Here is a 144,179-nt window from a genome sequence, read left to right on the forward strand (position 1 = left end):
GCCTGGAAGTGAAGAATCAGGACGATTACTTTATACCTTTGGCTCTAATTTAAATTTCAGTACAGCCTACCCTTGAATGACATAGGTTTGAACTATGGCAGGTCCACTTAAGTGCAGATTATTTTTTGATACAGTGCAGTACTGTAAATGTATTTTTTCTCATGATTTTCTTAAAAATTTCTTTTCTCTGGTTTAGGTTATTGTTAGGATATAGCATATAATACATATAACATGCAAAGTATGTGTAATTGACTATGTTATTGGAAAGACTTCTGGTCAATCTTAGGCTACTGGTAGCTAAATTTTGGGGCTGTCTAAAGTTACATGTAGATTTTTTTACTGAACCCCTAACTCCCGGGTTGCTCAAGGGTCAACTGTAATTGGCAATTGCAATTTGAAGTTAGAAATTAAGGATAAGACCCCTAAAAATAAATACATTGCTCAAATGTGTCCATTTCTTTATAAGTTACTCTATCTGGCCCATAGGAAGTAATCAATACATGTTTTAATTCATTTATTTCCTTTTACTAAACATGTATTGACTGGCCATCATGAGCCAGAAAGTGAGCTTAGTGTTCAGATTTAGTAATAAGCTCTTTGTCAGCATTGGGAAAAGGTATTATTGATATTCATTTGGATAAATGTTACTGGGATAAGTTATACAAAGAGATATATGTGGTTCTATGAAAACATAAGGGGCAGGGGATTTAACCGATCATTTTTTTAAAAAAAATTTTTAACGTTTATTTATTTTTGAGACAGAGAGAGACAGAGCATGAACGGGGGAGGGTCAGAGAGAGGGAGACACAGAATCTGAAACGGGCTCCAGGCTCTGAGCTGTCAGCACAGAGCCCGACGCGGGGCTCGAACTCACAGCCGGCGAGATCATGACCTGAGCCGAAGTCGGCTGCTTAACCGACTGAGCCACCCAGGCGCCCCTAACTGATCATTTTTAAGACAGGGTTCCCTGAAACATGTAGTTATCTGATATTTGAAACAAGAGTAGGAAATCCCTAGGGGCTGGGATGTGCTATGGCAGAATATGAGGTAACAGAGGACACAGTGGAATATGCAGAAGACAGAACGTGTTATAGGGAAGGGAGCATAGAATATTTATGGAATTGAAGAAAAAGGGGGTGGGTAATAGGACCTGGAATTGGATTGGGAAGGTGGTTATAGTCCAGATGAGTCAGACATATACAGACCATCGCACATCTGAGTCTTTTATCTCAAAGGATTAGAAAGTCATGAAAGTGTTTCAATTATGTTGGTGGTGTTCCGGGGAGGATATGAGATTTAACTTTAGAAACCATCATTTGTCTACAGAGTATACAAAAGACTAGAAAGGGGTCAGAATTGATATAAGACAAGCAAGAGGAAGCAGTAGCTTTTGGGACCGTGGCTCCTCTGAAGCTAAAGGGAAAACCAGATAGGAGAGATGACTGGGAGGTAAAATTCACAGTATTTGACGTTGGTTTGGTTGTTTAAATACACAAAATATAGAAACAATATAGTGCAAAAAATTATGAATATACCAAAACTGCTACTCCTGTACTGGATCACACAAAGTAAGTCTAATATTTATACAATACTTATTAATTTAGCTACATATATTAACTCACACACTCCTCATAAAAATGCTAAGAGAAAAACCTTATTGTGCCCATTTTATAGATGATTACAAAGGCACTGAAAGGTTAAGTGAGTCATCCAATGTCTGAGAGCTAATAAAGGGTAAAAGCCTAGCTGGTAATTGACAGAGCTGATTCAAATAAGGAAGCAAGTTTCCAGGTTGAATGGTTGTGGTCTGCATTGCATTCCCTTTATAGCTGTTTCACACCTTGGCTCTGCCTGCCTGCCTTCCTGCCTTCCTGCCTTCCTGGCTTCATAAATACTGAGAATATTTTCTATGTCAAGCAATTTACTCAGTCCTCTGGCTACGAGAACTAATATGTGTCATTCAGTATTCTAGTTGTTATCTGAATGAGCCAAAGATGGCTTCTGTATATTGGCCCTATGTTTACTCTTCATAGCAGGCTGGGACCTGCTCATTCAAAAGCCTGCTGGTGCCAAACTCAAATTTTTATATATCCAATTATTTTAAAAATAGCCCAAAGAAGCGGGTTTTTAGCTTTCAGAGCCTGCCAGCTTTGCATACCCTGAGAATCCTCAGCCCACACCTGCTGGCCATTGATAAGGTAGAAACTTATAAGACACGAAGCTGCTGCTGCCGTTCAGGGTTCTCTGACCCAAAGGCTCCCTACCAAGCTACTGAGTGACATCAGCTGGACACAAAAGCCCCTTTCCAATCCTTTTCTCCCTTGCCATCCTCTCCTTCTTGGTGGTGGTCTCCAGAACTGTAGCCTCTGTGGGGTTTCACGGAGGACTCCTTCCACCCAGCCCCGAATCATGCAAACCTGTCAAAGTGTCACCCAAATCAAGTTCATTGTGTGCTGTTGTTGATGGTGGGCATATCTTTTCCCTTCAATAGCCCCCATACAATTGGCAAACAATCCTGAATGGCCTTGCATTGTTGGGGCTCAGAATTTGGAACACCCCACTGTTGCTTTGGAGTGGCATCTTGTTGCACGGCACTCCGTGCTTTTGTGATCTCCTGGTGTGCCTCATTAGCCAGGTCGAGAGAGCACGCACCAGCGTTTGAGTGAACCTATGCCATTAGAAGTTGTCTTTGGGATCAGAAGTGCCAGCTGCCCAGGGAAGGCGGTGAGCATGCATGCTTGGGTGACCGTTAGGAGATACTGGACGTTTTAAGGCTTGTGGGCCTGAAAAGAAAAGGAAGAAAAGAGCAGACCTCTATACTGAGGGTGGGCTGCCCATCCACCAGAATGGCTATAGCAGGTGAGGTTCTCTGTGGCTAGCTGATGATTTGGGATACTCTGGGCCAAGAGGACATCTTCCTCTCTGGGGACCCTTTATCAGAAAAATGAGTCGATAAGGCAGAGGTACCAGGCCAAGGCTGGTCTCCTAAGCCCAGCTTGCAGGGAGACACCTTGGTAAAGAGCTGGTTTGCCTCTGCAGCGCTCACACTGGGATTGGTTGTTGTGGATGGTGTCATTCTGTCCCATTCCTGGAGTGATATCCAGAACCCAATCCTTGGGCTGTATTGTTAAGGCATTAATTGAAGTGGCTAAAGGCAAGGAGGTTTATATTCCTGCACCTCTCAGGACTCGTAAGGTGGTGGATGTCATACTGAACAGGTGCTTCAGAGGAGCTGCACAATGGGTCCTGCTTGCAGCTGCTTCTCACCAGGTGAACCCTGGGGGAGACCCAGGTGCTTAGACTGGGAGGGATAAGGGGGGAGAGACCCTAGTGGAGGACCCTCGGGAAGAGAACTGGTGCCCTCTAGTGGGCAAGTCGCACAATACTACCATGATAGTCGTGAGGACAACTAACTCCTCTTTGCTAGTAACCACCTACAAATAAAAACAGAAAATGCAAAAGGGAAGGGTCAGAAAGAAAAGACCAATTTTCATTTGGAGCAGAAAAAGTATCCCCTCTTTCACTCTGAGGCCTAGCTTCTGTTTTAAGGACTGAACCCGAGGAGAAGCGGCAAGATGGCGGCTTAGGAGGACGCTGGGCTCACCGCGCATCCTGCTGATCACTTAGATTCCACCTACACCTGCCTAAATAACCCAGAAAACCGCCAGAGGATTAGCAGAACGGAGTCGCTGGAGCCAAACGCAGACGAGAGGCCCACGGAAGAGGGTAGGAAGGGCGGCGAGGTGGTGTGCGCTCCACGGACTGGCGGGAGGGAGCCGGGGCGGAGGGGCGGCTCGCCGGCCAAGCAGAGCCCCCGAGTCTGGCTGGCAAAAGGGGAGGGGCCTGACGGACTGTGTTCCCACAACAAGCGCGACTTAGCGTCTGGGAGGTCATAAGTTAACAGCTCTGCTCGGAAAGCGGGAAGGCTGGAGGACAAAGGGAGGGAGAGCTGCTGAGCCCCCTGACAACAGAGCTCAGTTTGGTGGGGAACAAAAGCGCTCGCCAGCGCCACCTCCCCCGCCCATCCCCCAGCCAAAATCCCAAAGAGAACCAGTTCCTGCCAGGGAACTTGCTCCCTCCCCGCAAACACCCAACTCTGTGCTTCTGTGGAGCCAAACCTCCGGCAGCGGATCTGACTCCTTCCCACTGCCACAGGGCCCCTCCTGAAGTGGATCACCTAAGGAGAAGCGATCTAAGCCTGCCCCTCCTGCCCCTGTGCACCTTGCCTACCCACCCCAGCTAATACGCCAGATCCCCAGCATCACAAGCCTGGCAGTGTGCAAGTAGCCCAGACGGGCCACACCACCCCACAGTGAATCCCACCCCTAGGAGAGGGGAAGAGAAGGCACACACCAGTCTGACTGTGGCCCCAGCAGTGGGCTGGGGGCAGACATCAGGTCTGACTGCGGCCCCGCCCACCGACTCCAGTTATACACCACAGCACAGGGGAAGTGCCCTGCAGGTCCTCACCACGCCAGGGACTATCCAAAATGACCAAGCGGAAGAATTCCCCTCAGAAGAATCTCCAGGAAATAACAACAGCTAATGAGCTGATCAAAAAGGATTTAAATAATATAACAGAAAGTGAATTTAGAATAATAGTCATAAAATTAATCGCTGGGCTTGAAAACAGTATACAGGACAGCAGAGAATCTCTTGCTACAGAGATCAAGGGACTAAGGAACAGTCACGAGGAGCTGAAAAACGCTTTAAACGAAATGCATAACAAAATGGAAACCACCACAGCTCGGCTTGAAGAGGCAGAGGAGAGAATAGGTGAACTAGAAGATAAAGTTATGGAAAAAGAGGAAGCTGAGAAAAAGAGAGATAAAAAAATCCAGGAGTATGAGGGGAAAATTAGAGAACTAAGTGATACACTAAAAAGAAATAATATACGCATAATTGGTATCCCAGAGGAGGAAGATAGAGGGAAAGGTGCTGAAGGGGTACTTGAAGAAATCATAGCTGAGAACTTCCCTGAACTGGGGAAGTAAAAAGGCATTGAAATCCAAGAGGCACAGAGAACTCCCTTCAGACGTAACTTGAATCGATCTTCTGCACGACATATCATAGTGAAACTGGCAAAATGCAAGGATAAAGAGAAAATTCTGAAAGCAGCAAGGGGTAAACGTGCCCTCACATATAAAGGGAGACCTATAAGACTCGTGACTGATCTCTCTTTTGAAACTTGGCAGGCCAGAAAGAATTGGCACGAGATTTTCAGGGTGCTAGACAGAAAAAATATGCAGCCGAGAATCCTTTATCCAGCAAGTCTGTCATTTAGAATAGAAGGAGAGATAAAGGTCTTCCCAAACAAACAAAAACTGAAGGAATTTGTCACCACTAAACCAGCCCTACAAGAGATCCTAAGGGGGACTCTGTGAGACAAAGTCCCAGAGACATCACTACAAGATAAAACATACAGACATCACAATGACTCTAAACCCGTATCTTTCTATAATAACACTGAATGTAAATGGATTAAATGCGCCAACCAAAAGACATAGGGTATCAGAATGGATAAAAAAACAAGACCCATCTATTTGCTGTCTACAAGAGACTCATTTTAGACCTGAGGACACCTTTAGATTGAGAGTGAGGGGATGGAGAACTATTTATCATGCTACTGGAAGCCAAAAGAAAGCTGGAGTAGCCATACTTATATCAGACAAACTAGATTTTAAATTAAAGGCTGTAACAAGAGATGAAGAAGGGCATTATATAATAGTTACAGGGTCTATCCATCAGGAAGAGCTAACAATTATAAATGTCTATCCGCCGAATACCGGAGCCCCCAAATATATAAAACAATTACCCATAAACATAAGCAACCTTATTGATAAGAATGTGGTAATTGCAGGGGACTTTAACACCCCACTTACAGAAATGGACAGATCATCTAGACACACAGTCAATAAAGAAACAAGGGCCCTGAATGAGACATTGGATCAGATGGACTTGACAGATATATTTAGAACTCTGCATCCCAAAGCAACAGAATATACTTTCTTCTCGAGTGCACATGGAACATTCTCCAAGATAGATCATATACTGGGTCACAAAACAGCCCTTCATAAGTTTACAAGAATTGAAATTATACCATGCATACTTTCAGACCACAATGCTATGAAGCTTGAAATCAACCACAGAAAAAAGTCTGGAAAACCTCCAAAAGCATGGAGGTTAAAGAACACCCTACTAACGAATGAGTGGGTCAACCAGGCAAGTAGAGAAGAAATTAAAAAATATATGGAAACAAACGAAAATGAAAATACAACAATCCAAACGCTTTGGGACGCAGCGAAGGCAGTCCTGAGAGGAAAATACATTGCAATCCAGGCCTATCTCAAGAAACAAGAAAAATCCCAAATACAACATCTAACAGCACACCTAAAGGAACTAGAAGCAGAACAGCAAAGGCAGCCTAAACCCAGCAGAAGAAGAGAAATAATAAAGATCAGAGCAGAAATAAACAATATAGAATCTAAAAAAACTGTAGAGCAGATCAACAAAACCAAGAGTTGGTTTTTTGAAAAAATAAACAAAATTGACAAACCTCTAGCCAGGCTTCTCAAAAAGAAAAGGGAGATGACCCAAATAGATAAAATCATGAATGAAAATGGAAGTATTACAACCAATCCCTCAGAGATACAAACAATTATCAGGGAATACTATGAAAAATTATATGCCAACAAATTGGACAACCTGGAAGAAATGGACAAATTCCTGAACACCCACACTCTTCCAAAACTCAATCAGGAGGAAATAGAAAGCTTAAACAGACCCATAACCAGCGAAGAAATGGAATTGGTTATCCAAAATCTCCCAACAAATAAGAGTCCAGGACCAGATGGCTTCCCAGGGGAGTTCTACCAGACGTTTAAAGCAGAGATAATACCTATCCTTCTCAAGCTATTCCAAGAAATAGAAAGGGAAGGAAAACTTCCAGACTCATTCCATGAAGCCAGTATTACTTTGATTCCTAAACCAGACAGAGACCCAGTAAAAAAAGAGAACTACAGGCCATTATCCCTGATGAATATGGATGCAAAAATTCTCAATAAGATACTAGCAAATCGAATTCAACGGCATATAAAAAGAATGATTCACCATGATCAAGTGGGATTCATTCCTGGGATGCAGGGCTGGTTCAACATTCACAAATCAATCAACGTGATACATCACATTAACAAAAAAAAAAGAGAAGAACCATATGATCCTGTCAATCGATGCAGAAAAGGCCTTTGACAAAATCCAGCACCCTTTCTTAATAAAAACCCTTGAGAAAGTCGGGATAGAAGGAACATACTTAAAGATCATAAAAGCCATTTATGAAAAGCCCACAGCTAACATCATCCTCAATGGGGAAAAACTGAGAGCTTTTCCCCTGAGATCAGGAACACGACAGGGATGCCCACTCTCACCGCTGCTGTTTAACATAGTGCTGGAAGTTCTAGCATCAGCAATCAGACAACAAAAGGAAATCAAAGGCATCAAAATTGGCAAAGATGAAGTCAAGCTTTCGCTTTTTGCAGATGACATGATATTATACATGGAAAATCCGATAGACTCCACCAAAAGTCTGCTAGAACTGATACAGGAATTCAGCAAAGTTGCAGGATACAAAATCAATGTACAGAAATCAGTTGCATTCTTAGACACTAACAATGAAGCAACAGAAAGACAAAGAAAGAAACTGATCCCATTGACAATTGCACCAAGAAGCATAAAATACCTAGGAATAAATCTAACCAAAGATGTAAAGGATCAGTATGCTGAAAACTATAGAAAGCTTATGAAGGAAATTGAAGAAGATTTAAAGAAATGGAAAGACATTCCCTGCTCATGGATTGGAAAAATAAATATTGTCAAAATGTCAATACTACCCAAAGCTATCTACACATTCAATGCAATCCCAATCAAAATTGCACCAGCATTCTTCTCGAAACTACAACAAGCAATCCTAAAATTCATATGGAACCACAAAAGGCCCCGAATACCCAAAGGAATTTTGAAGAAGAAGACCAAAGCAGGAGGCATCACAATCCCAGACTTTAGCCTCTACTACAAAGCTGTCATCGTCAAGACAGCATGGTATTGGCACAAAAACAGACACATAGACCAATGGAATAGAATAGAAACCCCAGAACTAGACCCACAAACGTATGGCCAACTCATCTTTGACAAAGCAGGAAAGAACATCCAATGGAAAAAAGACAGCCTCTTTAACAAATGGTGCTGGGAGAACTGGACAGCAACATGCAGAAGGTTGAAACTAGACCACTTTCTCACACCATTCACAAAAATAAACTCAAAATGGATAAAGGACCTAAATGTGAGACAGGAAACCATCAAAACCTTAGAGGAGAAAGCAGGAAAAGACCTCTCTGACCTCAGCCGTAGCAATCTCTTACTCGACGCATCCCCAAAGGCAAGGGAATTAAAAGCAAAAGTGAATTACTGGGACCTTATGAAGATAAAAAGCTTCTGCACAGCAAAGGAAACAACCAACAAAACTAAAAGGCAACCAACGGAATGGGAAAAGATATTCGCAAATGACATTTCAGACAAAGGGCTACTATCCAAAATCTATAAAGAGCTCACCAAACTCCACACCTGAAAAATAAATAACCCAGTGAAGAAATGGGCAGAAAACATGAATAGACACTTCTCTAAAGAAGACATCCGGATGGCCAACAGGCACATGAAAAGATGTTCAGCTTCGCTCCTTATCAGGGAAATACAAATCAAAACCACACTCAGGTATCATCTCACGCCAGTCAGAGTGGCCAAAATGAACAAATCAGGAGACTATAGATGCTGGAGAGGATGTGGAGAAACCGGAACCCTCTTGCACTGTTGGTGGGAATGCAAATTGGTGCAGCCGCTCTGGAAAGCAGTGTGGAGGTTCCTCCGAAAATTAAAAATAGACCTACCCTATGACCCAGCAATAGCACTGCTAGGAATTTATCCAAGGGATACAGGAGTACTGATGCATAGGGCCACTTGTACCCCAATGTTCATAGCAGCACTCTCAACAATAGCCAAATTATGGAAAGAGCCTAAATGTCCATCAACTGATGAATGGATAAAGAAATTGTGGTTTATATACACAATGGAATATTACGTGGCAATGAGAAAAAATGAAATATGGCCTTTTGTAGCAACGTGGATGGAACTGGAGAGTGTGATGCTAAGTGAAATAAGCCATACAGAGAAAGACAGATACCATATGATTTCACTCTTATGTGGATCCTGAGAAACTTAACAGGAACCCATGGGGGAGGGGAAGGAAAAAAAAAAAAAGAGGTTAGAGTGGGAGAGAGCCAAAGCATAAGAGACTGTTAAAAACTGAGAACAAACTGAGGGTTGATGGGGGGGGGGAGGGGGGAGAGGGTGGGTGATGTGTATTGAGGAGGGCACCTTTTGGGATGAGCACTGGGTGTTGTATGGAAACCAATTTGTCATTAAATTTCATATAAAAAAATAAATGTTTACTTAGATAAATATCACAAAAACAACAACAACAACAACAACAACAAAAAGACTGAACCCAGGAAACAAATATAAAAGGGTCTGCCTGCCTATGTAGAGTGTATCTGACAGGAAGCAAACTTTACACACCAGGGGCTGAAATTAAACTATTGGCTGTCTTAGTGAAGATGAAAAAAATGGTGAACCTACTGAAGGATCTCCATAATTAGTCTGAAAGATGGGAATGAACACCCAAACACCAAAGGAGGCTTTGGACCTCAGTACACATATACCTTGTGTTAATGTGGGCTTTTTATGCCTTGGAGGGCTCCCGACCCTGCATTAGGCCTCATGAAGGCCCAGGCCAACTGTCAGTGGAGAGCATTAGACAAGGCCAGAGATCCCCTCCGTCAGCTATTGGAGTTGAGCTTATCAGGCAACAGACACTGTGTTCGGCATGATGATTTACCAGTCTGGAGGAAGCTGAATTGAGTCCTGGTCCATCCAGTTGTTTCTCAGGGCAGCTCCTGACAAATGTAAGTCCTTTTTTTCCTGGCAGTTATGGCTAATGCTAAAGCCATTCAAAGGCCACAGCTGCCCTGGTTTAATGGAAACTCATGAAAGACAAACTCCAAATGAAGTGTTGCCTGTTAACGACAAACAGGACCTCATCTGGCCTAAATCAACAGGGAGAACGTGCTCCCATCACAGGCCAAACAAACCACCTCAAATCATTTATGCACGAACTCTAAAATAACAAGAGCGGTTATATTAGACCCTAAGGTCATGGGGGTCCCAAATTGAATGATCTCTGGTAAATCGGTGGAACAATTACCATTCTTAATGTGGTTGGATTATAGTCGGTGTCAGAGGTCTGCTTGGGAGGCAACCCTCCTCCCATTGTTGCCACCCTCCTTAGCCAGTGGCAGGAACCAGCCCCCAAAGAGGGATCCAGCTGGCTCTTCCTTGCAGACAATCTCTTTTTTACCGCACTAACTGTAGTTTGTACCCCCAAAATAAGTGACACTGGCTGGTTCTATTGGACACTGGTACCCAGATATTGCCAATCCCAGAAAGCCTTTATGCTTTAATGGGATCCAGCTCCTCCCTGCCCCCACCCCAGATCCAAGAGGTGCTGGCTTCTTGAGAAGACTAAAAGGATAATTACTCATTTGATTATTAAAATTGGACCAAGTTTGCTAAAAGGATGCTTCTGTCCTTGTTGTTCCCCACTGCCTCCCTCTGCCCCAGACTGTCCATTTTCTCATTATTGGAATGGACCTCCTCAGTCCTCAGGTAACTGATGAAATAAGCCTAAAGCTTTCATACTGCTGGTGAGTTCTGGTTGGTAGGAACCTGTAAGCTTTCCCTTGCTGGTGTGGGTGACAGACATGCCATGGTATCACTGAGGCAAAGCACTGAAGGCTTACGATGTCTTAGCTCAGTTATAGAAGAGGTACTGAGGGGGCGCCTGGGTGGCTCAGTCAGTTAAGCATCCGACTTCGGCTCAGGTCATGATCTCGCCATTCCCGAGTTCGAGCCTTGTGTCGGACTCTGTGCTGACAGCTCAGAACCTGGATCCTGCCTCGGATTCTATGTCTCCCTCTCTCTCTCCATCCCTCCCCCACTCATGCTCTGTCTCACTCTGTCTCAAAAATAAATAAACAGTTAAAAAATAATAAAGAGGCCTCTTCCCCCAGTCACTTGATCCTACCACCCCTCCAAAAAAAAAAGAAGGGCTACTGATTCCTACCAGACCAGTTCATCTTTCAGTTCTCTCGTCTGGCCTGTGCTTAATGCCAACTACTAATGAGTGGAGGCTAATAATAGGTCATAAGGAATTAAACAAGGCTGTTCCCTCTCCCAAGTATAGTTACTTCAATGGATGATGGATGACATTCAAAATAACATGAATAAATGGTTAGGCATTGTATACTTGGCTAATGTGTTCTGAGATTAACTTTGAGGAGCTGTGACTGTTTACTTTGGGTAGCCAGAGTAGCAATTATTGTAAAGCCTGCTGCCATTGACTGTTAGGTAACACTTGACTTTTTTTTTTTTTTTTTTTTGATATACATACTATGTTGTATACATTGCCTTCCTTGTATAGAGTAATTGGCAGCCAGGGAGGAGATACATGGTAAAGTTCCCTTGGACACTTGGCTAGTGCAATTTCTTTCCTCTTCAATAAATGGGGTTTCCACTGGAGAAGGAGAGAGATTATTACAATTAATAGAAAAAAAGGCCAATAGTTTTAAGGGTGTACATTGTTGGTAGGAGTTATATTTATCATCATCCCAGGGGTTAGTAAGAGCTATAATTTTATCTCTGTAATGCTGTAGACTCTGCTGGTATTGGTTCTGAATTATAGCATCTTTGATTTGATTACACCAATCAAGAGCATCACGCTATTAGCTGAATGCAATCTCTGAGTGTTCTCTCAATGAGACTTGATAGGTTGTAGCCCATCACTCTGTTTATTTTATGGCACCAGTTAATAACAGGGTGTTTTCTTTTGCTAATTTGAAGTTAAACTTGGCCCATAGAGGCATCTTAGAGGGCATCTCTGAGTCACAAGAGATATTTAAAGTCTGGCTTAGCTGGAATCGGTGTTGTTAGTAGAAGTAGGATAGAAGAAGGAGTCCTAACCTAGGTGTTAATGTCTGTGGTCATGTTAGTATGTTTGATTGACTTGAATCGTCAACAGCATGGTTCCCATTGTTCTCAATCAGATTCGTGTTCCCTGTGGTGTGCACGTGGCACGTTGCTTCCAGACATATCTTGTCAGCACAGAGGTAAATTGCCAAGGTTAGACAATATACCAATGGGTGTGTAGGTGACACTGGCAAAGGTAGGAACTTCTCAGGAAAGGAAGGGGCACAGCAACACTGTAGAAGTTAAAGTTGGAGGTCATCTGCAGTCAGCAGTAGGGGATATGATCTTACTTTGAGTATAGCCCAGATGGGGCTCCCCAGTCTGAGAGCGATTATTTCTACCTCTTGGTATTGGGAGCAGGTCCAAATTTGTCCCACAGTGCCTAGAGTGGAACAAAATAAGTGGGGGACAGGTGGGGAGTGTTTATTTCTTCAGATAGTGGTGGGTGGTTTACTTAGCTTATGCTGCATCATGAGAGGACACAGGTTGAAGATGGTCCCAGAGTTAGTGTCCACAGTAAGGTCCTTTGCAGGATCAAGTGTAAAGGTAGCTAGGCTCTAAATTTTCTAAGAGGGATGAGGAAAAAGTAAAAGTATGAGGTGGATCTACTTTGGTTGAAGTCAGCAATGTCAGGGCTTCTGGGAAAACTGGTTTGCATTTACCTGTGTAAACTGTTAATTGTGGTTGTGTTTGATGTGGAGATATATATATGTATATATATGTATATATATACATATATATACATATATATATATGTATATATATATATATATTCTCTAAGTTCTCTCAACAGCTTTTGTTAGAAGTCCATATGTCTTTCTATCATATCTACTGCTATAGGATGATATGATAGGTAAAAAACTCAATGTTCATTTGTAAGAAACAATGTTCAAACTACCTAGAGAACCTGAGAAGTTTATCCCACATCCATGGCCCATGGGAACACGTTGATGGCATTTATTATTCACCCAGAGACTCTGCTGTGTTGCTATGTGACAGCACTTGGACATGTATATCTCCTCTCTAGTCCCCTCCCTGGGAGTTTCCTTTCCCTCTGCCCCCTGTGTCATAGTCCCATAGTGTCAGGTAATGTGGTGTCATAGGGGTAGTGTGTTTGGTATTATTGCTAATATCATCAAATTTTGGCCTATTTAAGACACATATATCTAATGTTTCAGAGCCATTAATATTAATAAATAATAGATAAAGATACCTTCTCCTCAGGATAGTTATTTGAACATGAGCGATGGAGTCTGTAATATGGATCAGGAGCTGTCTGGCACACATTAGGTGCTCAATAAATGTTGGCGTTCTCAACTTTTTGTAAATGCTCGAAGATAGAGTCTGTGCTTGTTTCATATTTGTATCCATCATAGCTAAAATGTCATTTGGCAGTAATTCAGTAAATGTCACCTGAATTACACTTTCAATCAAAATAATCAGGATTGGGAACAGTTGCAGAAAAAAACAATCCCAAAAAGTATAGGGAAAACAATACCCAGAATAGGTAAGAGTAGCAACAAGTAATGTCAAGTGTATTTTAGAGCAAAGACCATTTACAAAAGCTACTTTTACTCTTTTAGTTTGGCTAATTAGGATACTAGAAATTAGATTTTCATTGAAATCATGCTTTTCATTATAATGTATTATTTGTTTGTTTGTTAGAAGTTTAATAAAGCTCTACTATTAAAAAGAGTATGTGAGAAAGAAAAATTGTGCTGCTAGAATTGAAAAACTGAAAGTTGATTCTTCAATTTCAAGTAATAAATTAAGAAGAGTTAAAAGGAAACAATCAGAGTAAATTCAACATTAGGGGATTATATAGTCCTACACTATTTATCTTTATTTTTTTATGTTTGTTTATTTTTAAGAGACAGAGAGAGTGTGCACAGGCAGAGGAAGGGCAGAGAGACAGGGGGAGACACAGAATCCAAAGCAAGCTCTAGGCTCTAAGCTGTCAGCACAGAGCCCGATATGGGGCTCGAACTCATGAACCATGAGATCATGACCTGAGCTGAAATCGGCGCTTAACTGACTGAGCCACCCAGGTGCCCCTACACTATTTATCTTTAAATAAATTACTTCTTAAGAAATTATCCAATGCCATCACTTTTTTTTTGAGAGAATAGAAAATATCATAGCAACAGATAATAAGATTAAAAATTTTTTTTCTTGTTTTGAGAGACAGAGAGAGAGAGAGAGAGAGCAAGGGAGGGGCAGAGAGAGAGAGAGCAAGAGAGAGAATCTCAAGAAGGCTCTCCTCTGTCACATAGAACCCAACACGGGGGTCTATCTCACAAACATGAGCTGAAATCAAGAGTCCACCGCTTAACTGAATGAGCCACTCAGGCATCCTGAGATAATAAGATTTTTAATTTCCTTATTTCTATGTGTTTCTGCTACAGATGATGAATCAATTTAACATCAGGTTTAAGACTGACTTTTGACTTTCTGTCTGCAGGACACTAGCGATTTGTTATGTGATATAAAGAAAATATACTAAAAACCATCTCTTCAGGAAAGGGATTCTAACAGAGTACCCAGAACAGAGCCTACTTCTAAATGACATTCATAATATTTTTGAAATTGAACTGTTCATTTGCAATCTTAGCTGTGCAGTTTTGATTAACGAAATAGAAAAACACTGAGAAAATTCTCAGCTAAATAAAATGTCTGAATTGAATAATTGTACTAATTGAGAGAAAAAGAAATGACCCATATTATGCTTTTGCTATAATAGCACACAAGTGCACAAAAAAGCAACTATTCAATTTGGTTAACAAAGATTTTATGTTGTTTATTTGGCTATGAATAAAGTTGAAACCTTGTATGTCATTATCTGTGCAAAAGATAATATGGAACAAACCTTAATTTTTTAAAGGAAATATAAAATTAATGATGCATTTTGACATGGGGATATGTATTATTACAGTTATCTCTATTCCCCAAATCCTGTTTACTAAAGGCCCTTTTTAAAGATACTAAAATATATACAATTACATTAATGTGAATATAATGTTTGGAACTTATGGGAAATTGATATTTGCTAGTGAGAACATCATGTTGATATAAAATCCATCAGAATATATACTAATTTCATTTCTGTTATAACTATGGTACATATTATGTACTTGAAACATCTAGGTTTGGATATGAATTTGGGTTTATATATCAATGTAGATGTAGATACAAAGACTGATTTATTTACTCACAGATTATATTGATGTTTCTGACTTTTTAACCCAACAATAAAAGTCTCACCATCAAGTTGAGATGCAGGAGTAATGGAAGGATACATTGTAATGTCAACTAAAGGATAATTATCTGTGACTATTATTTGATTAATAATAATGACATTATCTACATAATACTTTTAAAAATAATTATACTTGTAGGGGAGCAAAATTTGCTACCCCAAATTGTGTTTCTTTGTTATGTGGATTATTTTTGGCTAATTGTTTTTAAGAAACAGAAGACTCAAGACATTTTTCTTTTTTACTTCCTTATAAGTGTTCAAAAACTTTTAGATAGAGGGCCTGTTTTGGGAAGGGAGCTGTCACTCTAGATAACTGCAGTACAATATAATCCAGGTGTGGTGGACTGGAAGAAAACTAGCAAAGACTGTTGAAATTCTTCTCTGTGTCCCATTGTTTCTGTATGGCCCGGCAAACCTTTGTTTACCAAACATCTACTCTTTCCTTTCTTCCTGTGAATAGCCTTCCTTCTCTTTTAAGCTCAATACTCCTACCCACTTCTCATCCAGAATGACACATATACCTCATTTTGCCTGACTGTCTTTGGTATACTTCATGTTTATGTGGATTCCCCATACATATGTAATTATAATTTTTTAACATTTATTTTTGAGAGAGAGAGAGAGAGAGAGAGAGAGCGAGGGAAGGGCAGAGAGAGAAGGAGACAGAATCCTAAGCAGGCTCCAGGTTCCAGGTTCCAGGCTCCAGGCTCGGAGTTGTTAGCACATAACCAGACGCAGGGCTCGAACTCAGGAACTGTGAGATCATAATCTGAGCCAAAGTCGGATGCTTAACCAACTGAGCCACCCAGGCCCCCCTTCCCAACATGGTATAGTATAGTATACCATAGTTTACGTGGTAGAGAAGTTAATCCATTAACAATTTTTCTCTTCCCTGATTTTCTTCCCTCATGACTTCCTTAGGAACTGAAACCATATTTAGAGTGAAATTTGACTGGTAGCTAATACTTCTAGGTAAGGAATTTAAACAAGAAGTCATTATTGAAACTATGGTAAAGAAAAGGTGAGGGCATCAATCTAGAACTATAACTATGATTTCAGAATCCCTTTCCCTACCAAAAGGGAAAAAACAAAAAGAATTTTTCATATATATAATCATAAGAAATGTGTGATTAAAAAATAAATATCTCCTTATGATTTATATATAGTATTGTTAGAACATTACTTAGAACCTCAATCTGGGAAGCCTGGGTGGCTCAGTTGGTTAAGCATCTGACTTTGGCTCAGATCATGATCTCATGGTTTGTGAGTTCCAGCCTCGCATCGGGCTCTGTGCTGACAGCTCAGAGCCTGGAGCCTGCTTCAGATTCTGTGTCTCCCTCTCTCTCTGCCCCTTCCCTGCTCACACTCTGTCTCACTCTCTCTCATAAATAAATAAACTTTTCTTCCCTGCTCAACTCTGTCTCACTCTCTCTCATAAATAAATAAACATTAAAAAAAAAAAGAACATCAATCTGGTTATACTACAAACTGAGTAATAGTTTAGGTATAAAGTATTGAAAATAATATAGTTAAGTATGACTTCCAAAATAGTCAAAATCATAAAATTAAAAATGACTTCTAATGCTAGAATCATAAAATTATTATTGCCTTTTCTCTAAAAGAAATACAATGTATGATTTATTATGTAGAATGAGGTACAGATACAGAGAAGTTAACTATTAGTACTTCTAAAGTCGGGTATAGGCAATAAATATGTATTATACATGTATATGTATGCAAAGTGTATATAATCTTTGTGTGTATGTATACATACATGTATCAAGCACATATAAACTCATATGTATTCATGCATATGTACACGTGTGTATGTCTCTCTCTCTATCTTTACCTAAATACCTGTTATACAGAATTTGCATGTCTCCTTAATCACAATTTTTAGTGGTCATACGGATATGTTTATTAAATTTATTTAAAATTATGTTTAGAATTATTGTTATTCAATTTCTCTCTCATGTGTTTGAAATACTAGTTCCTCCAAAGTTTTTGACTAAAGGGTCTGAGGATGCAAAAGAAATGCAATGGGGCCACAACAATTGCCTCTCAGGTTTGGGAAGACATCCTTTCTAGAATGTAATGTGATGAGGATGTGATGATGTCACAATAATGGGGGATTCAATCTCTTCAGGAAAATTTGTCTTATTTGTAAAATGAGAATAATTAATAATTACTATCATTCACAAAATTTTAAAATTAATATAAAAATAAACTGACATATTTAAGCCTTAGTAAAATAAATTTTTTAAAGTTTTTTTTTTAATGTTTAGTTTTGAGAGAGAGAGAGAGAGAGAGAGAGACAGGGAGTGAGGGGTGGGGGGAAGAGAGAGATGGTGACAGATTCCGAAGTAGGCTCCAGGCTCTGAGCTGTCAGCACAAAGCCTGAGGTGGGGCTTGAACCCACAGACCATGAGATCATGACCTGAGTCAAAGTCAGATGGTTAACCGACTGAACCAACCAGGTGCACCAAAAATAAATTATTAAGAGCATATTTAACCTATATCCCCAATGGTGTTTCCCTGGTGCTTATAATTCTAATGGTAGAGATTTAGTTCCTACAGGCAAGTTAAGAAAAGGAAACAACAGTGCCGGGCATTGTATTCGTTTCTAGAGCTCTAAGAATAAAGACTTGGTTTTCTGCTCCCAATGAGCCAATATCTAATGAGGGGAGATGGACAAGTGACACAATAATAACAACAGTATGTGATACATGGTGTGATAGAATTTTGCAAATAATGTTACATTGTCACAGCTTGGGGACATTTTCTTGAGATCATGGAAAAAATACCTCTTAGCAAGGGCTACAAATCTGGAGACCCATATTATTAGCCAGGGGGAAAATAGAATATGCTTCATTTTTTAGAAAATCAATTTATTCCAAATACTTAGAACTTATCCTAAAGGTATAGATATAGTAGAAGAAGAATTTGGGGAAGTAAGTGCTGTATTTTTATCCAGAACATGAAGGATATTTTGTAATATAGAGGAATTTGAATTTTTGTTCTGAAGATCGTGGGAACTAGTAAAGGATTTTGAAGGAGAGCACTACAGATTCAGAATTGTACTTTTGAAAATTTGTGATACATTGTGAAAAATGGAGACTTCTCGATTATAAATTATTATTGTTAAATGATAAACTACTAACCCAATGCAGTAGTAGCATGGGTGGCAAGGAAAGGAAAATAAATTATATCTTGTAGATTAATTATACATAAGCAAGAAAGAAGAGCTACTTGGTATACCTCCCAGGCTTCTAGCTTAAGAAACTAAGTAATTATTGATGCTTTTTAAGGGCAGAGAACAGAGGACAAGTTTATTATGGGGAAAAGTAAGGCTATTTTTATCCATGATGCATACGGGACACTCAAGTATAAATAGAAGTTGAATATATGAGACAAATAAAAAAAATAAAGGACTGAGCAGAGGATATTGATTGATTTGAAATAAATTAGCAGATGTCTGTGTCTTGTACGTGGAATAAATTTCCCAGAGAAAGGGGTTAGAGTAAGGAAAAATGACTGAGGACAAGATTCTGGGTTTCACTTGCCTTTAAGTACCAGACAAATGAAAGAACAAAACAGTTGCCACAAAGTTTAGAAAAATCCCTGAAGAAGATGGTTTTTCTTGGCTATGAAGGAGAAACTGAGAGTTATGTATTTAACATATGTTTATTGAGTATCAAACATATGCATCAATTCCAACAGATACTCAGTTAGATACCAGAGATAACATATAGAACAAGAATGCCAGTGTCTGTCCTCAAAGATCTTAAGCCTGGGGGGAAATGAAGTTAATTGTATAAGGAATTAAAATATAAGTTATAAAATGAGAGATACACTTCTGTAGGGGGAACACTGGAGAAGGTACTAGTCTACATTTGGGGAGTCATAAAAAGCTTCCAAGAGGAAGCAGTATATAAATTGAAGTCAGGTATGAGGAATGATAGGATGCTGTGAAGAGAAAGGCAGAAGGAAAGACATCTCTGAAAGCTTGGAGGTCCAGGAGTGCACCAGATAATGAAAGCCAGCTAAAGCAATTTAAATATAAAAAGAAAACAGAGTGTGGTAGAATAGGGTCATTAGTAGAGGTAAGGAAAAAGGCTGGAAAATTAAGAAACAAAACTATTGACCACATCATTTTCTTCAAACACTCTTCTGTTCCCCCCCCCCCCCCCCCCCGTGGCTAATTGTGGTGGCAGTAACTGTGGTGGCCTTGGATTAAATTTGGTCCCAAGGAGAAGATGTATTTTCTCTCAACCTAAGTAAAAATAAGGAGGACATCTCCAACCAGGTTCTCTGCTATTTACTATCTACATAATAATGGAAATACCACCTAACTTCTTTGAACTTTATTTTCATTATAAAAAAAAATGATGGCAATTTTAGTACCGTGTATTTTAGAATAGAATTCTTATGGGAAAATATTAATTTAAAAAACTGCATATGCAAAGGTGAGATTGCTGCTAGAAATTTCTGCCAAGAGAGAGACTAATTTGTGTATTCCATATTAAGAAAATAATAATGGCTGAACTTTTCCAATAAAGAAAACATTTACTTGTATTCTCTTGTCTTATTCCCTTTACTTCTGTTCCACCAGAAAAGATGACAGTACTTTTGATTTACCACATTTTTAATTGGTCTCCTTGGTGACATGTTCCATATGTTTATTATTCATTTAGTGAAACTACTCTCTGAATTGAATACAATATTTGAATGCTAATTTTTCTACATCTTAGTCTTTAATATGAGTCTTCTTTCCAAACGCACAGCTACTATCATGAATCTCCTTTTATCATTTCAGAAACTCCTATCCGTATTTTTCATACTTGTTTGCAGAACAGTTTAGAAAGATTTCTCAAATAACAAATAAATCACACCCTTAACCTGGGAAGAAGTAAATCATTCAGTTGTTCTTACACATTTGAAACCATTGTAGGAAGGTCTAAACAAATCCCTGAATATACATTTGCTTAGTTTTGTGTCAAACTTAGTTTTGTGTCAACACTAGTACAACCTAGCATTGAATATCAATTTAACTTAGTTTTGTGGCAAGTATTAATTCACTTATTTTATTTTTATTGTATTGCAGTCTTTTTGAGTAAAATTATATAAAACATGTCCTTAGAAATATTGTACCTTTACAGTAGTGCTCATTTTTAATGTCTTCTTTTTTTAAATGTTTATTTATTTTGAGAGGGAGAGAGAGAAAGAGAGAGAGCAAGGGAGAGGCAGAGAGAGAGAGAGGGAGAGGGAGAATCCCAAGCAGACTCCATGCTGTCAGCGCAGAGCCCAAGGTGGGGCTCAGATCCACTAAGAGTAAGATCATGACCTGACCCAAAGTCACGAGTTGGACGCTCAGCTGATGGAGCCACCAGGAGCCCCTCATTTTTTACTGTCTTCTGATTTTCCGGACCTACTACGGACTACAGACAAAGCAGTAATTTGTATTATGTACAGTTAAAAATACTAAGTTATTAGACAACACAAACATAAACAAAGAACCTGTACTGATTCCAGGATGATATATTAGATAAATATCTCAGCCTCTGTCACTTAAAGGTAATTTTTTGTTTTTTGTTTTTTGGGTTTTTTTTTTTTTTCAATTTTTTATTTAAGGTTTATACACTTAGTTTAAATTCAGATACTTCAGGATGGTAGTTGATGTCTTGGTTAGAGGGTAGAGGATGGTGTATATATGAAAATGTTTCAAATTAAAACTGTGCTGGGGCTCCTGGGGGCTCAGTTGGTTAAGCATCTGACTTTTGATTTTGGCTCAGGTCATAATCTCACGGTTCATGAGTTTGAGCCTCTGTGCTGTAAGCATGGAGTCCAGTTAGGATTCTTTCTCTTTCTCTTTCCTTGATCTCTCTGCTCCCGCCTCCCTCAAGATAAATAAATAAACTTAAAAGAAAAATTGTATTTGTACCATCCCAAATATCTTCCAACCAAGACATCAAGTGCTATCCTTAACTGCTACAGACATTGTGGTGATTTTTGCAGTCCTCTGTAAAACTCAAACACAGTAATTTCCTCAGCTAATGATACTTGGGATCATTATGGTTACACAGGTATTACCCCGGTGCTGGAGATTGTTACACTTTTGATTTCAAACACTAAGCAGGATTGGATTTACCTTCCAAAAGGACTTTGATATCGATATTCCTCACACTCTAATCTCCCTTCTATCTTCACAGCATCTAAAGCTCAGGTAGATGGACAGCCCTACACGTTCACAGTCAGCATCTAGCCAGATACACTGAAAGAAAGCAACGTTATTTCTTTATTTTAATGGGGGAGAGTAAATCCCAAGCAGGCTCCATGCTCAGCGTGAGATCCTGAGCCGAAATCAAGAGTTGAACACTTAACGAACTGAGCCACCCAGGCGCCCTGCAAGGTTATTTCTTAAAGGCACAATGCTTATTGTAAAAGATTACACTTTAAACAAGGGCAAAAGCAATAGGTCAGCACACTTGGTTTAAAAAAAAGCAAATGTATTTGTAGGTCATGTTGAATAGGGCAAAACCTATAGAGGGCACATCATGCAGGATCCAGATTAGACTGGAGTTATTTCAGGCACATGGGTGAAGAGTTTCATCCTATCCTTAGTGAGGAGGAAAAAGAGATTTGTAATTCACTGTGTGTTCAGGTTCTCATTTCAGAGTATAAGTTCAGTTATTAAGAAAGTATTTTACTATCTTCGTAAAATTTTAAATAAAAGAATCTATGTAGATATTCTTACACGGCTATTTGCTGTCAAATCATCTGGAATACAAAACACGCACAGGTATGGTTACAGGGAAGATGCCCCTGTTCAGAGTGTAGATGAGGTCAGCTACCTTAGATTTGCACTTTGCTCATGCTCTATATGAAAACATGAACAAATATCAGGTGGAACTTTCAAATTTTAAAGCTGTCCATCAATAAAATGAACTCCTTAATAAAGTAGTGCATTCCCCACTGCTAGAATTGTTTAAGCAAAGACTATTAACCATGTTTCTGGGATATTACACAGGGACTTTCTGCATTAAGGCAAAAAACTTTTTTTCCATTCTAAGAATCTAGGTTTCTGTTACCTAAATTTCTTCTACATAAATTGATTGGCTTGTATGTTGTTATATTGTGGATTTTCTTTTTCTTAAAGATTTTCTTTTATTTAACATGAATATGTATAAAGTGTTTGACTAATAAAAGGGGGAAAGGAGATACAATTTGCCTCCAAGTGAAAATCCTTATCAATGAGAAAATTAACAGAGTCATTTGACTTCTGGTATAACATTGAGACTATACAGAGAACTATAGGTAGATGATCCAAGATGCTATAATAAATTTGTGAAATGGAAGATAAATTGAAAGATAAAAAGGAAGGTATGAATAGAAGAAAATTTGTCCATAACTGGACCAAGGATGTTTTTGAAGCTTATGGAAACAGATTGAGGAATTAATTGTACCTGAAATAGAGTGACAAAATGATGACTATAATTTGTGGAGGATCAGAAATATGACATAGATTATGATTCTGACAGATTAATTTTTTTAAGTTAATGTTATGTTTTAGTATTTTGTTGGGGAATTCCATGTTTTGCTATGAAAAAAAATGTGTGTGCTACATCTCTTATTAGGAATGCCCTTTCTTACTTGCTAAATTTGGAAGATGATATGAGTTGCATGAAGATTAATATTTATAATTATTAGGTTGTCACTATGTGACTTCCACTGGTCCAACGAATGATTTTAATCGCTTTATTAAGAGATAGAAAATAGCTTTCCCATGTGTTCTGAACTCCTTAGTATGCCCTACAAACTGCCTCATTTAATATGACAAGGTGTTTATTAAAAAAAAATTATGTGCCATATATACAGACATCCTTCATTCCATAGGAAAGATGACTTTCTTGATATGTACCAGGCATTGGTGACGCAAATTAAAAATGAATGATTCTCTGGATTTATGGCTAACTCTCATATTTTATGACCTTTTTAAAAACTAATTTTAGTGTAAATTATCCCAGAAATACTGCAGAGAAAATGTTTAGAAGCATAACAACTACATATAGTAAAACCCTAATAATAAATTATTAAACTATTTAAGCATTGGATGTTAACACTAGGCCCAACTCTAAAATTATGGTTCCTCAAAATTTTCTATCTTCTAAAACAAACTCCAAGATGTAATACAGTCTTCTACCTCATATCAAAAGTATATAAACATAATAAGTGATCCTGAATAATATGCATCTAACAAAAGAAATATCCATTATTGTGGATATTTATTATGTATTTATAATAATATTATATAGTATTTATTATACAGTGTTCTGATAAATTGATGTGCCACATTGTTTCAAATTCAGACAAATGTTAAAATATTATGTAGCAAGCAACAAATATGAAATACCGAATGGTCAACTGAGTGGAGGCTTTTGTTACTTTGTTCAACCACTTTCATCCACTAATAAAAATTTCAAAATTACATATCATATGCACAAATTACTCCATCTTTTAAGCTTATGATAATCTTTGGGTCCTCTCACATAAATAAACAAATACTTAAAATATGTTGATTTTTTTCCCCATATATCCCTGTACTTTGGTTTTAGTGCCCACTGAAATACAAAGTAAATTAGAATAACTTATTGATACTTGCACATAACAAAAGTACTGTGTACGTAAGAAACAATCATGCAATTATATTTTAATACTTTCCATTACTCTTATATCATATCATACAGCTAAATAAATATATTATAATATATATTTAATGTTTATAAATTATACCATATATATTTAAATATATTTACTTAAAATTTATCAGATGTTTAATATCATAGGCCAGAAAATAGACACATAGCAGTGATACAGATGGACAAGGTACCTGACCTCAGAGAACTTTAGACTCCATCAAGACCTTTGTCACCAAGTGAGCTGGGCATAAGTTCAGGTTGCATCGTCTGAATTTGAGTTAAGCTGCCCTGTATTAGTGTCAACCGCCATGCAATGTAGTTCACTGACATATGGACAGAATCCTATAACTCATAGTCCCTTCATGTATTCAAAACAGCATATTTATGTGGATTTTAAATGAATTCTCTAACGAATGAATGCAAGTAGTAAATTGAATTAAGTGAAACATGCTATTTTTCCACCCAATTATAGTTCTTAAAGATCTAAAAGAGAAACATCTGTTTGAGCCAGTTATAGAGCGGGTTGCTGACTGAGAACGGCAGGAGGGCGCGCAGTTAATCATCTGTACTCCTGCAAGGAGCCCGCTCACCAGTGTGAATTACTAAGGAGGGCTTCCTGAAGGATAAGACACTGCGCAGTCTCCGCGTAAAAAGCAGTAAAAGTCACAGCGGGGAGAAAAGGGAATTGGCACTTTAACAAAAGGAGGAGGAGTTTTTAACAGTTACATTGGTAGCTCAGAGGTTTGCATCAGCACTTCTTTCCAAAACATGGAGTAAAACCTGCTGTACAATAAGGTATTAGTCTTAAATATAGCAAATAAATTAGCAAATTTACTGTATCTTAACAAGGTGTTAACTTGAATAAACAGCATGTTGGATCAACCTTCTGTTTAATTTGTGTACATGCAGCAGAGAAGGAAGCCAAATTATCCAAGTTGGAAACAGATGTAGGCAAACAAGAAGTGGAGCAGAGCATATATATTTTATTCTCTATAGTAGAAATCATCTGCTTACTCAAAATTCAGTCTTTACCTTACTATGCAATATTAGTGATAACTGTAAACATTTATGATTTCTGCATTATACACATGAATTCTAAAAATAAAACCTCGAAACATCTTTATTGCCATTTTTGTTCTGTATGGTATACTTCCAGTGCTGAGAATCTAGACTTTTTCTTCTTCCTTTGTTCCTTTTCTTACTCATTAATTTATTTCTTCCTCCCTCCCTTCCTGCCTTCCTGCTTTCCTGACTTCTTTTTTTTTCTTTCTTTTAAATCCAGTGGAAAGGGAGTTTTTACATCCTTTTCAAAGCTTAGTCTTTTTTGTTTGTTTGTTTGTTTGTTTGTTTTCTTCCTTCTGGGCTAAATCAACATTTCTTTAGATTTTCTCCATCATCTAGATTTCCCAAACTGGTACTACATTTATGGATTTTCATTTTCAGCTTTTTGTGTTCCATCTTGATATTTCACCTCTAGAAATCACGAATTAATTTTACTGAAACTAATGAATTAGTAATATCAATATTTCCATAATTTTTAACCAAAGAAATGATCACATAAATAGAATCATAGGCATATGTTACCACATGAACCACCAATGGAAGCATTGAAACGATTCAATCTTCAAAGAGTGGCAAATAGACATTTTAAATTCCCTGAGAATGTATCTTTATAAATGTCTCCGAATCTGGTTTGAACTTCTGTTTGGTATTTAGGAATCAGAGTATACTTATACAACGGTAATTTGTCTTCAGGAAATCATTTCAACTACTCCAAAGATTGTAGGAATTAATGGAATTTGTGTGTCCCATTTATGAAGTAAACCAGTTTTGAGTCAGGCCCCAAACAAAAGAAGGCTCTGCAACAGGTCCGGTCTACTGTGTATTAATGTGCTTTGATCACAGACCATGTGGCCCAGCTCATCTAATGGTGCTTAAAGTGTTGGTGGCTGATAGTGATGCTGATAGGAGCCTTGCACAGACCCATACAGGTCAATCATTATATAGACCATTAGAATTTTGGAGTGAGCCATGTGAATAACTAGTTTTTTGAGAAGCAGCTCTTGGCCTGCTGCTGGGCTTTAGTAGAGACTGAAAAGTGGACCATAAACCACCAAATTACCATGCAATATGAACTGCCCATCATGAATTGGGTATTGTCTGACCCACCAAGCCATGAAATTGGGTACACACAGTAGCACTTCATCATCAAACGGAAGTGGTCTGTATGACATGAGGCTTAACAGGCCCTGAAGGCACAAGGAAGATGCATAAGGAAATGACCCAAGCACACATGGTTCCTCCTCCTGCTGTATTAATTTCTCTTTCTAGTGCACAGCTAGCATCTCACAGGAAGTTCCCTTCAGTCAATTGAATGAGAAAACAAAAAACTCAGGTTTGGTTAATCCATGATCCTGCATATATTTGGGGCATTTCTCAAAAGAGGACAGTGCAACACTATATCCCCACTTTGGGATAGCACTACAGGATAGAGAAGTGAAATATTCCCAGTGGCCAGAACTTGAAAAGTGTGCCTGGTATTCATTTTGCTTGGAAAGAGAAATAGCCAGAGGTACAGGTCTATATTGACATATGGGCTATGGACAGTTGTTTGGTTGGATGATCAAGGTCTTAGAGGGAATGAGACTGAAAAACTGGTGACAAGATTCATGTGGAGATACCTCTCCAAATAGACACACAGTCTGAACATTTTTGTGTCCCAGGCAAAGGCTCACCAAGGGTAACTGCAATAAAAGAGGATTTTAATACTCACCTAGATAGGATGGCATGTGCTGTGGACCAGTGAACCATTTTCCCTAGCTACCCCTGTCAGTGGAAAATTGGTCATGATGACGGAGATGTAGGTTTGCATGGGCTTAGCTGTATGAACTTCCAGTCACCAAGGCACTGCTGAGTACCCAATCTTCCCACAAGAATGCCTTCAGTGTAGTACAGATTGCCTTATCTATCATCATGCAGTTCTCCACAGCATCCTTATTAACCAAGACATTTATTTCACAGGAAATGAAAGGTGGCAGTGGGTCCAATCTTGAGGAGTTAACTGGTTTAACCATGATTTTCCTGATAGAACAGCTGATAGAATGGGGGAATGGCCTTATGAAGCCTTAGTTATGGTGCCAGCTGGATGGCAAGACCTTCCAGGGTTGCAGTAATATCTCCAGGATGCTCTATATGTTCAGCACACTACATGTGTAGCGTGATTTGTCCCACAGTCAGAGTTCATGGCCAAGGAAATCAAGGTAGGGAAATGGAGGAGGCTGCTCCATTGTTACTGCAAGTAAATCACTAACAAAATGTATGCTTCTTATCTCCCTGACCTTAAGTCTGGGGAGTCTTGAGATCTTAGTTCCAAAGAGAGTAATGCTTCTGACAAGGAACATGACAATGATAACATTGAACTGAAGTGGAGACTTTGACGAGCCTGATTAGGCTCCTGAATTAACAGAAAAAAAAAATAGGGTTTCTGTACTCGTTGGAGTGATTTTTTGATCAGGGTAACATTGGGCTGACTCAACAATGCGGATTAAGGAGGGTATGCACAGAATGCAGATCCTCCAGGGTGCCCCTTAATATTCTTAGGCCCTGTCATTCAAGCCAGTGGTGACTCTCCTAACCCAGTTCAGGCTGGACTTCTAATGGCCCAGATCCTTCAGGAATGAAGGTTTGGGTAACTTCACCAGAAGAAACAGTGACCAACACAAGTGCCTGCTTCTGGAATGTTAGTGGAAGAAGCTTGTTATACATACCAGTTATGATCATGTGACCTGTTGGAGACACATGGACTGTAACAGTTATGAGTATTTCTTCCTTATTTTGATGTGAATATGTTTTTGTGTATACATACTAACATCACACAACTTTTTGTTGTTTTTCTTTCCTTTCTCTTCCTCTAATCATATAAAATAAGATTAAGGTTAATAGTGGTTAACTTTACATCTCTGTATTTAAGCTACAGGATATCAATGAGAGAGTATGAGTCAACAGGTAGAAAAATGATATCACCCAGAGACAAAAAAGAGACTCTGTATTCTTTTTGTGGAAAGGGTTAATCGGCTTGCAGGTGTATCAGAGACAGTTGTGGCATATTGAGTGGAAGCATGATTTTGTCGGTTTCCGTATTTGGAGATTAGCATAGTTTAAGAGATATGTGTGGGTGCTGAGTTGACAAGCGGTGAACTGTGGTGGCTTTGTGATGTGTCTACGTGGCTAGGCTTAACTACATTTTCCAGAATTTCCTGTATAGTTCTGGTTAGGGTGAAGCACAACAGAATGTTTTATGGGAGATTGGAGGTAGGAAAGGAAGCAGCAGCCATTCTGCAGCTCACGCATATCGTCATTCATCTACTGGCTCCTCCCATTGGTGAGAGGCAGTGGCAAGCACTCTAATTCCTCCAGCTTCCACTGGATCTTCCTTCTGCTTCTACTCTTAGACTAATGTAGGTATGGAGTTCCATGATGAAAGGCCTTCACTTCTGCAGGACAACCACACAACTAAGGTCAGAGGCCCTAGGAATTGACATTGGTTTAGACTCTTCTTGTGGCCTCCAGCTTTTGTTTATGGCTCCTTGATTGTTGTTGCTGTATTTCATATATATCTTCTCTCTATCACTGCCTACTTTGTAACCTTCAAGCTCCAGCTTCAGACACAAATCATAGGGATTTGACTTTATGGGATTGTCTCGTTAAGACTATTGCTTTAATGTCTAATATTGGAGTTTAGAGTCCATAGGCAGGCAATCAGGGAGGGAAGGTGGTATATAATCTCTTAGGGGTTCTGCCTCTTTGGTTGAACTTACACTGAAATATTTTCTTTGTATTCTGGAAATGAATACATTCTCTCTTAGAAATATAGAAGAAACAAATATGGTGTCACTAATTTATCCTTGATTTTCCTCAAGATCCATAATTACATCATGCTTTTTTCTCTGAAAGTCAGGAGTTGCATACTATCCTAAATATTGCTTATCTTTCTCCACTAGCAATAATTAATAGGAGAAAAAAGAGAAAATTTAGGAGTCAGGAGAAAAACAGATCAGAAAATCCACAAGACAATTGTTAGCTCTTGAAAAAATCAGTTTTTCTCTTTAAAATTGTAATAATTTCCTACCACAGAGAGGTGCTCTCACACTTGGTTCTCCAATATTTGCAAACCACTATAGTTCTAAAAGGTTGTACAAAAGATTTTCAAACACAGTATTAAACATAGGGCATTTTTATTTAAACATTGTTATAATCCATGACATGAAAAAAATAATTCTGTAGTCTTTAAAAAACAAAAGTTTGCCTGTGATAAAGTCATCCTTCCCCTACCTTTGAGCCATCATGTCAAAGGAACAACAGCCTCTAATATGTTAAGTTCTTGATGTATTATGTTTTAAAATAATACTTTATGTGCTCACCATAACTGAGGTTTCGGCATTATCTTGGTATATTTTACGCGTGCAAAAACTATGTACACCTGTCTTTTTATATCTCTTCCTAAGCTACATAAAACATTGTAATTTTTACTTATTTATGTTAAATAATATCACCTTTTGAAAGCAGCTGGTGATTTTGCCTGAAAAGCTGGCTGTTGATAGAAAACATTTTTCTTCTTTTATTTGGCTGAGTGTTTTGTAACAGAGGGAATATGGCTCTGTGGTCAGGCATTGGGCTGCAGAGATAACTATGTATTTTAACATAGTTAATGCTCTGCTTCTTGCCTGTCTTGCAACCAAGCACATGCCTCAACATCTCTGTGCCTTATTTCTTCCCATTGGTAAAATCGAGGTATAACAAAATGTCTACTTCCAATATTTGTTGTGCAGCCTAAATAAGAAAATTCATGTAAAGTTCTTCAAATACTGCCTGGCATATGGTAAATGCTCATTAAATGTTACCCATTATAATATTGTCTTCTGGCCTGCTAATAAACTACAAAAAAAAAAACCCATATGGATCTAAAGCACAAGATTTATAATTAACAAAAGAAAAAAAGGAAAGATTTCAGTCAATAAAAGTAAAATAGTGTATCTTTTAAGTATAGGCCTCTCCACAGAGATATTGATAAAATAATAAAAGTCAGACCAATAGAGGCACATAACCGTTTTATATCTAGCAGTTGGGTGCTTAACTCTACAGAACTTGGAAATGAAATCGTGAAATAGGACACATTTCCCTTTGCAGTTTCTCTAGATTCCCTGTGAATTTGTACAGGGCCAGTAGATACATCCAAGCACTATTTGATAAAACACTACTTTTCAAAAAGTGGGAACAGCACATAATTACCTCTGCATGGTATTTCTTTGGTAATTGCAGATAAATTGATAAAAATATCTCTACTACTAGGCAAGCAGAGTATTGATTGCAATTTACTAGGCTATAAGAAAAAGTGATTTTTCTCTCAAGTTTTAATATAAGTACTTACTTGTTTTACTTTATGGCAAATACAAACCTCATATCAGCAGCTGAAAGTCTTCATGGAAAAATCTCGTGAATGCTAATCCTCAAGATTGACTCTATATTTTTTGCTAGTATTTACCTGCTTGTTATTTTCCTGTTGAGCAATTTCTAAAAATTACATTTCCTATAGCTGGGAGTTTTATTAGTTCATTCTATCAATATATTTCTTAAATGCAGAACCTTCAGAACATCCTAACCATAATTCTTTTAGAAAGAAAAGCAGGGAGGTCTCAGATCTTTCTTTCTGCTTCAACATATCTTAACTACTCATGCGTTCACGCACACACATTTATTTTACATCTTACAGATTCATGGAAGAGCTCATTCCATTCTGTTTTCAAGTCTTGTTTATTTTTGCTTCTGTTGACATGCAGTCTCTTTCAAGGAAACCTAACTAACCCTTTATTCTGAAGGAAAGCTATGCACTGTATAGCTTTATACAGCTTTATACACTGTATAATTTTAATTGGGGATGTAATGTTTGGCCACCATATTGACTTTTGTCTAATTATTTACATGTTTTCATTTCTTCCCTGAATTGATCTCAAAGGAAATGTGTGTGCATTTATAGTTCATTTATCACTGATAGTTATCCCAAGTATAACAACATGCAGTCCATTTAGCTCTAATTATAACTGGTTTCACCCAACCCAAAATATGCTTTTGTACTGATTGTAGAGTTTTGGATTCATCATAGATTAAGAACCCATATCTGGGGCGCCTGGGTGGCGCAGTCGGTTAAGCGTCCGACTTCAGCCAGGTCACGATCTCGCGGTCCGGGAGTTCGAGCCCCGCGTCAGGCTCTGGGCTGATGGCTCGGAGCCTGGAGCCTGTTTCCGATTCTGTGTCTCCCTCTCTCTCTCTGCTCCTCCCCTGTTCATGCTCTGTCTCTCTCTGTCCCAAAAATAAATAAACGTTGAAAAAAAAATTAAAAAAAAAAAAAAGAACCCATATCAAAGTGAGAAACTACAGTGGGACTTTGATTAATTTATCGAGAGGAGTGGGGGTCTTGTACAGAAATGATGTCAGTGATGACATTGGTTTATGACGATAAACATTGGTTTATGTCAGCTTGGCATTGGACAGCTCTGACATGTTACCTGTGATACACAATTCATCAGCTCTTGGGAAGTAGTGCGAACACCTGGTTCAGCTGGTCAGCTGTGATTCCTCACAACCACCCATTCCGCCTCTAAAACGCAGTGATGGTTCTTAGTTCCATGGCAGAATTAGGTCACCCTAGTTAGTTTTATGTATGTGAACAAAAGTATCACTGAGGACAGCAAAAACAAATTTTAATTTATCAAGGATCATTCATCTAGTACAATATTTTATAAATAACTTATTTTATAATAAAATTAGTTGACAAACATTTCTATAAATTAATTGGCACATTTGATAATTTCTTGGAGAAATATACAAGAACCTACTAATGCTAAGTAGTGAAAGTTTAGAGCTGTTGCAAGCAGAAAAGGTAATTAATAATATATATAAATAATAATAGTCAAACTTCTGCCTAATCTGCAATCCTTTCTTCAGTTACATTTTTTCTAAAATATGTTCTTTTAGGCCAAAATCACTTAAAGACTGTTACAGAAGAACTCTAACCCAGAGAAAACCTACATGTAATAGACAGCTAGTAGAAGGCATATTGACTGACATTATTTAGCCAATCAGCTGATACATCATTTAAGCTCTGAAATTCTGAACAACTGCAGGTAAAGTGTCCTGAAACATATGGAGCAGCTGGGTGTCTTCAGTTTCCCTAACTTACTTTATCTTTCTTCCTTTTTCTTGCTCTTACTGGAAAAGAACTTAACTCAGTAGTTATTCTGTGAAAGGTGAAGTACTACAGTAAATGTTTGTTTTGAAGATGCTCCATTCTGAATAATCTGAATGAAGCATTTATTCCTATGGAGGTTTTGAATGTGCTTTCTATTCTATTCTGCCCAGAATCGAGCCAGGGATTAAGTTCTCCATGGCTCTACCCTGGCAGCATACTGCTAAAACCAAGTCATGCTGTTGGCGACATGGCAGGAGGGAGTAAAGATGACTAAAGAAAAAACACGAGCCCAAGATATCCATGTGCAGCTGACTCTTTATGGACTGAAGGGCAAATCAAATATGTGACCTACATGACTAAGGTCCATAATGATGTGGGATCCTTTCAACTGAGGGAGACGCTGGGACGGCCAGTACCTTTCCTCATGAGGAACTCTACCTGGGAGGAAACTCCCTCCAAAACTTCTGGTAACAACTGGGATGTAAATACAATAACTATTTTCTAGCATGACCAATAAGACCACTCTTAGGTCTAGGCAGTGCTTTCTCATCACAGCTTGTTTCCCACCAGAGGCAGGTCGCCACTGCCACCGCCCTTTGCCCCTGGGTGCAGGGCACCAGCTCTGCTCTTGCCAGAGCTCTGTCCAGGATAACTTGTATTTAAGGCAATCCTTTCTCCTGAGCCCTTCATGTGATAGGATGGGATCACAAGGTATCTGAAACTTCTCTGTTAATTGTGGCCCATATGAATTTTTTCACGGTCCAATTAAAAGGCTCGAGGATACTGAAAGGGAAGCTACAAGGGACTTTTTATGGTAGCGTCATGTGGAGCTTGAGCATTTAACTAGGTTCCTGAGGTACTCGTGCTATTTGTCTGTGAGAAATTTGGAACAGGAATCATATTGAAAGAATGGGACTAATTGAGTACAAATATAAAGGAACCTTATTTTTATCCTCCTGTCCATCTCCAACCACCCCCACCCCTTGCCATGAGATTCATTTTGCCTTTGCTTCCCTTGGGCAAAAGTAGGGCATACCCCATGCCTGCCATGCTCACTTTTAGATAACAAAAATCCTCCAATAACTTCCAATTTCCACACACAGTCTCCATTCAGTAATTATTTTATTCAATCCAGTGTATTAATTTAAACATTAGGAACTTCATTTTAAGTTGAAATACCCCTCCCTATCAGAAGAGAAGTTTGTGATCCACTCTGGGTGTTGCAGTGTGGAATGAAAGTTGGTACTTGGTTAATAATGTTGTGTGTGCCTGGTAGATATTTAAAGCTAACACTTTCACTCATGGTGTGTGAGTTCATCAGAGCCCACAGGGACTTTCTCACCTGGAGTTCCCTTAAGGAGACCCAAGAGCAACTCTATTCTGGCTGGTTACTTTGGGCCATTGCTTACATCTTGTCTTATGCAAATAGCCTGCCCATTCTGTTGCCAGGAATACCTATAGACCTTTGGTTTATATTGTGAGTTATTTATTTAAAAATAATTCAGTATCACAGGTGTGATTTTTATGTAATTTGTATTTGTAGGTACTTGGTAAACACTTGAAATACTTTAATCTGGAATACTCTAGGGGTAGTGTGTTAGCTTTTGAAAATTAAGAGCTTTTTCTATTTCTACTGAGAGAAATAAGGAATCCATAGAATTTTAAGTCAGAGGTTGATTTCAGTTAACCGTTGAACTATCACTATCCTGGTCTGTATTAGAGGATTTGTAAGTCAGCATTAAGGTATTTATATATGTATATTTGTTGAATTGGTAGTGATTGAGATATGTTTATTTACTAGTAAACTTGTGAGCTCTAGGGAGCTCTAACTAGCTAACTAGCTAACTAACTAACTAACTAACTAACTAACCAACATCTTTGCAGTGGGAGTTTTGGTCTATGCCTGTATTCAGTCCAAGGTACTGCCATGTTATGAGGGAATCTGCTGTCTTACAAAATGATAACATACTAGATGTAGAACAGAATACTGCTACAATAATAGGTGACATGACTCTCTGGGGTCTGTTTGTAAATGACTTTTTCTATGAGTGTGGTAGAATTTGGTATAAGCCTGGCTTTCATTGCAACATATCACCTGGTTGGGAGACTTTCAGAGAGAACACTTATAGTGTTCATGTATGTCTATTTGAAGCCTCTGGTCTTACAAGTGGCAATGTGAAGAAATTAGGTATTATCAGTACTCAACAGGTGGCCAACTTCGGCTAAGACCTCTCTATCCTTGCTTTGCTCTGATAACAGTGATCCTAGCTTTTGTTCTTCAGGAGGAGATGGGTCAGAAAACAATATACTGTACTTCTCAAGCTCAAGGTGAGCCATATTAGGCTATCTGAGTGGTCTTTATAAACCCTCTATCTTTTCACATTATATGAAAAAGGAAGTACCTCCCACTTTTCCCTTTGGGATTCTGGTTGGGAATCACAGCACATAAAGAACTCTCTCTAAAAGTCTTTTTTCTAATCTCTAAATTTTGACACTTTTATTGTCTTTATGTAATCCTGTAGTCAAGAAACTTAAGATTAAACAACAACAACAACAAAAGATCTTGCTTTCTATTCCATTTAGTTAATTAATTAATTAATTAATTAAACAAACAAATAAATAAAGGGCTTAATCTTATAAATTGTCAGATCATGACCTGAGTCCGAATCAAGAACTGGACGCTTAACCCACTGAGCCACCCAGCCGCCCCTCTATTCCATTTTAGATAGCAGACTAATAACTCAATTTGGAATATGGAAACAGTTTGCATCCATTGTGTTTGAGCCTCAGCCTAAACTGGGATGGAAAGTGAGAACTGAGATAGGTCAATTTTGATACCATACTATGCATGATAAAATATGACTGCTAAAGAATAATATATTCAGGTAAGCTATTTTATATTTTATCACATAATCTGGTTGTTTTCAGGCTACCACTGGACCATTTACTACAGTAAAACAGTGATTTAATCTAGTAAACCAATTGATTATGCCAAATTATAACTGGAAAAAAAATGTGTTACTCATATAAACATAAAATGAATGTATCTAAAAAATTATTTCATTGCTGAGGGGACTAGAGAGATACTAAAACTAGTTCAAAGGAAATCTGAAGAACAGTTATAGGCATTTAAAAATAGTAAAATAAGAAATATAAAAAATACCAGGCTGTATATGACACTGGTTAATGTCCTATGGGTCAATGAAACCATGAAGTTTGAGGTTACCTTTTTTCACTGATGAGAAACCTATAAGCTAAGATGTGACATTACAGTGTCCAGGTGCTAATCAAATAGTAAAGAGCAAAGTCTAACTCAGGTATATTCTCCTTGAGAATTAAGTAGTTTATCCATGATTGTTTTAAACAATTTCCCTGCATACCACTGAAAGGACATACCACATCTTTTTTGCCTTCTCTACAAATGTTGGGAAATTTTCCCTAATAAATGGCAACATATTTTTCATTTGAGTATACAAAGCAGTTTAACTATTTTAGATAATTAAATGAGAAAATAATGATGGATACTAAGCATACCATAGTATAAAAGATACACATTTCATATCCCTCAAATTCTTTGGACCTCCATTTTACATACTAATAACAATAAATTTGGCATAGCTGCTTTCTGGGGTACTATCTGATGCCATGAACAGTTAATTTATTTTTCTAACTGCTCAAACTATTAACGACTTTCAACTCTGTGCATCTCTTTTCATTTTTTCCTTTGTTTCTCTGTCAGCTCTCTGTTCTACTTTCCATTATAAGTATCTGGTTACATTTATCTTATTACTCTTCTTTGTACTATTTATAGTCTTTTTCTCATATTTTTCTTTGTCAGGGATTTACTTCTTTGCTAAATACTTACATCTTCTCTCCAGCTGTGAAATGTCAGAGCAATTAAGACCTGGTCCTAGACCACATTTTATTCACTCTACATTCTCTCTCCTGGTGATCTGATCCATGACTATTACTTTAAATGCCATCTGTAGAAAATAGTTTCTGAATCCATAGCACTAGTGAGACTCAGACATCAATACCAATTACTTAATCAGTATCTACGTATGAATAAATGAAAATCAGCTCAAAGTCAGCCAGTCCTAAACCAAACTCATCATCTCTCTCTCATTTTTTCTCCTTCACTGTTCCCATTTTAATGAATGACCCCATGGTGGAATCTGACTGTATAAGACAGATGTCCTAAATGCTTCCGCCCTCTCCCTCCCATATACAATACATAATTGAGATTTTACAAGTTCACTTCCTAAATATCCCTCAAATTCATCAATATTTTTCTACATCAATAACACTATGACTCTAAGCTAAACAACACCATCTCTTATCTGTATGAAAAAAGATCCCTCCTACTTAGTCTCACTAATATGTACTTTCTGTTCTCCAATTTCCCACACTATAAAGAAGATAGTCATTTTAGAAATTACATCTATTCCATTTGCCCTTTAAAACCCTTCAGTGGATTCTTATTTGTCTTAGGAGAAAGAGAAAATCTGTTTGAGCATGGCTCGCATAGTTATAAACAAGAGCTGTGGAGACACACTACCTGGGTTCAAATCTAACCTCTTTCACACTTCACCTGTATGAGCTAGGAACTGAGTGCCTCAGTTCTCAGATAAGTCATTAGTAGTACCTACTTGATATAATTGTTTTAAAAATAGGGGCACCTGAGTGGCTCAGTTGGTTAAGCATCTGACTTCGGCTCAGGTCATGATCTTGTGGTTTGTGAGTTCAAGCGCCACGTCGGGCTCTGTGCTGACAGCTCAGAGCCTGGAGCCTGCTTCACGTTCTGTATCTCCCTGTCTCTTTGCCCCTCCCCCACTCGTGCTCTGTCTCTGTCTGTCTCTCAAAAATGAATAAACATTAAAAAAATTAAAAATTGAATAAGCAAATACATATAAAGTTCTTTCAGCAGTGTCTTTCATTCAGACATCAATTTACCACTGTATTAGTATTACATTTTATTATCGTTTCATGATTATCTCCCTCTCAGTATCTGTAATTTAGCCATATATTGTTTGTTTTAGTTGTTGAAAAACTCACGCTTAGCCCCACTCCTGCATTTACACATGCTACTTCCTTTACCTGGAATGGTCTCTTACTCACCTTCACTTTTGGGGGGTCTCAACATTTATTGTGATATCCCTTAACACTGGCTCCACTTCTTCAAGTTGTACCTTTATTAAATTATCTCCATTTGAACCAAGTGAGTTGAGTTCTATTTTCTGCTGGGAGCCTGACTGATACAGAAGGTCTGCCCATGGTAGACATGAGGGAGCCTAGGCTAATGGAGATTGATCTCAACACATGCTTCTGTGAGCCTCATGGAAGAAAAAGAGGGTATAGTGATTAATTCACTAGCTCTTTACAGCTCCCTCCTGGAATGGACAGATTTCTGCTCAAGTTTAACTGGACAGGATAAGTCATAAGTCCACATCTCTCTTCAAAGAAAGAAGAAAAGTATAGTTACCATTTTCTTGGAAAAGAAGGTGAAGTAGGACACTTATGACTCCATTGACCCTTATGACTACCAAACTAAACATAAGCAAAGGCATGAGAACATGAGAATGTACAGATGGTTGGAGATTAATGACTATCCAGTGTGAGGGGAGCTTCGCATGTATTCTAGGATTAGACAGAAACATCTGTGGGGTGAGGTCAGTGAGGGCTATCATGTCATGCAAAATTTGTGTAATACTTTTTTTCTTAGAATTGAAAGGAAGGCATAGAAAAAAATCTGAAAATGAGACAGGATCATGTCTATATTTTAGAATACTAAGATTCAACCATCATATCCTGAGTATAGATTATTTAATGAAGGGAGATTATAAAAAACTGTTTACATACAAACTTGGAAATATAACACACTAGGCTTATTATCTCAGCATCTGGAATGTATATTTGACTAAGATAATAAATTATATGCTTTTCTATATTGGGCAGAGGTTTCTATTACATGAATCAAGGCAATTAATTAGACCGATTAAGTCGTTAGTTTACTCAATTAGCACTGACATAATCACAGTTTCAGAGAAAAAAAAAGATTGTTTGCAGTAGAAATATTTTTTAAAATATCCTTTAATCAGAATAATTATGTGGAAATATTCTATCAGAAATATATATGTAGGTGGCTCAGTTGGTTGAGGTCCAACTTCAGCTCAGGTCATGATCTCATGGTTCGTGAGTTCCAGCCCCGAGTCAAGCTCTGTGCTGATAGCTCAGTGCCTGGAGCCTGCTTCGGATTCTGTGTCTCCCTCTCTCTCTGCCTCCCCCCCACCCCCGGTGTCCGTGCTCATGCTCTGTCTCTCTCTCTCAAAAGTAAAATAAACATCAAAAAATTAAAAAAAAAAGAAATGTATATGTAAAGCAGCATCACATATCAGGTTTGAAATTTTCCAGATAATTAATAGCTCATAAAATTTTTATGTAAATCAATGGATATAAAATTAGAGTGGCCAAACACTGAAGAATTCTGAGATAACAATAAATATATGATGCAGAAATAAAATAGCACAAAATTTCTCTATGTTTTGAATGTAATATAATTTAATTATTGACTCTCACATACATAACTAGAGTATCATCAATCACCATATATTTTTTCTAAGTCACCAAAACTAATTATAGTCAGTAATCTTTACTCACTGAGACTAATCACTATACTACATTAAAAATCAATCTATTATGTGGTGTCTTGAAGGTCTGTTGGGTGTAGTGATTTTTATGAACCTCAAAATTTTATGTTGATTTCCTGAATACTTTACACAGATGTATCGAATTGTTGTCCAGCTTCTCTCTTGTAAGCAGTAAAAACACTGGTGATTTGTATTTCATCTTTGTGCTAAGTAAACAGCTCTGTATTGAAAAAATGTTTCATGAAAATTGCCATTCAGATAATTTTTAAATTAGAATATTGAAAAAAGGGAAATAAACTGAATTACAACAGGAAAATGCTGGATGAACGCAGGAGTAGAGGGAAAGTGACTCATCTTTATTTCAAGGGCTTCTTTACCCTTCCCTAAGACGTGTTTCTATTCAAAGATACGATGCTAAACACTTTAAGTTTCCCTTAGTTGATGCTTCTCCTAGAACTTGTAGGAATCAATTAAAATCTAATATTTCATGATTTTAGAGATAAAAATACTCCGCAGATGACCTAACCCATTACCAATACAGAAGCTGAAAAGGACATTAAACAGCAAAGTTACATCATTAGTAGCAGAGTAGGATCTATGTTTCCTGTTTGACAGAAATCTTTCCACCAAATCTCAAGTAAACCGCAAATAAATATTTAATGTTTACTATTATATTTATAGTTGAAACAAATTTTATCTACCTAAAAGAGTAGCATATTTTTTAACAAATGATACCAGAACAACTGAGCATCATATGCAAAAAACGAGCAAAAGCAAACAAAAAAGAACATGCATCTGCTCACAGACCTTACAGTCTTTACAAAACTAACCCAAGGTGCTTCATAGACCTAAGTATGAAAGGTTAAACTACAAAACTTCTAGAATATAACATAGGAGAAAACCTGGATCGCCTTGGACATAGCAGTGACTTTTTAGATACAACACCAAAGGCACAATCCATGAAAAAAAAATAACTGATAAGCTGAACATCATTAAAATTAAAAATTTCTGCAAAATTGTAGTGTCTTATAAAGCTTATGAAACAAAATTTAGTGTCTTATTAAATAAACATACTCTTATGATCCAACAGTTGTGCTCTTTGGTATTTACCCAGAGTAGTTGAAGACATGTGTGCATGTAAAATCCTACACACGTTTATAGTAGCTTTATTCATAATTGCTAAAGCTTGGAGGCAACCAAGATGTCCATCACTAGGTGGATGGATACATAAACTGTGATCCATCTAGACAATGGAATATTATTCACTGCTAAAAAGAAATGAACTATAAAGCCATAAAAAGACATGAAGGAACATAAATGCATTATTATTGACTGAAAGAAGCTGATCTGAAAAGACTACGTACTATTAGAAGTCCTGCTATATGACATTCTGAAAAGGCAAATCTATGGAGATAGTAAAAAGATCAGTGGTTGCCAGAAGTTAGGGAGTGGGGAGGAATGAATAGGCAGAGCGCAAAGGATTTTTAAGGCATTGAAAATACCTATGTGATACTATAATGACGGATCCATGCCATTATACATAGAATGTGCAACACCGAGAGTGAGTGGTAATGTGTACTATGGACTTGAAATGGTGTGATGTGTCAATGTGTGGGTTCACTGATTGAAACAAATGAACCACTCTGGTGGGGGTTGATAATGGAGGAGGTTGTGCATGTGTTGGGGGAAAATCACGGGCACATGGAAAATCTCCACTCTTTCTGTTTAATTTTGCTGTGAACTTATAAGTGCTCTAAAAAAATACGGTCTTTAAAAAAAAGAATAGGTTAATAAACACCCATATATTCCTCCTTCAACTAGAATCACTAATTGTTGCCATTTGCCATATTTGCCTTTTTCTCTCTCTTTTATATTTTCTCTCTCTTACTCCCTTTCCATCTCTCCTTTTCTCTCTCTCTCTCTTTTACACACACACCCGATTCCTTTACCGAACCATTTCAACCCAGCTGTTGCATCATGCATCTCCAAAGAACAAGCGTATTCAGCTGCATGACTAGCTTACTTGTATTAGGCTCAAGAAATCTAAATTTTCTATCATAATATCATCTAACATACAGTCTATATTTCTATTTCTCCTATTGGCCCAATGATGTCTTCACTCTTTTAAATCCAGGAGCCAGTCAAAAATCACACATATGTTTATCAAGTCTCTTTAGCCTCATTGATTCACTTTATAGGTTTAAAAAAACTTTTCTTTATATTAAGAGGCCTGGATAGTTTGGTTTGTAGAATTATCTTTGTCTTAATTTGTCTGATTGTTTCCTCCTAATTAGAATAATTTTCCTCAAGAACATTGCATAGATGATATTGTGTCCTTCTTATTACAAACTCATTTTGTTTCATAATTGGTAATGCTAATACGTGATAACGTTTTTAAGGGTGGTATGCTCCAGATTTCTCCATTGTAGAGGTTCTTTTTTCTTTTTGCAATTATTAAGTAATCAGTACAGTGAGTATCTTGTTTCCTATATCTTTATATATAAACATATTAATATTATATAATATATATATAATTATATATATAATATATTAAATATATATGTGTTATATTTTGCAGTGCAATTTATCATTGACTGTATTATTTAATTTTAATAAACATCTCATAAATATTTATGTTTATATCAATCTTAGAGATTTAAAGAACATTTTGTGTAAACGCACACAGTTAATAAACAATGAGATTGATGCTAGAATTTAGCTCTAGTTTTTCTTCTATTGTTCCCTTTTTGGGATACACGGTCATGTTTGGACAGTGTCTAACAATATATAGGCCAACCAAGATGTCAGAGTTTCTTAAAAACCAACAGTGACCATCTGAAATGAAGAGATCTAAGCATCTTATTTCATTTCCTTTGGCACTGGGCCCTTGGTGCATTTTGCTTAATGTGTTCGTTCTTCATTAACTTCCTTTTTATTCAGAGCTCGTTACAGTAAAAAACTCATCATACGGCGTGGTGAGAAAGGTAGACTGGAGCTTCTTTGTGTGATATCACTGAAGAATACATTTTCCTTAAAGTGTAGAGAAAACAAAATAGCACAAATGACAATAACAAATTAGTGGTTTCTTCTTAGCGTAGAGCCAATGTAAAGTTTTCAATCTATGAGTCATTGTTTGGGTAGAATCCTTTCTAAATGAATTGCATCTAAAATCTTGATTCTTTTGTGAGAGATGGTAGAAAGAGCTTGTCAGTCACCTGAATTTCAAATTCTGGTTCTTTCCAATATTGCCCATATGAACTTGGTCAAGTTAATGTCCTATTTTGTGGCCCCCGAAGTACTTTCCAAAGCTATTGTGAGATTAAAATATTTAATAATTGTAAGGGTTTTTAAAAGGTGTCATGCACACAGTAAACATAAAAGGTGGATGAGAGACAGAATAGTGATCAAGAGTCAGGGCTCTGAAGCTAGAGAAAGTGGGATATGACTCATAGCCTCACCCTTACTACTGCAATGTAGATATTGAATTTTGAATATTAAAATACTGAGTTTTTAATGTTTATTTTTGAGAGAGAAAGAGAGACAGAGAGAGAGAGACAGATAGAGCTCGAGAAGAAGAGAGGCAGAGAGAGAGGAAGACACAGAATCTGAAGCCAGCTCCAGGCTCTGAGCTGTCAGCACAGAGCCAGTTACATGACTCAAACTCAGGAATGGTGAGATCATGACCTGAGTTGAAGTTGTACACTTAACTGACTGAGCCACCCAGGTGCCCCTAAAATACTGATGTTTAATCACACTGTTGTGTTTTTTTCAGCCTGCCTCATCAAAGTTTGAACCTGGACACTTTGTGACTCAAGGCAGTAAGAAGTCAGTTTTGGACTTTTTTGGGTAAGTAAATACACGGAAGTTGGGAATCATGAAGAGAGAGGGGCTTTCTAAATGTATTTTGCCTCTCAGGAAGCAGGCATATCCTTGGTATTCTCAGTCTACTGAAGCCTACTCTGGTGGTCTGGGTCATTCATACTCATTTCTACTGTAGGAACCCTGGGCAGAACGTGATTTGAACTGATGGGAAGTTGTATCTTTGTTTTTCACACTTATTTTTAATGTGTATATGTGTGTACAAACATACACGCACACAAGCACACAGAAATAATGTGTTTTGCTGAGAGTATTGCCTTAGATCCCATTGAAAGTATAATGAAATATATAGTATAAATACATGATTACCTTTCTAAAACCCCTGAAATCTGAATTCTGGAACACATCCGGCCCCATGCATTTTTAATGGAGGTGTGACTACAGGTGTTAAGGCTCCAGCATTTTCCATTTCCCCCTCGTGACAGCCTGGCATATGGCTTGATAAACAGGCAAATATGAAGGAGACTTAAGGCAGATGTTTCCCATTTAAACTCTTTAAAGAGAAGACCTCATGAACTGACCTGGCTCTGTGACTCTTTGACCCAACACTGGTTAGCAGACAGAGATCTAGAATTTATCTACCAAGAGAGCTTCATGCTCTGGACTACAGACAGAAATCCATGTGTTGTTTGAGGAGTGATACAGTAGTGAGCCATAGATTCTGGCTGGTAAATGTGCCTGAGTGGGTCACTACAGAAAGAGGACAGATAGACCTGTAACATTCTGAGTCAGAGCCCTAATGAGGGTTATAGCCAAACTTCAAACCACAGTGCCAGTTGAGTACTGCCAGAGCTCAAAGGGCAGATCTGTGCTCATTAATTGCAAATTCTATTATCAGATACCAGCAGAGCACTCAGGGACCAGGAGACCTAGGGACATAACCATGGAGATGGTAAAAACCAAAGGGCTCTATTTAGATATCTCAGCAACCCCTTCCTGTGACTGGGATGACTTTGAACATCAAGGGTATCTTAAACTCAGTGAACCACAGATTCTACTTTAAAGATATTTTAGCAAGATGGAATAGAAAAAAAAACAACCTTGATTTCAAACAGTCATTTCATTTTTTTTTTTTTTACTTTATATGGTTGTACTATATAATCTGATCATACATTCATCCTATTATATACATACATGTTAAAACACTTGTAAATAAGCTCCCTTCCGATTTGGTTTTATATGTAAACTATTATAAGACAATTTTTAATTATTAAATAACTTCTAGATATATGGAAACATACCTAAATAAAAATGTATTTTATTTTCATAAAATAGTAATGAATTAGAATTTTAGTTTAAGATCATTTATAGTTTCAAAAGCCTTTACATTTTTCCAAAGAATTTAATATATTCCTACTGAACATTTCATTAAAAATGCCACAGACAGAATATGAGTTTTTCTAAGTATGACTTCTATCATTTTACTAAAATCAGTAAAAATAATTTTGTGCTTGGAGGGTTACTGCATTTCATCTCCCTCTCTGTAGAAATAGAATGAGAAAAAAGCAATAATAAGAGATGATAGCTTCAAATGTTAAAAAATAAAAAGTCATTTCCAATTGCACGCCCATTATCAGCCACAGAAAATGCGGGACTGAAGTAGGAGACATGGTGCATAGCGCTCTGAAAGCACCATAATTTTAGAGATGGATCAATGAAAAAGAAAAAAAATACATCATTTGAAAATGCTGTAGTATTAAAAAGGCTTGGGGGAAAATGAGGTTGCAGTTTGAACAAAATTATACATTTACAAAAGAGGGAAGAAATTAGTTATTGTCTCAGCATCACCATAAAGAGTCCAGAAAAACTATACAAAACCCTTTTGTAACTAATAACTTGAAAATTAACGAGTCCTAGATCTTCAATTTACTTTTGATGAATAAACTTTATTTGAATTAAGAGAAGAAAGCATTTAAGTATAAGAAACAGAGAAACATTTTCAACAATTTTAGAACATATCTAGGTTACATTGTAAAGAAACAGCACCACCAACAAAATACTCCTAAAAGGATCTTTGGTAATAGTGTCTAGTTGGGAACCATTGTATCTTTACAGGAAATACCTGGGGCACTGGGTTGATTGGTGTGCCTACACACCATATTCATGTTCACTCAGCCTGTGAATGTGATCTTATATGGATATGGTTAGTTAAGTGACTATATAAGAGGAAAATTTGGACAGAAAACACAGACACAGAGGGAAATGGGCAAGGTGACAACAGAGGCAGTGGTTGAAGGGACTCAGTGAGGGGAGTCAAGAATTTCCAGCAACTTCTAGAAGCTAGGAAGAGTCATAGGACAAATTTTCCTTAGAACCTTCAGAAGGAGCATGACCCTAAGAAATTAATATATTTATCCAAAACAACAACAATTTTTTTATATAAATAATGAAATTGACACCTAACTAATGCATTTTCTATCTTGCTCCCATCACTGATCCTTTATATATTTTTTAAGCTAACAAGTATTTGTTTGTTGTTTATACCTTCAAAAAAAATTTTTGATTTTGATGGCATGTTAGGTGAAATCTTTACTCATTATTCTGGCACAGATTCATTTATTCATTACATCAAAATTCATTTACTGAGTATCTAATGTGTACTATATTCCAAATCTCACTTTTGATTTCTCTGAAAGTCTGGACCTTCTCATTTGTGATAGAGCTTCAAAAATCACCTGGCCAAATCGATAGTGTATTAACTGTTCAAAGAATTTTCTTGAGTTCATTTTTTAAAAATTCAATTACTCCATTTTAGAAGAGAATGACAAGGTTTTTCCAGGAACTTGTCATTTAATGCATAGAAAATATTCCAAATATTCTTCTGGATCACTTGCTGGCTTAGTTTCGTTGTACAGAGGTACCATATGAGCACCATCTTGGATGACTAATATTGCCATTGTAAATGTCTGCTCCTGAGGTCCTATGGACCTGTGAATATTGTTCCAACTTATGGCCTAGATATGGGTATATTTGATAAATAAACAACTGAGAACTTTTAGGAGTATCTAATGTTAGAACTGCGGTAGAAGTGCCTGTTTTGTCCTATAATAACATGTTACCCACTTTGTTCTCATATGCATTTGGACCCCTGCCTACAGCAATAATTGTGCCTGGATCCACTTATAAATGCTGAAATTAAATTGCTCTGCCACTTCCAACCATGTTTATTTGAAGCCAGTGTGACATTTGACTACAGACATTAAGAGGGAAACAAATTACGATTTATTTTTTATCCATTAAATATTAGGGCTATATAGGCCATTTTGTGTTCCTTAATTTTTTCATAGCATATGTGAATTAGGTACTATTAGCTCTATTTCACTGATGAGTTTGGGATTAAATTTGTGTTCTAACATTAAAAATTACGTAGTGTCGTAGACTCTAAGTCTAAAGTTCTCTTTTGTCTAGCAAAGAGCGGATGCAGGATTAAAAAGAGAGATGGCTAATGTCTGGGAAAAAGACAAGAGCCCCGAATAAGGGTCCTTGCTCCGTGTTTATTCAGATCAGAAGGCTTGCGAACGTGATGGGCATGTACAAAGAGACAAAGAAACTAGGAACATTAGCTTGTGGATGTGAGACCGAAAGGGGATTTTGAAGATATACAGTGTTTGGGGTTTAGGTCAATATAAAACAAATTCCAGGTGCCGGGCAGGTGGGTGGATGGCAGACAGGAGATGCCGTGCCTGTTTATCTTTGCCAGCCTAGGGGATGAGACAGACGGGGGAATAACCCTCAGGGTTAACAAGACACCTTTTCTTTTGTTAACCATCTCTGCTTTGGGCTGCTTTGCCTACAGTGCAGCGTTCCAAAGTCCAATTCACCAATTTTTACCTGCCCTGGCCCTATTTTCCTATCAAAGCAGATTTCTGCTATAGTACTAAACTTGGGGTGCTTTCACCCTGAATATCTAATCTTGTTATTCCTATGTATTGGGCACCTTTGCACAAATTCTATTTCAAGCCTTTCCCTCTCTCTCTCTCTCTCTCTCTCTCTCTCTCTATTTTTGGGGGTTCAGCACCCCCTCCTTATTTGGGGGTGCCTTTGCACCTCCCTATTCTTGGCACCTTTGTGCCTCCCAATTCTTGGAGTGCCAATCTAGTTACCCAAACTCGGGTGTGAGCATTTTATGACTTTGTGTTTCTTTGTGCCTTGTTAACCCATTGGTGTAGGCCCGGGCTTACACCTAAGCTTCCAAGATTCCCAAGCTTATCTGCCACAAGGTAGCACTTCAGATTTGTATAAAACAGAATGCCAATTTCATGAGATCCTGGTTTCTCTAAATTAGTTCCCCAACCTGGTGAGGCATTGTTGTTCCATCTTTTTCAGTTTGCCATTTACATTATTTTTAATATTATTGCTAGCATCAATATAATAGACACTTCTTGAATACCTACTAAGTGTAATTCATGGAAGAACAAGGATTCCTCACTACTGAGCCTTCATTCAAATCACAGTTTAAATGCCAAGCAACATAACAAACCAAACAATAAAGGCATATCAGTCCTGGTATTAGTTTTCTATAGCTGCTGTAATTAAACCACCACAACCTTGGTTGTTTAAAGAACACATTATTTTCTTACAGTTCTGAAGATCAGGAGTCTGAAATTAGTTTCACTGGTCCAAGGCTTAGCATCGCACTGGAGGCTCTAGGGGAGAATCCATTCCCTTGCACTTTCTAGCATCTAGAGCTGCATTTGTTGACTTGTGGGACCCTTCCTTAACTTTCAAAGCCAGACTTTTAGCATCTTAGCATCTTGCCTTAGTCTGCACACTGGATGCTTCATTTGTGCCAAGTCTCCTCCAAATTCCTTTTATAAAAACACTTGTGATTTCACTTAGGGCCCATTAAGATAATCCAGGATAATCTCTTCATCTTCAGATCTTTATTTTAATCACGATTATGAAGACTCTTTTGCCATATGAGGCAATATTCACCGTTTGGATGATTAGGATGTGGGTCTCTTCAGGGCCATTAATCAGTTTACCACAGTGCGGAAAGCCACAATCTAAATTTACCTGTTTAGTATTTTTTAGCTGTATGTGCTACTTTCCAGTACCATCTAGATGACCCAATCAGTCACTTTGAGTTCACATATTACTAAATGTACTGGTACCAAATATTAGCAAATTAATATGTCACCTTTCCCACGAAACATATCCATTTTATTAGTTGACTAGATAACTCGATTCCTTACACCACTGATACGACTCTAAAAGCAAGAATATCAGGAATCACATCCAGGTAATTGAGTCCTTGCTGTTATTTTCAAGCTGTGTTGTTCTTGGGCTATATGATTTTTTAAAAATAAACATATCTGCTTTTAGTGGAGAATGGCTAATGAAGTTATTTCCTAATATTCACTTAAATAGGCATAATCTTGAATCACTGAATGTTGCTGAGAATTCCAAGTTTGCAGTAGGGAAAATCATTGATAACTTGCTAAGATCTTTGATGACAGATAATAACAAAGTTTTAGGGTTTGCCAACCATCATACAAAGCATTATATCTGAGAAGATAAAACTATAGAACCTAAATATCCAGGAATCATGAAAATAAACAGATCATAAACAAGGAGAAAACGCCAAAAATTAAAACATAAAATATGCTTTGTATATATTTAGAAATATTAGTGACTTTAATAAGATTGCCATTGAAACAGGGTGAAATTCAAACTAAATGGCTGATATAATCTCATGTTGAAGGACTTGGAATTTTAGCTTTTCCCTTTAGTTCTGACCAGTTCTTCTGATCACGTGTAAGCAGCATGTGCCCTAGGCTACTTCTGGAATTGTTTGAACTTGACCACCATGGATGCCACAGGGGCTGATGAGGAAGGGAAGCTCTTTAAAAATTTACAAGGTGACGTGAGTTGTAGCAGCTCTTTATTTAAGATGAATGGAAATTTTTAAATTTAATTGCTTTCTCAGGAAACTAACTTTTGGGATGGCAATCGCAGCAAATCAGAGGTTGGTGTTACTGGATGCCACTTAACCAGTGAAACTTCAATGTCGGTCCCTCTTTTCACTGAAAGTTCAAAAACTGCTGGCAAATTTGTGTTTCAAGTATTTTGACAACTTTTTAAATGTTTGAAGTAACACAGGTGGCTTATGCAACAGAGGGATACCTGTGTTATTGTGGACATTCTTAATAAGCTTGAATATAACAAGTTTATATTAGGTGATAGTTTCCTAAACTATCCTACATTTGGCCTGCATTTGTAAAAGCAACATCACCCTTCTTACAACATTATCATCTGAGAAATATTTTGGCTATCACAAATACTATCCTGAAAGTAATAATTCTATAAGCACTAACTGCTATGAAAATTTAGCAAGTTATCTGGAAATTATCATCCAATCACAAACTGCCACAATAAAAATGTACTATGGGAAAAGTATAGAACAAGGTACTACAGTTATAGAACAAAGTACTACCATGGATTACCTTGTTGCAGGACACAAAGGGGTGGTATTCATATATATATGTATATATATATATACATATACATATATACATATATATGTGAGTATATATATATATATAATTTTACATATGTATATATATATACATATATATGTGAGTATATATATATATAATTTTATATATGTATATGTATATATATATTTTTAAAGAATTATTACAACTAGCATGTGGTTCTTTTGTCATTTAGAATATAGATTTAAGAAATTAGCAAAGTTCTCTTTTCAAAGAAAAGTTATTTTTTAAATCTAATTGTGAAAATTAGTAAAGGAAACCTCCTTAAAAATGGAGTTTGGAATTCAAGCCCCACGTTGGGCTCTGTGCTGACAGCTTGGAGCCTGGAGCCTGCTTCAGATTCTGTGTTTCCCTCTCTCTGCCCCTTCCCGCTCATGCTCTGTCTCTCTCTCTCTCAAAAATGAAAAAAAAATGTTAAAAAAAATTAAAAAAAAAATGGAGATTGGAAGCCCTGAAGGGGGCACTCTCATGCACATACCATTGCTTGTAACCTAAATAACCAGCAGAAAGAAGACAAGAATTGTTTTGACAAGGAAGATAATTTTTTACACTGGAATTTTATCTCCTGCTTTTAAGAAAAAGAGGGAAGATCCCTCCCTACCCCAGCAACAATGCACTAACCACTGCTTGCCGCCAGTGAGAAGCCCCCATCACTTCAATGAAGCCCCACCACCTCCCCAATTTCCTCCTGAAGCCTAACAAAAGCTGACTTTTCCTCTGTATCTTAGGGCTTGCCTGTGGTTTACCACAGTTTGCATGCCCCAAATTGTAATTCCTCTGCTATTCCAAAATAAACCCATTTTGCTGGTAAAATAACTGGCTGGTTTACTTTAAGGTCATCACTATGATTCCTTCTGCACTATCTCCTTTGATTTTTGATCCATGACAAGATTTTGAAACGTTTAAGTAGGAAGTTTAATAAACAGATTTTCAGGGGATAAACTTTCCTTATACTAACGGGGTTAAAATTCTTCAGTCACCTGGAAATGAAAGACTAATCACTTAGGACGTAGGTAAAGCTGGCTTTTCACTAATGGAGAGAGAAATAGTCTGAAATACAAAAACACCCACCATGAAGATCAAGAAATCATCTCTTAATAAAGAACTGTAAGGATAAAATAGAGTTTTTCTGAAGCAAAAACTGTTGACTTCATTATTTCTACTGCTGGTTACACAGTTTGAGAATAAAGTGTGTTCTTTTTGCCAATCAATATTAAAAAATAATAGCCTAGAAATGGTTATGCTACCAAAAGTAGAAACAGCAAGAAAAAATGTAGTGTTTTCTCTGTGTCTTGCTTAGTTTTCATATCAGATGGGTAGATACACTAAGTCAAGTGGTGTGGCCAAGACCGGCAGCCATCAAAGGGCACTGCTAAGGCTTGGAACTTAGTCCTGCCCAGTATCTTATATTGCTTTTATAATAATCAAATATTCACATTTTATTTTAGGAATCCAACTTGGCAGTATGGTATAAATGAAACAATTCAATTGGCTATTTTCTTTAATAAATAAAAAAAAGTGCCTCAGATTAATCCTCAGAGAATATGGCCAAAAAGGATTAAGGCTCCTCCCTTACTTCACGGTTATTATTGGTTGTATTTCTGTCTATGAGAGAGAGAGCTCATAATCACATCTGCTACAACCCTAAGACTGTTCATTTTAAGGAATCTACAAACAAATTACTCATATCTGTCACTTGGTAATTGGAAATGGATTCTTATAGAAGCTGATGCTTAAGTCACTGTATACAGATTATTACTGACATTAAATAGAGATTTTCATCTCCTTGTTCTCAGGGCTAAAAATGTCTAAGAAACATGTTCTTTCTATTTCTAAAGTGAAACTAGATAACCATGTAGTATAACCATTATTAAATACAAATTCCAAAATGTGTAAGAACCTTTTTTTTTTCTTTCGATATCACCTCTTCTTTTCTGGCAATTAACACCCAAATTAGACTGTTATCACATTTACCAAGTTACTGTCATGATAAAAGTTTATTTTTACCTGTTTTTATTTTTCTTTACTTTTTCTGCTTTTTTATATCTTTTATATCTATATACACATATATATCTTATGTATACATATATACATATATATATCTATATATCTTATATCTTTTATATCTATATACACATATATAGATATAGATATATATGCATATATATTTTTAAATGAATAAAATAAACAGATATAGATAGATACAGATATAGATAGATATATAGATAGATATATAAAATAAATAGATATAGATATATATGCATATATATTTTTAAATGAATAAAATAAACAGGAAAGAGAATAAGTAGCCTATCTGGTAGCCTTTGCCTGGTAGAATTGCATGATCCAATGAATTTGTTATAGATTGATTCATTTAACAATTAATGTGTGCCTAGAATAACAACAGACTAGGCAGATGCATAGACAAATATGTTGGCTTTGCCCTTTAGAAAATTTTAGTGGTGAGCTAGACATGAAGTTCATGATTTCTATGTGACAAGTGGTATTGTAATTGTATCCCAAAGATGTTCCAGGAGGAGAAACTTCCCAATCCAGTTTTGCAGGCATGGGGGATGGAAGAAGAAAAGAAGATGATGTATGGGTTGAGCTCTGAAGGACTGTAGTCAGGTATTAAATAGTTCAAAATATACCAAGACTATGTGTGCAGACCAGAAGATGAGAAAAAGATATGGCAAATTCAATATGACAGGAGTGTTGAGTGATTGGAGACAGAAGAGGCTGAGCATGTAAGGCAGCCACAGAGCACCTGGTGTTAGGCTTACACTTTATCAGAAGGTGTTGGGGAGATTGATGCATTAGTCAGGATTCTGCAGAGAAACAGAAAATATAGATATGAATACTTATATCTATGTCTCTATACCTATTATCTCTATTATCTATCTATCTATCATCTATTATCTATGTACATATGTATGTATGTATGTATGCATGCATGTATCTATCTATCCATCTATCTATCTAATCTATCAAAATAGAGATAAAGAGAAAGCTGAAAACTCATGCAGGCAAGGTCTCTATGTTTAAATCTTGAAGAGAATTCCTTTTTCTTCGCAAAATCTGTCTTTCTTTTAAGGCCTTCAACCAACTGGATGAAGCCCACACACACATTGCAGAAGGTAAAGTGCTTCACTCAAAATCTACTGATTTGAATGTTAATTACAACTTAAAAAAATGTTTTTACATCAACATCTAGAGTATTATTTTATCAAACAACTGAGCACTGTAGCCAAGCCAAGTTGACCCATAAATTAGCCATTATAGGAGACACTGAAGTTTTAATCAGGAGAGAGACAAGGTGAATTTTTTGTTCCAGAAGTTAACTTTGAGGATGAACCCAGGGAAGAAAGAGCATATATGAAGATGGGAGGTATCTCCCTAGGAAGATGATGCATGAATACAGATGAGAGATGACACTGGATTGTTCCTGTTTTGATCAAGAGGACTATCTAGGAGTTTGAAGGCTGTAAAGGAGGCAAGATTAACAAGAGTGGGTGAGGATTACATATTTGATGTAGAAGGTAACAAAAGGAAGGCATCAAGAATAACCACTATCCTTCCATAGTTAATTTGATTTTAAAATGGAAGCCTTTCTCTTCTTTCTTTGTCTTTAAAGCAAAGACAAACAAACCGCTGCTAATTTCCAATTATAATTATCCCACCCCCGAAATCTTAATCTGCAATATTCATCCTCTTCTGAATAGCGTTCTTCTGAAGTCTCTTCATTTTAATTCATTTGTTTTTCTTGGTGAATTAAAAAAAAATTTAATGTTTATTTATTTTTGAGAGAGAGAGAGAGACAGAGCATGAGCAGGGGAGGGGCAGAGAGGGGAGACACAATGTGAAGCAGGCTCTAGGCTCTGAGCTGTCAGCATAGAGCCCAACATGGGGCTCGAACTCAGGAACCGTGAGATCATGGCCTGAGCCCAAACCAGATGCTTAACTCACTGAGCCACTCAGGTGCCTCAAGGCACCTGATTCTTGATTTCAGGTCATGTCATGATCTCATGGTTCATGGTTCCGAGCCCTGTGTCAGGCTCTGTGCTCACAGTGCTGAGCACAGCTTGAGATTCTGTCTCTCTCCCTCCCTCTGTCTCCCCAGCTCATTCTCTCTCTCTCTCTCTCTCTCTCTCTCTCTCTCTCTCTCTCTCAAGATAAATAAACAAACTTAAAGAGAGAGAGAGAGAGAGAGATAATTTTATCTTCTGTCAGGCAAAATATAATTTAACACCATAATGATACAACCTCCTCAGCATCATTAGGCTACTTGATAGAGGATATGATTAATGCCTATGTAGACTCATTAATTACAGGACTCTACTCAAAACAGTAGGAACAAAATCCTGTTCACTAGTAAACAGAATTGTAGTAATGACCTATTAGTTTAAGAACAGTGAATACTTAGAAATGTGATTTCACTTGATCTAGAGTAATACGTGATAACTCACTGACAAATTCAGAATGCTATTAGGTCAGTTGATACTGTGGCTTGGAGTAGTCTCATAGGAACTATATATTTGTCAAAATATTCATTAAAATAACTATAATGAATGAAGCAAAAAACATATCTAAAGCTAACTTTTGGAATGTAACTAACTACAATAATGTTAAGCAAGTGTTTTCACAGTTTAATCATATTTGGAGACTAGAGAATTATCATTTTCATTTTAAAACTGTAATCATGCTAAAATTCGAGGAGTGTAACATTTTACATCTTTTACTGATGTTTAATACTAAACAAAGAGAGGCAAAAATATCTCTTAAAGGTTAAAAATGAAGATTTAACCTATTCATAAAGACATACATGGAGATGAATAATTCATTTCAGATAGTCTGCTCTTTTCTTTTACTAATATTTAATAATACCAAGAATTGACATAAAGTCTCTTTAAAGATCTAAATAATTGAAATAAGAATTTTTCATATTTGGGGTTCAGTATGGCCAAAAGACTGTGACTTTAAAACTCTAGGGCATATGGATCCTGTGAGTTTAATCCTGAAAAATCAGTGTGCTTCTCCAACATTCGTTTCTAAATAAGAAAGTACAACTAAAGTTATACTCTATACTCTAAATAAGAAATATAGAAATAAGAAATATACTACAAATAAAAAAGTAAACCTTAGTGATTATTTTGAAAGTTTATTTATTTTTAAGAGAGAGAATGAGCAGGGGAGCAGCAGAGAGAGGGAGAGAGAGAGAATCCCAAGCAGGCTCCAAACTGCCAATGCAGAGCCCAATGCGGGGCTTGAATTCATGAACTGTGAGATTATGACCTGAGCCGACACCACCAAGAGTAGGATGCTCAACCAACTGAGCCACCCAGGTGCCTCAGCCCTAGTGATTATTACCCAAGTGTTAAAATAAACAACTGATATCTATTTGAATAGGGGAAATCATTTAAAATCAAGTGTCACAATGGCAAATAAGAGTCTCTGGTAGACTAATGTTGATTATTGTACAAAAACATTTGACATAGATATTTAATGTTTCTCACAGTAAACTTCTGGAATGGGATTTTAATTTTCATTTTACAGTGGAATAAAGCTTGAGTGGTAAGGCATCCTAACAGTGTCCCACCACTCAGCGTGAAGACAAAGAAAACCTTAGGATATTTTCTACCAAACTGCTTTGACTTCATATTAAAGAGGAAATTTCAATAGAGTTGATTTTACACCCACAAAGAGCCAAGACATTTTTAGGCCAAATTTTAATTGTAGAAGAAGAGGTAGGGCAGAGTGAGCTGCTCTAACAGGTGAGGCAGCAAGTTCAGTGAAAAAGAAAATGTAAGCGTTGCCATTAATGGGAAAGAAAAGAAAGTTAAAAATACAAAAATTAGCTATGGAAATATTCCAATCATTTGTGCCTCTTCTTTTGAAATTAAAGACTTTAAGTCAGTAATTACAACCTCATTCAAATAATTCTAATCTTTGATGACCTACTCTTAAGTAAAATTTATGATATTAAATGAATTCTCTTCTTTAAGAAGCATCTGAAATTACAGGAACTGATCTGCTAATAATGTTAGGATGTTTTAGTATAAACAAATGTTGAGAAAAACTTGTCCTGAGACAAAAGTCTAGATTTAGAAAAAAAGATTCTTCCCCACCTATTTACAATGAGTATTTTGAAAGAAGCTCCAGGAAAGAAAGAAATCTTTTCTTTGCATACTTCTCTTTTGTATTTTGAAGTTTCCTGCATGGGAATAGCTCAATTGTCAGGAATGGCTTAGGATAACACATGACATACTGGAGATAATCAAATCACCTTGAATTTTTTTCTTTAAATGTTTTTAACATTTATTCATTTCTGAGAGACAGAGCAAGCGGGGTGGGGCAGAGAGAGAGGGAGACACAGAATCTGAAGCAGGCTCCAGGCTTTGAGCTGTCAGCACAGAGCCCGATGCAGGGCCCGAACCCATGAACCTTGAGATCATGACCTGAACCAAAATTGGACGCTTGACCGACTGAGACATCTAGGTGCCCCTTGAATTTCATATACTTTCTGTCTGTGTTCCTTGATCAAGTTATTGGTCACTCTGTACTACAGATTATTAATTTACAATATGGAGTTTGGGATACATACCCTGGCAGGTTGTACCCTGACAGGAGTACTAAAAATAGACGAAGCGTATAAAAAGTCTTGCTATGAGATCTGACTCATTCTAAGAGCTGAAAATGCAGGATGTGCTTTGGACTTGCCAAGAAAGTGGGAACATTAAAGTTGGCAGCCTGCCAGGACTGGGGGGGTCCTTTCAATTGCTGCTCTCCTTTTCAAGGACTCTTACCCATTTTCTTCTTAGCAGATTCCTTATCTAAGAACCACATGCTTCAAAATCACCTGGACTGTCTCGGCCCCACCTCACATCTAAGTAATTAGACTCTCTGGATCAAGGAGAAAGAACACAAAACGTTAAAGCTGGATATCAGATTTTGGTACTCATTTATGTCACTTTCTCAGATTTTAGGAAAGTTAATTAAATATTCAGGATCAGTCTCTCTACTCTTATATGTATTTTATCATTTCTAATGAGGGTTAACAAAGTATGTGATAGTGGTTGGTAAAGTATAAAATAATACAAAATTGAAATTCTCTTTATGGTTGAAAACTGCTATTATTGGTGTTAAACCAAAATGGAGGCTACTCTCAAGCAAACCACCTATAGTCACATAATCAAAAGTTAAACCATGCTGATTTTCCCTAAGGGCTAACTCTGAATTTAAACAAAATCTAAGCTTTTTTCATGTCGGTGTAATTTTGCAGCTTCCTCACCAATCAGCTACACATAAATAAGCTCAATCAGAGCTACTACCTTAATAGGAATGTTAAGTATTTAGTAACCAATCACAATTGAAAACAATACACTTCCTCATTTGCTCTTTATAAACTGAGCTGTAACCTGATGAGAGCCCAGCCTCTCATCACTTTCAGTTTTGAAGTCTCCCTGTTCTTAGAAAGTTTGTTTCCCGCTCAATAAAATATTCTTTTCAGGTAAATCTCTCTCAATTTTCTTTTGACATTAGGAAATCGATGTCTTCTTGAGTTTGACATATTTTAGGTTTTACCATCTTGTCCTCTCTGCTTTCCAGAGTTTAAGAAAGTGAATTTTCTATTTTGAGTTTGGCTACCCCACATGGTACAGACTGTATCTGTCTTCATCTAGAAGCAATGAAAATAGGAAAGTTACTCAGAATCATCCCCTCTTCCATGTTTTTACTCCCTTCAAGTGTCTGCCAGCTCTCCACTGCCTTCAGGCAATTTTTTGAAAAGCTCTTCAAGAGTTTTTAGTTGTTCTGTTTTGGAGACTGATATGCATGCAGTCTTAATAGTAGTGGAATGCTAGTAAAATCCTTATTCATTGAACTGGTTCCAGAGAAATTCTTTGGTACTGGTTTTCTAAAACTGCCACAATTTAGGAAGGAAACTGGGGAGTCACGGCTGCATCTGCTTATCTGGAGACTAAATGTTGCTGCTACTACTATATTTAAAGGGAAATGTCTAGTCTGTCTCTCTGCGTCATTAGTTTAAAAATTTGAGATATTTGGATAAAATATCCAGGACAGGGCATCCGGTAAACTGAGCCCAAGTTAGCGCTTACCAGGGGCTAAGAAATTAAGTATCTGGAATGTTTGTCTCTCAATAAAACTCATCTAGTGGGAAGTTTTCCTGCATCTAAACAGTAGCTTACATGCTGGGCACCCACAGGATTTCCAAATTTCTTCTACTAAACAAGAATAATATGGCTTTATTCATTTAAATGACCAATTAAAAATTATACAAGGCAAGGCCAAATTCTATTCTAAAGCAAACATTTTTTAACTGGAAGAAAAAAAATATGTTGATTATAGAAAACTTGAGAAATGCAGAAAATTATTTTAAAAGGCAGAAATATAAATTATCTGTTAATATAACCTAATCACATGCATCCTTTAAAAATAGAAAGTTTTTGGGGCATCCTGGGTGGTTCAGTTGGTTAAGCGTCTGACTTGGTTTTGGCTCAGGTCATGATCTCACAGTTTCATGAGTTCCAGCCCTGCATTGGGGTCTGCACTGGCAGCACGGAGCCTGCTTGGGATTCTCTCCCTCTCCCTCTATCTCTGCCCCTCCCTCACTGGTGCTGTCTCTGTCTCTCTCAAAATAAATAAATAAACATTAAAAAATAATAAATTTAGAGAGTTTTCTTTGTCTGGTAACAGAAGGACACATTAAAGAGATTCAAAGTGTGAGAAAGATTTGGCATGAGAGGATATATCATTGCCGGCTTTTAAGAAGGTGGGGCTGAAACAGAAGGGACCCCAGAGCTATTCCTATGAGCTGAGGGTGACCCTTGGCCAACACCCCACAAGATAATGAAGATCTCACACTATAGGAAATAAATATCAAGGAAATTGATTCTGTTAAAACCTGAATGAATTTGGATTCAAATTCTTCCCTAGATCCTCCAGAGAAAATGCCAGTGCTGTCAACACTTTGATTTTGGCCTTTGAAATCCTAAGAAGAGAACATAGTTGCATTGCCAGGTGGGCTTGAGCGGTCTGAGGCTCTGCGACTTCAACCCAGCCCACCCAAAAGATGTTGCTGACAGCTCTTGGTCTCATCAGGAGAAAGAATTCAAGAGAAACACAGCACAGTGGATGAGCAGTACAAACAGGAAAGTTTATTAAAGGGAAAATAGCTCTTGAGAAGTGAGAACAGACGAGCTCAAGGGAGGGCTGTGCACTGGGGTTGGGTCTCGATGGTTCATTGACAGTTGTTAACAAGGCAATGGGATATTCATTACCTGGAACAAACATTTCTTGAAAGCAGGTGGTCTCTTCTAGGAATGCGGGTTACCTGCCTTTCCTTCCTTTTTTGGTCAGGAACTTCCGGCCTACTTTGTCACCCATTTTGGACCTATCTGGTTTGATCAACTTTCTTGTGGTTTCCTTTTGGAATGCTGCCAGGACAGGCCTCTGACTTTCTCATGGTTGGCCATGACTTCCTCCTTGCTGGTCTCCAGGTATCCTATTGGAACCTGACTAACCATGCACTCCAACTGTTGAGCTTACTTCTGACCTACAGAACTGTGAGATAAGGAGCAGGTGTTTTAAACTGTTAAATCTGCGGTAATGTGTCACAGACAAATAGAAAACTAACACAGGAGACTTGCTTTACACAATGTTTTTCAAATTTTAACATTCATCAGAATCAACAATATCTTTATTTTATTCCAAAGCTCATATTATTTCCTCTTTGTCATTATACTGGTGAAGAATGGCATTTCAAAACAATGTAATTTATTGTGGTAGGTAGTATTTCCTAGAAATACTCCACTAAGGCCAAGCTTTTGAAAAAAGGAACAATATTACATAACATGCTAACCATATGCTTTTTGAAAAATCCTATTTCAAATGTAATTTATTTATTAATAATCTTGTATTTCTCATATCCTCCCTCGATAGATTCATAGATGAATAATTATTAAGAAAGATTTATCATCATGCATTATTTAATGTCATCTCATTCATATTATTTTATAATTCTGAAGAAATTAAAAATGTAGAACTAAAACATAATGGAAAAGATAATAGAAATCCACTATTAATATCATGTAACCAAAGGTAGTGATATTTATTGTAACCCAACACTTCCTAGCTCCAAACCTATTTCAGATGTCCTGTGTCAAGTTTGATGAATTGGGAGATTAATATAATAGGATTCATATGGTCTATATCTGATCACCTAAACACCCTGGATACATTTTCCAGCTATATAACTACAGGCAAGTAATCTGTTTTATGCTTATTTCACTCAGTATGATGTGGAAAATAACATTTGCCCACATGGAAAGTTTATTGTGAAGATCAAATTTATGATTGAATAATCTATCAACTGAATAATTAATGTAAAAATAAATTATTTGATGTCTACCACATGCTAGGTTTTGTGCTGGTCACGGGGGCTACAAAGAGAGCTATGACAACCATTCTTGAATGAGACACTGAAATGTGCACAGATATGCATATCTTATTTCAGGAGGCTCATGGTCTATTATGAGGGCACAACAAGGGTCATCTCTTCCAGCCTTGGGAGATTCAGTAAAGCTTTCTGAAGTAATTCTTGAACTAAATTTTAATTACTGAATAAAACTTAGTGAGGCAAACATCCAGTGATAAATTATAGCAAGATATTTGTGGGGAACATAAGCATTTCACTATTGCCATCCTAAAATGTGAGAAAGGAAGCAGTGTTTGGTGAGGTGCAAACAATAGGTGTAACTTTAAATTATTTTTACAATACCTTCCAAAGCTTTTAAAGTGACATACTTAACTCAATATATTTTCTTACACAAAATAAGGAAATAGAACTGTGGGAAAAGATAGGTACAAAGAATTTTAATATAACAAATACATTAAAATTTGGAAAGGTATACTTAGATATCTTAAACCATTGAGTACAGTACACTAATATGGGAATGTTGAAATGTTTTCAAAAATATTTAGCAGGACTGGAAAGTGCTCACAATTATAATGTTAATATTAAGATGTAGACAACAGGGACACCTGGGTGGCTCATTTGGTTGAGCAACCAACTCTTGATTTTGGCTCAGGTCGTGATCTCACAGTTATAAGATCCAGCCCTACATCCATGCCCATGTGTGGAGCCTGTTTGGGATTCTCTCCCTCTCTCTCTCTCTCTCTCTCTCTCTCTCTCTCTCTCTGTCTCTGTCTTTCTCGCTCTGCCCCTCCCTTGCTCGTTCAAGTGTGCATGCTTTCCTCTAAGGAGGATAGTAATTAAAAAAAAATGTTTATTTATGAATAGCAAAATTCTCATAAAGAGAAGCATCTAAATTCTCACTGTTTTGCCTGGCAGAATATTTTTTTTTTTTATGAGCAAACATAATACTAACCATGTGTTTTATATCTAGTAAATGGGATTACAGATGTCTAGATCTTCTTCTCATTTCTTGCCTTGTTAAAACATCTGTAATTGTAAGAAAATTTTAGAAAAAAAATCAAGAATAAAAATATAATCAAAGAGAAATTAGACTAATGAATATAAAGTGCATAAGACTGGTTAACATGAGCTATGAGCGCAAGGAAGAAAGAGCTAATTAGTTTTTGGTAACTTAATTCAAGTTTAATGATCTTAAAAGCTTCTAGATTATTGGATTAATATTATAGCAACATGAAAATGATGTCAACTGGGAGTGCATATCATGTACTATAATAATCCTTCAATGTAATTCTAAACATTTAAGCATTTCATGCAAAAATAGGAAATTACTATTCTAAAATTTGAACATACTAAAATATTACATTTAGGACAGGGATATAGGAGGTGAAATAAAATTCTTTTTAGTCCATTATTCAAAACACAGTGACTGGTAAAATTACTCAAGACATGTTTATTCAGTTAATTGGTGAATGAATGAATGTATGCATCATTTGGGGGACAAACAAAACAAAACAAAAACAAACAAAAATAAAAAGAAAAAAATAAAAAAAATAAAAATACTAGCTGAGATAAAAAATGCTAAATTAATGTAACATTATTTAACTGGTTGACTATATTTTGATACAGCAGGAAGAATCAATTATAAAAATCTACAAGGTAGAGAATCTAGCTAGAACTTAAAGTATAATGTTAGGCATTGGGTTTATGGATGAGTGGACTAAATAGAAAGTTATTTAGGAAGGACTAGGCTTAGGACTTCATTGAATTAGACAGATCTGGGATTTGCTACAATTTTCACACTGTATTATTCACTCCCATTACAGAAAAGCTATTTCCACATGGAAAAGAAGCAGATGCTCCAAGGGAAAAGTGATATCTACCACAGAAAATGTTTGATAAATAGTTGGCTCTTCTCACTTCTTCACTATCACCATGTCAACGAAATTTACAGTTAAAAATATAATTGCAGGCTATGGAAAGAAAACATAGGCTATAATGATCCACTAATCCTTGACACATACAACTTCCCAGGCTATCTTGAGGCTGTTTCCTCTCCAGTACCAAAAAGTCACAGTGAAAGAGTAAGACAACCATAAAGCTCATAGAAGGAAAGCCAACATGATATAAATCACTTTGGAAAACCCTAAGACCAATGATGACAGACTCTGGACAGCATTTTTTAAAAACAGAAGCTGATGATAATAAATTGGGACATGTTGCTAATGCAGTCAAGAGCAAAACAAAGAGAATAATAGAAGATTTTAAGGGTCAAAGGTTTTTTACTTCCCATTTCTAATCTAAAGTTGATAATAGTAAGTTTATTTGCAAAATGTGCAATGCCTACAAATTTAAAAAGACCTGTTTTGGCACATTTTCTATACCTAAAAAAGTGTCATTATATTTGCTTATTATTGCACTCCTAGAAAAACAGGAAGCATCAAGATTTGTTGTGTTCTGTCTTAAATTCTTAAAGTAAATCTTAAGCAGTTTTGCTATTATACAATCCTATAGTTTATTTTCTTATTTTGCTATTTTCCTTCCACTGGCTGAATTTCTATAATCTCTGGTGGTTTTTTTTTCTTCCTTTTAATAACTCAACTTGCTATCATTGATTATGTTTTCTTTCTTTCTTTAAAGCTTACAAAAATGTGTGACACCTGGAGATCTGTGTTCACAATCCATAGGTATTACTTGGTTTTTATTGTTTGGACTCTGAGGTTACTGGTCTATTTGAATGTTCACAATCTATCATAAAACTGTGGTTTCATAAAAATCTATGTAGAAACATCATGGTAGGTTTCCATAACTTACCTTAAATAAATTTTAATTTGAGGAGAATTATGATTTATTAAAGACCATATCACCAATATTGTACTAACACCTTCAGGGCTATAGAATGTTGAATCTGGGAATTGCTATGTGTATTATTACATGATTTTAGATAGAGTTCAAAGAGTTTAATGTTATTTCTCCTTTTTCAGTACTCACTTCTGAAGAGACTGTGTTGGTTTTAAAATTTAACTAGTTGCAAACATAAGATGTTTTGCAAGCTCAAAGGATGAGGTATATAATTCTGCAGATGGCTGTAAAATGTCCAACATGATTCACCAAGGAAAAATTTTGAGCTTGTCTGGAGACACATCTTGGGAATAAGGAGGAATTCTGATGGACATTTATTCTTTCTACAGATATTATTATGTACTTGACATATAGTGAGTGTAGAACCCTTAAAAAAGCAAAGAATGATTTCTGCCTGTTTGTAACTTACAGTCTATAGTAAAGAAAGGAATTCCCAGCCAAGGGAACAGCATAATTAAAGGCACAAGTTGTGAAACAAAATTATTAGGAGAAACGGAAATGATTTGTAATGGCTGGAATAGAGTATATGTGGGTGAGAGGAACAGAAGAAAAGATGAGAAACATATTCAGAACCATACAACCTGTATTGTGAAGCCCTCTTTAAAAATTCTAAATTACTGAAGAATTTGAGTATCTAAGAGTAGATATTTACTATATGAAGTTCTGCCATGTGGTATTTCTTGTACATTATCTTGCTTTAGTATTTATATTTCCTAATGGATACAAAACATTCAGAAAATATATTTTTTAAATGTTATTTATTTATTTACCAAGAGATGAACACTTAACTGAGCCATCCAGGTGCCCCCAGAAAATATTTGATAAAAGAGTAATGCTTATGACTTTCTAAATTACTTCTTATAACATTAATGAGATCAACCAATACTAAATAGGATTTTACTAAATGTAAATGATTGCATAATTCTGAGTTTTCAAGAACTGAATAAGTTTACTGGTTAGTTTTTCTAAATAACGTACTGTGTTGAAAATAATTGGTAGCATTTATTGAGTCTTTCTGTGTGTCAACATTGAGCAAAGGACTTTACATGTGTTAACATGAATACCTACAACAATGTTACAAGGTATGTACTATCAGTCCTATTTTGGAGAGAAGAAAACTGTGCTCCAAAGAAATTAGGTAACATAAATAAGTACTAGAGCTGAAAATCAAACTCTGAATCAGGCTCGAATTTACACACACACACACACACACACACACACACACACACACACAGGACCATACATGTTCTCTCTGTTTTATTCCACCATTCTGCCTTTCACTCTGATTTACAGAACTTCTATTTCTTGAAATTTAGAAGATTTAGAATACCTTATTTTTCTTGCAATTGCTTTAGCAATTATAATGGTTTAGGCTTGGGCAAACTATGAGTGAGAATATAAAGCTTTATGTCTTCATTGATGGTATATTATTTTATTTCTCTCTGAATCTTTCTAGTTCAAGCTTCTGAATATATTTGCACAGGAATTACATAACACATTCATGCAATCCCTATAGTTCCTAATTAAGTGGTTAATTCATTTGGAATGACTCAGTACTTTGAACTTTAAAAACAACAAAAAGCTTGCTTATTTTTGCAAATTCCCTATTATGCATCAAAGTTCTTCTCTAGTATAAAATAAACACTGTTGGTTTATTGGTCAAAACATTATCTCTTGACTTTTTTGGTAAAACTTTTAGATGTTGGGGATTTCAGTTTTATTCAAATTGTATACTCTAACTCTACAACCTGAAATGAAGTTATATGCCTCAAATATTAGAAAAAAATATTCTGTAACACCTTTGTTATTTTTTTTGTCTCTTATACCTTTTTCAAAACTACATCAATCACTATGTACATCAAAGGCATTCTGTACCGGGGAACTCCCAACACAATTCTAAATAATCCTTAAATTATCAGGGATAAAGGGAACTCTATCTAAATCTGAACATGGCATATATACATTTTTTTCATAGATTCAGTAGTTAGGAGTGGGTGCTATGTGTAGATTAGATTTCAATTCACTCATCATGACATATTTGATATTTTTATTCTTTTGAATCTGTTCACTATTCAGTATCAATGAATCTTACCTTTCTTTTTCATTAGAACACTTATGAATGTGAAATTATTATTTACCCTTTATCTGTGATATTTTCTTGAATAAGATTACATGAAAGCAAAGTAAATGAAATGAAAATGCACAATGAAATGAAGATCTTTAGATATTTATATTTTTGCTTCTCTTCTGAGTATGAAAGAAAAATGTGTGAAATTTGTTTTAAGATTTTTTTTTAATGTTTATTTTTAAGAGAGAGAGAGAGAGAGAGAGAGAGAGAGAGAGAGAGAGAGAGAAAGCAGCGGAGGGGCAGAGAGAGAAGGAGAAAGAGAATCCGAAGTAGGATCTGTGCTAACAGTTCAGATATGGGGCTTGAACTCATGAACCATGAGATCATGACCCGAGCTGCGATCCAGAGTTGGAGGCATAACTGACTGAGGCACTCAGGTGCCCTGTGAAAAATGTGTGAAATTAATTAAAATAATGAATATAATAATACATACTTTACAGAAATTTATATTTTGTTACACAAATCGATAGCAAGCTCTATCAATCTATCAATCTATCAATCTTTATCAGTATCAACTGTAAATTAAATAGATATATACATATATATGTGTGTATTGGGGATATATTTTTATCCATATAAGGGTTGTTTAATATATTAGCACAGTATAATATTTAGCATATTTTATTTATCTACCATATAGTATAATAGGCCACTGTTAATTTTAGTTAAACTGCCAAACACCATTCTATTTGCATTCATGTACGAAACTAATATGCTATTGGGAAATTAGTATAAGCTTATCAGGGCAATTCAACTCTGTGATTTCCTACATGTTTAATGGCAGTGAAGTGAAAAGAATGAGATGAAACATGAATAAATATACTTGTAGGTCCAATCCCATAGCTGACAGAAGCTTATTAAATCTGTATTTATTTTAAATTTCAGGAAAACATTAAAGACACTCTCTCACTCCTAGTCATCCTGAAATGCAGCAACCCTTAAAATCAAAGTTTCAAAACACACCTGCATTATAGTCAGTGGTAATCAGAGACACAAAACATGCTTGTTAGTGTTTTTGTGCTCCGTGTATAACCTTAGAGTGTAAAGAAGACAATTAGTAAGTCATTGCCATAGAGGAAAGAACACTGAATTAGAAAGATGAACATCACAATCTTCATTTCTTATAAATGTATTGATCTAAGTTTCATTGTATTTTAAATGGGATTATTAAAACATTTGCTGCTCATGTAACAAGGTACTTTTTAGGTGACTTGAGCTTCAGCCTGTGAAAGCAATTTAAAAATACGTGAAGTTGAAGCAGATTTATCCCAAGACTAAGATCAGTTATTACAGTTCTACTTAAAAATGCAGCAATCTCCATGGAGGAGTATTTCATAAACTAATCTCTAAGAGACATAGGACAAATTTTATCAAGGACAGTTATATTCTCTTAAAACTGGTAGTAGCTGACATTTAATGAACATTAATTTTCCAAGTGTTCTCTATTTCTAACTTCATGTTATATGCAATAGCTTATATATATTACATAACATATATATTCAGGAGGAAACAGTTTGACACTGACACTTGTGGGACCTGGTTCAAGAGAGCAAAACATTTGAAAAAATACATAAGTTGAAATGAAATAGTTTGTTTATGGATGTCCCATTGTCCACGTAAAAGGTGTTTATAACCTTTTATAAATTCTAAATGTCAACATAGTCATTTATAAATACATGCTTTTATAAATACCCAAATATCAAGGTTTAGAAGAAAAATCCAGATAAAAGTTGTATATATTGGATCAGAAGCTGATGGCAAAAGTCTAATGTAGATGACATTTTTATTTTGTGGCCAGCAAAGAGATACATAAAATGACTACTCTTCCCATCTCTGGAATGTACATATTGAGATAATTATTTTTTATTAACTATTAATGATTTCTATCAGTTTATCCTTGGATTTCCACAGCCTCCTATGATGACTATAAATTTATGTTCACAGATCCTATGTAACTCCACATTTATCTCAAAAGGTTAGGTAAGATTGGATATCACCACTCACATAACTACCAAAACAACAAAATCAAACTATGTCCACTTTGTGGTCTAAAGTTGTTTCTCGTTTAAATTTGCAAGGGATTGAATATTTTTAAAAAAATGTCTGTTTGTTTGTTTGTTTCTTTATAGAGTGAGTGGTGGGGGAGAGAGAGACAGAGAGAGAGAGAGAATTATCCCAAGCAGGCTCCATACTCAGTTTGGAGCCCAACATGGAGTTTGATCTCAACTATGAGATTCTGACTTGAACCAAAATGAAGAGCTGGACACTTAACCAATTGAGCCACCCAGGTACCCCAAGGGATTGAATATTTTTCTTTGCTTTTTTAAAAAAAATTTGTTTGTTTTTGTTTTTATGAATTGATTCTGCTCCTTTTTTCTTTTTGATTCTCTACTTCCTACTGATGAATACATGTGAGTTAGTAGGATGTTCTTTTTAATGTTTATTTATTTATTTTTGAGGTACAGAGAGATGGAGAGAGAGAGAGTGTGTGTGTGTCAGAGAGAGAGGAAGAGGGAGAGAAGCCCAAGCAGGGTCCCTGCCGTTAGCACAGAGCCTGGTGTGGGGCTCAGTCCCACAAACCGTGAGATCATAACCTGAGCCAAAACGAAGAGTCATACTTAACAGACTGAGCCATCCAGGCCCCCTTAGTAGGATGTTTTATTAAAGAAAAGTAATGATTTTTTGTGCAGTGTGGTAGACACTAAGACTGAACACATCATTCATTCTTTCTTCTTTTCCTAATTCAGATGCATACATACTCTCTTTTCTTCCCAGGACACAAGAATGTTGTCTTTCTAAAAGACTTAGTTTATTTACCCACCAGTTTCTTGGATCTGTAGGTTTATAATGCTCATCATTTTGATTATTTAGCCACTATTCCTTCACATCTTATTTAAATATTTTTATCCTCCCCTATTTTTTCTTGGACTCCAATACATATGTGGTAAACTGGTATTGCCCCACCAAGAATGTCTGTCCCTTTCCTTCCTTCCTTCCCAGCCTCTTTCCTGCTCCTTTCCCCCTCCCTTCCTTCCTTCTTCCTCCCTCTGTTCCTTCCTCCCTCCCTTCCTTCCTTCCTTCCTTCCTTCCTTCCTTCCTTCCTTCCTTCCTTCCTTCTTTCCTTCCTTCCTCTCTCTTTCCCTCTCTCTCTTCTTTATCATCTTTTCTTTCTTTCCATCTGTTTAATTTTTTTTCCCCTTGCTTCAACAGTCTGGAGTTAGGCATGCTATTTTTTCAAGTTTACTTAATTTTTCTTATTCATACTCTAATCTAGTATTGAGCCTGTCTGGTAAAATTTTACTTTAGATATTGAGTTTTACAGCTTTAGAAGTTATTTTTTTCTGGCTAAATTTATGTTTTCTTTAAATACTTCTATTTAAGATGTTTTAACATCTTTGTCTTCTATTTCTGTGGTCTTCTAAATGTCTTCCATTGCTTTTTAGGTCTCATTCTACTGACTCATTTTTTTCTTGCTTGTGGGTCACGCTTTTCTGTTACTTTGCATCTAGTAACTCTTGAAAGAATATTGCCTACCATGAATGTTGTATTATGGATTTCTAGATAGAATGTTGATTAAAAATAACTTTTTAATGTTTATTGATTTTGAGAGAGAGACAGAGAGACAGAGAGACATGGAGGCACAGAATCTGAAACAGGTTCCAGGCTCTGAGCTGTCAGCACAGAGCCTGATGCAGCATTAGAACTCACAAACTGTGAGGTCATGACCGGAGCTGAAGTCAGATACTTAACTGATTAACTGATTCTGAACCACCCAGGCTCACCTAGAATGTTGATTGTTTTTTCTTTTTCTTTCTTTCTTTCTTTCTTTCTTTCTTTCTTTCTTTCTTTCTTTCTTTCTTTCTTTCTTTCTTTCTTTCTTTCTTTCTTTCTTTCTTTCTTCCTTCCTTCCTTCCTTCCTTCCTTCCTTCCTTCCTTCCTTCCTTCCTTCCTCTTTCTTTCTCTTTCTTTCTTTCTTAATGGCAGGCAATTAAGTTACTTTCAGATCAGCTAGATCACTTCTAATCTGATTTTAAGTTTAAGGGCAGGTCTAGAATAGCTTTTAGTCTATGAATCTCTTAGTCCTTCTTCTCCTATTACTACTGATAGGTCCAATGCTCAATGAGACAACCCTCTGCTGTATGGTCAATACTCAGACATCTTTTAAGTTCTGAGACTGTGTGGCTGACAACTGCTCTTTCCCTGGTCTCATGGGGTTTCACCCCATGATTTATGGTTTAGTAATCAGCAAATTTCTTATGGAGTAGCCTATGCAGATTTTTAAAAATTTTCTCTGCATAACTCTGCCCTCTTTATTTATTCTGCTCTACATATTTCAGCTGCCTCAGACTCTCCCAAGACTTCCATCTCTATCTTCATAACTCAGTATGGCTGCCATCTCTGCCTGGGGTCATCCTGCTTGTGCTGCAGGATAAAAATGTCATTAGTCAGAGGTCTGGGGGAGATTATCAATCTTGCTTCATGTGTCCTTTTCCCCAGAATTCTTGGTCATGCACTGGTTTTTCTGGCCAGTGTCAGAAAAAGTTAGCTTTATATAATTTGTTCTGTTTTCCTTGTGTTTATGATGAGAATGCAAACAAGGCATATTTATTCTGCATGGTCATAAGTGGAAGTTCTCAAAAATATTTTATTTTTTTAATGTTTATTTTGAGAGAGAAGAGAGAGAGAGAGAGAGAGAGAGAGAGAGAGAGAGAGAGAGAGAGCGCGCACATGAGTGGAGGTGGGGCAGAGAGGGAGGGAGACAAAGAATCCCAAGCAGGCTCTGTGCTGTCAGTACAGAGTCTGATGCAGAGCTTGATTCCACAAACAGTGAGATCATGACCTGAACTGAAATCAAGAGTCTGATGCCTAGGGGCGCCTGGGTGGCGCAGTCGGTTAAGCGTCCGACTTCAGCCAGGTCACAATCTCGCGGTCTGTGAATTCGAGCCCCGCGTCAGGCTCTGGGCTGATGGCCTGGAGCCTGTTTCCGATTCTGTGTCTCCCTCTCTCTCTGACCCTCCCCCGTTCATGCTCTGTCTCTCTCTGTCCCAAAAATAAATAAACGTTGAAAAAAAAATTAAAAAAAAAAATAAAGAGAAATGACTGTCTTTAAAAAAAAAAAAAAAAAAAAAAAGCCTGATGCCTAATCAACTGACCCACCCAGGCGCCTCTCAAGATTATTTTAAAAAGAATTACAAATTTTGTGATTTCGTATGTTAGTATATATTTACTTAATATATATAGTAGAAAATATAGAAATTAGAAATTGCTGTCAATTCACTTCTCTAAAGAAGACATCCAGATGGCCAACAGGCACATGAAAAGATTCCCAACGTCGCTACTCATCAGGGAAATACAAATCAAAACCACAATGAGATATCACCTCACGCCAGTCAGAGTGGCTAAAATGAACAAAATAGGAGACTATAGATGCTGGAGAGGATGTGGAGAAATGGGAACCCTCTGGCATTGTTGGTGGGAATGCAAACTGGTGCAGCTGCTCTGGAAAACAGTGTGGAGGTTCCTCAAAAAATTAAAAATAGACCTACCCTATGACCCAGCAGTAGCACTGCTAGGAATTTACCCAAGGGATACAGGAGTACTGATGCATAGGGGTACTTGTACCCCAGTGTTTATAGCAGCACCCTCAACAATAGCTAAATTATGGAAAGAGCCTAACTGTCCATCAACTGATGAATGGATAAAGAAATTGTGGTTTATATACACAATGGGATACCACATGGCAATGAGAAAGAATGAAATATGGCCTTTTGTAGCAATGTGAATGGAACTGGAGAGTGTTATGCTAAGTGAAATAAGTCATACAGAGAAGGCCAGATTCCATATGTTTTCACTCCTATGTGGATCCTGAGAAACTTAACAGAAGACCATGGGGGAGGGGAAGGAAAAAAAATGGTTAGAGAGGGAGGGAGCCAAAACATAAGAGACTCTTAAAAACTGAGAACAAACTGAGGGTTTATGGGGGGTGGCAGGGAGGGGTGGATGGGTGATGGGTATTGAGGAGGTCACCTGTTGGGATGAGCATTGGGTGTTGTATGGAAACCAATTTGACAATACATTTCATATTAAAAAAATAAATTAAAAAAATTACCGTCAATTGAAACAAGCATCATTGATTTATTATAGTGTACATTGATTGCAATGGTGCATTTATGACTTCCCTAATTAACAAGATTAAAAACAACTTAAAAAACCACAAGATTCAATAATAGTTTAATTTTTTGATTTATACCCCTCATCCCACACTTTGTGCTCTTATTGCCGTATTTTACTTTTAAATATTATTATTTCATTAAACCGTTAATATTCTCTTATATTTGTTTTCATTTTAATCTTTTTCTGTGTTCTTGACTTCTAGCAATTTTGTGCTTTCATCTGATGTTACTTCTTCTCAGCCTGAAGAACTGTCTTTAATAATTTTTATAGTGCTTTTTTGTCCTCAAAATGTCATTATTTCACTTTCAGTTTTGAAGGATTTTTAAAATTGGTTATAGATTTCTAGATCAGTAGATTTTTTCTTTCACACAGAGCTTTAAAAATGTAATTACATTGTCTTTGTCTTCCATTGTGTCTGTCGAAAACTGTGCAAAAAGTTTAATTGTTTCTGTTGAAAACTGCAAAACAAAATCTAATTAGTTTTTGAAGTAACGCATGTTTATTTTTTCTGGCTGCCTTTTTTTTCTAAGTATATATTTTTTGGAGGAATAATTTTAGGTTTATAGGGAAGTAGCAAAGGTAGTATGGTGACCCTATTCACATTTTACCCAATTTCCCTGAATGCTAATTTTTCTCATAACTATGGTACATTTGTCAACACTAAAATATGGATATTGGCATATTACTATAACCCACACTCCACACTTCCTTGGAATTTCACCAGTTTATCCACTAATGCCCTTTTTCTGTTCTAGTATCAGATCTAAGAAACCACATTGCATTTAGTCATGATGTCTCCTTAGTCTCCTCAAGTCTGTGACAGTTTCTCAGTGTTTTTTTTTTTTTTTAATGACTTGATACTTTTGATTGTCTTTTGTTTTTCCATATAAACTTTAGAATCGCAATATCCACAAACTGGCTGGAATTTTGATTAAGATTTGATTAGGATTGCATTGAGTCTATAGATCAAGAGAACTGATATCTTAGCAATATTGAGTCTTTTTATACATGTATATGGAATATTTCTCTATATACTTAAATGCACTTTGATTTCTTTCATTAGAGTTCTGTAGTTTTTCTCATACAGTCTTCTGTATATCATGTTAAATGTATACTTAATCATTTTCAGAGGATGCTAATATAAATGATATTGTAATTTTTAATTTCAAATTCCAAGTATTCAATGTTGGTTTATAAGAAAGCAATTAACTTTTGTATATTAACCTTGTATCCTGGAAACTTGCTATAACAATTATTTGTTTTAGGAGGCTTTCTGTTGTTGTTATGGTGAGGGATGTTCCCCCCTAAGTTGCTGTCTTTTTTGGTGATAATGAGTAGCTCTGCTATAAGCATTCATGTAGAGAGTTTTGCATGAAATAAATTTTCGATTCACTAGGATTAAAAACTGGGAGTGAAATTTCCAGACCAAGTGATAAATGTATGTTTAGCTTTATAAGAAACTAACAAACTATCTTCCAATGTGACTGTACCATTTTTCATATCCACTAGCAATTAATGAGAGTTTCTGTTGCTCTGCATCTTTTTAACATCTTTGATATGGTCAGCAATTCTAATAAGTGTGTAGTAATATTTCATTATGATTTTAATTTCATGTTTCCTGATGAAAAATAATGTCCCAATGGAAAAAAAGATATTACTTGTCATCCATCTTTTTAGGTGAAGTGCCTGATCAATTTTGCTTATTTATTTATCTTTTAAAGAAATGGGTTGTTCGGGGTGCCTGGGTGGCTCAGTCGGTTAAGTGTCCGACTTTGGCTCAGGTTATGATCTCGCAATCCATGACTTCGAGCCCCACATCAGGCTCTGTGCTGACAGCTCAGAGCCTGGAGCCTGTTTCAGAATCTGTGTCTCCCTCTCTGCCCCTCCCCCACTCACACTCTGTCTCTGTCTCTGTCTCTCTCTCTCTCAAAAAATGAATAAAAGTTAAAAATTTTTTTTAAAAATCAGTTGTTTTCTTATAGTTGAGTTTGAAAGTTCTTACTCTATTATGGATATGTTCTTTATCAGAAATGTGATTTGCAAATATTTTTTGCTTATCTTTTTTTAACAGCGTCTTTTGTAAAGCAAAAGTTGTAAAATTTCATTGTTCCATTTATCATTAATTTCTTTCATGGATTATACTTTTCTTATTATCTAAAAGCTCATCACCAAACCCAAGGTGATACATATTTTCTCCTGCTTTCTTTCATAATCTTTATAGCTTTACATTTTACATTTAGATATCTGATCCTCTTTGAATTATTTTTGTTTGAGTTGTGCGATAGATGCTGTTTAATTTCTTTTTTTTTTTTTTTGCATATATACATCCAATAGTTCCAACACCACTTGCTGAAGTGACTTTTCACTAATTCATCTTTCCACGGATGTTGAAAATGAATTGACTATATTTTGTGTGTCTATTTCTAGGCTCTCTGTTCATTTTCTTTGATAAATGTGCCTTTTTCCAATACCACACCCTCTTGATTAATTAGTTTTATTATAAGCCTTAAGGTCATGCAATGTTAATTCTTCAAATTCATTCTTTTTATTCAGAATTTTTAGAAGGCTCATCTAGGTCCTTTGCCATTCTACATAAATTTTAAAATCAACAATTGATAGCTACAAAGATTTATGCTGCCATTTTGATAGGGGTTATCTTGAACTTAAAATTTGAAGCTGGGGGAATTATCTTCATTATAATCCTAAGTATTTTAATCTATGAGCACAATCTATCTTTCCATTTATTTAGATTTTCTGTAAACTATTTCATTAGTGTTTTTTAGTTTTCAACATCTTGATGCAGTACATATTTTTGATATAAAATAATACATTTGAATTATGTATATTTACTATGCATCTTGCTACCATTCTGAACTCACTTTTTTGTCCCATTAGAATTTTTGGAAATTTCTCATAGAAAATGATGTTCTCTGTGAATAGTTTTCATTTTTTCTTTCAAATCTGTATAGTTTTGTTTTTGCTTTATAGCACTAGCTAGAATTTCAGTACAATGTTGAGTAGCTGAGAGATCCTAGGGGAAAAATATTCAGTCTTTTATTTTAAGTATGTGACCATAGGGGTTTGAAGGCACTGTATTTGGTTAAAGGAGTCCTCTTTTATTTCTAGTTTTCAGAGAGTTTAAATCATAAATAAATGTTGAACTGTTTGAATACTTTAATACTTTTTAATTTCTATTATTATGATCTTATGATCTTTTTTTTTCTTATGTATTCAGTTAATAGGTTTAGTTAATAAGGTTGATTTTAATAATTGATTTTCAAATATTGAACCATACTTGAATACCTGGAATTAATCCTACTTAGTTCTCATGATTATCCTTTTTATGTGTTTTTGGATTTGTATGCTACTATTTTGTTAAGCATTTTTGCATCTATGTTCTTTTCTTATAGCATTTTTAACTGAATTTGTTATAAGAACAATGCTGGCCTGATAATATGGGTTGTTAAGTCATCCCTCCTCACCTATTTTCTGTATAATTGATGTTGTTCCTTAAATGTTGCAGAACATTCCTCAGTGAGTTTATCTGGGCCTGGAGTGATGAGTGTAGAGTTTCAATTTTAAGATTCATTTTGAATACGTTTTCTTGGAACTGCAAGCTTGTAATGAGATTAGAATTCCACATCTAAAAAGTAGTGTAACTGAAATTTAAATTCTATTATGTTGATGACCCAACTATATGTGCATTAAATGCTAAAAAAAAAATCTGTTTAATCATCATTATTAATTAGGTATTTACTGCTTTCTGTTTTGGCCCATTTCGTTCCTTTTTAAGCTTATTTATTTATTTTGAGAGAGAGAGAGAATACATGAATGAGCAGTGGAGGGGCAGAGAGACAGGGAGAGAGAGAGAATCCCAAGGAAGCTTTGTGCTATCAGTGCAGGGCTCAACATGGGGCTCAAACTCATCAACCATCAGATCATAACCTGAGCTGAAAATGCTTAACGGACTGAACCACCCAGGTGCCCCTGTTCTGGCCCATTTCTAAAATCATGCATCTGATTTCATTGTCATTTTCCTGTCTTGATTTAAAGTGCTTAAAACACACACACAAAATGAGAATAATACAAATTCTTAGAAAGGAATATAGGAATATCTGAATATTAGAAGTTGAATGAAAAAGTGAAGATTAGCCCAAACATCTTGCTTCATATTTCTATTAGTGAAATAATTTCATTCCTTTGTCGTCAAGCATATGAGCACGAAGTGTAACATTTTTTGCACTCAGTTTAAATCATGTTATGCTTTGTGTTGTTACTCTTGGTGGGGGCAAGTATGTTCCCTTCATTATGTGGAAATATACGTACCCACAAGGGCAGGCCAAAGATGTGTGCTTTCCTGGCAATAGTATATTGTCTGAGAATTGGATGCCTCACTAAGGCCTGTATTTTCCAGGCCTGCTTTCCATTTAGATCTGACAGTGTGGCAGATCTTACCAAGTGAATAAGAGTTGAAGTGATATATAGCATTTTAGGCCAGTATGATTAAGAAATAGATAGTTCCCCACATTTTTTTCCTCCATTTTCCCCACCTTATGCAAACTTGATGTAAATGGGGTTGGTGACTTTGACAGTTTACTGAATGTGGCAGAGATAAAAGGAAACTGGTCCCTATTTCTCTGTTTAGAGGAAACCCTACCCACTTTCAAGATAGTGATTTTAGAATCTGTTGGACAAGAAATAAGTTTCTACCTTAATGGATCTATTATGTATTTTTCAGCTTCTCTATTAAAAGATTTATTATTATTCTAATAAATACATAATAAAAAGGCATTTTGTTTTCAGTCCATTTTACTGAAATTATAAAATTGCATATGTATAATGAGCATTTATTTTAGTCCGTTTGTTGAGTGAATATCCATTCCAACTTGGAAAGTGGGATTCAACTGTTTTTGTTTGTGTTATTTTTTTGTTTTAAATATAAATAAGCAATATAGATCTCAAAGTGCTCTAGGTGAAGAAAGCATAGGATTATCCCTTTTATAATAATCATGTAACTTGGGAAACAAATTACTCTAAAACTTAGTGGTTTCAAACAACCACCTTTTACTATCTTACAGGCTTCATGGATCTGGCATCTAGGCATGGCTCACCTGGGCATCTTTGGCTCAAGGTCTCACACCATAATCACATTGCTCACCGGGACTCAAGTTATCTCAAGGCTTGCATGGGGAATTGATCTGCCTCCAAGCTCACCCAGGTGGCTGTTGGCAGGCGTCAAATACCCTCTGGCCGTTGGCTGAAAAACCCAGTTCCATATCAAGTGGGTGTTACATAATAAAAATGCCAAAAGTTGCCCTTACATATTGGCCTGATATTGTTTACTTCTTCACAGAAGGCTATGACCATTGGCTCAAAATCCATTGGCACAAAACTAAAATTCTTACACATCCAATTTCCTTAAATAGAACTCAAATCAGCCTGCTGGTTAGCAATTTAGAGACTTTCTCTTTGGCATATCTCATGAAATTGCACCCAATATCTGCTAGCCATATTTAAGACAGACCCTGTGACTGTAAAATCCCTAACCCACTGCTGGCCTTTGGAGCTTTCTGACCCAATCTCCCTACTTTGCTGCTCAGTGGCCTCACCTAGGTACCTAAGGACCCATTCTGATTTTCTAGAGTTCATCCTGAAGTTCTCTTGTCCTCCTCTCTTTCTGGGCTACGGCTCCGCTTCTGTCTCTGGAAGGTCACCTGTCCTGAGGGACATCCCCTCACCCTGCAACTCAGTCTAGGCACTGGCCCTAAAGACTCATTATGTAACACTGCCGTCTTGCGGTCCAGTTTTCTCAGCTCCATCTTGATCTGCAATTAAATCTTCTGACTCCCCACAGCAGCCCACTCCACAAGGAAACCCACAGCTTGGCAGCTGCCGTCCTTCAGAGCAAGCAAGCAAGGGCAAGAGAGAGAGCACCTAAGATAGAAGCCATAGTCTTTTTGTAGTGATCTCAGAAAAGACATCTTACTATTTCTGTTGCTATATTTTGTTCTTCAGAAACAAGTCAATATATATATCCTGTACTAAGGGGAAGGTATGACAAAAGGGCTCAAATGAATACCAGACTAGGGGGCGCCTGGGTGGCTTGCTTAGTTGGTTAAATATCTGACTTTGGCTCAGGTCATGATCTCCAAGTTTCTGGGTTCATGTCCCACGTCAGGCTCTGTGCTGACAGCTCAGATTCTGCATCTTTCTCTTACTGTTCCCCTCCCCACTTGGGCTTTGTCTTTCTCTCTCTCAAAAATAAAGTAAAACATTAAAAATTTTTTAAAAAATACCAGCAGACTGGGATCATTGGAGGGCATTTTAGGGGCTTCCTTCCACACAAATACGTGTGTCATCAAATACATTTAAAAAAAAAATGTGATTACTGCCTAAATCAATATGCACTTAATATGGAAGAATGCGTGCAAGATCAAAGAGCCCACAAATTCCAGGACCTAATGTATAAGGGTAAATGTTTACTCTTAAGGGCCTCTTTAATCTAGGAAAATTAGAATATTATGTTATTAATACTATTAAACATTGTATTAGTGTTTAAATACAACATTGCAGTGAATCCTCCTGAGATATAAATTTTTATATTTACATTTTGTCTAAATTGTTCCTTTATTACTGCAACATAAACAAAAGCCTTGAAAGTTATGTTACCATACTTGATATATATCTTACTATGTTTATTTTGTATTACATTTTATTTAATTCATATTGACAGTTTTGGGGAGTCTGATCTTTGCGTGATGGTCATAGTGAAATGAATTGTTCACGTTAAACATCTAGGTATTTTCAGATAATCTTGTGACTCCTAAATTTATGAAAAATTGTGTTGTCTTGCAATAGTAAAATCTTGAAGCAGACTCTTTTATTTATCATTATGACTGATCATCATCATAAATTGAAGATTTTTTATAATGTTTTAAAAAAAATTTTAACATTTATTTATTATTGAAAGACAGAGAGACACAGAGCATGAGCAGAGGAGGGGCAGAGAGAGGGGGAGACACAGAATCTGAAGCAGGCTCCAGGCTCTGAGCTGTCAGCACAGAGCCCAACTCGGGGCTTAAATCCACAAACTGGGAGATCATGACCCAAGTCGAAGTCGGTCACCCAACTGACTGAGCCACCCAGGCGCCCCTTTATAATGGTTTTTAAAGACACTTTCCACACACAGAAAACTCATTTGAGCTATACAACATTTTATGAAGTTATGTTATTATTTTTCACTGTTTTTCACATTCAATTTTGATCCAAGTGAACCAAGAGTTAACTCAAAAGCCAAAGGTTTTTCATCCCAAAGGGATAATTTGGTAAGCACATAATATGACAAAATTGCTTTCTACAAAAAAATTCTTTAGACACTGCACTTTTGCAACATATATGGCACCATGCTGAGAATAATGATCTCTTCCTGATACTGAAAATCTGACGTTGTATAAGGTCAAAAGCTATTTTCACTTTAGAATGTGTTTTTCTTAAGTTATTGTTACTTAGGTTACATTGAATTTTTAAAGCAATGCAGAATCTTCTTTTCTTCAATACGTAAAAAACATAATCATCTCACTTGGAACATTTGTTTCCCAAAGAAAATTCAAGAACAGATAGTTACAAATATTCTTCTTTGGATGAACAGAAAATATACCCCACAACAGTGAATAATCCTGATATTATTACTTCTCTCTTTTGAGATATCAGGAGATTGTGGGACAATTAGTTCTGATATCCTTGTATTTTAAAGGGTTAGCTCTATATAAGTGGTGAGTTTTTTCCTCCAAAAAGTATACCTGATGTGACAAAGAAATTTATGGAGATTATTGGTTAGATCTTTGTTCTTTTCACTGTCCTTTCCCCAATCACATTTCTATAAGAAATGAAAGAGAGAGCATTGGGTGTTATATGTAAGTGGCAAAACATTAAATTCTACTCCTGAAGCCAATATTGCACTATATCTTAACTAACTAGAATTTAAATATAAACTTTAAAAAAAGAACTGAAAGAAACAAAAAAATATTGTTAAGTACTTGCCAATAACTGGTTCTCACTTTTATCTATTCTGGATACAAAGTCACTCAACAAAATATCTTGGCTAAAATTTGTGTAATGTTTTTGGAAAGGGAAAAGGCAGTACTTTATTTCCTGTACCGGACATTTTTAAGAGCAAAAAATATTTGTGATAGAGCAAATGTAATGAACTGAAAGTCATTGATTCTCCCTTTCTGGGTTCTAAGTAAGTTTTGAAATTCACTTGTTCATAAATTTACCCATAAATTGCTTAAAATTTAAAGTCCTAGCATAGTCATATAAAGGAACACTTATGTTTTGAATTTCTATATTCATTATAGAACTAAACTGGGGAGTAGAGGTTGGAATGACAGGTGGAGATAGGAAGTGGGAAGAAAGTATTTTTTTTTCTCTTTATATTATAACTAAATCTATTTAAACCAGAAATTGTATTATGTAACTTAATCACAATTTGAGTTATACTTGTTTGAATCTCATTTCTTTATATAAATTCCCAATTACACCAAAGATACATATTTTTTATAAGAAATTATTCATTTCTTGGTGTAAGTGCTTCCACAAAGTGGGTAGAAATCTGCCTGATTTATTGTTGACTAATGACTAAATTACTTACCTCAGGGGGGGAACATGTTATTGATATTAGTTTTTCTTCTAAGTCTGATTCAAATGCACTGAAGCAATTTTCTTCATGCCCTAAGTGTCCGGGAGGCTACTTAAGAAACCAATCTTTTCCAACCAGAAATCTCCCACAGGGAATCTCTTCGCGTTTAAAAAGCAATATTAAGGATGAAGTAGCATTTTTTGTCTACTGTTTTTTTTTTAAATACATTTATTTTCCATTGATAATAATATAAAAATTAGGCCCTTTTGGAAATATTTCTAAATCATTTAATGCATGCCTCCTTGTTTTCTTAAATAAAATATACTAAACAGAACTGACACTTTTTTGGTAATAGGCTATCATTTGGATCTAAATTGTGTTACCATGGAAAAACTGTATTTATCCATTTCCGTCCTTGTGGTTGGTATTTCTGATTTTATAAAACACCCTATTTAAACTTTTGTGTGTTTTCTCCTTACAAGAAATCAGTTATTCATGGTGTATAAATAACAAGTAAATAAATTTTGAATAACCATCATAAGGAATCCTCCTGAGTCAAGCGTTTAGGTTTGCATGCTGAATTTTAAGCAATTTTAGAGCTCTTATTTCCTCACTCTGTTCTGTTACCTGCATTTTAAAATGATGGTGGAAGTTAGTGTAATTTCTACAAAAAAGAAAACACTAGAAACTCTTTGAGAAGCATATGCTGTGCTGGAGAAGGACTGTGCTTGGTGGTGACCTCTGGACTTTTTCTGGCCAGCAGAAGTCAAATCCAGTTTGAGAAACTCCATTTTGTCATTATTGTTCATCTGCAAATTTTCCAGCAGAGGTAGAAAATATGAAAAAAGGTGACCATCCTTAAATAGGTCTTCTTGGTTTCATCTCTCCCCTGAATTGACATCTGCAATTATTTGTCAAACTTTGAGTGAACTTTATTACAAAAAGTAGAATTCTTGGAGTCTATGAATTGACATGTTAAAAGCAAGCTCTCAGTGGTGGTTGCCAAGGCTTTAATCAGGGAGAAGTGACTCAGTTTGAAGTAGTTTGGGTTCAAATAAAAGATGTGCTGGGATTTCAGATATGGTACTTTATTTGAAAGCCATTGCAGCAGATTTAATCTGAAAATAGGTTTAAATACATGTGAGCATTACCTATTGAGCTGTGTTAGGGATGGCTTTCGATTTGATGTTAAATATTGTGTCCTTCTGAGATTATAGATAGCATAAAATGTAGAGTTTACAGTTTCTAAGATAGTTGAATGATTTGTGTTCAACCTGACAATTTATAAGAAGAAATTAATGGAAACGCTAACATTCTATAATATTCATGCAGAGGGCTGTATCACAGTTTTCTACTTGTTCAAATGAAAGTTTATTATTCATCCATAGATTTTTTAAAAAGTCTTCCATTTGTGGGATTCTCTGCCTTTCAAGAGGTTTTCTGTTCCTCTTTTAAGAGGAAGAGATTGCCACATTTTACAAGCAGCTGCTTATTCTTCAGAAGCTGAACATGCATTGCAGAACAGTGCCTGAAATTTAATTACTGTTTATGCCAGTTTGGTTTTCTTCAATTTGTAGCAGAATGAAATGAACTGCTTTAGACTCATTCACTGATTTCATATATGTCAGAAAAATTACTTTTTCTGTGTTATGTTTTGAATGACTATATATATTTATTTATATTTGCTTAAAATAAGGCAAAATACAAGTTGAGATCTTTAGGACTTTTAGAAGTTACTTTAACTACTATTCTTCGAAGCTAAATTTTTATTCAGGGTATAGTTTAGAACAAATTGTTGGCAGAAATACATAACCATTAAGATATGCATTGTTAGTTATAGGATATATACCATGAAGTATAAGTAATATTGATTTAATATATAAGATACATTATTTTGTCGTATTTTTATGGCATGATATATATTTAATGCAAACATTATAAACCATATTTTTACAAGAGTGTTGACCTAGGATTTTTTTCAAGCCTTTAGGAATCTTCAATTACCCATGCCCTAACGTTTTTTTTTTTTTTAATTTTTTTTTCAACGTTTATTTATTTTTGGGACAGAGAGAGACAGAGCATGAACGGGGGAGGGGCAGAGAGAGAGGGAGACACAAATCGGAAGCAGGCTCCAGGCTCCGAGCCATCAGCCCAGCGCCCGACGCGGGGCTCGAACTCCCGGACCGCGAGATCGTGACCTGGCTGAAGTCGGACGCTTAACCGACTGCGCCACCCAGGCGCCCCCCTAACGTTTTTTATATTAAAAATAATCATTGGTGAACTGTGGATTATTATGTGTCATAAACTGTGTAGGTAGTGGATACACTGCTGTACAAGGCAAAATGTCCCGGCCTTCATGGAGCTTATTTCCGAGTCAGTGATTTTAACTCCTGGAATAAAATTGAAATTTAAATGAAAGGCATTAGGTAAAACATAGAATATGTAGAAATTACTCAAATATTTAAAAAGATACTTTGTTGGGGGCACCTGGGTGGCTGAGTTGGTTGAGTGTCTGACTTTGGCTCAGGTCATTGTCACGGGGGTTTGTGAGTTCAAGCCCCTCATCGAGCTTACTGCTATCAGTGCAGAGCCGGCTTTGGATCCTCTGTTCCCCTCTCTCCCTACCCCTCCCCTGCTCACACTCTCTCAAAAATAAATAAAACAAAAAAGAGATGCTTTATTTTTGAAATGCTGAACGCTAATTGGTGTCATATGCGTTGTTTTGCAGGTGACATACGAAAAAATCACTTCCTCTAGTGCCTTGCCATCAGGAATGTTACTAAGCCAATTCTAATCTCAGCTGTCCTGCCATGGTGCCTGTCTTACTCTAGTTAGTATCTGTGATGATTTTTGTCACAAATGGGATGTCTGAGCTGAGGAAATGCATCGTCTAAAATAATTCCTTGTTCATCTAAGTTGCTTCACTTCCCTTAAAGTGATTTAGAAAAGTAACCAGTTTAGCATGCCTTAATTATACTTGTGGATCCCTTTAACCATTAAATTTCTCTTTCTATCTTTAAAATAAAGCACAATATTATCATAAACATAGTCAAATGGTTTAGGATTGCCAATATATATCAACAGCCAAAAACAGGACAAATCTAAACTTTAAAATAAGGTTAAATATTGTCCTTATCATTAATCAATAATAGTCTTATATATGATGAAACTATCAATTCAAATTATCCTACAAATTATGTTTATGTCATTTTCTAATAAGTAGGTAGATAATCAAGCACTAATACATTAATAAAGATTTATTTAAAAAATTTTTCTTTTTCTTTTTCTTTTTCTTTTGTTTCCTGTTGTTTTAACTACTGCTCTTGCTACATTAATTTTTGGTAGTTTTGGGCTGAGAATGTCAATGTTCACAATTATAGGTTAAATAGGTTTTTTATAGGTTCCTGAGGTTTCTTAGCATATGGAAAACCTACATGATGGAGATGATGTTACAGGCTGTTAGACAAAGAGGTTAGATAAAGGACTCTTTTCCTCAAGGAGCCCATAGTTCACTAGGGTGGAGAATAAATTAAAATGCAATGGTGTAATTTTAACAATAGATGTGCCGTGCTAGTGCTGGCCCAGTGTACATTATGTTTTTATTTGTTTAAAAATTATTCTATTGTAGGGGCGTCTGGATGGCTCAGTCTGTTAAGTGTCTGAGTTTGGCCTGGGTCATCATCTCACAGCTCCGGAGTTCAGACCATCTCTCTCTCTCTCTCTCTCTCTCTCTCTCTCTGCCCCTCCCCCATTTGTGCATGCACTGTCTCTCTCTCTCAAAAATAAACATTTAAAAAAGTATTCTATTGTGCCGAGACTTTTTTTGTTTGTTTGTTTTGAGAGAAAGAGAGAGAGAGCGCACCAGTCGGGTCGGCACAGAGGCAGAGGAAGACAGAATCTTAATCAGGCTCCACGCCCAGCACTGAGCCAAAAAGGGGATTCAGTCTCACATGAGATCATGACCTGAGCCAAAATCAAGAGCCAGGCGCCTAACCAACCGAGCCACCCAGTCACCTCTGTGCAAAGACATTTTAAAGCATGGGTTTTCTTAGTCTTCTAACCAAAAAAGTCTTCTGGTGAGATCTGTCCACACAGAACTATGGAACTGGCTGTGCCACCCACCATCTTAGAATGAAGTGGGGGAAGAGCTCGGTTAATGGACAGCCTCTATGGACAACCGGCCATTATTTTTCTACCTGAAACGAAACGCTCCCCCGTACACTCAGGGCAGTGTATCAATTATAACTTGTCTCCTCTCATTGGGGATAGTAAGTGGAATCTCCTTGTATTCCCTGACATTATAAAATATCAAGCATGCTAAAAGCTTGCATAATATAGGGCAAGTGTGAAGACAGCGCTAACATATACTTTCCTTGTTGTCCTACGCAGATTCTCTCAGGAACTCCATGACTCACGCTTTTCCGGTGTTGGCTTATTAAACTGAAGTACTCTCAGGTGAAGGATATTTTGTTATATGTTAAATGCTCACGGACACCTTCAGGATTTTTTAAGGCCAGTAAGACCAAGGAGTTCTTACTTTATAGTATATCTATCAAAGGTTACCTTAAGATGTCATGTCAAAAAATTCTAATAATTCTCATGACTGGGCAGGCATGAGATTGGCTACCCTACATAATGAGTAAAGTCCCCCCTACATAATGAGTAAAGTCCCCCCTACATAATGAGTAAAGTCCCCTTCTTCACAGGGAAGTCAGGGAAATTCTCTGAAGATATTTAAAGAAGCAGCCAGCTTATTAAAATCACATCTTCTGTATTAGAGTCTGTTTTAGCAAGAGGCCTCTCGTAACTACTACTCCTTTCTCTACAATGATACGGTTCTTTTTATTAACTTTCACAATTATTTTAACTTTTTATGTTATTATACTTATTCCTGTGCTTGCCTTATTTACCTTTCAAGAGCGTCATGTCTTTAGACATAGTGTCTAGCACAGTATTTTTCTTTTAATAGGTTTGTTCCAAAGTCAAAAATCTCGAATTTAAATTCTAGAAATAGACTGAACTAAGATTCTAGTGTGGCAGGTTGCATTCCAGGTTTTTGTTTTTAGTTTGTACCAAATGTATGCAAAATAAAATAATAGTTGTTTCACACTAAGGTCACAAAATCATTGGACCAAACTTTCGTTGAAGTGTGCCACTACTTTTACTCTATACGAAGAATTATTTATGAATATCTTGTATTCCTGCCTTTTGTTGTTTACAACTACTGAGACTAGTGGAGCCAGATAATACAGGAAAGCATTTAACAAAGATGCTTCTTTGTAAATTTTTTAGATGTTCACCTTCCCATGATTTTCAAAGGCAGTAGCAGTTGTTGCCTCAGGGGAGACAAATACAGCATGGACCAAAAAATGTCACACATCATTTTTGAATTTCAAATTAAACTTTTTACAGGTCGGTAGTGAAAAGTTAGTCTTATGAGCTACCGTTTTATGCATAAGTCTGCCTTTTTGAAAAATAAAAATATTTGCTGAGCTCAAAGTTGAAGCCGGGAGGACTACGAACGATAGAGTGAACCTACAAGTGGTCATACAGTCTGTCCTGGATTTCGAGTGGCAGGTTTGGCACAATTTAGTGAGACTACTGTATAGTCATGGCTAGGTGCTGAAAAGATATCTTTCTGTGCCTTGCCCTCTCCTGGGGTCAAAATTCTTCTCAGGGGGTCATTAAAACCCCTTAAATTTGTTTGGGATTTCCAGAGCAGTGGGACCTTTGCTGAATTTGTGCCAAAGTCAGTGTGGAAGAAGTCTTGATCTCTCTGTGAAATGGCCACAGTAGCATGGAAATAACACCTGGGCATTAGGCAGAGGGGGATCTGAGAGACTCCCATCTGCCTGGTTTTCCCAGGCTCAGTCAGCGTCTACTCCATCCGCTAAAGTTTCCCTTTCCTTTCAGGAATAAGGCAACCATTGTGTCAGAATTATAATTATTATAATATCAGTATGAAAATTTTGATATTGGGGGAATACTTATTTGACAAATTCATTTTCTGTATCTTCTTTCTAAAAATTCTAATAAATTAACCTTTAGTTTTATGTAAATGCCAATCAATGAATGCCTATGTCTATTACAAGATATTTGGTTTGTTACAATTATAGCATTATTGTAAATAAATATGAGCTATGACCCTGGCAAACATTCCACAAAATCTAAGTGATGACGTTTTTAATTTTTTTTATTAAAGTTTTTAAGATGAAAACAAAATGAAAAAGAGAGCCAATTCACAAAGAAACACTTAAAAATGTTTTTTTTAAGTGAAAGAACACGTGTAGATAACGTGCATTTGCACTGGTAATGCTTTCTAAGAGGGCCGCAGGAGTAACAATTACTAGAAGAACATGCCGTTTTCAGTCAGGTAAGGATTTGTACGTTATTGTTAGATTCTTCATAAGCACTAATTATTTAATTGAAAATATATCCAAAATAATATATTTCTTCCATGCTTATGGCTAAATATATCTAGAGTACTAAACAGACTAGGAAACTCTAAATAACTCACCCTCACAGCCCTTTGATTTGACATTTGACTCTGATTCCATAAGTAACTGAAGCAGGAATCAGCCTCTTAAACAAAAGGCCATCTTAGACTGGAATGAAGAACATCCCTTGTTAAAAGGGAAGGCAAAAACCAAACAAGAAAATGCACCTGACAGGGAATATCTCGATTTGATAGTGACAAAACAATTCAATCACATTCTCTCTGTTTGGGAGTTTTAAATGTAATACCCAGAGAGAAAGCGTAGAAACAGAGGCAGTAGAATCAGTACTGAGCAGAAGAGGAGAAATAAAGAGACAGACAGAGGGCAGAGCTGAGTGGTTAAGATGGAGCTGTCACTAGAGCAGAAATGTCAATTTGATACCCGAACCCAGGTTATTAGTACAGCCTGCAGCTGTAATTCCTGGAAAATGTCCTTGCCTCCTATTTTTTTTTGTGCATTCTCCCTGCAATGAACCATTATGAGAGAGAACTTGGGAATGATTATTGCTCCTATCTTGAACTAAACTATTTTATTTATACCTTCAGAAATATTATTAGAATTTAAGCCACAAGGTAAATGTTAAAATCAGAATAATTAAGAGATCTTTTCCACCAAAAAGAATAGTGTCGCAGATGAAATAAAACATAGTCATTCCACAGTATGATACTGCCTAGTAGTTGTAGAGATCATATAAAATCTCATACAACTTAGTTTTCTATAGCAATTTTGTTCAAAATAAATATTAGTTATGTTTGAGAAGAGTCTTGTAGTGCTAACTAGGCAATATTTTTTTCTCCTTCATTGTGTGTGAAGCATTTTAATAATATGATAGATTACCCAAAAGCTGTAGAAATAATGACAACAAATTATAGTCTCTGCAAATAGGTCATATCTAAACTTTAATCTTAATTACAAAGTCATATTTTAAACCAAGTGTTAGAGTAAATGTTAACATTTGAATTAAGAAATCAAAATGTGGGGGCGCCTGGGTGGCTCAGTCTGTTAAGTGTCCGACTTCGGCTCAGGTCATGATCTCAGTAAGTTCGGGTCTCGCATTGGCCTCTGTGCTGACAGCTCAGAGCCTGGAGCCTGCTTCAGATTCTGTATCTCCTTCTCTCTCTGCTCCTCCCCCACTCATGCTCTCTCTCTCTCTCTCTGTCTCTTAAAGATGAATAAATGTTAAAATTTTTTAATGAAAAAAAAAAAGAAATCAGAATGTAGTAGCAATTTTTTTCTTTTAATGAAGCTGTGTTTCCATGTTTTCTTTCTTATACTTTCATGATGATGTGACAGAGCACCTGGGAAGAGGCACTGTTTCTCCATGAAGACCAGATTGGTGCATAGCCCACACTTTCCTTACAGAATAATTCCTTGAACGGCCGTTTTTCTGGTTGTGCAAATGTAAAGCAAGTAAACACTCATTTCCGTAGAGAATAGAATTCTTGGATTGCCATGCTAAACACTAAACACTAAATTATGATCACCTTTGGAACATGGTCAAGGAGCCTCTTAGGAGGAAAGTAATTGAGATCAGGACCTCTTTCCCCCAATATTCTTGGGACATCTGTAATAGGATGGGAAGCCTCTAAGTCATGTCTTCTGGAAAGAAAATTATCCAAATTCTTAACAGAATTCACTTTGAGGGAAGTGCAGGCCTTTGTTGGTGGCTATGTAAACTCGATGGTCTGACTATTTATGTAGTGGGTTGTCACAGTGTATAGCTGAAGTTGTAAGCCACTGGGCACAACCACTTTTGGTTGGCATTATATTATTCTTTAGATACTATGCCTTAGCAGGTGAGGGTGAACTGAATGAGCTGTTACTTGGAACTCCAACCCAGTCTCAGAATATCTTCTTAAAGTACAATCATTAAGTATCACTGGACTTATGAGGCTAGTTTTCATTATTAGTGAGGATAGGTTTATATGCATCTCTGACTTTACTATGATACTCTATAATATGTTGATTTTTAAAAAGAACTTGTAATCAGATTTTTTAAAAACATAGAAGTTGATGTAAAAATATTGATGAATCAAAATAATTGCATGAATAAATTTAAAATTATAAGTGAGTGTATTTAAAATTTATTTAAAAAATCTTAATTGCTTTCAACACTATATCTAGTAGAATGATAGTGTCATTAACTTCAATGTCTCTTATTTATTTGCTTAATTTTAAATAAATCATAAGAAGACATGAAAATAAATGCTGTTTCCCCCATCTAAATAAGTATTACTTTTTCCAGTTGAAGATTAAATATAATTTTGGTTGAACAATCATTTATATCACCTTAATTCTCTTAGTAAAATCCCTTTGAGTTGTGTATACAATGCTTAGAGTGATGGTACACTGGAAAAAATACTATAAATGGCAAACATTATGTTACTTTATGGATACACAATTTTTTATTCCATTTATTCCATCTGCAAAAATGTATTGAGCCCCTACTACATGTCGGTGTAGTTCTAGGCCTTGTATATACAAGTGTGAAAAAAACAAAGTCTTTGACCTCATAGAGCCTAAATCTAATTGGAAGAGAGGCAGCAAAATAATTAGATAACATCAGATGGTGATAAGTATCTGAAAGAAAGATAAGAGAGTGAGGGCAGGGAATATGGAAATGATTGCTATTTTATATAAGCTGGTCAGGGAGGAGCTCTCTCAAAAAGTGACCCATTTTCACAGGCACCTGAAGAAAGTGAGAATGGCCCTGGGGCAGAAGTGTGTTTGATGTAGTCCAGGTATAGCAAGAAGGGCAATGTGGATATTTTGGAATAACACTGGGATGTTATTATAGAAAGCGAGACCCAAGAGTTAGTCCAAGGTCAAAGCATGGATTCCCATGTCCACAAAGGTTTTTACTTTGGCTTTTACTCCCTGAGAGGAGGGAGGCCATTGGGAAGTTTTGGGCAGAGGAGGAACTTCTAGATTTAACAAGTAAAAACCACAGGCTATCCAGTTAAATTTCAAATTCAGATAAACAATGAATACATTTAAAAAATAAATAGGTCCCCAATATTATATGGGATGTACTTATGGTAAAACATTATTCATTATCTGAAATTCAAATGAACAATGTATCCTGTATTTTAAAGAAATTCTTTCACGGCTATGAGGTAAATAAACTTTTCTGGTAGGGCAGAAATAGAAGTTGGTTGAAACTGTTTGAATAGATTCAAATACATTCACTTATCAGTAACCTAAATCTGCTCTATAAAAATAGTTTATAGCTTGGTGGAATAAGTACATGGGAAGATAGGTGACTTGTGTTCTTTCTGTAATTACCTGCTTTGCTCAACTTCCTTTGGAAATCAGTAAAGTATCTCTAAAGTAGATACAATTTATTTCATTAGAAAAATAAGATAATCTTCTATAAAAATAGATATTAAGTTTTAAAAAGTAGAAAATAGACCAAAAAAGTTAGGATTTAGAAGACTTGAACAATTATAATGAATCATTTTGACCTAATGGACAAATTAGACTACTATGCCTAAGAACTCTAGATTATATATTATTTTTCAAACCTACAAAGTACATTTGCAAACACTGTAAATATGGCATACAAACATACTAGTCCAAAAAAGCAAATCACAAAAACCTTCAACAGTGAAATCAAAGTATATTTTTTGAATACAGTACAAATTATATTATAAATCAGTGGCAAACTATAAATAATATATCCTCCATATGTTTGGGTATTACAAAGAACATGAATGTATTAAGAAAAACATTTTAGGGGCACCAGGGTGGCTCAGTTGGTTAAGTGTCCAACTTTTGATTTCTGCTCGGGTCATGATCTAACAGATAGAGCCAGTGTTGGGCTCTGCACTGGGCATGGAGACTACTTAAGATTCTCTTTCCCTCTCTCTCTGTCCTTCCTCCACTTTCTCTCTTTCTCCTTCTCAAAAAATAAAAAATAAAAAAATGTTTTAATGGATAACAAAATAATGCATACCAAATCTTATTTGAAATAACTAAAGCAGCATTTTGAGAAATTTATAATTTTAAATGTATAACTTAGAAATCAAGTATTACTTCAAAAGGTTGCAAAACAGATCCAAAAAGTATACAGAAAAAAACTTTAAGAGAAAAATAAACAGGGGCACCAGAGTGGTTCATTCGGCTAAGCATCTGACTCTTGATTTTGGCTCAGGTCATGATCTCAGGGTGTGTGAGACTGGGCCTTGTTGGGCTCAGCACTGAGCAGGGATCCTGCTTGGGATTCTCTCTCTCTTCTCCCTCTGCCCCTCCCCCAGCTCAGGTTCTCTCTTTCTCTCTCAAAATAAATAAATAAACATAAAAACGGAGAAAAATAAGTAGAAAACATACATGCAACAAAAAGTTCAACAAAGGCAAAAAAAATGTTTCTTTGAAATGAATAGTACAATTGACAAAACAGTGGCTACTTATGAAGAGACAAAAAAGAGACAAAAAGTATAAATATTAGCAATGAAAGAGTGGTTGACTACAGGTGGAATAGAGTTTAAATAGATCATATAAAGAAATATTATAAACAATCTAATAGCAATACATTTGAAAATAGATATGAAATGAACAACTTATCAGAACTGACTGTGGAATAAAAAATTAAATGAGTATTCTATATTTTTTAAAATATTGAATGCCATCAATATTTTTCTACAAGTAAACCTCAAGGTCATGACAACTTAACTTTTTTATAACTGAACAAACAAGAAAGGAATATTTTTAATATTACAGAAGATCTTCTAGAAAATAGAACAAGAAAGCTCAACTCATTTCATGAAACTGGAAAACCTTGACACTCAACTCTGATAAGGATAGTATAAGAAAGGAGAATTACTAGCCAATTTCATATAAAAATAGGTGTAAAAATTCTCAAAAATAATTGCAAGCCCAAATCAGAAAATACATGAATAGGAAAATATATCTTGAACAAATTTGATGTATCTCAGGGAATGCAAGTTTCATTGGACATTAAAAATCAAACAATGTAAGTCAATATCTGAACTGATTAAAAAATAAAACAATGTGTTCACCTTAGTAGAAGCAGAAATAATATTTACAAAAATTCAGCATTCATTCATTATAAAAAGAGTAACAACCTCATGATCTTTTAGCAAAGTAAATACAGAGGAGAACTTCTTTAATCTGGCAAAGGGTAACCAGAAAACGAAATTTAACAACAACAACAACAAAAAAAAACCCACAGCAGACCATTTTACTTTCTCTTTTTTTCTTCAAAAAATAGGATATATATATATATGTATATATATATATATATATATATATACATATATATATATATATATCCTATGTTAATGCTACATCTTTTCACCAAAGATGGATTCTCTGTGCTTTTATCTAATACACATGTTCCCACACTTATTGCCTACAAAGATGTGTCTTGAGAAATTCTTTTCACTATCTGATAAAAAATCATCTTGTTTTTACTGGATCAACAGAGTAACACAAACATTTTATCCCATGTTAAAAAAACAAAACAAAATATACAATGTCTGTAAGTCCAATTTGCCTTTTAACGGAAGCAACCATCTCTTTGCTGAATGATGGAGGCTGGGAGGATGGATGAAGCAAGGTTAAGTCATCCATTGATTCAAAGGTTTTTTGCTGCATCTGTTAGTTTTCCTCCTTAGGTGCAAGTCTTTCCTTATTTTTTGACATTTGTGAGGTTAGTGAGGTCCATGAAAGAGTTGCATAAACCGTAAACTCATCAAGCTGTGCTTTTCTGATTGTTGCTTGATCTACCTCATTTATCCTACTCGATTTTGAACAATCTCTGCAATGAGTCTAAATCATAGAATTTTAATTGTTGAAAAATAAAACCATTTTCAGCATTATGGAACCATTTCTTTTTTTTTTTTTTGTAATTTTATTTATTTTGAGATACAGAAAGAGCACAAGTAGGGGAGGGGGCAGAGAGAGAGGGAGAGACAGAATCCCAAGCAGCTCAGAGCCTGATGTGAGGCTTGAACCCATGAACTGTGAGATCATGAGCTGTGAGATCATGACCCCAGGCAAAACCAAGAGTTGGCCATTTAACCTGCTGAGCCACCCAGACACCCCTGGAATAGAGCTTTTAAGACACTATTTTATACTTCTCTCATGTCCATCTTAATATGTCTTATGTCTACAATTGAGGGAACATTGGATAGGGCCTTTTATTTTATTTATTTATTTATTTATTTATTTATTTATTTATTTTTTATTAAAAAAATTTTTTTTCAACGTTTATTTATTTTTGGGACAGAGAGAGACAGAGCATGAACGGGGGAGGGGCAGAGAGAGAGGGAGACACAGAATCGGAAACAGGCTCCAGGCTCTGAGCCATCAGCCCAGAGCCCGACGCGGGGCTCGAACTCACGGACCGCGAGATCGTGACCTGGCTGAAGTTGGACGTTTAACCGACTGTGCCACCCAGGCACCCCATGGATAGGGCCTTTTAGCATTGCCACAGCTATTTTAGGACACATTATTTTTACCTATATTTATATAATCAGAAGACTTGCGGAAGAAACAGAAAATTTAAAAGAGAAGCTTGGAACATCTCAGATATTTTATGGTGTCATGACACAATTATTGGTGTCATATTTAGACATTGAAACTCAAAGGTATAAGGTGCAGTAAAAATGCAGGTATTTGTAGAAAATGTTTATTAGAATAATATCCTATGTATTACTGAAATTTGAGGGCTGTTTTTAAATTTTATGTAAACTTATTAACAAGGAAAAAAGTCATAATTTGTAAAACATAAGTGACTCTTCCAGATTTTGTGGGTGATTATTTATTATTCAGCCTTTTTACCCCAACCCTACTTTCATTCCTTTTCATTCTCGGTCTGTCTTTCCTCTGCTTTGAGCTTAGGCAGACTGGCTGCTATGACATTCACTGCCTCAGCTCTCTTGCTGGCTGGGTTGGGATTGGCTCAGCGAATGAGAGTGCCTGATATTGAATTACTTAAAAATAGACTTTGAGATGGTGAGTTGTTTGGAGATCAATGGGGAATTCCTTTGAAAGATACACTTGCAAGGAAGTCAAGTAGGCAGTATTGGCAAAGGAAGATGCTGTCCTATTACGTGAAGACATCTGAAGCCTCAGTCATTGAGAGTGAGCTCTGGAGCTGCGATTGGCCCTTCAGAATTGTTCCAGTGGGTTCCATTTGTAGTCCCACCAAAACTAATCATTATTGGGCATTGTTCTTCAGAGAGAAGTTTCCTTCGGTGAGGCAGTTCTCTGAGGCCAAGGCCCAGGATATTTATCAGAGAATTTTCCTGCAACTCTGAACCATCAACCATCTACCTACCATGATCTAGTTAGAACATCATACAATCCAGTAATGAGAAGAATTGACACAAGATTAGAGGGTGGAAGCTGGTTCTTTGAAAGAATTAACAAAATTGATAAACCACTAGCCAGTTTGATCAAAAAGAAAAAGGGAAGGACCCAAATAAATAAAATCAAGAATGAAAGAGGAGAGATCATAAACAACACAGCAGAAATAAAAACAATAAGAGATTATGAGCAATTATATGCCAATAAAATGGGCAATCTGGAAGAAATGGACAAATTCCTAGAAACATATCTTCTACCAAAATTGAAACAGGAAGAGACAGAAAATTTGAACAGAACCATAACCAGTAAGGAAATCGAATTAGTAATCAAAAATATGCCAAAAAACAAGAGTCCAGGGCCAGATGGCTTTCCAGAGGAATTCTACCAAACATTTAAGGAAGAGTTAACACCTATTCTCTTGAAACTGTTCCAAAAAATAGACATGGAAAGAAAACTTCCAAACTCTTCCTATGAAGCCAGCATTACCTTGATTCCAAAACCAGACAGAGACCATACTAAAAAGGAGAACGATAGACCAATTTCCCTGATGAACACGGAGGCAAAAATCCTCAACAAGATATTAGCCAACAGGATCCAACAATACATTTAAAAAAGTATTCACCACAACCAAGTGGGATTTATACCTGGGATGCAGGGCTGGTTCAATATCCGCAAGACAATTAACATGATTCATCACATCAATAAAAGAAAGGACAAGAACCATATGATCTTCTCAATAGATGCAGAGAAAGCATTTGACAAAAGGCAGCATCCTTTCTTGATAAAAACCCTCCAGAAAGTAGGGATAGAAGGAGCATACCTCGACATCATAAAAGCCATGTATGAACGACCCAACACTAATATCATCCTCAAAGGGGAAAAACTGAGAGCTTTCCCCCTAAGGTCAGGAACAAGACAGGGATGTCCACTCTCACCACTGTTATTCAACATAGTATTGGAAGTCTTAGCCTCTGCAATCAGACAACACAAAGAAAGAAAATGCATCCAAATCGGCCAGGAGGAGGTCAAACTTTCACTCTTTGCAGATGACATGATACTTTATATGGAAAATCCAAAAGATTCCACCAAAAAACTGCTAGAATTGATTCATGAATTCAGCAAAGTGGCAGGATATAAAATCAACACACAGAAATCGGTTGCATTCCTATCCACCAACAATGAAGCGACGGAAAGAGAAATCAAGGAATCGATCCCATTTACAGTTGCACAAAAAACCATAAAATACCTAGGAATAAATCTAACCAAAGAGGTGAGAAATCTATATACTGAAAACTATGGAAATCTTGTGAAAGAAATTGAAGAAGACACAAAAAAATGGAAAAAGATTCCATTGTCCTGGATAGGAAGAACAAATATTGATAAAATGTCGATACTACCCAAAGCAATCTATATATTCAATGCAATCCCTATCAAAGTAATACCAGCATTCTTCACAGAGCTAGAACAAAGAATCCTAAAATTTGTATGGAACCAGAAAAGACCCCAAATAGCCAAAGTGATCTTGAAAAAGAAAACCAAAGCAGGAGGTATCACAATCCCAGACTTCAAGCTATACTACAAAGCTGTACTCATCAAAACAATATGGTACTGGCACAAGAACAGACACTCAGAACAATGGAACAGAATAGAGAACTCAGAAATGGACCCACAAACGAATGGCCAACTAATCTTTGACAAAGCAGGAAAGAATATCCAATGGAATAAAGACAGTCTCTTCAGCAAGTGGTGCTGGGAAAACTGGACAGTGACATGCAGAACAATGAACCTGGACCACTTTTTTACACCAGACACAAAAATAAGCTCAAAATGGATCAAAGACCTCAATGTAAGAAGGAAGCCATCAAAATCCTTGAGGAGAAAGCAGGCAAACACCTCTTTGATCTTGGCTGCAGCAACTTCTTACTCAACACATCTCCAGAGGCAAGGGAAAGAAAAGCAGAAATGAACTATTGGGACCTCATCAAAATAAAAAGCTTCTGCACAGCTAAGGAAACATTCAACAAAACTAAAAGGCAACCGACAGAATGGGAGAAGATATTTGAAAATGACATATCAGATAAAGGGTTAGTATCCAAAATCTATAAAGAACTTATCAAACTCAACACTCAAAAAACAAATAATCCAGTGAGGAAATGGGCAAAAGACATGAATTGACACTTCTTCAAAGAAGACATCCAGATGGCCAACAGACACGTGAAAAAAAATGCTAAACATCACTCATCATCAGGGAAATACAAATCAAAACCACCATGAGATACCACCTCACACCTGTCAGAATGGCTAACATTAACAACTCAGGCAATGACAGGTGTTGGCAAAGATGGGGAGAAAGAGAAACCCTTTTGCACTCCTGGTGGCAATGCAAGCTGGTGCAGCCACTCTGGAAAACAGTATGGAGGTTCCTCAAAAAACTAAAAATAGAACTACCCTATGACCCAGCAATTGCACTACTAGGCATTTATCCAAGGGATACAGTTGTGCTGTTTCGAAGGGACACATGCACCCCCATGTTTATAGCAACAATATCAACAGTAGCCAAAGTATGGAAAGAGCCCAAATGTCGATCGATGGATGAATGGATAAAGAAGATGTGGTATATACATACAATGGAGTATTACTCAGCAATCAAAAAGAATGAAATCTTGCCATTGCAACTACGTAGATGGAACTGGAGGGTATTATGCTAAGTGAAATTTGTCAGAGAAAGACAAAAATCATATGACTCCACTCATTTGAGGACTTTAAGAGACAAAACAGATGAACGTAAGGGAAGGGAAAGAAAAATAACATAAAAACAGGGAGGGGGACAAAACAGAAGAGACTCATAAATATGGAGAACAAACTGAGGTTTACTGGAGGGGTGTGGGAGATGGCGGATGGGCTAAATGGGTAAGGGGCACTAAGGAATCTACTCCTGAAATCATTGTTGCACTATATGCTAAGTAGTTTGGATGTGAATACAAAAAAAGCAAAAAATAAAACAAGTTAAAAAAAGATTAGAGGGTGGAAGGTAAGACAGGTCTGGTTTTATGCTTGTTCATGGGTCGGGTCTGAGTCAGATCCCTGGCAGTGGCTGTTTTTCAGTGCAACTCTGGGCAGCTTTTCTTTCATGGCCTGATCTCTCACTAGGCTACTGGACCCCTTCAGTCCTAGGAGAGGCAATAGCTTACTATTATTACTATTCTCTGAGTTCATCAATCTTTTGTTTGTTTCATTATAATATTCCTACACTTTTGTAAATGTTGTCCTAATTCAAGTTCTTTGAAAAATTGAATTTGATTCTGTTTCTTGCTGAAACATTCACTAATAAAATGGCCAAGCCTTAAGACTGGTATCATTTTAGTTTAGTTGGGTGTGAGATGACTTACATTTCTTTACCAAAGAGGATATTTTAGACAAGAAATTATATTTATTATGAGCAATAACTTTGACATTCATCTAATTGATTAAACCATTTGAAGGTGCAAATTAAATGTAAGCTGGGCTAAGTAAATCAACGATTCTTTTTACATATGCTAGAGGCTGACCAAGCATTCTTAATGTGATTTGGCAAGTCTGGTCTCTCTATTCTGACATGGTAATTCCCAAAGATTCTCAAATCACTAAGAATAAAAGCCAAAGTCTATGTTGTATACAGACCTACAAGGCTACATTTGGTCTCCTACTCACTGTGTGTTTGGCATTATTTCCTAACATCCTTTCCTTTTTCTTTCTAGTACAGTCCCTCTGGCCTCCCAGCTGTCTCTTAACTGACCAAACACTCCATCTTCAGGCTTCTGCCTGGACTGCACTTCTCCCAGATAACTTTGTGGTATGCTCCTTTTCTTTTATTTCTTTCTTTTTTTTGTTTTGTTTTGTTTTGTTTTTTGTTAACAACTTTCCCTGACCACTTATCTAAAACACTACCTGAACTCCCTTACTCCAGCAAAGTCCCAATCCCCATTAAACTGTTCATTTTCCCCCTCATAGGACTTCTAATTATTGAAATATTGTTTCCCTCCTTAGGATTTGTTTATGGCCCACTCCCTCCATGAGTAATCTCCATGAGAGTAGGTTCTGTGACCACTGTTAGGGCTTAGCCAACAATGTTTATGATACTGCCTATCATACAGTAGCAACTCAGCAAATGCTGGTTAACTGATTGAATGAATGAGTGGTGAGAAATTATGGTAGAAATAGAAATTAAAATATATTCTAAGGAAGAATATATTTTGGCTTAAGACTTCCCTTCTTATGGGTCCCCTTGTGTCTGCTACAAATTTTAATAAAAGGGAGTCCTTTCAAAACGATTGGTAGCATGAGACTTGTTTTATTGTACCAGTTGCATAGGGGATGAAGACAAAAGAACCAATACAAAAAAGGAATAAATTTGAAAGAGGATGATATCTCGGAGGAGAAGCCAAGAGATTGCTTGTCTTAGTGTAAATCTGTTTATAATCCCCAACCTATCCCATTAGCACAGTGTACTAATTGTGTCCTTGAATCATGTTTAAGCTTTCCTTCCACCTCGAAATAGGTGCCAGAGGTAGGGTGGTGGAGGGGAACAGGTGTGAAATGTGCCTGAGCGTGTCTGGTAGCAGAAATTCTGAATCCCAACTAGTTAATTAAAATGTAGTGTCTAAGTCTCACCTCCATGTATTCAGATTCTGAGAGTCAAGGTATAGCTGAATTATGCACATTTGCTGAAAAAAAAAAAGTGGTTCAGATAATGTAATTATTCATCTTCAATATCATTTATAATGTAAGGTAACCATTTTTCTAAATAAGCCCAACAATCGGCTGTTATGATGCCAAAGAGCAAATGTAAAAATTATTTTAAGTCAAAATATGAGAAAAGAAGATATGTGTTAACTGAAAGTGTCAATGTGCTAGCTGGAAGTTCATTTTCTCATCCTCTAATTATGTTTGGTACATAAATTCTTACTTTGATTAACATAAGGTTAAAGGCTTAAGCAACCTCTCTAATTGTATTTTCAAAAATCTGCAGATGAAAGCAACACAAGTGTTTAGAAAAAAAGCAAAGGTCAACTATACCTCATAGTAATATCAACTTAGATTGATATGCAAATTAGAATTAATTTCTATAGCAACATGAACCTTTTTAAAACGCCTGAATACTCATGCCTTTTTTCCTGATTTACTGACAATGCTTAGAAGAAAACAAGTATGTCGGAGATGTTGTGACCAGAATTTTTCCATTTCGTGCTGTCATTAGCTGACTCATCTCTAATTATGAAATATAATATTGCTTGGCGGACTGTGCCAATCCTGGGGCTCATCTTGCTTCCTTTTTCACTAGGATGGGAACTCCATGGGAAAGAGCTTCTTCACTGGGGAAAAGTGCCTGGCAAATAACTTCATGATGCTCATTTATTCCTTTCCTCAGCATTTACTGAACACACTTGATGCAATGGACAATTTTATTTATTTATTTATTTATTTATTTTTAAATATCTTCCAGTTTCTTTTTTTTTTTTTTAATTGTTTTAAATGTTTATTTTTGAGAGAGAGACAGATCACGAGCAGGGCAGGGGCAGAGAGAGGAAGACACAGAATCTGAAGCAGGCTCCAGGCTTGAGCTGTCAGCACAGAGCCCAACGCGGGGCTCCAACTCACAAACTGTGAGATCATGACCTGAGCCGAAGACGGGTGCTCAACCGACTGAGCCACCCAGGTACCCCTACAAGGGACAATATTATTATTACATAATCGCCAAAATGCTAAATTTTAAGAGTACATAGAAAAATAGAAAGTTCTTGGCTTCAAGGATATACTGTATCTATAAAGTTCTCTCAAATGGGCTTTAGAGGTGAATCATTTCTGAGAATGGTTTCAATTGTTACATCTCTATCTCTGATATTTGATATTATCCTCTAATGTCTATACTTAAAGTACATGGTTAAAACCACTCATGTAACTTTTTCTCACTAGAAAGTTGTTTATAACAGCCTTTTGGACAATTAAAATTGAAAATATCTTCTAATCCTCATTTATCCTTGATCTACTTCATGGACAGTCTTATTAAATTTTAATACCATCATAGGATAATATTTGAAACTATCATATTTTTTAAAAGTTTGAAAAACTCTAATATGGACACTACCACTCTAATTTCAATATTATTATTTTTAAAGCTGGTGTAAAAAATATAGTTACATACTTATACAAATGTTTTAAACTGAAAAATCAACTCCAAACTTTCTTAATGGCTGAAGCATGTAAAATATTTCCCATAAGGGTAAAGCAATTTATTATTAGCCAAAACCAATAAATACAACCTCTTCTATCTAGGTCTTTTGTGGTAAATGAAAAATGAATTTTAAATTATTTCTTCTCAATAGTTATTCAGAATAGCTTTTAGACAATAATTTTAACTTCCTAAAGCCAATTGCTTTTCTGACAATTACTGTAATTGATAGCAGTCTCATCTAATTTTAATGAGCTTTTATCTAGCTACTGCATGTACCATATATTTAAATCAAAAGAATATTTTAAAAATCAAAAATAATTTCATGCTATGAAACATGGCTATTTCAGAAAAAAAACCTCTCATGTTTGTTTGTTATTGCTCTGGATTAATAAAATTTCTTTCTAATATTTTTCTTGGCACAAAACTCTATTCCTTGGTGATGAGTTACTAGTCCCCCAAATTTAAGCAATTTTTCCATTTATATGTTCATCAGTCAATTTTTTTTAAGTGATAGGGTTTTCATTTTAACTTGGATTGCCTTATAATGAAATGCCAATTTCGCATCTCTACTATTGTAGGGGACAATATTATCTGAAACACTTGTACTTTTATTTTAGACAACCCTATATACCTTGATGGAACATTAAAAGCTTTCAGTTTTTGTTTCTTTGTACAGATTATCATTCAGAGTTCTGTCCACTTGTGTATTACTGCATGTTAAATATTAGGTATAAATTCAGAGTTTTTATGAATATTTGAGATAGTCAAACCTGGAGATCAAAGGATTATTATTAATCAGATCAGAAAGTGTATTGAGGGGAAAAGAGATATGCATTTGCTGCCTCATTTTGTCATTCCCCAGGGTCCTCAAAATAAGCCTTATATACTAAACATTAGGTATCCTTTTTGTGGCAGGGCTAATATTTGAGTTCAGGCTGGCATTTTCTCTTGTCTAAAATTATTTACTAGTCTTAGTTTTCTTTGCCTTATGTGGTTTCTCTGCCTTCAGTTTTTCTTTTTTAATGCATCCTATGCATTTCACCTCTAAACCCTTCAGCTTGCCATATAAGATCTTCTCAACATCGCAGCAAACCACCACTGAGTCTTTTCTATTATCCTGGTCATTCACCTTTTATTCTAACAGTGGTGTCTCTACTTTTCCTAAACAGCTATGCCTGTTCACGCTTCAACATCTTTGCAGGTATTCTCCCTTCTGTATGAGTAAGCTTCTTCAAAATTAGAGAGAAATGAAAGTGGTCGAGACATTTTTATTAAAATGGTAATATAGTACCTACCTAATCTGCTTATGCAGGGATTCAAAATACTGGCCTTTTTTTTTTTTTTTTTCTGTCCTCTACCCTTCAAAATACTGTTCTTCATGAAAATACCGAATGACTATTTTAATTCGGGGAAAAACAACACAAATGCTCCCTTTAGATACACGAGCCATACACAAAGCTATTAAATAAATGTAATATGCTAAACAGTTAATGTAATAAAATGAACCCATTCATGCTCACCACGTACCAATATCATCAATAAAACTACCACTGACATATATACCTACAAATAAGTGGTTTTGATGCTCCTTCAATTTCTTTGCCCTAATGAGTGGTTGGGAATCTTGACCAGATCTTGCTCTCTCTTTAACATATCTGCTTTGTTTTCTTTCAAGGTGCCCGTTATCCATTATACTTCTACTGTCTGTATACTGTCCTAGCCTGCAATCCACTCCATTTTGTACCCACCAGTGTAGACCAGACAAGTTGATTTCCTTTTTTAGGGCACATGTATTACATGAAGAGAAAGCATTTCCACAGTGCCTGAGGTTCAGAAATAAAGAAAATTTTCCATTTTGCTCGCATGCTTATCTATGCAAGTAGCTCAATCCAGTTCCCTGGTACTATTTACATTATGTCCTTTACTACTAGATCTCAAAGTTGAATTTCCTCCACATGGTTCCTCCATTTCAGTGGAAGGAGCTCACATTAAAAACAACAACAAAAAAGCAAAAACAAAAGCAAAAGCAAAGCAAACCAAACCCAAACCAAAGCATCCACTAACCAGTGCTTTCTAACTTTTTAACCATCTTTTTTGCCTTCATGTATGTGATACATTTAGAATGTCTTTTTTTCCATTTTTTATGTTCCTATGAATTCTGTATAAGGTCCAGTGCCCACTCAAATATCACATTTGTGATGATTTATGACTCAACAATTTCTCTCTCATGGTCCCCTAGCAACTGGATCAAACTTCTAGTATTTATCCCTTCCAATGTCATGGATCATTTGTTAGTCAATCCCACTTAGCTATAAATAATAAAGAACACTGTATTAGTATTTGATATTGCTGTAATGAGTTATTACAAGCTTGTTGATGTAGAACAAAAGAAATATATTTTCTCACAGTCTGGGTCCAGAAGTTCAAAATCAAATTGTCAGCAGGGCCATATTCCCTCTGTTTCATTCTTCTTCCAACATCTGACTGCTACCAGCTTTCTTTGACTTGCATCCACATTCCTCCAAGATCAGCCACCATGGACACATCATCTTCTCTAGGTGTCTCCTCTTCTCTCTGTGCTAACACTATCTCTGCTTCTCTCTTATAAGGACATGTGACTGCATTCAGGATCCACCTGCATAATCCCAGATAATGTCCTCATCTCAAAATTCTTAAAAATAATCACATATTTTTGTCATGTAAGGTGATATTCATAGGTTCTGGGAATTAGGTCCTGATATTCTGGGGGGACGTTTTTTAACCTACCATAGACATGGTCCATATTTGGATCATTCTCACATTGTAAGTGCCTAATATTTCTATCCTGTAGTGGTCCCACATACCTATATTTAAATTGAATTAACTCAGTTGTCTTTCAGTGCTAAACATCACTTGGTCAGCACTGACTTAAGCACAAGTGCTTAAAACTAAACACTTCAAAGCAAGTAATAGAAGATTAAGAAGAAAATAAAACATTATTAAGACAGTGATGTCATATACCCTCTTAACTTACTCTCCACTATGACCTTTTGAGATAAATATTGTTATCACCATATAATACATGGGTAAAGAAGATCAAGAAGGTTAAGTGATTTTCCTAATATCTCTAATGTCAGGTTTAGGCTCAAATCCACATTTTTTTTTTCTAACTGAAACCCTGTTCTTCTTCAGTAAAATCGTAGTGCCTTAAAAGTAAATATTAAGGATAAAATAAAATACTCCACACATTGACTTATTTAATAGCATAAATTACAACATGAAGTGTTCTTGATCACTAAAATGTCACACTTGATATAAGATGAAAAAGCTAACAGTTTTCTTTCCTTGCATTTGCTAATGATAAATGTGAACTTTAAGCAGTGACTATCTAGCAATAAATTGTGATAAGCTCTCCCGTTTGTTTTGCTGATGCTCTATATAAATGAGTATTTAGGAGAAGAGTTTTGTTTATTCCTTTATTTATTATAGCTTAAATGTTGCAAAACATTACGAGCTGCATGATCCTACTGCCAACAAATAATGAATAATTATCTAGTACTGGGGTTCTAAATAAGACCCATACCAACAAACAGATGTCAGTAGGATTTTGGCTCCAGGTTTTTGCCTGCAGGAAGTCATTAAAAGATAAGTGGAAAATCAAGTCTGTTCCCTTGGTAGCAGAATTTTTACCCTTTGGAGCCATACAGGGAGGCTTATTGTCGGACAGCAGCAATAGCTCCCACGTTGGATGGTAATCACTCCTGTATTTATAGACTCCTTGTAAATCAATCCCAGACAGGCAATGGAATGATCTTCTCTGTATTTACTTTTAGGCTATTTAAGAAAAGTAGTTCTGAACAAACCGAACATATTTTAAACAGTCCTACCCCTCAGTAAATTTCATAGTTCAGTCTTACGAAATCATATTGCGGTCTATTTGTGTACTCTTAATGACTTTCCACTGTCTGGAAAGTAGCATTGTATTCCAGCTGTGCAAGCACTGAAATTTGTATTCCAAAATGGTCGATGCTTAGGAAGAAAGTCGTGATTGAAACCAGGTGCAGATCATTATGCTTAATACTTAGTGCTTTTCCTTCTCTCTTTCTCACATCTTAGCATCCTAATGATTCTACAAGTTACTTTTCCAACTCACAAGTTCTCAGTGACCTAAATGTCTCAAAGAAGAAGTATTTGCTTAGTAATAAGAAAGCTTGTTTCTCAAATTAAATAAGAGTTAAACTTCAGATATTTTTCATGCGGGAACATTTTTTCACTCATACATATTTTGAAGTGGTGACAATGAACCATTGAAAGTGTGTAGGGTAATGAATACTCAGTGGTTTTTGTGTATCAGCAAGTAACATACTATAATACAGAAAAATATATTTTGCTTTAGAAAAGATCAGGAAGTATGTGCTAATTCCATGTACAATTATTAACAGGGCATCAGGAATTTCTAAAACTATGCTGCCACGAACTAGCCAATAATGAAATATAACAACATAGTGAGGTTTCACAATTTGTGTTCACATGTAATGAGTGAATTATTCATTGAAAGTAGTGAAACGTCAAGATTTGAAAAACATACTCTTGAATTACTCAAGTGTTTAAAGTAAAAATGTAGGAATCAAGTAGTAATGCTTCATTTTTATATTATTTCAACGTATGCCACTTAACACTCAGACCAAGTTGCAACATAACATACAAATAATATTGGTAATATATATTAGAAGCCAGATGTGTAAATAATATGTACAGTGGGAGAGCATGTATAGATAATACTTTGCAATTTAAACAGAATAAAGTTTAGAATTACTTTGTTGGCATCAGAATGTGTATTCTTTTAGCTGTTACCTCCTGCCTTTTTAGATGTTACAAATAAACACATTTAAGGGAAAACCTACTTGAATTTCAGTGGTTTCCTACTTTCAGTTTTATGGAAAAACAGGTGGGAAATCCTAGCAGACTATGCAATAGAGTCAAATCACTGCAGCATGAATCCCAAATTATAGTTTAATGTCTCAGTGGCTTCAATATTTATGTCACTGAAAGGTGCCTGAGGCAGTAGCACTGCTTTGCATCGGGTTGTTTTCTACAGTGCTGATGCTCACAGATACTCTTAAAAAAGGTCCTTTACTGTTAAGTTGTTTGGGTACAGAGTTGTGACAGACATACAACATCTCACTTCAATTTTCTTTTCTTTTTATGGTAAGAGCAAAAGGTATCAGTATGATTGTGACTTGTTTTGTTGTGAATAATAAGGATTCCCGTAGATGAAAAAAAATCTACAAATACTTAAAATAACAATTGTTTAGGTAGTTAACAATAAAGTTCGATGAATGGCCCTGTGGCACACAGCTAAGTGGCTCGCCTGGGATATAAACTTAGGCAGTCTAGCCACAGAATCTACTCTTTTAACCATAACATCATAAGGTCTTCATTAAAGTAACTGCCTTTTACCTGCTGGTTGGTATCAATTAATAACTTCTCCTGTGTTACAAATGACCTTGTGGCAGATAGACTTGAAGGTGTTTGCGACCTTGTATAATCGCCTCCCCCGAGTGTAGGCAGGATCTGTGACTTGTTTCTAAGCAACAGACTATGACAAGCATGATGTCATGTCACTTCCTGAGTATGTTACCTTATGTAAATAAAATTCTGTCACGCTAGCAGATTTGCTCTGGAGACTCTTCTTGCTGGCTTAGTGAAGTAAGTGGCCACAGTGACAAAGCCCATACTGCAAGGAGCTTTGGGCAACCCCTAGTAGTGAAGGTGGCCTCCAGCAGAAAGCTAGAAAAAAGCTGATCCCTCTCTCTTACAACCATGAGGAAATAAATTCTGCCAATGGCCTCAGTGTATTTTTTTGCCTTTTTTTCACTTTATTTATTTTGAGAGAGAGAGACAGCACAAGTGGGGGAGGGGCAGAGAGAAAGAGAGGGAGAGAGAAAGAATCCCAAGCAGGCTCTGCACTGTCAGCACAGAGCCATTGTGGGGCTTGAACTCACAAACTTTAAGATCATGACCCCAGCCGAAATCAAGTCAGAAGCTTAACCAACTAAGCCATGTGGTCTCCTAAACAACCTGAGTATATTTGAAAGTGCATTCTTCTGCAGTCAAGCTTCAAGGTGAAAACAGGTCTATTAATACTTAATTACAACCTTGAGAGACCCTCCAGCAGAGGACACAGCAAAGTGATGCCTTGACTCCTGAACCAAGAAACTATGAGATAATAAATGTATGTTAAGTTACTGAGTTTGTTGTGCTTTGTTACACAGCAAAAGGTAACTACTTCAAACCTTAAATAATTGTGGTTTAACACAACAACTATTCATTTAGCTCTCAGCTCTGCAGGTTGGATAGATCTTCTGGTCTATACTGATTGGTTCTATACTGATTGGTCTACACATGATTGGCTTATGTGTCTGCCAGCTGGTAGGTCGGCACCTAAGGATGCTTCATAAAGGCTTTGGCTGGGATGGCAATTAACCTGGCCCTCTCTACACATGCAAGGGGTATTCTGGAATTGTTCCCCAAAATGGCAGGAGAGTTCTAAGTTCTGTAAGAGAGCAAACTCAAATGTGCAAATACTTTTCAAGTGTCTCTGGTTACATTTGCTAATGTTCCATTGGCCAGCACAAGTCACGTGGCCAACCCAGACTTAAGAACTGGGAAATTAGATTTCACTTCTTGAGGGAAGGAACTGCAAGGTGTGGCTACATTTTGCAATCTATCAGACTGGTGTTCTCTACCTCTAAGTGATACCCAATTATCAAGTCTGAAATTTAAATGACATCTTTGTTTCCCCTTATTCTCTCAACTCTCCATTCCTCTGTCTTTGCAACCTAAACATAATTGGTTCATTTCTTTCTAATGGGATGCATCCAATATAATGTACCAACACCCCCTACCTGGACCCCTTCAAAGTCCCCATAACTATTCCTCATGCTTTCATTTTGCCCTTCCTCTATCCTCTATTCACTACATGGAGGCCGGATGATCTTTTACAAATAGCCATACTATTACATAACTGGGTATACTTTGGGAATCCAGTATCACATGTAAAATAAACCTGGTCGCATTTAAAGTTTTTTTATTAGATAGAATAGCAGTTTCCAGCGGCTGAGGGGAGGGAAGAATGAAAGAGTAGTGGCAAACAGTTGAAAGTCAAAAATATAATGATCAGGTGGCTCTATAGATCCTCAAGAGTCTAATATTCTTACAAATCTGTTAAGTGCCCACACTGACTGGAGCCTTTTGAAAATAGCAAAGGAAGCTCTACAGTTCCAGCTGTTGGACTTTTGGGACTTATGCTCAAATAATGCATGTTTAAAGTGTGTTTGGAACAAGTGAAAAGGTAGGTTTTGCTGGGTATATTCATTGTGAGCTATTGTAAAAAGTGCAGAGTAATAGGACTGTTCAAAACCTCCTTTAACAGAAGCAAGAGTATATAACAACAAGGTTTCCTTTTGGAGAAAAGACATATGGTAGTAGAAAGACCTGGGGCCATCAGGGTGATTGCTGTTCCCAGTCACTCCAGGTTGACACTTTTTCTTAAACATTGATTGAGAATAAAAGAAAAAACAGTACATATATTTTTCCAGATATGTTTGCATCCAGTGACGAAAATGCTAGGAGACTGCTATGACAATTATTCAACCAAGTAATAGCACATCTAAAGCTTCAGGCCTCATAAATTGAACCCTGCATACTTTACTATTTGGAATGCACCAAATAATAAGAAATACAAAAAATTAAAAATACTACAACAACAAAAATGATGACAAACCCATTCTAAGGTTCTAATGAGAAGGATGCACATTTAAATACAGAATATCTTGTAAGATTTTTTTCCCCTAGGAATCTGAGAATTATTGTATCTTAGTAGAAATGCAAATCACTGGGTTGTACATCATAGTAAAAATAGGTACTATAAACAGGAATAAAACAAAATGCTTGCAACTTAAATGTTATGGCTATTTGGTGTCTATGGACAATCATTATATATAAAGAAAATATGGCATTAGTGTATGTTCCTAAAATAACTAAAAAGTCCGAGTTTCTTAGCGGCCACTTGAAAAATGTGATGTACTAGTCAGATTCTCTGTCATCCAGAGATTCTCTGGATGGCAGGGAAGAGTTCTATAGAATAACCATTCAATTTTTATATATAAGCTAAATCCAATTGACTCTATCTTAAACAGGGGTCAAAAACTATGGTCTGCAGGTCAAATCTGGACCACTGCCTGATTTTGTAAGGCTAATGAGTTAAGAAATGTTTTTTCTATTTTTTTAATAGTGAAAAAATCAAAAGAATAATATTTCATGTTTTATTAGAACGGAGCCACACATTTTGCTCAAGAGTTGGCCAAAGTTGGTTTCAACAGCAAAGCTGAGTGTTTGCAACAGACAATGCATGGAATATTTATTATCTGGCCCCTTTTAGAGACAGTTAATATGAGGTACCTAAAATAGTCAAATTCACAAAGACAGAAGATAGAATAGCGGTTTCCAGCGGCTGAGGGGAGGGAAGAATGAAGAGTCAGTGTTGAAGGGGTACAGTTTCAGTTGGAGAAGATGAAAAGTTCTGCAACTGAATGGTAATAATGGTGATCAGAATGCACCCCATGTCACAGAACTGTACATTTAAAAATGGTGAAAATGATAAATTTTTTACTATGTATATTTACCACAGTGAAAATCATGTGAATTACGTTTTTTATCTGAATGTGATCCTTACTATGCTTTATTCGGAGAGTAATTGCCAGTTAATATTATACTTTCTGTTCCAGTGTTGAAGAAAATAAGTAAAATTATGAATACAACCAAATTGCTGTCACTGAATATTTTTTTTGGAATGCTGCAGACAAAATAAAAGCTGACAAGGGACAAACAGCCACTTTTCCCCCCACAGCATATTCAATAATATATTTACCATTGAAGGACAGGTTGTCTATCAAAGCTTTGAATGATAAATGGAGAAATGTTTTCATAGTATGTTTCTCATTGAAGGATGAGTTGCCAATTAAGGTTTTAAGTGATAAATGAAAAAATCTATCATCACAACACTTATAAACTGGTAAAGTTTATCTATGGTTTACGGTGGCTTGCTTAACTGAGCCAACTGATTCTATGAACACATAGACACCACTCTCTTCCCCTGGGGTTATTATAAGTGTTAACTGTCTATGATTATGAAACTCATTGAAATTATGCTGGTTGTGCTAGAAACTGCTAGCTCCTAACCAAATATCCCTTCTTGCCTTTTTCCCTCAAATCTATGGAGACCCAGTTTGTTGCTGTGTACATTTGCCTAGCTAAATACTAAATTTCCCAGCTTCCCTTGCAGCTAGTGATGGTCATTGACTGAGCCTTGGCCAGTGAGGTATAAGTGACAGAGCTAATGTGGGTCCTGGTAAGTGTCTTAAATGAAGAGGAAACACATATTTCTTCCTGTCTTTCTTTCTGCTGTATTTGTGAAGTAGACATCACTTCGGAGCGAGAGTAGGCATGATGGAATTGTGAACAATAACTATATGCCAAGATTGCTGGCGGAGAAAGCTAGAAGCAGCCTGCTTCCCCCCCCCCCCCTCAACATTTCGACTGCCAGCTGTCAAACTTTTCTCATGTGGAGAGAAATAAGATTCTCTCTTTAAAAAAACTCACTATTATTTTGTTTCTGTTTTTCTTAGCTGGGTCAAATCCTAAGAATTCCCTTTTTAAGAAGGCCAGGGAAGCCACACTGCTGTCATTTTCTAGCTCACCTGCAATTTCTGTCAAAAGGAGATAAAATTTCTTTTGACATCACTTAGGTGAACAGGAACGCATTCTTAGACAACTTTTAAACCTATGCACTCTTAGGCACTAATTGTCGAGAGGCTGTGCAGGCCAGATCATGCACTATGAATTCAAATCTCTTTGTGCTAATATCTGCTTAGATACCACCACACCACCATGTAAATCTTCTAAGTCATAATATTTATACCAATCTATTTTCACAATTTTGACAGGAATTAATGTATAAATATTCATGTGTTGCTACATTTATTTGGCCCCAGGGGCCTAATCCTTGTTTAGAAATAGAATATTCTCCAGCTTGGAGAAATTAATTTTTCATACACATCACTGGGTAAAAGCAAAAACAAATACAAAAATGAATCCCCTTTTTTCCATATCTGCTTTTTAAAATTCTTTTTGAAAACCTAAGAATTCCCACAACAGTGTTATGTGAATAGAGAAAGCTATTGTATGGATCTTGCTGCAAGAGTTGACCCTACTCTTTTGAATAATCTTATAGAAAAGAACCGTTGGTGTTAGAAAGGCCACCAAGACCCATGTGTTGTGGTTTGAAGACTACAGTTATGGTTTGTGGTTTGAAGACTAGTTAATTATTTATGATTTCAACAATAGAAATAACAAAAGCAGATCTTTATTTGCAGAGAAGCGTAGGTTATTTGCCAAGTGGATTATTTCTGAATTCCTGGGATTTGATGCCTAATAATGACCATATATATGTTGGAAGAACTTCACTAGTTTCTACAATCACATGCTTTCCAGAGTGTTGCAGGAAGAACCAGCTAGGTGATGAAATATCTTGTGACAGCACATCTGGAGTAGGAGGTTTCCAGGTATATTTCCAGTTTAAAAAAAATAAATTATTTTAGAACCAGTTGCATAAAAAGCATAATAATAACCTTTCCCTTTGTTGTGGTAATAAGCTTATATAACCTGGGGAGCTAGAGCAGTAACTTTGTTACTATATGTCAAATAAGGTGTTTTTCAATTGTATTTAATTTTTTTTTCAGAAAAGAAATATGGAGGCAATTCTTAAATTTTCTTAAATTCCTAATCACATTGATAAAGATATAGATTATTATTTATTCACTAGAAGAAGATACAAGTTCTTGTGTGTTTATTTATTTGTATTTTTGAATAATGATAATCTTGCTATTTTTCTTTCATGTTTAGGACATGAATTTAAAGATTCTGTGGGGTTTTTTAAAATTTTAATTTGACTTTATTTTTTTATGAAACTATACCATAACACCCAGAATGGTTACTTTCCTTCTTCCTGAAGTGAAACAGTAAAGTTATTTTTGTTGGAAAATGTGGCTGTCCTTTCCGTTCTGCATAGTGTATGCTAGGAAAAAGTAAAGGGTTCACTTGTCATCATGTCCTCTTCAGCCTATATGAAATGATACCATGGGGAATGATGTTTTGTTCAGTATTAACCTGGATATTTGCAGTTATCCTTATTGTTTTTTCCAAGGGGATTTTGTGTCTGTATTTTGTGTAATTTTCACTATTTTAAGATGAGAATTCTATGATTTATTTTCTTAAAAAGACCTTTTTTATTTTAAGAAAAACATTTCTCTATAAACTTTATAGTCATGTCCTCTCTTTACGTCAAAAGATATTGAATTTCTTTTAAAAGCAGTTGGTTTAGCAGGAATCTTAGTCAACTTTCATGCTTTACTCACTTTAGGGTCTTGAGTACTAAAAACATATATGTTGATTCATGTGCTACGGTTTCCATTTCAAATCTCTGCTATCTGTACTTGTCAGATATATTCCTACCTATGAAATTTTAGAGACATGATGTTTTTCAAAATATTATTTGCATGATTTTTATAAGAAGTGTTGAGTATACCTATTTTATAGAAGCACAGACTAAACTTACCACATTAAGAACAAAATATTATTAAAAAAAATTTTTTAATGTTTGTTTTTAAGAGGGAGAGAAAGGGTAAGAGACAGAGAGACAGAGCATGAGCAGGAGAAGAAGAGAGAGAGAGGGACACACAGAATCTGAAGCAGGTTCCAGGCTCCAAGCTTTCAGCACAGAGCCAGACACGGGGCTTGAACTCACGAACCGTGAGATCATGACCTGAGCCAGAGTCGCATGCTTAACCACCTGAGCCACCTAGGTGCCCCAGAGAAAAATATTATTTTTAAAGGTGAGGAAAAAATATGAGGGTTTCCCTTGACTGATACCAATGGTTTGATTATATGGCCATTTTCATAGCTGTTGAAATTGTTTTTCCCTCATCATGTAAATTAATACAGAATTATGAAGTGTAAAACACACATATAATGATCCAACAGAACATAATGCATTCTTTTTCAGGACAGATAAAAATCACTTGCTGCAAATCTTAAGCTGAGATCTGGTGGGCATTGACATTCAAATGAAAGTAAACTTCAATAAGAAATCTCTCCAAATTTCTTAGTCTAGGATTAATTCACATATTCAAAATTATCTGTAATATTCACAATTTTGTTGATATGTAACTATTATTATTATTATGACATATATTTTATTTTATCATAAGATGGTAGAGAATCATTTCTTATTTATCCTAACATTTGTGGTCTTCATGTGTTCTGCTTTAAAACTGCCCTAAAACTTTGTGGCATAAAGCAACAACTATTTTATTATATCTCATGATTTTGTGGGTCAGAAATTCAGACAAGGATCAGCTAGGCCATTCTATTTTACCTAATATTGACATGGGTCACCCAACATTATTCAGCTGGCAGCTAGGTGGTCTGGAGTTTCCAATAAGGTCATTTCTGACACCTTGAAAAGGAGGTCTGCGGGGGAGGCTGGACTCTTACTCTCCGGGCAGTCTTGGGCCTCTCCATGTGGCCTGTTCAGCAGGACAGTCAATCTTTTACATAGCAACTCAGAGTTCCAAGAATGAGTCTTCTAAGCGGTCCTGGTGAAAGCTATCAGGTGTCTTATGACCTGGCCTTGCTAGTTCCATAATGTCACTTCTACTACATTCAATTGAGTCATACAGTCCATAAAACCAGTTCAGATTCAGTGGGAAGGGAATTCAAATCTACCACTCAATGGGAAGGATACAAAAACTTTGTGGCCATCTTTATTTCTCCACAGAGATTTTCTTGAATATAATTTTTTAAAGTTTATTTATTTTGAGAGAGAACACGAGTGGGAGAGGAGCAAAGAGAGAAAGAGGGAGAGGGTAAGAAAGAGAATCCCAAGCAGGCTCCTCACTGTCAGCACAGAGCCCAATACAGGGCTCGAACTCACAAACCATGAGATCATGACCTGAGCCGAAGTCAGACACTTAACCAACTGAACCACCCAGGTGCCTTTTGTTGAATATAATTTAATTGATTCATAAATTCTGAGAAGTTACATACCTTTGGCTTAGAAATTATGACTATAGTGTTTGGCAGTAAAAGTAGTGTAAAAATCCCAGCGCTCGGCATTTTTAGCTCTACAATAGAGGAAGACATTTTTCCATTCTTTATTCTCATCATGGGGCACATATGCCTACCTTAAATATTTTATTTTTATTAAATATGATACTGCTTATCCTTCACCTAATCTTTTGTCATGTACAAGTGGCAGAGAGAATTCTACCTTTAACCATATTATTATGCTATTTGATATTATTTTGATTTATCAGGTTTTGGACAAAGACAGAAAATTACAAAACCAGTTATACTTCAACATTTGGATTCTACAAATAGTTGCATATTTTATCTCATCACTGATGTAATTTAGTGGAATTTAATTTTTGTCCAGTGATATTAAGTAAGAATTATATTTAATAACATATTGTGCTTTGAAATTCACTAAGTGATTTTTATACACATAATATCATCAACCCTTACAAACAAAGAAAAACAAAGAAAATGGTGACTATTTCTTTTTTTTTTTTTTAACAGATAAAGGTATTACAAATTAAGAGAGATTGATTTACTATTTGAAGCTCATATATCCAAGGCAGATTCAGGCTTCAAACTTAAGTTGTAAGTTTGAGTCCCAAGGAAGAGCAGAATATTTTTGACATGTTGTTTACTAACAAACTTAAACATGTAAGTTGTTTGAGGGACAAGAAGGGATCCTAATGTGTTATTAAACATCTAACTAACATAAATACTGAAAACTGTTACACTTATAAAAAATTAATACATTCATCACATGAAGGAATACAAATTAGCCAATTATGACTAATCTTTAGGTTACATTCAATTCATTTACAGTTGTTTAAGCACCTTCCATGTGTCTATTTCTGAGCTTATAGAATCTAAAAAGGAATCTGGAAAACACTGTGCCATAAGAAAAAAATAATTTGGAAATTCAGGAGTGATTTGCTTCTCATTATTCTGCTGGTATAGAGTGCTAATAATAGCACTGAGAAACATTACTTTTACATTAGCATAATTTTCTTCTTGATGCCACCATTATGGCTTACTTAAGTTGACAAATGACTGCTGCCCAATGCCACACCTGCTACCTTTTCCATAATAGCAAACAATATTATGCTATTGAGTTCCTAGAAAGGTTAATTTCTATTTTCTGCAATTACGAATGACATGGTTAGAGGAGGTTATAGATATCTGAATTACTGTGATTACTGTTGCTGGAAATTATGCAAATGTGCATAAAAGTGAAGTTTGTGGAAAATGAAATTAAGCTAAACTTGATTTAGCCTACTATTATTAATGTTATAACTCAAAGTGTAAATAAAACACCAATGTAATAAAATCCAAATCTAAATGTAAATATTATTTTAGTACGAAGCACAAATAGGATATTTGTTAACATAACATTTTTGCTTTACTAGTGTTGTGCTTGGTATCATTGTTGAGGTTTCCTAAAACACACTAAGATCCAATCTTGTATAATGTATAATTTGAGTATGATGCTATTCTATTTTTCCCCCTAAGATCACTGCATACAAGTTTGTTAGACTCATCTTAGATGCCAAATATTTTATTTGTAGTTACAATTTAAAAAAGAATCCCTTGGTTCCATTAAGCATAGGTTTTTGTAATTTAATTTATATTTTAGTAATATCAACAATATTTCAATTACTCACAGTATTTTAATATTTAAATCTTTCTTTGGAGCCCGGTTTTTCTAATTTACTAAATTTCATCACTAAGTTACAGTTCCCCTGATTCTTACCTTTGGTGCTTTCTTTAGTTCTTTCTTAGTATGACAACAAGGTAATGGACCCATAGTACTTTGAAGAAAAATTGGGAAGCATTGTCTGTGTTATCTAACCTTAAACAACTAAATTCACACTAATGGTTAAAATTTTGTAAAACATGTGGCTAGATGTGAATATATTATCATTAGCTTATTGATTGATATCATATACAAATAAAATTAGAATTTCAAAATTATATTTTATGATAAATTAAACTAATTTTTAAAATTTATTTCCAAAAATTACAAGACTGGCTAAAAATGATCAGGAATGCATATGAAATATTCATATTGAACACTGCTATCTTCAAATATATGGTACATCCAAGAATATACCAAATGTATGTTTTATATCCTCACATCTGAGAAAACAAATGTTTACATGTAAGAAAGAGGCAATAATTTTATGTGAGTTTTTAAAACTATGCTACTATGAAGAAAAATTTAAGCATTGTTATATAAGAAAAACAATTCATAAGTATATACAAGTATATAATTCATAAATATGTTGACATTACTTCAACTATTTTTTAAATGTTTGTTTATTTTGAGAAAGAGAGAGGGGCACCTGGGTGGCTCAGTTAACGTCCGACTTTGGCTCAGGTGCTGGTCTCATTGTTGGTGAGTTAGAGCCTCACGTTGGGCTCCATGCTGACAGCTCAGAGCCTGGAGCCTGCTTCAGATTCTGTGTCTCCTTCCCTGTCTTCCCCTCCCCCACTCATGCTCTATCTCTTTCTCTCTCTCAAAAATAAATAAACATTAAAAACATTTTTAAAAAAAGAGAGAGAGAGGTGCAGAAAGAGAGGGATGGAGAGAATCCCACGTAGGCTCCACACTGTCAGCGCAGAGCCCAAAAAGGGGCTTGATCCCACAAACAGTGAGATCATGACTTGAGTCAAAATCACGAGTTGGACACTTACCCAACTGAGCCACCCAGGTGCCCCATATTGCTTCAAATATTATACAGAATTTTATGGAAGAATGGAAACATTATTTTAACACTATTAATTTCACGCTTATGGGATGCTGTTTTTAAAAATAAAGAAAATGCAAAAATTTTCCAGTCATGTATTTGTACATTTAGTTGTTAGAATATTAACATTCAAACTCAACTACAAAATCATTGGTGGCTATGACAAAGGTTAGCAAGCTATGCAACTTCTGCTCTTCTTGGACATAACAATTAAAGCACATAGCCCAGCCTATAAGACATTTGCAATAAGACATAGCCACATAACTAAGTGCAATCCATTGATATGTAAAGGGAAGAATGTTTGCCACTCCAGCCTTGTTCCATAAAGACCTTCCACATGTGATCATCCATACTATTTCCCTTTTGTCAGCATGTCACTGAAAGGCACAGTGACCCTAAAAGCCAAGTATTATGTATGTTGAAGACTGAGGTATTGGATGACCAACTAAGAGAGATATGACTACTAATAAGAAATAAGACTTTTAATTTTATAAGCAAATGAAGTAAATGCTCATCATATTTTGAAACATTATATATTTTAGGAATGTGTGTGTGTGTGTGTGTGTGTGTGTGTGTGTGCATGTGTGTATGCTGTGAGAGTAGGTGTCTATGAGAGTAGGTAGCATGATCTTATACATAGACTTAGAAGACATATGGACTAAAAAACCTAATTAAATTTAAGAAGGGATTAAAAAATGGGACTTTTGTTCTAGTTGTTCTTTCCATTTTTTTTTTTGGTTGTTCAAAAACGTTTTTTTCCTTCTTTGGTTATACTGTCCATTACTACAAGTGTTCAATAGATCATCTCAATAGTTGCAGAAAATGTATTTGGCAAAATTCAATACCACTTCATAATAAATACTCACAACATACTAGAGATGGAAGGAAACTTCCTTAACTTGATAAAGTGAGTATTTTCAGTTGACACAATTATTTATATAAAAATACAAAACAGTCAACAGGAAAACTTCTCGAATTAGTGAATTAGTAAATTTGCAAGTTATAAAATCCAAATATCTATTCATTTCTATACACTGGCAGTGAACATTTGTAATTTGACATTAAAGAAACAGTATCATTTATTATAGCAAAAGAAGTAAATGCATATAAACTGAGTTAAATATAAATAGGATTTTTACACTGAAAACCATAAAACATTAATGAAAATTTAAAAACTATTTAATGAATAAATATGCTGTATTTATGCATTGAAAGATTATATTAATATGATGTCAATTTTTCCTTTCATTTAAAAAAATTTATTAGTGTATTTTGAGAGAGAGAGAGATAGAGAAAGAAAGAAAGAGAGAGAGAGAGATGGCATGAACATGCACAGGGGAGAGGCAGAGAGTGAAGAGGGGAGTGGCAGAGAGAGAATCCCAAGCAGGCTTGGTGCTGGCAGCATGGAGCCCAATGCCACGCACACACCATGAACTGTGAGATCGTGACCTGAGCTGAGATCAAGAGTTGGATGCTTAACCAAATGAGTCACCTAGGCACCCCAAATTGTCAATTTTTCTTAAACAAATGTACAGATTCAATGCAATTCTAATAAAATATAACAGATTTTTCTGTAACAAGCTAATTCTAAAATTTAGAGGGAAAGGCAAAGGAACGAGAATACTCAAGATAATTTTTTAAAAAAATATAAGTTGCAGGATTCACACTACCTGATTTAAGACCTACTATAAATATGCAGTAATCGAAACACTCAATACAGTGAGGGATTGTCAAAGGACACACATATATATCAAAACCACAGAGTAGAGAGTCCAGAAACAGACCCACAGAAATATAGTCAGCTGATTTTTGATCAAGGTCTAAAGACAAATAAATAAATTTTTTAAAACAAAAATAGTGCTGTAAAAATGGAATGTCTACTAAAAATAAGCCTTAAATTTATTAAAAAAATTAACTAAAAATGGATCAGACACCTAAATATAAAACTTTTAATAGAAGTTTGTATAAACCTTTGTGACTTTTGGATAGGCAAAGAAGCCTTTGATACATTAATGAAAACACTTTATGAAAAGAAAACTTTAATAAATTTGGCTTTATAAAAATAAAAACTCTGGTTCTACTGAAATATGCTTTAAAGAAAATAAAAAACAACAATAGACCAGTAGAAAATATTTATAAATTACATATCTGAGAAAGGACTTGTATCCAGAATACTTAAATAACTCTCAAAACTCAACAGTAAGAAAACAAACAGCACAATAAAAAGGTGGGCAAAAGATTGGAATAGAAACTCCACTAAAGAAGGTATATGAATGGCAAATAAGGATATGAAAATATGCCCCATTGGTCCATAAAGATATGCACATTATAACCGCAATGACATACCACTATACATGTGTTCCAATGGCTAAAAATTGACAAAAATGACAATACCACATTTGTCAAAACAAACAGTTGTACACCACAGAGTGAATTTTACTGTAGATAAATTTAAAATTGAATTAAGCATATTTTCCAATCGTAAAGTGCCACTTTATAATAATGCACATTTCCTCTCTCTACAGCCTTGCATGTTGGATGATTTTCATTGATATGAAAACTATCTGCCTGAAATGTTTCCCATTGATTCAATTCTTCTTAAAACAGTTACAAAAATGACATTCAGTTTTAGGTAACAACTGACCTAAGTACCTGGTACCTACTGACATAGGTAACATGTCAGTGATCCCTCAAGTCTGAGGTAGTCTTTTGTATTGAGGGTGCATGTTTAAGTATTATTTCTTACCTCAATACGATGTAAAAAAGTTAACACTTCTTGCTGAATTATATATTTGTAAATTCATTTGAAAATGTCAAGAAACATTATTCAAATAAACATTCAGACTGAATATTAAAAACAATTAAACCGGAAAATTTGGCAGAGCTACTTTATTCCCATCATCTTTTTTGTCTCAATGCTCACAAACTCACAAACTATCAAGAAGACACATACATACCCAAATTGCCCTCAGTTGGGCCCATGAAATTCCATCATCATTCTGGATGTGGCCTCAGGCAACTAGGAGCTTTCATACACTATCCCAAAAATCAACAGCAATTTTCTCATTAAAAAAAAAAAAACTAATTAATCCCTAAGTAATTTTGGAAAATTTAACTTCTCAGATAAAACCCAAATGAACTCACTAAGCCATTTCAGAGAGACGGGAGGTTGTTGACAGTGTATCAACCACACTAATTAAAAAACAAATAATCAAACAGAAAAGTTGGCTCAATTCAGTGATTGCATGGAGAGTAACACATCCTTAGCATATGATGCATTCAAGCTTCCATGAGAATTTATTCTCGGGACCAATTTTGTTCAAGTAATATAAGCAAGAAAGGAAAGATAAACTACTGGACTATTTCAAATATTATTGCAGGTATTCATTTTTAAAAACAAGGGATCTATTTTCTAATTAGAAAATAAAATATACATGCTAAATCTCTGTGGAAGAAAATACGTAGACCAATATGACATATAACTACCCTAATCCAAAGAGTCAGATGCAGGTTTTATTTTCAATTATTCAGGAAATACATGTTCCAAGAAATTACAAAAGGATTACAAAGATAAATAAGACAATGTCTGGTCTTATTTCTATAAAGGAAGGGAATTAAGGACATTCCAGGAACGATAATTGTGCTGCCTAAAGCATAGAAACTTTTTTATTTTATTTTAAAGTTTATTTATTTACTTTGAGAAAGAGAGAAAAAGAGAGAGAAAGCACACAAGCATGAGTTGGGGGAAGGGCAGAGAGAAAAGAGAGAATCCCAAGCAGGTTCCAAGCCCAGTGCAGAGCTCAATCACACAATGATCATGACCTGAGCTAAAATCAAGAGTTGGGCACTTAACTGACTGAGCCACCCCAAGCATAGAAACTTTAAATACCATTGTGTTATTACTAAAAAGCAATTTGGCATTGGGTCATGATTATATCCTTGTAATATTTTGTCAAAGCAAAATCAATGAATCAAGGAGATATAAACATTTTAAGCACTGTCAGTTTCCCAACAAATTAAATTTTTTTTTGTACTGGGGTGCATTTTGGGAGCATGAATTATCTGTACTGTCCAAGATAGTGCATGGGAGTTACTTCAGATCAGAGTCTTTAAAATTTTTATACCCCATTTACCATGTACCTAGAGAACATACATGAGTAATTTTTATTACACTGCTCCTATGGCTTATAAATCCAGAAATTTCCAGTTTATAAGTAAACTGGAATATATTTTTATAAATAAACTGGAATAATATAAATAAATATTAGAAATCTAGATATGTGAAGCATATCCTGCTAAAACTCTTCTTAGATAAGAACTTTATACATGGCAACCCCTAAGGCCTCTGGGTTATCTTCTAGCTAGGTGAATTTCAGCAATATGTTTAAAAGGACATCTAGTCAACACTCAAACTGCCTCAGGCATGGAAGACAGAGGAATATCATTCATCTTTTCATTCACAGCACTCAAGGTTAGAGGGAAGAAAAACAACAGTTTCAGGCCTCAAATTTTAGTAAACATAGCTGTATCTTTGAAGACTCAGGTTATGCCTTAAAAATTCACATGAATTTTGAATCTCAATCCATCAGACAAATATGCTTCTTGAATAAACTTCAAAAGCAGTGATTCTTCTCTAAAATTGTAGTAGCTATACAATTTCCATTAGGTTGTTCCATGTTTATCATCCTGTGACATTGAATATGTATTTGTACACCACAGGTATTTGTTTCCTATTGCTGCATAGCAATAAATTAATAATAAATTAAATTCAGTGGCTTGAAGCAATACCCATTTCTTATCTTACAGTCTCCATAGGTCAGAGGTCTGGGCACAGCTCAACTGGATTCTCTGCACAAGTTGTAGTGTCATCTGTGTCTCAGGATCCTTTTCTAAGGTCATGTTGTTGGCAGAATGTATTTCCTTGAAGTTATAGAATTCATGGTGGCTTAATTCTCTAGAAGGAAACAGGGGGCTATTAAGAGGATTTCATTAGGAGATAGAAATAATCAAAAATTTTTTCCCTCCAAACAATCGTTATAACAATCTGAAGGGTGGGTTTAAAAAGTGAAGCTAGAAGGGACACCCAGAGGGAGGCCTTCTTGGTGAAGTGTGAAGTATATGGCAGACCTAAATCAAGAGAGTGACAGTAGGACTGAAGAGGGGAAGAGAATTGGAGATATATTTAGAAGGTAGAATTAGCTGATCCTAAAGATTAGTTTAATGTGAGGATATAAGAAAATGAGAAGTCCTGTGCGTGTCCTTGATTACCAGTATTAGAAACTATGTAGATTATGGCATAAATAAAAGTCTAGAAGTGAAATAATGATTCTGCAAATCAAAGCACATTTTCTGGAAGAATCTTCTGAAATGATTAAGTAAATGAATAGTTACAATTCATTGTGAGCTATTTGGAGTTTGATAGAGGTGTGAGATTGTCAGGGGAACATATATGGTAAAATGTTGGATATATATGGTTTGCTTATCAAGGGAGATGTATGAAAAACGATATTGATTTGGAACTTATTCACAAACAAGTGATAGTTGACACCATATTGTTAGGATAAAATTAAGAGGAAGTCAGTAGAGGTTGAGTGAGAGGAATAAAGACAAGACTGTGGGAAAGAGCAAGACTTAAGTGGCTAAGAGGAAGATATTCCTGGGTATAAGGCAGAAATAATGGTAATAAATATTGGATAAGATTAAGGAAAGTGCCAAAAGGCTAAAGGAGAAAAATTTCAAGAAGAGTCAAAGTTTTGAAATGCAGGTAGGTCACACAGGAAGAGAACTAAATATTCAAGACATTGATTGCATTCCCCCAAAATGTTTTATCAAGTGCTGGGAACAGAAGCCAAACAATAAATTGAACAGTGAATGAGCAGGGGGAAATGGAGAGAATGATTATAAACACTTTTTAATGTAATTGGGGTGAGAGTACATATGCTTGGAAGTGATTTCAAAGTCAACTAACTGTGTGTATGTGTTTATTGTGTATAATACTGAATTCAAGATACCATTGACTGAATCTAAATCACCATTATCTTATGTACCAATAAGAAATTAAAAAAATCTTTTGCCAATTAAAGTACAATGCAGTCTTATAACATAGACTTTTATTAAATATGTATATCACTTTGATGTATTGCAAAGAGGAAAATTCAAGTCCAGTACCAGGCAATGACAACTACGTTACTATTCCTGCCCACCAAACAGCAATTGACTCCCCTGATTATAAAAGCATTATGATATCAGAAAGGTGATAATGTGGAAAATTGTGCATTTTAGAGTCAATAAAAGTGATATAATACATATACAAATGAGAGAATGTGTGTGCATATAGGATACACATTCTCAAAGCCAGAAAAAGGATCTAAAAATTAACAGCTAATGTATTCCTCTATGTGTAAACAAAAGTATATCTTATTTATTAACTGATTGCCTTTATTGTACACAACAATCAGTATTTTGTGCTAATACACAGTTGCTATACCTCTATTTTTAGTTAGGCTTTAGACACGGAACAATGGAGAAGCAGAAAAAAAAGCTGAGGTTTTAGTATGACTTTGGATGCATGAAGTACATTTTGAAAAAAAGGGGTAGCTTTATAAGTATACTTTTAAAGGCAATAGCATATTTCAAGGACTTTGGAATTTCTATCATCTTCGATGAGAGATTAATGAGAGCTCTAATGTTAGCTTTTTTTTGTAAACTCAGATTGCACCGGGTTTTCAAATTAGCTGGGAAGAATTGAGTTTTTTTAAATAAGAAATGCTTTAAGTTACCCTTTTTGCATCAAAAAAGAACATCCATTATTGTTAGAAACTTATTGTCCTGTATCATTTCTCAGTTTTCAAAGCTGGCATTGTGAAGGAATACCAGAAAAATATTCAAATTTTAGTTACTTGGTATGAATCCCCCAAAATTTAGCAGTTTGACTCCTGTTAATGAGTTAAATAATTACACCTCTCAGGGAATGAAAAATGACTTCTTTAAACTTTTCTTCCTCAACCAGAGGTAATGTTCCAAAATATTGAATAACTCATGGAATTGATAATGAATTCTTTTATTTTTTCCTCCATTGTTGAGTTCAAAGCTATGCTTTGATTTAGAAGGGAGGTTTCCATATTGAGCCTAGAGCATTTTTTAATCACATAATTATTGATTTTGATTGAAATTACTGAGCATACACATACTGAGAAAAGTTTTCATGTGATATTAACCACTAAAGGTGATGTAAAGTGAACCAAACTGTATGGCATCTTAAACACAAGGGGGGTGGGTGCTCTCTATATATCATTTTTATTTAATATTGTTACAGAAGAGACACATGTTAATGTGCTTATAGATAAGTATAGTTGTGGAAAATGAGGGTAGAGGGAATGAAGTAATTTAAACAAGATTATTGCAGCAGAAAAACTGGAATCATGATTTAAATTCTAAATCTATGCTGTACCAAAATGAAATAGCTGTAATAGCAGCAAACATAGCTGTAGAGTTATTCTGTTACATATAGAGTATGTATGTATATGCATATATAGTAGAGTTATATATATAGCATATATATGGATATGGATATATATATTAGGGGTATAATATATAGATATAACATATATGGATATTATATATGTTTGTATATATATTAGAGTTCCTATAATTTTACTCAGTTTTGAAACTGGGGACCCAAAAGATTAATTAGAATTTATAAAAAATAAACCAACCTAAATAAAATTAGGATTTAATTTTAGTAAATAAATAAATAAAACCAAATCCCAGGTTATGAAAGAGAATAGAATTTATTTAGGACCAAAAAATTCCAGTTCACTAAAGAAATAATGACCCTGGTGACTAATTACAGTAAGCATCTTTTCCTGTGCTTATTGGCCAATCACATATCTTTTTTTAGAAATGTCTATACTGATCCTCCACCCATTTTTTAATTAGGTTGTCTTTTTATTATTGAGCTGTAAGTGTTCTCTTTATGTTCTAGATAGAGCTACCTTCTCAGAGATATAACTTTCAAATATTTTTGTTCATTCTGTTGTCTGTCTTTTCATTTTGCTTAATATTTCCCTTGGAAAAATAAATGCTTTCATTTTGATGAAGCCCAGTTTTTAATTTTTTTCTTTTGTTACTATTGCTTCTGATGTTATTTCTAAGAATCCGTTGACAAATCTAAGGTCACAGAGATTTGTCCCTATGATTTCTTCTAAAAAGTTTATAGCTTTAGCTTTTACATTTAGATCTTGAATCCATTTTCAGATAAATTTTGTATCTACAAAATGGTGAAAGGTAAGAATCTAATTTCATTATTTTGCATATGGCTCTCCAGTTGTCCCAGCATCATTTGTTGAAAAGACTATTCTTTCTCAATTGAATGGTGTTGGCCCATTAATTGAAAAGCAATTGACCATAGATACATAGTTTTATTTTTGGATTCTTGATTCTTATAAATTGGTCTGTGTGTCTATCCTTGTGCCAATACCATGCTGTCTTGATTATTATGCTTTGTAATAAGACTTGAAATTGGGAACTCTGAGTCTTGCAACTTTGTTTTTACTTTTAAAGACTGTTTAGGCTTTCTATGTCTCCTGCCATTCTACATGAGTTTGAGAATGTGCTTGTTAATTTCTGCAGAGGCATCAACTGGGATTCTGGTTGGTATTGTGTTGAATCTTTAGACAAATTTGGTGAGTATTGCAGTCTTACCTATACTAATTCTTGAGGTCTGAGAACATGACATGAATTTTCTAATTTTTATAAATTTCTTTCAACACTGTTTTGTAGTTTTCAAAGTTTATGTTTTGCATATTTTTTGGTTAAATTTATTCTTAATTTCTTTGATGCTATTATAAATGGAATTCTTTTCTTAATTCAATTTTTGGATTTTTCATTGCAAATATATAGAAATATAATTGATTTGTACATTGGTCTTGCATCTGCAGCCTTGTTCAAATTTATTGACGTATTCCTTAAGATTATCTACATCCAAGATCATGTCATGTATGAATGGAGATAATTTTAATTCTTCCTTTCCAATCTAGATGGTTTGTTTACTTATTTATTTATGCATTTATTTATGTATTTATGTATGTATGTATGTATGTATGTATGTATTTATTTATGTATGTATGTATGTATGTATTTATTTATGGAGTTGCTCTGGACAGAATCTCTAATCCAATATTGAATAGGCATGACAATCGTGGACATCCTTACCTTTTTTCTGATCTTGAGAAAAAGTATCCAATCTTTCATCATCAAGTATGTTGTTAATCGAGGGGTTTTCATAGATTCCTTTATTAGGCGAAGGAAATACCTTTCTATTTGTAGTGTGTTGAGTGTTTTTATCATGAAAGCGTGCTGGATTTTGTCAAATGATTTCTTTGCATCTATTGAGAAGGTAATATAGTTATATTTACTTAGTTGATTAATTTGTTATTAAATCAGTGACTCATATTAATAGATTTTTCAATTTTGAACCCAGCCTTGCTTTCCTTAGAATAGAACCCCTTCCTCCAGAATACCTTGGGATCTGTCTCTTTGCCTAAAGAGGAAGAGGAAGAAGGTGAGAATACAAACTCCTGAGGTTCTCTTCTTCTTCAGCTGGGTACTATTTGGGCTCCTTCAGGTTTGACTTACCCTACCAATGAAAAACATTCTAGACTACTCTCACAGAGGATATGGTGGCTTTGAAAGTTACCCTAGTTGTCTCTTGGATCTACAATCAGAGAGTGGGAATCATAGCTGATGAAACTACTAATCAGACTCAGATTTCTATATTTATGTAGCTCTTGCTGGTTATTAAGCCTAATTAAAGCTCTTCATGAGGGCAGTTTAATCTGTCTATGACACAATCCAGACCTTAACTGACAAACCCAGGAATGGAAAAGTCAGCTATTGCCGAAACAGCAAATGTTGACCAACAAAAAGGAAGTAAAACAGTAATTAGGCACCCTACCCTGGACAATCCGGGCATGGAGCTTCACAAAGAGATCTATGGATCTGGTTACTCAAACACAAAGGCACAATGGAGGAGATTAAGAATACCATTAAGGAATTCAAGGCCAAGTACCAGACATACAGAGTGCTGCAGGTGACCCTGCAAGGACCGTTGTGATGATAGCCCCTATAACTAATATCAGCACTATCCCCAATGACCTTTCTGATAAATCTGAAGATGAATCAGAGGGCCCTGGCAACTTTTACCCAGATCTCTTGCCTTTCAAAAATAAACAATACTAGAGGTTGGCAGAGTGAGGCAGTGAAGGTGGGGGTGCCCATCAATTTCTAGGAAAATATGAAGATTTACACCAAGGTTAGCGTTCAATGGGGAGGTAGGGAAGAATTGCAGCTTTTCAGTCTTTTAGGTACTAGTGCACTGGAGACTGTGGTCCCTAAAACCCCTGGAACCAAGATGAGTGGAAAATAATGTTCTCTGATTTGAGGGCTGAGGCCACCACCAGGAGCACTGACAAAGCCTGACTATACGTGGATCCCTTAGGGTCTACAACCCATTATTGTTATGCCTCCCCCCTCCTCCCACCCCTCCCCCTTCTGACTCTATAGATCTATTATATATGTGTACTCTTGCTTATGTTTACCTCCAAGCCCTGTCAGGAGATGCTGCAGTTGAGGCCATCTTGGTGGGGCAAGTGGAATGCTACAAACCTTAGTATCTGCACCTAAAGCTGTTGTTTGTTTGTTTGTTTTATTAGTAGTTGCCAGTGGGAAAAAATAAATAACTGCCCTCACTGCTGAGCTAAAGGAAGCCAAAGCCTTTCATGAGACTATTTCTCTGTTTGGTAGTCTTATCTTGCCTGTGTGGAAAGCGTCAGGTGCCTGGAGCCTCACCATTGATAATAGATAGCTCAACACTGTAGTTCAGCCATTGGTGCCTACAGTACTTACACGACATTGTGACAGTTACAGGTTATTGCTCAGGCTGAGGGAACTTGGTCACTGACATCACAAAGTTCCCTTTAAGCCATCCTTCTCCACCGGGATGATAAAAATCAGTTTGCTTTTATGTGGAATGGGTTACAATACACCTTTAATTCCTGCCACAAGGTTATCCTGCATGGGTCTTGCATCCTCTTTGACCCATTTCTGAAGAGTCTGAGAGATGGAAGTTTAGAATGGCTGTTAAACAACAAGATATGGAAGATAGTAACTTCCTTCTTTTAACCCCCAGATGCACAGCATAGATTTTTGTCTACAAGGGCTTCTAAGATGATGACCATCAATTTGAAGTCTCTAGTTCAACATTTTCCTTTGAAAATGTTTTTCAAAATGCTTTTGAAAGTGCTTTGCTCCAAGAAGCCACATGGAATGGATATAGAATAAAAAACTTTTGTTATGCCACAAGGAGATAGAAACCAAAAACTTTGGGTTCATCATTCTTTGGATTGGATAAAGAGGTGCTACTCTTGTTCATGGTAAGGGACAAACTGCCCACATTACAGTTGATTAAGAAAAGTTCCCATCACTATAGAACTTGAGTACCTTCCAACCTTTGAGCCCAGGCATGGGAAAGACGAAGAGAGGGAATCCAACCTCTCTTGTGTCAGTCCCAGAGAGTGGCCTGTGTGACTTCCACCTTACCAAATTCATTGGTATGCCTACACCAGGTAGTTGCCATCACATGGAATTTGCCTAGCTGCTGGGTATATTAACTGACAACTGACTCTGCAGATACACATCTGACTGTTAGGCTACAGCAATTTCTCTACACATGGACATTTCCTGGTATCTTGGGTACTACCACCTTGTTACTTTGAATGCAATGGATTGCTGCAATTGAACTCCAGCACTCCAGCACCACAGATCTCTTTGTGTTTCATCCACTTGGAGTTCATCAAGATTCCCAAATGTGAAGATTCATATTTTTTGATGAATTTGGGAAGTTTGAAGCCATTGGTTCTTTGACTTTTATTTTCTGCTACTTTGTCTCCCTTCCTACTGGTACTCTCACTACACAAATATTGGAGAGCACATATCTCTGAGTTTCTGTTCACGTTTTCTTCATTCTTTTCCTCTCTATTCTTTGTCTATCTATACGTCTTCAAATTTACCAAATCTTTCTTCTGCAAGAGTAGATCTACTGTCAGGCCCAACTAGTGAGTTTCTTCTTTCAATTATTGTACTTTTCAATTCCAGAATTTACATTTTGTTCTTTAAAAAAATAATTTCTCTCTCTAGTGTTATTTTTATTTGATGTGACATTATCATCACAATTTCATTTATTTTTTTTAAATCATGGTTTCCATTAGTTCTTTGAACATATTATAATGGCCAATTTAAAGTCCTTGTTTAACTTGCCATCTCTTTGCTTTCACAGGGAGTTTAGTTGCTGCCTTTTTCCTTATGTATGTGTCATACTTCACTTTTTTTTACATGCCTCAAGTTTTATTGGGAATTGGGAATTTTAGATATATATTACAATAAGTCTGAGTACTAATAACCACCAGCACTTGGATACCACAGGAGAAAAATGTCTACCATAGATTTCAAATGGTTTTTGAAAAGTATTTTTATCAATTTCCACGGTGAGTGGATCCATAGAGTTTCTCAGGCTGTCATGCTGGAATTATAACCCTCTTATCATTTCCTTCTGATCCAAATCTCAATCAGTCCTACTCTTCCATCACCCTCTAAAACGTGTTCTGATGAAGATCAATAATGATATTGATTGCTAAATCAAATTGTCAATCAATTTTTTGATTCTCATTTTATTTTACCTCTCAGTAGCATTTATAGAATTGAGTTACTCTCGGGGTGCCTGAGTGGCTTAGTCAGTTAAGCGTCCAACTTTGGCTTAGGTCATGATCTCAGGGTTTGTGAGTTTGAGCCCTGTGTCGGGCTCTGTGCTGACAGCTCAGAGCCTGGAGCCTGCTTGGATTCTTTGTCTCCTTCTCTCTCTGCACCCTGTCCCCCTCTGCCCCCACTGCTCTGTCTCTCTCTATCAAAAATAAATAAATGTAAAAAAAATTTTTTTAATAAAGAATTGAGTTACTCTCTTTTGTGGAAATATAAAAACAAACAATAAATTTAAAAAACGCTTTTTAATTGCCTTAGGGGATACCTTTTTACCCTTTCTAACTCACTTGTCTTTATCGTTGTTGTGGTTGATTTCCTTCTTCTTCTTCTTCTTCTTCTTCTTCTTCTTCTTCTTCTTCTTCTTCTTTTCTTCTTCGCCTTTGCCTTCTCCTTCTCCCTCTCCTTCCTTCTGCCTCTTCCTCCTTCTTCTGTTTTTCCATTTTCAAACTTCTAAATGTTGGAAGGCCTAATTATTCCTTGGCTCTCTCATTTGTCTCTCTTTTTTTTTATGTTTCAAGTTTCTCTTTTGTCTAAGTTCACTTCCTTGGCAAACCACAATATTGCTAAATCCAAAGGTATCATTCCAGGCAATAATTTTCCCCTGAACAGACTTTGTTATCAAATTGCCTAATAAGAAATCTCTACTTAGATGTCTATCACCAAAATTAGTATATCTTATGCTGGACTCCTGATTTTCCCATACTCATGAACTCATCTAACACTGATTACCTTCCGAAAAGTCCTGTCTCTAAATATCATCATATTGGGGATTAGGGCTTCAAGATATGGATTGGGGGGGACATATTTCTACCATGATTTTCTATTCATCATCTTGATTAGTCCTCTGCACCTTAATGATCTTGCCGTTCATTGAACACACTTCTGCCTCATAACATTCTTGTTCTTTGCTTGGGAATCTATTCATCCATAGTTCATTCCTTCAAGTCCTTCAATATTTGGCTCATCCCAGGATATAATTCCTTAAGTCTACCATTCAATTAAAACACCATTATTTTCCTACTCGATTTATTTTCTTTCATAGCACTAATCCCCTAGTAACATTCTACACATTTATAATTTTTTTTTAATTTTATTTTTGATTTTAAAAATATACATCCAAATTAGCATATAGTGCAACAATGATTTCAGGAGTAGATTCCTTAGTGCCTCTTACTCATTTATCCCATCCCCCCCCACAACCCCTCCAGTAACCCTCAGTTTGTTCTCCATATTTATGATTCTCTTCTGTTTTGTCCCCCTCCCTGTTTTTATATATGATTTTTGCTTCCATTCCTTATGTTCACCTGTTTTCTCTCTTAAAGTCATCATATGAGTGAAGTCATATGATTTTTATCTTTCTCTGACTAATTTCACTTAGCATAATATCCTCCAGTTCCATCCACGTAGTTGCAATGGCAAGATTTCATTCTTTTTGATTGCTGAGTAATACTCCATTGTATGTATATACCACATCTTCTTTATCCATTCATCCATCGATCGACATTTGGGCTCTTTCCATACTTTGGCTATAGTTGATAGCACTGCTATGAACATGGGGGTACATGTGTCCTTTTAAACAGCACACTTGTATCCCTTGGATAAATGCCTAGTAGTGCAATTGCTGGGTCATAGGGTAGTTCTATTTTTAGTTTTTTGAGGAACCTCCATACTGTTTTCCAGAGTGGCTGCACCAGCTTGCATTGCCACCAGGAGTGCAAAAGGGTTTCTCTTTCTCCACACCCTTGCCAACACCTGTCATTGCCTGAGTTGTTAATGTTAGCCATTCTGACAGGTGTAAGGTGGTATCTCATGGTGGTTTGGATTTGTATTTCCCTGATGATGAGTGATGTTGAGGATTTTTTCATGTGTCTGTTGGCTATCTGGATGTCTTCTTTGGAGAAGTGTCTATTCATGTCTTTTGCCCATTTCTTCACTGGATTATTTGTTTTTTGAGTGTTGAGTTTGATAAGTTCTTTATAGATTTTGGATACTAACCCTTTATCTGATATGTCATTTTCAAATATCTTCTCCCATTCTGTCGGTTGCCTTTTAGTTTTGCTGATTGTTTTCCTTCGCTGTGCAGAAGCTTTTTATTTTGATGAGGTCCCAGTAGTTCATTTTTGCTTTTGTTTCCCTTGCCTCCTGAGGCGTGTTGAGTAAGAAGTTGCTGCAGCCAAAATCCAAGAAGTTTTTGCCTGCTTTCTCCTCAAGGATTTTGATGGCTTCCTGTCTTACATTGAGGTCTTTCATCCATTTTGAGTTTCTTTTTGTGTCTGGTGTAAGAAAGTGGTCCAGGTTCATTGTTCTGCATGTTACTGCCCAGTTTTCCCAGCACCACTTGCTGAAGAGACTGTCTTTATTCCATTGGATATTCTTTCCTGCTTTGTCAAAGATTAGTTGGCCATAAGTTTGTGGGTCCGTTTCTGGGTTCTCTATTCTGTTCCATTGTTCTGAGTGTCTGTTCTTGTACCAGTACCATACTGTCATTATGATTACAGCTTTATAGTATAGCTTGAAGTCTGGGATTGTGATACCTCCTGCTTTGGTTTTCTTTTTCAAGATTGCTTTAGCTATTTGGAGTCTTTTCTGCTTCCATACAAATTTTAGGATTTTTTGTTCTAGCTCTGTGAAGAATGCTGGTGTTACTTTGATAAGGATTGCATTGAATATATAGATTGCTTTGGGTAGTATCGACATTTTATCAATATTTGTTCTTCCTATCCAGGACAATGGAATCTTTTTCCATTTTTTTGTGTCTTCTTCAATTTCTTTCACAAGATTTCCATAGTTTTCAGTATATAGATTTCTCACCTCTTTGGTTAGATTTATTCCTAGGTATTTTATGGTTTTTTGTGCAACTGTAAATGGGATCGATTCCTTGATTTCTCTTTCCGTCGCTTCATTGTTGGTGGATAGGAATGCAACCGATTTCTGTGTGTTGATTTTATATCCTGCCACTTTGCTGAATTCATGAATCAATTCTAGCAGTTTTTTGGTGGAATCTTTTGGATTTTCCATATAGAGTATCATGTCGTCTGCAAAGAGTGAAAGTTTGACCTCCTCCTGGCCGATTTGGATGCCTTTTATTTCTTTGTGTTGTCTGATTGCAGAGGCTAAGACTTCCAATACTATGTTGAATAACAGTGGTGAGAGTGGACATCCCTGTCTTGTTCCTGACCTTAGGGGGAAAGCTCTCAGTTTTTCCCCTTTGAGGATGATATTAGTGTTGGGTCGTTCATACATGGCTTTTATGATGTCGAGGTATGCTCCTTCTATCCCTACTTTCTGGAGGGTTTTTATCAAGAAAGGATGCTGCCTTTTGTCAAATGCTTTCTCTGCATCTATTGAGAAGATCATATGGTTCTTGTCCTTTCTTTTATTGATGTGATGAATCATGTTAATTGTCTTGCGGATATTGAACCAGCCCTGCATCCCAGGTATAAATCCCACTTGGTTGTGGTGAATACTTTTTTAAATGTATTGTTGGATCCTGTTGGCTAATATCTTGTTGAGGATTTTTGCCTCCGTGTTCATCAGGGAAATTGGTCTATCGTTCTCCTTTTTAGTATGGTCTCTGTCTGGTTTTGGAATCAAGGTAATGCTGGCTTCATAGGAAGAGTTTGGAAGTTTTCCTTCCATGTCTATTTTTTGGAACAGTTTCAAGAGAATAGGTGTTAACTCTTCCTTAAATGTTTGGTAGAATTCCTCTGGAAAGCCATCTGGCCCTGGACTCTTGTTTTTTGGCATATTTTTGATTACTAATTCGATTTCCTTACTGGCTATGGTTCTGTTCAAATTTTCTATTGCTTCCTGTTTCAGTTTTGGTAGTGTAGGTTTCTAGGAATTTGTTCATTTCTTCCAGATTGCCCATTTTATTGGCATATAATTGCTCATAATATTCTCTTATTTTTGTTTTTATTTCTGCTGTGTTGGTTGTGATCTCTCCTCTTTCATTTTTGATATTATTTGGGTCCTTCCCTTTTTCTTTTTGATCAAACTGGCTAGTGGTTTATCAATTTTGTTAATTCTTTCAGAGAACTAGCTTCTGGTTTCATTAATCTGTTCTTTTTTTTTTTTTTTTTTTTTGGTTTCGATAGCATTAATTTCTGCTGTAATCTTTATTATTTCCTGTCTTCTGCTGTTTTTGGGTTTTATTTGCTCTTCTTTTTCCAGCTCTTTAAGGTGTAAGATTGGTTGTGTATCTGAGATCTTTCTTCCTTCTTTAGGAAGGGTGGATTGCTATATACTTCCCTCTTATGACCACCTTTGCTGTGTCCCAGAGGTTTGGGGCTGTGGTATTACCATTTTTATTGGCCTCTATGTACTTTTTAGTTTCCTCTTTTTCTTGGTTATCCCATTCATTCTTTAGTAGGATGGTCTTTAGTCTCCATGTATTTGTTATCTTTCCAAATGTTTTCTTGTGGTTGATTTCAAGTTTCATTGCGTTGTGGTCTGAAAATATGCACAGTATGATCTCGATCTTTTTGTACTTAATTAGTGCTAATTTGTGTCCCAGTAGATGGTCTATTCTGGAGAACGTTGGATGTGCGCTGGAGAAGAATGTATATTCTGCTGCTTTAGGATGAAGTGTTCTGAGTATATCTGTTAAGTCCATCTGGTGCAGTGTGTCACTCAAAGCCATTGTTTCCTTATTGATTTTTTGATTAGATGTTCTGTCCACTCCTGTGAGTGAGGTGTTGAAGTCTCCTATTATGGTATTACTATTGATGAGTTTCTTTATGTTTGCAATTAATTGATTTATACATTTGGGTTCATTCCACATTTGGCGCATAAATGTTTACAATTGTTAGGTCTTCTTGGTGGATTAAAAAAATTAAAATAAAAAAATATTAAAAATAAAGATTAAATAAACACATACACACACATACACACATACACACGTAATTCGAATAGATGATGCTAGATCCTAGGTGTATTCTGGTCTGGATGTTGAAAGTGGTTTGACAGATTAGAAAGAAAAGGGGGGGGGGAGGAAATAAAAAGGAAATCGTTTGAGAATTTGAAAAAATGAATACACTGAAGTAGACTAAAATGAGATGATGGGGGTAAAATAGAATTTGAAAAAATATATACAAAAGTAAAGAATATAGTAGAAAAAAAAGAAAAATATTTTTAATAAATATTAAAAATAAATATGAATTTTTTCTTTTTCTGTAATTAAGAAAAAAGAAACAAAAAAGAGAAAAAAGAAAAAGAAAGAAAAGAAAATTGTTTGAAAATTTGAAAAGGTGAATACACTGAAATAGACTGAAATAGACTGAATACACTGAAATAGATTAAAATAAAATGATGGAAGTAAAATAGAATTTGAAAAAATTTACACAAAGTATAAAATATAGTAATAAAAATTAAAGAAAAATATTTTTAAGAAAATTGAAAATAAAAGTGAATTTTTTCTTTCTGCAGTCAAGAAAAAGAAAGGAAGTGTAAAAGGGAAAAAAAAAGAAAATTGGAAAGATGAACCTGCTAACAGATTGAAGTAGGACTGAAATTACTTCGTTTTCCCCTAGAAGTCAGTGTATGTAGTGCTTTATAGTCTATAAGCTGGCAGCGAGACTTGTGTTCTTGAAGAGAGAGGTTGGCCCAGTTGGGCGGGGCTCAGTGTAACAGCTCTGCTCTCCACTAGATGGCGCTGCTAGCCTACCGGGGTGGATTGTTGCGGTGCTAGTAGGTGCCTATGCGCATGCGCGGTAGTGGTGGAACTGGTGTCACCCAGCTACCCAGTCTGTTCTCCTGGATCAGCAATTGCACACCTATCCTGTCTTTAGTTCTCATCCACTCCCTGCTTTTTCACTCTCTGTGACCAGGCCCCAGGCACTACCGCTGTCTTGAGTTTTGTCTCAGATGCGGCTGTTTTCCCCAGCCCCTTACCAGCCCCTTACTTCTGAAGGACTGGAACGGCTTTGACCCGTTCCGCCCCTCTGCGGGAGGGTCTCACCGAGCAATGGCCGAATAACAGCTGCACCCAGGAAAGCTTGCGGGACCCTGTTGCTGCCGGTGCCCTGAGACTGTGTCCAGGTGCCGGCCCGGCCCAGAAAAAGTTCGCGAGATAGTGTAACAACAGCATTTCAGGGATTATGGAAAATCACAACACACATCTGGCCCTAGGCTTCACCCTTAACGACCTTGTTCCAGCACCAGCGAATGTGGCTGCCTTCTAGGGTCTGCTGGGACCAGGTGCTTCAACAGTCTCTACCAAATGCCCTTCCAGCAGTGGACCCGCTTTTCCCCGTGTGGCCTGAGAACCTCCTGGACCCCACTCTGTTCCTGGGGATTCGCCCTTCCCACCAGAGCACCACCAGGTATGGAGCTGCAGAGTTGCAGCCTTTGCGCATCCCTTGTTTACAGTCTTAATGGAATTTAAACCCTCTCCTTTCTCCTTTCTCCCTTTTTAGTTTAGTCCCTGCGGCTATTTCCAATTGTCTGCTTTCTCTCCAGCTGCTTTTGGGGAGGGGTGCTTTTTCCGTATTCTCCCCACCCCCCAGTCTCTGTCCTCTCTCTGCCTGCAAAAGTGGCTCCCTGCATGGCGCTGGCTTTTCTCTCCCCAAATTCACCTCTCTGCACCACGTACCTGCTGAATTCTGTGGTTCAGGTGGTGCAGATTGTTCTGTTAATCCTCTAATCAGTTTTATAGGTGTGTAGGATGGTTTAGTGTTGGTCTGGCTGTATTTCATAGACGCGAGATACACAAAAAACTTCCATGCTGTTCCACCATCTTGGTTCCTCCCCCACATTTATACATTTTTAATGTTGTTTGCCTCTCATGAGAATTTAAATTCTATTAAAGCACAGATTTAATTTTTTTAAACTTACCGCTATATCTCAAAACTTCTACAGTCATGTATGACACACAGTTAAAAATATGTACTTCTAAATAAAATCAAATTACAATGCACTAATTTGGGTCACCTCGGGAAATACATAATTGAAATTATTAAAATTATAATTAAATATCAGTAACATAATCTGTTATTTAGTATCTGTTTTTCCATTATTAGATTGTGAACTCTATAGAGTAATGATTTTTCTGAATTATTTAGTACTGAATTTTTTAGCAGTCTGAACAATGCTTAGAGCTAATCATCGGAACTCAGTGAATCCTGTTTAATGTTTGTCTATCTATCTATCATTTATCTATCTCATCTATCTTACATAAGGATAGCTTGTTGCCAATAGGACTCCTATTTGTAGATTTTCCAGTTTGTACTGTAGGACTCTTATCTAAATTACTATGCATTATTTTGTATTATCTATGTGGTATCTCTATGTTAAAGCAATAGAAAATCTTAGAAACTAAATTATGGTAGGAAGAACTCTCTCTTTTAAACTTAAAAGATAGCATTTTAGAGCAATTCTAAATTCTTTTACAGAGGAAATCTCATTTTTAAAAAACTCAACCACCTTAATAAAACTAGTTTGTCAAAATAAATGCCACCTGCAGCATTATATGTTGCATTCATTGAAATGATTCATTTGTGGGCAAATCAGTTGCTGTGTAATGTTTTACATAAAGTCTAGCACAGCTGGTTTTTAATTTGTCTATAAAGCAAAAATTCCCTTTGGAGTAAGTGTTTTCATTTGGATACTTAGATTTGCCATGTTTACAAACAGTATTTTCCTTACTTTATGGGCAAAGAAAAGTATAATAAGAGAGTCAATGTGCACACATACAAATACACATTAAGTAACTTCTAATTAGCTTGCTTCTTATTCTAAGTAAATAGATAATGTTCAAAAATAAACTAATGGCCAGAGCACTCCTAATAAAAGAAGCATGTACTTATTTGATTTAACCTATATTTATATTGTGAGCATGGCCACACCAAAAAACACATTTGCATGGCACTTTAGAAGAAGACACTTCTACCTACTTAATATAAACGTGGTAAGATCATCATGACAAGAAATATTATTGTTATTTTATAAATAAATCGGAAGAAAACAAACAATATTAAACGATGTTTCCATTAATGCCAGTGTCATGAGTAAGGCCTTAGTTCTTTTTGTTGTAGTTCAACACTTTTTCTATTCCCTGTATTGGTCTATCCTATTTTTATTTTATTTTATTTTTTTAATATGAAATTTATTGTCAAATTGGTTTCCATACAACACCCAGAGCTCATCCCAAAAGGTGCCCTCTTCAGTACCCATCACCCACCCTCCCCTCCCTCCCACCCCCCATCAACCCTCAGTTTGTTCTCAGTTTTTAAGAGTCTCTTATGTTTTGGCTCCCTCCCTCCCTAACCTTTTTTTTCTTCCCCTCCCCCATGGTCTTCTGTTAAGTTTCTCAGGATCCACATTTTTAGTAGGTCATATACTTGACTTTGTTTTCATTGAGATGAATAGGTGTTTATACTTGGTCTCTCAGACTTCCTTAGAGTCTAGACTGCTTTAAAACCCAATAAAGGTGAGCAAGGAATGAAGTGAATATAATTACATTCAAATATTAAGAAAGCCAAGATTCTGATTTCACTGTCATATCTCATGAAATTTACTTATACTAAGAAGCTCACAATTTTATACTTGAACAATTGAGGTAAAGAGAAGACATGTTATTTTGAGGATAGAATGCATTTCGGTTACAGAGCACAGCCCTGTTTTATCAAAGACTAACTTAAATATAACATCTTTAGTGACACAACTGTATTTTAAGGCTGAGCTTTTTGACTTTTTTTATATGTCATTTCTTATGCATAAATACATTTTAATAATTAAGATAAAATAATGTCACAAGGCAATCTCTATATTCTACAATGCTATTTTTGTATCTGTTGTTTCATCATGGGTGTTGAAATCTGTTTAACAGCAATCTATGTTTTTAAGAAGCCCTATAAGTGATGCTACTACAAGCTAAGTTATGAGAAGTGCTGATTTATGGTGTAGGGTAAAAATTTAGAACAAAGCGCTCCCATAATTCAGTTGCTCAAAGATAACGGATATTTGCTTTTCCTTCAAATAGGAGTCCGGATGTAAGAGAATAGTACATATCAGTCCATGTATCATAGTTATAGGCGACTCTGCCCTAGGGCCCCAGTTGCTGTCTTTCTAAGGGTATTGGAGGCTGGCTCACTAACAGGCGCATATATTTCAGCCCAAGGAAGTGGGAAAGGGAGGCCATGGAACTGTTAGTGAAAGTAATGCTTATAGCTCCAAAGATAAACCCCAAGATCTCAGTGAATTTGCCATTCTGAGTTTATTTCTTATTTACATGAAGTCCTAAACAGGTGTTCCTGCCCCATGGATGGATCTCTTCTGGGAAGTTCTTCAAGGATCTGAGTCCCCTTTTTTGTGATTTCCTTATTGTCAACAAGTGAATTCCAGGCTTATCATGCTGGTCTTCCAGCTGATTGAGGGGGAAAGACCATGAAGTAGCAATTTGGGAGCTATTGGAGCAATGAGAGTGGCACAGATCATTTACAGAACATTCTATTCTCTAAAATGTAGCACATGGCAACACCTGACCTAAAGGGAGGGTTAGGAAATACAATCTAGCTGTATGCTATATGCTGGAAGGAAAGGAAATGTGTTCATTGAACAGTCACAAAGTTTATGCCAACTGGAACATAGTTGTCTTTTAAAGGTTGTAATGGGGAAGTTTCATTTTTAATTCCCTCTCACTTTTTACTGAGCTAAAATAATGTTAACCACATACTAACTTGAGCTGCAGGATCCAGGAATAGAAATGTCTTCCATGTGCTAGTTGCTGAGATTAAATTTGGCAGGCATTATTTTAAAGGACGGAAGAAAATAATTAATACTGGTGAAAATGTAGCGGTTTCTGCCACAACATTTCACACATAAAGTCTTCAAATATATTTGTTTAATTAAACTTAAATATTGATTATGGGTACAGAATTAACATATTGTTAATTTTCACTTAGCAAAATTTTCTGAAAAAATGAAGTGGTAATGGAAGTGTGTTTGTTTTTCTCTTCCATCTAGAGTTTGGTGTTTTATCTCTCAATCTTAACACCACGCTAAAGGACCTGATGGAGTCTTACTCTGTATTCAACAGTTATTATTAATTTAGTAAGAGGCTTATGATTCAATGGTTTAGAATTTTAAAGAAAGCATTTACTAAAACAGCACATAAGTTTAATTAAGTGCTTAGCTTTTATTGGGAATATGGCAGGTGTCCGTCTAAATAAATTTCTGTATAATTAATTAGCAGCTGTCTCTGTGTAATATTTAAGAATTAGCATAGCACTTGCTTAAGAATTCACTCTTCATTAGGTGAATAGTTTTTTCTCAAAGGACATTACATCTCTAAAAAAAGAAAAAAAAAACCCTAACACTTAACTGGAATTAAACTATTGTTTGTCAGGAACACTGTGAAATATTTTCACATACAGTAGCTAATTTAATGATGTAATTGGAAGTAATGCCATTTCTGCAAGAAATGATTGAATAAAGGAGAATATAAAGAGGAGGCAGGATAAGATGAGAAACTAAGGAAGATGCGGGGGGATAAGACATAGAGGATGCATGCCCAGAAAGACAGGCTTCTAAGTTGACTTCATTGAAAATGAGAATTGTTGGCATAAATCACAGAGCTGAGAATAATATTATATTGAATTCACACCAACCTCAAACTGACCCTCCACAACACCCAGTAGTTTTGTTTTTTTCTGATTAGCTCTTTGAAGCTTGTTTCCTCATTTTCAACAAAGGTTATTACACATATCTCCTAATGTGCCCGGATTTCTAATTCCACCTGCTCCCTTTACTCCTCCTTCCAACTCATATCCTCAGCTCGTGCTTTATGTCTGTAAGATTATATAGAGAAGAACTTTTTCATCTCCCCAACGTGTGCCTGAAACCATCTTCTGCCATGGATAAAGTAGGTCTTCCAGCAAATGCTAATTCCTCTTTGATCCCTTTTCTCACACATCATTGTTCGCCTTAATCTCTTGAGCATACAGTTAATCCAAAAAAATTGTTTCAAAGGAAAATTCTCCCTTAATTTCACAAAAGCTTTCAGCATCTACATCACTGTCACACGCTAGCCTCACATGAGCCTGGGACTTGCTCCCTGCCCCCTTCACTCTTCACCTCATTCCAGCATGGCTTTCTCCTGCTCCATTCCACTGAGATTATCATTTCCATTGTTACAGATGAGTTCTTTGCTGTCCCATCCAAAGGTACATACCCTTTTATGTCTTCGCTTTATTCAATTTTCAGAGAGACTAAATCTGGTGACTGCTTCTCCCTTTGTCAAATGAACTACTGTTGTTTTGATTCCTTGATAAGATTTACCCTTGGGTTTCTTCTTGTTTCTTTTTCTCTAGACTATTTTTTTTTCCTAGACTTATTCTTTCTACATAATTCCTACATGTGGTAATTTGAATAACCTCCTTCTTCCTCATTGGATTCCAAATGAATTGAAAAATTAAAGAAGTGAGTTAAGTAATTGGGAGCAAAATATAGCATTTATGAATGATGAAATGGTCATTTAAAACTCTGACTTATGTCTGTGGGCTAGTGGTCTTCCTAATAACAGACCTCTAATATAAACAGAGCCACTCAGTCAATAACAGTGCAGAACCATTCTTTATCTTCCCTTATGGGGATTGGTTCTTCACCACATTGCTGAGAATAATAGAGTACATGCTCATTTTAGAAGTTGGCTCCCAAGGAAAAGGGGAGACAAATGGATAGAGCTAGGCTTGAGTTGGATCATGATCCTAAACTGAATATATGCAAGAATGAGAGGATGAATGAGGAATGAAGAGATACCAGAAGTCTTGTTTCCTCTTAATGTAGGGAAACCATTGTAAATGGGTATGAATGGCTACAGCCATTCCCAGTAATATTTAGGAACTCTAGAGTTTATATAAAGAAATACAAGTCATACATACTATGTGACAAGTATGTGACAATTCCACAAAGCAGATGAGTTAGGCATCTGATCAGAAAGGCCTTCCTAGGCTACCCCATATAAAATAGCTTCCATATTCTTTTACGCATTACTTGTTTTCCTCTTATCCTCTTTACCAGCTGACACAGTTACTCTTTCATAGTTTGCCTAAAGTACAAAGAAAAGTCCTTGAGTATAGGGTCTTCGCTTAGTTCAAGCTGCATCCCGAGTATCTACAATAGTAACCAGAATGTGGTAGGCATTATTGAATGAATAAATAAATGATACAAAAGCAAGATAAATACACAAAAGTGTCATATCAGTAGTATATGTAAAAATAAGTGAGGGTGATTAAGAGTCCTATAGTTGCTCATTGATGGAAGAGATTACTGCTCTCCAGGTTGATCAGAGAAGGCTTCAAGGAGATAAAATTGCGCTAAATAGGATGAGTGAAGAGAATAGCATGACCAAAAACAAAGTTTCAGAAAAAAAAATCACAGGACCTATTTTGAGTCTATGAAATTTATTAGGGTTGACATTAAGTGAACTTTCTCTATTCAGTACCATAATATAAAGAAACATCATGAACTATGTGGAAGATATAAAGTGAGACATTTTATTTTTCAATTTATTTTTCTACTGAAATTCTGAAGGTACTGACTTTAATATTTAACTCTGTAACTTCCATGTTCTAGAGAAGAATATGTGGTGTGCGTGTCTACACATGCATGTGTGTGTATGCATGTTCATGTATAAAAATACACCTCCAAATAAACAGTATTTTAAGACTGTACACACTTATTCAAAACACACAAACCATATTTTTAAGCATGTTTTTTCCCTTAACTTACTTCCAAAAATTACAAATGACTTTCTGCCTAATTTATTTTTTTTACTTTAATTTTTTTAACATTTATTCATTTTTTTGAGAGACAGAGAGAGACAGAGTATGAGCAGGGGAAGGCCAGAGAGAGAAGGAGACACAGAATCTGAAGCAGGCTCCAGGCTCTAAGCTCTCAGCACAAAGCCGGACGTGGGGCTTGAACCCACAAACAGTGAGATCATGACGTGAGAGGAAGTCGGAGGCTCAACCCACTGAGCCATCCAGGCGCCCCTCTGCTGATCTTATATATTCTATTTTTCTTACTTTATTTATTTCTTAAAAGTTTGTTTATTTATCCTGAGAGAAACAGAGACAGCACAAGTCGGGGAAGGGCAGAGAGAGAGGGAGACAAAGGATCCAAAGCAGGCTGCATGCTGCCAGCTTGGACAGCGATGAGATCATGACTTGAGCCGAAACCAAGCGTCAAGACACTTAACTGATTGAGCCACTCAGGTGCCCCTATTTTTCTTACTTTAAGGTTCTTACCTTACTTTTAGCATAGTAAGTTCTTAACTTACTTTTAGCATAGTAAGTTTTGTTTTTTTGTTTTTTTTTAAAATTTTTTTGTGAAGCATCCTATGAGTAAAAGTGAGAGTAATCACATGCTATTGTATTTTCCATGATTCTGTTAATGGCAGTATAAAATAATGTATCCTGAAAAATAATATATAAAAATGGTCTATGCTTATTAGCTCTAAAATGGTTTGCAAAAAAATTAATGTGAGATTGGAAAAGTATTCTTTTCCTGCAAGAACAAAATTTCAAGAAAATAGAACAATCAAGAATAGCTTAGATAAGATTCCTGCTGTTTCTCTCTAGGAGATTCAATAATCTTCTGATTCTTTTCCTATAATATTGCACAAAATTGCTCATGTTAGGCAACTAGCAGGTATCAAAAGACTACAATTATGACAGAGATGGCTTTCTCTGATCTATAGACTATGTATGATTTTTAATTCTGCATTTTATCCATATTGATTGGAACATGCGAATATTACCTATTTCGATAGCGCAGCTCATGAATGAAAATTACAATTGTTTTGAGTTATCCTACACATTTTCAAGCTTTTAGCTATAAATTTAAGACCTGAACTGTATTTTTTTTTAAATACAGAACCTATCCAAAAGTCCCAGAAAGGTCAAATTCATTGGTCTTACCGATGACAGATATTTTAGTCAAACTAAAGAATGGAGTGCAGTTATAACCATTATATTTCAGCTGAGAATACTTTTGTAAAATCCACACCATTTGTGGCTCTCTGAAGATTTTGTCTGCACCAGAAAAGTAGCAAGGTCTAACCTAGAGGCCACTAGAGCAAGCATATTTTATCATTGCACACTGTGAAACCCTAGGCAAGCAGAAAGTTTTATAATTCTGATCTTTAAGAAATTGTGTCTGTATTTCTACTGGTCCTGAGGCAGGCATGATGATTTAGAGAATATTGTTTATGGGGATTTTCTATAATAAAGGGAGCATATACTTTTTTTTTTACTACACTTAGAATTATTAAGCATACTTTTTTTTTAGGTGAAGATGAAAATCTCTTCTGTAAATAATATTTTCAGTCAGCAATTGAGGAAAGAATAGCTGCAAAAGTCGATACACATTCAGAAGTGACAATAATATATCTGATCTGAAATTTATTTTTGCACATTTCATATGATTTCAATTTGATATTTTTTACTCTGTATTAAAAAATTCAGTATGGGGCACCTGGGTGGCTCAGTTGGTTAAGCGTCCGACTTCGGCTCAGGTTATGATCTCACAGTTCGTGAGTTTGAGCCCCGCATTGGGCTGACAGCTCAGGGCCGGGAGCCTGCATCAGATTCTGTGTCTCTCTCCCCTCAGCTCCTCTCCTGCTCACACTCTGTCTCTTTCTCAAAATAAATAAAGATTAAAAAAATTTTTAATTCAATATAATTTCATAATAATTATTAGTAGTAGTTTATTTATTGAGAGAGAGAGAGAGAGAGAGAGAGAGCGCGCGCGCGCAGGGAAGGGGCAGAGAAAGAGAGAGACAGAGAATCCCAAGCAGGCTCCACAGTCAGTGCAAAGTTCATTGTGGGGCTGGAACTCACAAACTGCAAGATCATGACCGAAGCCAAAATCAACAGTCAAACACTCAACTGAGCCACTTGGGCATCCCCATAATAATTATTTTGATATCATCATTTGACTCATTGATTTTGCTCTGCAAATATTTTTTGTTGTTTGCATTTTTTTAAAAAAAAATATTTATTTTGAGAGAGACCACATGAGCAGGGGAGGGGCAGAGAGAGGGAGAGAGAGAATCCCAAGCAGGCTCTGCACTGTCAGCACGGAGCCCAATGTGGGGCTTGAACTCACAAACTGTGAGACCGCGAACTGAGCTGAAATGGAGAGTTGGGTGCTTAACCAACTAAGCCACCCAGATGCTTCTGTTGCTTGCATTTTCTAAAATTATGAATAATCATGCAATTAAAAATTTTATATTTAAATTTCCTTTGAGAATCTTTAGAATCTCTACTATCTCCTGGGTGTGAATACATGACAGAGAATAAAAAGAGCAAATTGAGCAAATAAAAGACCAAGAAAGAAAATGTTAAGCAAACATTAATATGAATCTTCCTTTTCCTATTCCTGTTTTTGTTCTGTACATTCTGTAATTAGTTTTATTTTTTCTTCTGTAAAATATTTGTCTACATGCTTACCTTCTTAGAAGTATTAACTAATATTAACTAAGCATATAAATAAATAATTATTTAAATCTCATAATAATTTTCTATTTCTTTAAATATTGTTTAGTTTTCTTCATTCATTGAAGAGATCTATTTATTAATACAACAAATATTTACTGAGGACTTAGTAGGAGCCAAATTTAGTTCCTATTTTCAAAGAGCTTAAATTATATTAGGGATCTTTATCCAGTAGATGATAGTATATTTCAATGTTCAAGAAAACAATGATATGACACTAATTTCTATCAGATTAACCCCTCTTGTGTTTTCTTTGTTGTCTTACAAATATTTATTGAGTAGTATAAGAAGGGCATTCTCCCAAGTAG

General features: G+C 36.0%; 1 long non-coding RNA gene across 3 annotated transcripts; it reads left to right on the plus strand.

The window, feature by feature from the left end:
- The first annotated feature begins 1,956 nt into the window (after positions 1–1,956).
- Positions 1,957–90,258, plus strand: LOC123382792. 3 transcript variants are annotated; one of them, XR_006591756.1, is made up of 5 exons: positions 1,957–2,859; positions 42,746–42,819; positions 82,330–82,431; positions 83,991–85,974; positions 87,392–90,258. It is a non-coding gene; the product is annotated as an uncharacterized LOC123382792 (long non-coding RNA). The 3 variants fall into 3 exon arrangements; XR_006591757.1 differs by lacking the exon at positions 82,330–82,431; XR_006591755.1 differs by lacking the exons at positions 1,957–2,859; positions 42,746–42,819 and adding an exon at positions 65,191–67,077.
- Positions 90,259–144,179: the final 53,921 nt, after the last annotated feature.

This window comes from Felis catus, chromosome F1 (assembly GCF_018350175.1).
Source record: "Felis catus isolate Fca126 chromosome F1, F.catus_Fca126_mat1.0, whole genome shotgun sequence".
Taxonomy (NCBI): domain Eukaryota; kingdom Metazoa; phylum Chordata; class Mammalia; order Carnivora; family Felidae; genus Felis; species Felis catus.